This window comes from Erythrolamprus reginae, chromosome 2 (genome assembly GCF_031021105.1).
Source record: "Erythrolamprus reginae isolate rEryReg1 chromosome 2, rEryReg1.hap1, whole genome shotgun sequence".
NCBI classification, from domain to species: domain Eukaryota; kingdom Metazoa; phylum Chordata; class Lepidosauria; order Squamata; family Dipsadidae; genus Erythrolamprus; species Erythrolamprus reginae.
In genome coordinates, this window is record NC_091951.1 from 25,173,725 (window position 1) to 25,317,903 (window position 144,179).

Genomic DNA, 144,179 nt, shown 5'->3' on the forward strand with positions numbered 1-144,179 from the left:
CAGAGAATAAGCATATTGCCCCCAACAATCTGGGTCCTCATTTTACCAACCTTGGAAGGATGAAAGGCTGAGTCAACCGTGAGCCTACTGAGATTTGATCTGCCAAGCTGCTAGCAGCCGGTGATCCCCAGAAGTACAGGGGTGGACAGAAAAATGGAAACACCTTGCAGCTCTTCCGTGGAATCCAGATTTGTGAAGCTTCTTTCAAACAGTTTTTGTAGAAATTGAGTTCTGTACGTGTCTATTGAGCTCTGCAGTGATTTTAGAAGCTGCACTCTTGCAATCATTGTTCGCTCTAAGGTGTGCAGCCATGTGGCCACGCAGCCAAAAATAATCCCCCGCGTACCAAAGCCGGGCTTTGGAGTTGGGGGCGGGGAGTGACAAAAGAGCGGAGGCTTACTTTAAATGTCCTACTTTTCTTTACAATACTCAGATTGAGGATTCCTTTTCCCCAAGTGCATTATTTTACATTTGGAAACATTAAACTGCAGTTTCCATTGCTTTGACCATTTATCTAGTAAAGCTAAATCATTTACCATATTACAGACACCTCCAGGAATATCAACCCTATTGCACACTTTAGAGTCATCGGCAAATAGGCAAACCTTCCCTACCAAACCTTCCCCAATGTCACTCACAAACATATTAAAAAGAATAGGACCCAGAACAGACCCTTGTGGCACACCGCTTGTAACCTGACTCTGCTCAGAATACTCGCCGTTAACAATAACTCTCTGATGTCTACGCTTCAGCCAGCTGCAAATCCATTGAACTATCCAGGGATTAAGTCACTAATTTATCTATCAGCTCTTTATGTGGAACCGTATCAAAGGCTTTGCTGAAGTCCAGGTAGGCAATATCCACGGCACCACCTTCATCCAACACCTTTGTGACATAGTCAAAGAAATCAATGAGATTAGTCTGACATGATTTGCCTTCAGTAAAGCCATGCCGATTTGGGTCCAATAAGTTATTGTTTTTTTAGGTGCTGATTTATCCTCTTTTTGAGTAGAGTCTCCATCATTTAACTACCACTGATGTCAAGCTAACTGGCCTGTAGTTACCAGCTTCTTCTTTACTGCCCTTCTTGTGGATAGGCACAACACTGATTGATTTCTACTGAGAGTCACGTTTAATAAAGATGATTCTGTCATTCTTCAAATCTTGAACTTTTAGGGCTCAGAACATATCTAATCTTGGTAAGCTAAGTAGCATCACGTTTCACTATTTCACTAGGCTCACTTGCAAAGGTCAGTTGCAAGACGTGAGAAACGATTTGGTAGCATTTATACAGTGAAAACATTGGAAACCCCTTAGGAAGAGACGGGACAAGAGTGTTTTTCTACCGCTACCAGGAGATGGCAATCAGACAGGCAACATCTGTGCCTGAAACGTGCCTAATAGAAGAATTAAAACCACCGAGTACTGAATTGCTAGAAAAGATCGGAGGATATAAGAAACTCAGAGGTACTTCCTCTTCCGGAAGACTCATGGGAGTCAAAACAAAACCAGGTCTTTGTGGTCTTGCGAAAGGCCAGCAGGGTGGGAGCAGTACGAATATGGGTGGTCGGATTCCATAGATTTTCTGCCACTATCAGGAAATGGCAGTCAAACAGGCAACATCTGTGTCTGAAACGTGCATATTAGAGGAGTTAAAACCATAGAGTACTAAATTTCTAGAAAAGATTGGAGGAGAGAAGATGCAGAAGAGCTTCCTTTTCCGGATGACTCATTCGAGGAAGGTGTCCTGTAGAGCGGCTTTTGTGCTCTTCCAAGGATCGAAGCAGCAGCTGGAAGGTGAGTTGAGGGCAGGTGGGAGGAGAGTCCGGGAGCAAGTCGGGCTGTTTGTTTTTCCTCCACGGCCTGGAAGCAGAGAAGCAACCGGGCTGAAGCGTGTCAGCTGCTGCTGCTGCAGGTTCCTCCTCTGCCCAAACTTAAGCCCACTGGTGCTGCACGCTGTGAAACTGGTGGCTGCAATTTTCTGCTAGTGGGAAGATTGAAAAAGTATTTGGGAATGGCTCCCCTCCAGAGGTTGTGGGTGCCCCATCACTGGGGGTTTGTGACAGAGTTGGAAGGGACCTTGTGGGTCTTCTATTTTGACACGCTGCTCAAGCAGGAGACCCAATACCATTTCAGACAATTTGTCAATTGTTCTCAGTGTCAGGGAACTTCTCATAAGTTATAGGATGCTTCTCTCCTGCATTAGTTTCCATCCATTGCTTCTTGTCTTGCCTTCTGGTTCTTTGCAAAATAAATTGACTCCCTTTTTTTTTATTCCTCAACAATTGGAACATTGCTATCATGTCACCCCTAGTCCTTCCTTTCACTAGACTAGACATACTCGATTCCTGCAACCCTTCTTTATATTATTTATTATTATTATTATTATTATTATTATTATTATTATTATTATTATTAATTTATTATTTGTATGCCGCCCCTCTCCGCAGACTCGGGGCGGCTCACAGCAACAGTAGAAACAATATATTACAAGTCCAATAATTAAAAAATCATTTTAAAAACCCTTATTATAAAACAAAACATACACACAAACATACCATGCATAACTTGTATAGGCCTGGGGGGAAAGGAATACAGTGATCCCTCGAGTTTCGCGATCTCGATCTTCGCTAAACGCTATATCGCGATTTTTCAACCCGATGACGTCACTCCCTTCCTTTCTCATCTTTCTTTCTCTCTCTCTTTCTCTATCTTGCTTCTTCCTCTCTCACACTCTCTTCCTCCCTCTCTCATCTCTTTCTTTCCTTCTCTCTCTTTCTCTATCTCTCCCCCTCTTGCTCTCGAGCGGCGGGCGGCACCCAGGGAAGGTTCCTTTGACCGCTCAGCAGCTGATCTGCTCGGCAGCGCAGTAGCAGCGAGGAGCCGAAGATGGGGCTCTTCGGCTCCTCGCTGCTACTGCGCTGCCGAGCAGATCAGCTGCTGGGCGGCCGAAGGAACCTTCCTTGGATCTTCAACTCCCAGGCGGGCGGAAAAGCGGCGGGCGGAAAAGCGGCGGGCGGAAAACGGCGGGCAGAAAAGCGGCGGGCAGGCAGGCGGCTCCTCAGTTGGTCTTCCCAGGTGTGGAAGTAAAAACACCATCTGCGCATGCGCTGCCATGGAAAAAAAGGGCGCACATGCGCAGATGGTGTTTTTACTTCCGCACCACTACATTGCAAAAAATCGATTATCGCGAGGGGTCCTGGAACGGAACCCTCGCGATAATGGAGGGATCACTGTATCTCAATTCCCCCATGCCTGACAACAGAGGTGGGTTTTAAGAAGCTTGCGAAAGGCAAGGGGGGGCAATTCTAATCTCTGGGGGGAGCTGGTTCCAGAGGGTCTAGCCTAGTTATACACCATAGAACTCACACAGAATAAGAGAAGTGGAAGGGACCTTGCAGGGATATCCTTTGAATGTCCTGATTGTGGAAAATGTTACAGTGAGCATTTCAGCCTATTGAAACATCAGAGAACGCACACAGTAAAGAACCCCTTTGAATGTCCTGATTGTGGTAAACATTTTAGTTGGAATTCCAGTCTGGTGAAACACCAAAGGACTCACAAAGAATAACAGAGTTGAAAGGGACCTTGGAGGTCTTGTAGCCTAACCCTCTGCCTAGGCAGGAAACCCTACATCACTTCAAAAAAATGGTTATCCAACATCCCCTTAAAAACCTCCAGTGTTTTTCTAGTTGTGCAACTACAACTCCTGAAAGTAAGCTGCTTATGTGTTCTCACTGTTAGGAAGTTTCTCCTGACATGAAGTTGTAAGTTGCTTCTCTTCTTGGTTAGTTTCATCCATTGCTTCTTGTCTTACTCACTATTGCTTTGGAAACTAAGCTGACACCCTCTTCTTTAGGTCAACTCCTCCAATATTGGAACACTGTTCAACAATTCAGTATTTGTTTTTTTTATTTTCATCTCTTGGTAATGTATTTTTTTATCCTATCCATGTGTTAACCAGGTTCAATTGTGTTTAATCCGGCAATTATAAATTGAAGACCTTTTGACATCTTTGGTTGCACAGGTAGTCCTACTGCAATGCTCTCTACATGGGGCTATTTTTGAAAAGTGTTCGAAAACTTCAGATTGTGCAGAATGCGGCTGTGAGAGCTATCATGGGCTTTCCCAGATATGCCCATGTTTCATCAACACTCCGCGGCTTGCACTGGCTGCCAATTAATTTGCGGTCACAATTCAAAGTGTTGGTAATGACCTATAAAGTCCTACATGGCACCAGACAAGAGTACCTACGAGACCGCCTTCTGCCGCACGAATCTCCAGGGGCCGATTTGGTCCCACAGAGTTGGCCTTCTCTGGGTCCCGTCGACAATGCTGTCTGACAGGACCCAGGGGAAGAGCCTTCTCTGTGGCGGCCCCGGCCCTCTGGAATCGACTCCCCCCAGAGATTCGAACTGCCCCTATCCTTTTCGCCTTCCATAAAATGTTGAAGACTCACCTTTGCCGCCAGGCGTGGGGGGATTAATCTCCCCCCCTCCTTTTTTGGCTGACCTTTATTATGTTTATGTTCAGTCGGACTGAGTGTGTATGATTGTGTAGCAGATAAGTTTTTATAACAATGTATTTTAAATTAGGTTTTTAAAGTTTTTAACATGAGATTTGTATTTATATTGTATTGCTGTTATGTTGTGAGCCGCCCCGAGGTTTTATAGAGGGGCGGCATACAAATCTAATAAATAATAATAATAATAATAATAATAATAATAATAATAATTAATGAGAACCCGGATTGTGGGGGCAATAGTCTAGCTCTGTTAAAAAAGTGCTATTGCTAACATGTTGTAAGCCGCCCTGAGTCTAAGGAGAAGGACGGCATAAAAATTGAATGAATGAATGAATGAATGATAATAATAATAATTATATTACTATTATTACTATTATTACTATTATTACTATTACTATTATTACTATTATTATTATTATTTACCATTTCTTCCCTGAGCCTTCAAAGTTGTTATGGCATGATAGAAGCATATGTGCATGTGATCCACAACATTTATGTAGTTGTTCAGTGACCGCACTTCAGCAGTAACTGTGGTTTTGAAGGTGTAGGAAAAGAAGTTGTGCCAACTCAAGTTTTGCCAATAGTTGCACATTTATAATGAACAAAAGTGGTCCTTCAAAGCATGCAAAGGCCTTCGGCATCATTTCATCAGTAAAACCCCCACATTTCTAAATTTAGCTCAGAAGTTTTCACATTAATAATTTTCTGACATTTTCTCAGGCTTGGAAGACATAGATTTTCTCCATTTGTGTGTGTGTGTGTTTGTAGGTGGGTGTATCTGTTTTTTTCTCTCAATGCATATACAGGTAGTCCCCGGATTATGTCATCCCCAATGTACGACGTTTTGTCGTTACGATGACCCGGGGACAGCTTCGAAGCCACTGCTGCCGCCGCTGCCTCCATTCAGGCAAAGGGATCTCCGCGGTGGGCGGCGGCTTCGGAGACCCCGCGGAGGTCCCCTCACCTGAATGGAGGTGGCGGCGGCTCCAAGGGACCAACAGCCGGTCCTTCTTGGTGCTGCGTTGCTGCTGCCTCCGTTCGGGTGAGGGGATCTCCACGGTGGGCAGCCTCGGAGGCTACAGCAACGCAGCCCCGAGAAGGACTGGTTTCAAGGAACCATCAGTTTGTCCTTCTCGGCGCTGTGTTGCTGTAGCCTCCGAGGCTGCCCACCATGGAGATACCCTCGCCTGAACGGAGGTGACGGCGGCGCCGGAGGCAGCCTCGGAGGCTGCAGCAATGCAGCACCAAGAAGGACGGCTGTTGGTTCCTTGAAGAAGCTGCCGCCGCCGCCGTTTAAGTCGGAATATTCATGTAAATCGGAATATTCCGATTTACACCAAACGCTTACAACGGGCCATGGGAACGGATCCCCGTCGTAAGTCGGGGACTACCTGTACTGTGTTTCCCTGTGTATTCCTTGATCCACAGCTGACTCTAGAACACCATATTTCGGCTCTGGTGAGAGGGGTGTTTGCCCAGGTTCACCTGGTGCACCAGTTGCGGCCCTATTTGGACAGGGAGTCTTTGCTCACGGTCACTCACACCCTTATCACCTCGAGGTTCGACTACTGCAATGCTCTCTACATGGGGCTACCTTTGAAGAATGTTCGGAAACTTCAAATCATCCCAAATGCAGCCGCGCGAGCGATTATGGGCCTACCAAGTTATACCAATATTTCACCATCACTCCGTGGACTGCACTGACTGCCGATTAGTTTCCAGACACAATTCAAAATGTTGGTTATGACCTATAAAGCCCCACATGGCTTCAGGGCAGATTACCTCCGAGACCACCTTCTGCCGCACGAATCCCAGTGCCCGGTCAGGTGCCAAAGAGTTGGCCTCCTCAGGGACCTGTCAACCAGACAATGTTGTTTGGCGGGGCCCAGGGGAAGAGCCTTCTCTGTGGGGGGGCTGGCTTTCTGGAATTAGCTCCCCCCAGAGATTCACATTGCCCCTACCCTCCTTGCCTTCCGAAAAAGTTTAAAGACCTATTTATGCCGCCAGGCCTGGGGCCATTAGATTCGAGCCCCCTGACCAACGAGTGTTTTAGTGTATCTCCTCCCCCCCCCCCGAATCCTTTCCGGGGAAAGTGATGGACATTCCAGGAGCCACTCTTTCTCCGGTGGGCACTCTTTTGGCCGGGAAGGTGAGGGCAAACAAGAGGCAAATGCACACACACACACACACACACACTTATTTATTTTATTTTATTTTATTTTATTTTATTTTATTTTATTTTATTTTATTTTATTTTATTTTATTTTATTTTATTTTATTTTATTTTATTGATTGATTGATTGATTTGATTTGATTTGTATGCCGCCCCTTTCCGTAGACTCGGGGTGGCTCACAACATAATAAAAACAGTTCATGACAAATCTAATAATTTACAATTTAAAATATTTTAAAAACCCCATTATTAAGCAGACATACATACAAGCATACCATACATAAATTGTATAGGCCCCGGGGAGATATCTCAATTCCCCCATGCCTGACGACAAAGGTGGGTTTTAAGGAGTTTGCGAAAGGCAAGGAGGGTAGGGACAGTTCTAATCTCTGGGGGAGCTGGTTCCAGAGAGTCAGGGCCGCCACAGAGAAGGCTCTTCCCCTTTGGCCCGGCAACCAACATTGTTTAGTTGATGGGACCCGGAGAAGGCCCACTCTGTGGGACCTAATCGGTCGCTGGGATTCGTGCAGCAGAAGGCAGTCCCGGAGATATTCTGGTTCCTTCAGATGGGGGATATAGGCAAGGGCGGTACATTTAAATGCCCCGAAGGACACGGCTTCTCCTCCGCCTCAGCTTCTTTCACAGGATGCAAAAGAAATCCGAGCTGATAGCCAAACCTCTACCTGGGCTGAGCTGCGCTTCCTTGACTTTTGCAAACATGCTGAATGCAAGAAATCTTTCTCTCTTCAAACCGTGGCCAGAAATGAGTGTTTATGAGAGTTTTGGAGTGAAAGGGGAAAGATTTCTTGCGTTCAGCCAAAGGGTGCTTTGTGTTAGACACACTCTTGCCCTCTGCTCACTGCCAAGAAAGAGGGGGGCAAGAAGGTGTGAACCCGGCTGCTTCTGCTACTGAACTTGGCTAGAAGTTTGGCTGTCAGCTTTTCCTCAGGCAGCCCTCAAGAGTTTATTCCTCCTACCACCAGAGGGGGTACACGTATCATGTACAACATGTGGCCTACCCCACCCTGTTCCCTTCTGCCCTGCCCAACTTGCTACCCCCAAACTGCCTCCCACCGCTGTTGTGAGTGCTCCTTCTCCACCTCAGGTGATGTCAGATTCGGAAGAGGATGAGCCAGGCCTCTCTGGATACCTTGGGCCAGGGGGGGTTGCCAGCTGATGCAGAGAGTGAGAGTGAGGGAGAAAGTGACCTGCGTGAACCCGAGGAGCCACTAGAGGGGGCTGATATGACAATGGGGGAGTGATCCCACTCAGAGGATGAGGAAGACATTAGAGTGGATAATCTGTGGATAGATCTCGATATAGGAGATTGCTGAGAAGGCAAGAGGAATGGCATAGTAAAAGGTATTAGTTTAGAGCCTTAGCTCTTTGGGGTGTGATGTCACTTCTAGGCAGTATAAAGCAAAGGACTTTGGGTAATTGGGTGTGGTGTTTCAACGCTGTTCAACGGAAGAGGTTTTAGAGTGGGGGGCTGCATGAAAAAGGCTTCAAAACCATGATTCCTAACTCATTAAAAGGCATTCTCTCCTGGATTATGTCTCTCCAACATTTCGGTGAGCTGATTTATACTCTTGAATGATAAATGGACTTTATCATCTAAGGAATGCCCATTAGGCCGAGTTTAGCGCCTTTCCCAGACTTTGTTAGTGCTTCACTCCAGAAACAGAAATAACTCCCTTTTCCTTGCCATTCAAATCTGGTTTTCGCTGTGAGTGATTTTATCAATGAAGAGTATGATTTTTACCATGAAATAAGGGACATTTAGGTCAGTGGGTTTCCTCCAAGTGGCCATGGACAGAACAATCACGAGATGGGCATCTTACCGGTTCTGGAGTTTGGCAAATCTGTGTGTCGGCCAGCTGGTCTCTTTAGGGAAAAAAAGCTTGCAAAATACGGAAATTCTTCTTGCGAGGGCAAGCAATTAACAACTTCTCACAGCGAGAATAGCAGCGACCCCCAAACTATGGCCCGTGGGCCGCATGCACCCCGTTGCGGCCATGTATTCAGCCCGCGGATGAGTGACAGGAGCACAGGATGCTGCCTTTCCTTCTCCTACCACCTGTGTCTACAACCAGCACCTCCCGCCAAGCTGGTGGCCATTGGGTGGGAACTGCCACTTCCCTCCTGGCAGCCCAGCAGATGGCCATAGAAAGTGCAGAGATTATTGCCGTCACCTCTGCCTCCACTCAGGGAGCCACCGTGGTCACCGTGCTTTTTTCTCTCACTCAGCTCGACCACCGTGTCTCCCTGAGTGGAGGCAGAGGCGGTGATAATAATCTCTGCACTTTCTACGGCCGCCTGGCTTGGCTGTCCAGAGAGAAGTGGCAGCTCCCGCCCAAGGAACCCGCAGCCAAGGCCGCTGACTTGGCAGGAGACACCAGCGGCAGACACAGGCAGTGGGAGAAGGAAAGGGAGCCGCGGCCACCCCACCCGCCACAGATGGGCTGCTGCTGAGCCTCCCCGCCCCCCCAAGGCGGGCTGGCAGAACCAGAAAAACGTTCGCCAGCCTCCGCACTTTCCTTGTCGCTCCCCGACACAGGCAGTGGGAGGAGGAGAGGGAGCAGCGGCTGCTCCCGTGGCCAAGCCTCCCGGTTGCAGTTGCTGGGAGAGACTCTCACCCTCCCCCCAAGGCGCCTGGCAGGCTGGCAATGGGAGCGTTCTCCCTGGTGCCACCAATGGAGAGACTGAGCGTGCTCTTCTTCCTCTGGGTCGGCACCGCCATGGAAGCAGGTGAGAGAGGCAGTACAGGTGCCCGCCACCAACAGAGACAGAGAGAGAAGAAAGGAAGAGAGAAAGAGAGAACAAGAGAGAGAGGGAGAAAGAGAGAGAGAGCCAGAGCAAAAGAGAGAGCAAGGGAGAGAAAGAAAGCAAGAGAAAGAGCAAGAGAGAGAGAGAAAGAAAACAAGGGAGAGAAAGAGAGTGAGAGAGAAAGAAAGAGACAGGGTATATATATTTGTTTTCGTAGATTTTCAGGGGTATATGTATGTAGATTGTTCTGAGTTCGGGTTTTGCCCCGTGTAATATTTTGAGTGTCTATGCGACGTTTCAGTGAAATCACATTCACCATCATCAGGCTGAAGTTTTAAGCTTCGTGCTGCTGTAAATATGGAATGTTTGCAACTGCCATTTGTTCCTTATATATAGTGTTGGGGGTGGAGATTTGGTTTGAATGTAGCAAATAGATTGGGTGACTATGTTTTAGTGATTTGATTGGTTGGTGGAATCACAATTACTTGAAGGATTGACATGGTGATGATTATGATATGTTTTTTTGTTTAAGGCTGGTTTCCAAATCTCTGGTAGGCGGGACGTGTCATTCCGTTTGTTCATGCTGAAAGGGTGTTTCTCTATCTCTATAGCTTCCATAGTAATTCTTCTGTATAAATTTTCTGTTTTGGAAAGTAATTTAGTTTTTCCAAAGTCAATTTCGTGCCCTGTTTTTTTAATGTGCTGGACAAGGGAGGAAGTCTTTTCTTCTTTTTTAACTGCATTTTTATGTTCTGCAATGCGTGCGCTCACTCTTCGATTGGTTTGTCCAATGTATGTGGCTGCATATGTTTTGCAAGGGATTTCATAGATTCCTTGGTGTTCTAGTTGAATTTTATCTTTTGGGTTTCTTAGGATGTTTGATATTTTTTGGTTGGTGACAAATGAAGTTTTGATATTATGTTTGTGTAGAATTTTACTAATTTTGTCTGTGGTGCCCTTGATGTAAGGGAGGAGGCTGGTACCATTGTCCTGTTCTTGGTCTTGATTTTTGGGGGGTGTCTCTTTTTTGATTAGGTTTGTGATTGTTTTCCTTTCGAATCCATTAGAAATTAATACATCTTTGAGTTTGTTCAATTCAGTTTTTAAGTGCTCATGGTCAGCTAGATGTTTGGTTCTGGTGATGAGAGTTTTGGCTACTGAGGTGATCTGTGCCGAGAAGTATGTATGTACAGTATATATATACCTAATTTTTTTGCCTAAGCTTTTTAAAAAAACAATTCTCTCAACATACATTCAAACAATACAGTGTACCATCTAATTTTCCATGAACAAAATGCAGTATTTTTTTAGTAACTAATATCAATCATTAAAAAAGTTGCAAACGTTTTTTTTCCTAATGTTGTCTTCCAGGTACATACTTTTCCCTCCTTATTGTTCCTTCAAAAAGTACAACACCAATTATATTTCTAACTAATTAATCTTTATACCAAAGTGCTTCCTTCTTTCTTTATACATTTTTCTATAAACCAAAAATACCTTGTATAGCCAATCAGATGTTAACAAAAGAAAATGAAAAACAAAACATAAAACACATATGAATTTCAGACTTCTTCCCCCCATCTAAATAGTACGTTCCCATTTTGTTTTTTACTTTAAAATAAGGTATGTGCAGTGTGCAAAGGAATTTGTTCATAGTTTTTTTTAATAGTCTGGCCCTCCAACAGTCCAAGGGACAGTGAACTGGCGGCCTGTGTAAAAAGTTTGGGGGCCCCTGGAGAAGAGTTTCTGTACTGTGCAAGGTGTTTTTTCTGTAAAGAGACCAGCCAAGAGACAGACAGAGCTGTCAAACTTCAGTACTGATAAGATGCCCATCTCGCACCCCACCCCCACCCCACTCTGCCCACCCTACCACCCCAAATTGCATCCTACCATGCAACGGTCCCCTGTCTTATTTTCAGGAAAACACAGTATTTACAATTATATAATTCCCAGCACTTCAAGATATATTTGATGATAGTCCTTTGCATTAGGAATACTTGATTGATCCAATTAAACAACTGAATTTGAATGGATATTTGAACATGAACCTTGGTAGTCTTCTAGGATCATAAAAAAATGCAAGTGATTAGTATTGCGGCATGCTTGTATTTTCATTGTAATATATGTACATTTTCTTTTTTTACATCATCTCTAACTATTTTATAAACTTTGACTCTTACAGACAAAAGATGGCAATAAGAGCACTCGGGACAATTGTAAATAAGAAGCAACATTGAAAAGGGAAGAAAATCAAGGAAAAAATGAAAATATTTTCCATTTCCTTCATTCATTTCTCCTCCACCTCCAGCAGCTGTTAGACAAGAGAGAGAAAATCAAGAAAGATTTCAAGCTTGAATAAGCAGATTATCCAGAACTCAAGGAAAAGTTACAAGAAAAGTAAAATGAGATTATTTTTCAATCAGCAAAAAAAAGAGGAAATATCTGGAAGTCAGTGGGGAGGAACAGATCAATAGTAAAGCCACGTAGAGCAGACAGGAATGCAGGCCTCTCCCTGCGAGGAAGAAAATGGCTTGAATGAAAACAGCACCAAACAAGGCATTGTCCATATTTTTGATAATCTCACCAGTAGAAAAGCGAAATGGATTTGCATATTGTGGAAAAATAAGAGATTACAAATCACAGTTGTTTCTGCAACGAGGAGCTAGACAGGAGAAAAGCCATACACACTATCTCAATGTAGCAAAAACTGGTCAGAACATCTCCCTTGTGATTCTTGGGAGCAACCACACAAGAGGGAAGCCACAAAAGTGCTCTCAATATGCTAAGTGCTTTAGTGAGCATGGCAAGATGGTGGTACACAAGACGAAAGGAAGAAAACAACACTCTGCAGATTGTGTGAATTTTTCATTAGAAATTTTCAAGTTATGAGACACTAAAGGACGCACACACAAGAATAACACAAGTTGAACATCCTTTCTGTGAAAAAGTTTTCAAAGAGAGAATACCAGTCTGGTGAAGCTCCCATTTGAAACATTTGAATGTACTAACTGGGTAAATATCAGTTATGAAACACCAGAGGATTCACACAGGAGAGAAACCCTTTGAATGTCCTGACTGTGGGAAAGGTTTTAGTGATCATTCCAACCTGGTGAAACACCAGAGGACTCACACAGGAGAGAAACCCTTTCAATGTACTGACTGTGAGAAAAGTTTTAGTCAGAGTTCCAGCCTGGTGAAACACCAGAGGACTCATACAGGAGAGAAACCCTTTGAATGTCCTGACTGTGGGAAAAGTTTTAGTGATATTTCCAACCTGTTGAAACACCAGAGGACTCACACACGAGAGAAACTCTTTGAATGTCCTGACTCTGAGAAATCTTTTAGTCATAATTCCACCCTGGTGAGACACCAGATGACTCACACAGGAGGGAAATCATTTGAATGTCCTGACTGTGAAAAAAGTTTTAGTCAGAGTTCCAGCCTAGTGAAACACCAAAGGATTCATACAGGAGAGAAACCCTTTGAGTGTTCTGACTGTGGGAAAAGTTTTAGTGATAATTCCAACCTGGTGAGACACCAGAGGATTCACACAGGAGAGAAACCCTTTGATTGTCCTGAATGTGGGAAATGTTTTAGTCGTAATTCCAGCCTAGTGAAACACCAGAGGACTCATACAGGAGATAAACCCTTTGAATGTCCTGAATGTGGGAAAAGTTTTAGTCAAAGTTCCAACCTGGTGCAACACCAGAGGACTCACACAGGAGAGAAACCCTTTGAATGTCCTGAATGTGGAAAAAGTTTCAGTCATAGTTGCCACCTGGTGAAACACCAGAGGACTCACACAAGAGAGAAACCCTTTTATTGTCCTGACTGTGGGAAAGGATTTATTGATAATTCTACCCTTGTGAGACACCAGAGGACTCACACAGGAGTGAAACCCTATGAATGTCCTGTCTGTGGGAAAAGTTTTAGTCAGAATTCCGGCCTGGTGAAACACCAGAGGACTCACACAGGAGAGAAACCCTATGAATGTCCTGACTGTGGGAAAGGTTTTATTGATAATTCTACCCTTGTGAGACACCAAAGGACTCACACAGGAGGGAAACCCTTTGAATGTTCTGATTGTGGGAAACGTTTTAGTGATATTTCCAACCTGGTGCAACACCAGAGGACTCACACAGGAGTGAAACCCTATGAATGTCCTGTCTGTGGAAAAAGTTTTAGTCAGAATTCCAGCCTGGTGAAACACCAGAGGACTCACACAGGAGAGAAACCCTTTGAATGTCCTGACTGTGGGAAACGTTTTACCCAGAATTCCATCCTGGTGCAACACCAGAGGACCCACACAGGAATTTACCCCTTAGAATGTCCTGACTGTGGAAAAGGTTTTAGTCAGAATTCCAGCCTGGAGAAACACCAGAGGACTCACACAGGAGAGAAACCCTTTGAATGTCCTGACTGTGGGAAAAGCTTTAGTTGTAATTCCATACTTGTGACCCACCAGAAGATTCACACAGGAGAGAAACCCTTTGAATGTCCTGACTGCGGGAAAAGATTTTGTCAGCGGTCCGACCTGGTTAAACACCAGAGGACTCACACAGGAGAGAAACCCTTTGAATGTCCTGACTGTGGGAAAAGGTTTTGTCAGCGGTCTGACCTGGTTAAACACCAGAGGACTCACACAGGAGTGAAACCCTATGAATGTCCTGTCTGTGGGAAACATTTTAGTCAGAATTCCATCTTGGTTAAACACCGGAGGATTCACACAGGAGAGAAACCCTTTGAATGTCCTGACTGCGGGAAAAGATTTTGTCAGAGGTCCGACCTGGTTAAACACCAGAGGACTCACACAGGAGAGAAACCCTTTGATTGTCCTGACTGCGGGAAAAGATTTTGTCAGAGGTCCGACCTGGTTAAACACGAGATGACTCACACAGGAGAGAAACCCTTTGAATGTCATGACTGTGGGAAAACCTTTATTGATAATTCCACCCTTCTAAGACACCATAGGGCTCACACAGGAGAGAAACAGTTTGAATGTCCTGACTGTGGGAAATGTTTTAGTCAGAGTTCCAACCTGGTGCAACACCAGAGGACTCACACAGGAGTGAAACCCTATGAATGTCCTGTCTGTGGAAAAAGCTTTAGTCAGAATTCCAGCCTGGTGAAACACCAGATAACTCACACAGGAGAGAAACCCTTTGAATGTCCTGACTGTGGGAAAAGCTTTAGTCAGAATTCCAGCCTGGTGAAACACCAGAGGACTCACACAGGAGAGAAACCCTTTGAATGTCCTGACTGTGGGAAACGCTTTAGTCAGAATTCCATACTTGTGACCCACCAGAGGATTCACACAGGAGAGAAACCCTTTGAATGTCCTGATTGTGGGAAACGTTTTAGTCATAATTCCAGCCTTAGGAAACACCAGACTACTCACACAGGAGAGAAACCCTTTAAATGTCCTGACTGCGGGAAAAGATTTTGTCAGCGGTCCGACCTGGTTAAACACCAGAGGACTCACACAGGAGAGAAACCCTTTGAATGTCCTGACTGTGGGAAATGTTTCAGTCATAATTCCAGCCTTTGGAAACACCAGTCTACTCACACAGAAGAGAAACCCTTTGAATGTCCTGACTGTGGGAAAAGGTTTAGTGATCATCCCAACCTGGTGCAACACCAGGGGACTCACACATGAGAGAAACCCTTTGAATGTCCTGACTGAAAAGCTTTAGTCACAGTTCTCACCTGGTGCAATACCAGAGGAGTCAGACAGGAGAGTACCCGTTAGAATGTCCTGATTGTGGTGAATTTTTTAGTCATAATTCCCATCTCATTATAGAGCAGAGATGTTTTTAAAAAATTATGAAGAGATTAAAAATTATCTCCGGGAAACTACTGGTGAAAAAAAAAGTAGAAATGAAGTTGGCATATAAAGATTATACAGAATACATATTGAGGAAAAATGAAATTGAAGAAAAAGAAAACCAAGGATGAAAAGGAAACAGAAATAAAAGAACAGACTGATAATGTTGGGATTCATAGTGACAAGAAAAATGAAAAGAAAATTGAAAATAATGAACAGACTGATGATTGAACTGGGATTTACAGTGACATGAAAAGAAGAATAGGGGATAATTGTTTCCAGTAGAAGCAATTTAAAAATAAGAGGGGTAATAGGGGATTAGGAAAAACTAAGAATAGATTTACACCAACATCTTACATAAAAGGAAGGAAAAATTTTTGGAAGAAAAGGAATTATTCATATAGCAACAGTAGAAAGAAAAAGAATAAGTTAAGAAAAGAGGAGGGAAAGGGAAAATAGATAAGAAATGGAATTTGGGAGAGTTGAAAACAGAATGAATGATTGATAAGAGTTCTTTTTTCCTTCCCAGAATTAGAATAATTGTGCTATTACAATTGTGTCAACAATATTAGTTGCAGCCCTATTTGGACAGGGAGTCACTTCTCACAGTCACTCACGGCCTTATCACCTCGAGGTTCGATTACTGCCATGCTCTCTACAAGAGTGAAGAGTGTTTGAAGAGTGTTCAGAGACTGCAAATAGTGCAAAATGCAGCCACGCGAGCTATTCTGGGGCTCCCAAAATCTGCCCACATTTCAACAACACTCCATGAGCTACATCGGTTGCCAATTGGTCTCCGGGCACAATTCAAAGTGCTGGTTAAGATCTATAAAGCCCTACATGGGTCAGGACCAGACTATATACCTGGGATGCATGAGTCTTCTGCCTCATGCATCCCAGCGGCCGGCTAGGTCCACAGAGTTATCTTTTTTCAGGTCCCGTCAGCCAAACAATGTCATCTAGCAGGGCCTAGGGGAAGAGCCATCTCTGTGGCAGCCCCGGCCCTCTGGAATGAACTCCCCCCGTAGATATGTACCACTCCCTCTCACCTGGTCTTTCATATAGCTCTAAAGATCTTCTGGCAGAGGGCATGGGAACCGTGAGCCACGAGATTGTCCCAGTATTAAATTGAATTGGATGAATGTGGACGACTGCATAAGGGGTTTAAGATTTTTATTAATTTTGTATATGTTTTTTAAATAATTAGATTAGTTTTTAAAATAATTAGATTTCTCATATATATTGTTGTATTCACAATGTTTTACGCCACCTTGAATCGCTTCAAGAAGGGTGACATAGAAATCTAATGAATAAATAAAAGGCAAGTACTCATAATAGGAAATTTAATCCTTAAAGTAACCGATCCCACTATCTGTAGACCAGACGACCAATCCAGACAGGTATGCTGCCTCCCGGAGCCAAAATCTTAGGCATAGCGGAGAAAGTAACTGAAATAATAAAACCCACAGACTATTGCCCCCTACTATTACTCCATGTAGGAATGAATGATACAAAAAAGGTCATGAAAACAATGAGGGACTATGACCAGCTGGGCAAGAAAGTCAACGACATAGGTGCACAAGTAGTTTTTTTGTCAATATTACCAATGAGAGGACAACATCCGGCAAGAGAACAAAGAATTCTACAAATGAATCACTGGTTAAAGGGTTGATGTTGCCAAAAATCTTTGGATTCCTGGACCACAGACTGCACTACCTCCAAGATGGGCTTTTGGCAAGGGATGGGTTACACCTTACTAAGACTGGGAAGAATGTCTTTGGAAAAAGATTGGTCCAACTTGTCAAGAGGCCTTTAAACTAAAATCAAGTGGTGAGGCTGACCAAACTACATGATCTCCAGGACCCAATACCAAGCAAGGACCTTTAGTAAGCCATGCAGATAACAAATTAAAGAGGGATGGGAAACAATGCAATTGTACAATAATAAATAACTTCCAGCAGACGAGGTTGGTAAATCCACAGTAACTGAATTTAAACATTCCTGGTATAAACATATCCATCCTAAGATAAAAATACAGGAAATAGTATAAGGGCAGACTAGAGGTCTTTTTATGCTGTCAGTCTTCTATGTTTCTATAAAAAAGAATTCAAAAAATAACAATAAATAAAATCCCGTGACCCTAACAAAACCAATTATAAACCCCCCCCCAGAAAAAACCCCAATCTAACAAACATCCATACCAAACAAACATGATTCGGGCACATCTGGTGTTAAAGTTCACAACCCCTAGGCCTGTCGACAAAGCCAGGTTTTAGCAGCTTTTCGAAAAACTAGTAGAGTAGGTATAGTGCGAACATTGGGGGAAGTTGGTTCCATAGAGTTGGGGAGGCAACAGAAAAGGCCCTCCCCCGTGGTCCCACCAACTTACATTGTTTAGTCGATGGGACCTGGAGGAGCCTGATTCTGTGTCATCCAATAGGCCTCTGGGAGGTATATGACAGGAGATGGTACTGCAAAAAGTCAGGCCCTAAGCCACGTAGGGTTCTATAGTGATAACCAACACCTTGAACTGTGACCTGAGACTAACTGGTACCTAGTGCAGCAAGTAGACTGTCGGTGTTACATGGACGTACCAAGGTACACCCATAACAGCTTGTGCAGCTGCATTCTGGACTATCTGCAAGGATAGCCCCATATAGAGCGTATTGCAATAATCAAGACGGGAGGTAATGACGGCCTTAGTGACTTTGCAGAAGGCCTCCTGGTCCAAATAGGGCTGTAACTGGTACACCAGGCGAACCTGGGCAAAGGTACCACTTGTCGGTACCCCGAAAGATGTTACACCAGGCGAACCTGGGCCAAGGTACCCCTTGTCGGTACCCCGAAAGATGTTGTTCAAGGTTTAGTTGTGGATCCAGGAGGACACCAAGTTATGAACCCTGTCTGAGGGGGATCAGAACCTCCGCCCCCCAGAGCAATATGGATGGACAGATAGAACAGTTCTTTGGAGGAAATGCCCAGAGTCACTCGGTCTTGTCTAGGTTGAGCTTGAGCCTGCTAGCTCCCAGCCAGACCCTAATAGCTTCCAGCTACCGGCATATTACATCAACCGCTTCACTGAATTGGCATGGGGTAGAGATATCTAACTGGGTATCATCAGTATAATGATGCCAACGGATGATCTCACCCAGCGGTGTCACGTAGATGTTAAATAGTAGAGGAGAGAGGACAGATCTCTGTGGCATCCCACAAAGGAGAGGCCCCAGGGGTGGATCTCTGCCCCCCCCCACTAACGACTGCAAACAATTGGAGAGATAGGAGGAGAACCACCATAAAACGATGCCTTCCACTCCCAATCCCTCCAGCTATCACAGAAGGATACCATGGTCGATGGTATCGAAGGCCGCTGAGAGGTCAAGGAGCACCAGGATACAGGAATATCCCCTATCCTGGGCCTGCCAGAGATCATCCATCAGCGCGACCAAAGTGGTTTCCGTGCTTTGAAGCCAGACGGAAAGTAGTCAAGATAATCAGCTTCGTCCAAGGACCATCAGAGCTGGAGTGCCACCACCTTCTCAACAACCTAGATGAAACCAACCAGGTGGGACACAGGTCCAGTATGCAGGTGGAGGAATTGACAGCTTCCAGCCCCTCAACATAAAAAAAAATTATGACTACAAATTATAAATGGGCTTTTCAATGTGGACATTTTAGAATGTTATTAAGCAATGAATGGAAATGTAGTGATAAGATCAGAAATTGTTAAAATGTGGAAAACATGACAATAAAAAGAAAATAATGTTGGAAAGGAGATATAGAAAGGGGAAAGATATTTAAAAGTTAGGGCATTTGGAAAGGGCAGAATAAAAAAGAGATATAAATTGAGGGAAGGAAATTAGGGCTATGGAAATCTCAACTGTGAACCGCATAACAAATTAAGATTAGAAGAACTCAGGAAAGGACGCGGAGGAAGAGGAAGTAGGTAGGGAAGGGAGAGAGGTAGGGAAGAAGGTAAGAGGGAGAAAAGGTAGAGGGAAGAGTGGGAGATGGAGGGGAGTAACATGAAATATAGAAGAAAACAGATGGGAGATAAAAGTAACGGAGCAAATTTAGTATATTTGTTTATTATATATTGGAAAAATGTAAACGTTTGTCAAATGATGATATAGCATATGTATAAATGTAAGGTTGGTGAAAAAAATAAAAATAAATAAATGTCCTATATGTGGGAAATGTTTCAGTCGGATTTACAACCTCGTAGCACACCAGAGGATTAACACAGGAAAGAAACCATCTGAATGTCATTCTGTTGGAAAAGATTTTAGTTATAATTCCAGCCTGCTGAAACACCAGAGGACTCACACAGGAGAGAATCTCTTTGAATGTCCTGACTGTGGGAAATGTTTCAGTCAAAATTCCCACCTGTTGATACACCAGAGGACTCACACTATGGAAAAATCTTTGAAATGTCCAATCTGTGGACATTAGTTCAAGCATTAATAGCACATTTACCTAATCGTAAATTTAAAAATTATTTCAACCCCTCTAACATTTAGCCAATTAATACTTATCTACATTTCTTATTTAATTATTAATCTTAAATTTCAGTCAATTTGAGAAAAGAAAAAAAGGAAAAATTCTAAATATCTATTTTCAATCAATTAAAAATCATTAACATCATTAATCTCCCCAACAATTCTAAATTCAATTCCATTTATGCATTAATCCAAATCAGTATCACCTACTACATATCTTATTATAATCAATACTTTTTTAAAAAAAAAATTTATTGAATTTTTTAAAAAGACAAACAAAGACATACAACAATAAACATTTAAGGAGCTACCATTGCTCCTCTTGTCGTAGAAGTCTAACTAATACAAAAATATAAAAAGTCCTAACTATGTTCAGATCAAAGCAGAAATGTCATATATGTAAGTTACATTCTTGTTAATTTTAACTATATTTTCAATATTAAACTTATTAATTAAACTTTTTTATATTTTAAAATGTTCTGTGCTTATACAAACAGAAAAAACAAGAGAAGAAAGTTATTAGTAATACTAATAAATTTGAGCAGAACTTTGAACCAAACCCTTTTTTTTTTCTATCCCCTGCTGGTTGCAGTTCATCACTCATCATTAAATAATTATGTAATTAGGTCCTCCATATTTTCATTGTATTGTAAATCTTTGCATTGTTTAACATACTGTTTGTTTATGAAAATATAGCATATGTATACTATATACAGTATTGGGTAGAACTGAGTTAATTATATTAGTCAGGCCCTCTAAAACACCCCAATATCTCATGTGGCCCCATGGCAAAATTAATTGCCTGCCTTAGACTGTCTGGCCTGATGGTGCTCCCATGTAATAAATCCTTGGGAGCCATGGGTAATCAGTCTTGAAGTTTTGGGATGTAGAGAGTGTTGATTTCTACTGAGAGTCACGTTTAATAAAGATGATTCTGTCATTCTTCAAATCTTGAACGTTTAGGGCTCAGAACATATCTAATCTTGGTAAGCTAAGAAGCATCACGTTTCACTATTTCACTAGGCTCACTTGCAAAGGTCAGTTGCAAGACGTGAGAAACGATTTGGTAGCATTTATACAGTGAAAACATTGGAAACCCCTTAGGAAGAGACGGGACAAGAGTGTTTTCCTGCCCCTATCAGGAGATGGCAATCAGACAGGCAACATCTGTGCCTGAAACGTGTCTAAGAGAGGAATTAAGAGCATCGAGTATTGAATTGCTAGAAAGGGTAGGGGAGAAGAAATGCATAAGAACTTCCTCTTCCGGAAGACTCATGGGAGTCAAAACAAAACCAGATCTTCGTGGTCTTGCGAAAGGCCAGCAGGGAGGGAGCAGGACGGATTCCATAGATTTTCTGCCACTATCAGGAAATGGCAGTCAAATAGGCAACATCTGTGTCTGAAACGTGCATATTAGAGGAGTTAAAACCATAGAGTACTAAATTGCTAGACAAGATTGGAGGAGAGAAGATGCAGAAGAACATCCTCTTCCGGATGACTCATTCGAGGAAGGTGTCCTGTAGAGCGGCTTTTGTGCTCTTCCAAGGATCGAAGCAGCAGCTGGAAGGTGAGTTGAGGGCAGGTGGGAGGAGAGTCCGGGAGCAAGTCGGGCTGTTTGTTTTTCCTCCACAGCCTGGAAGCAGAGAAGCAACCAGGCTGAAGCGTGTCAGCTGCTGCTGCTGCAGGTTCCCCTCCTGCCCAAACTTAAGCCCACTGGTTCTGCACGCTGTGAAACTGGTGGCTGCAATTTTCTGCTCGTGGAAAGATTGAAAAAGTCTCTTTGAAGTTAAGGTCGATTCTTTGGGAATGGCTTCCCTGCAGAGGTTGTGGGTGCTCCATCACTGGGGGTTTGTGACAGAGTTGGAAGGGACCTTGTGGGTCTTCTATTTTGACACCCTGCTGAAGCAGGAGACCCAATACCATTTCAGACAATTTGCTTCTTGTCTTGCCTTCTGGGTCTTTGCAAAATAAATTGACTCCCCCCCTTTTTTAATTCCTCAACAATTGGAACATTGCTATCATGTCACCCCTAGTCCTTCCTTTCACTAGACTAGACATACTCGATTCCTGCAATCCTTCTTTATATGTTTTAGCCTCCATCCCCCTGTTGCTCTTCTCTGCACTCTTCATAGTGTCTCTACATTTTATTAAAAAATATGGCAGTCAAAACCAGTTGCAGTAATCCAAGTGGGATCTTACTAAAGCATTAAACTAAAACTTTACATTATCTTCATTCTAGCCCTCTGTTAAGGCAGCCTAGGATTGCATTAGCACTTGTGGCCACTGCATCACACTGTTGGCTTTCTTTACTTGATTGTTCACTATGGCATCCATCTCACAATTACTGCTATTGAGACAGGTTCTACCTATTCTATACCTTGCCATTTGGCTTTTCGTGACTAAGTGTACAACCTCTTTCCCCCCCCCTCCACTGAATTTCATTTTGTTAGATAAGGCCCAGTGTTCAAATCTATCAAGATTCTTCTATATCTTGAGTTTGTCTATTGGGATGTTGGCTATTCCTACCAACTTAGTGTTTTCTTAGTTTGTCCTCTGGGAGTTGAGCGGCATATATGTCCAAACAAATAATGAGTTCCCCTTCTACTCATTCATTGAAATTGTTTATGAAGATACTGAAGAATACTGAGACTAAGATAGAGCCTTGGGGTAGTTCACTGCTTACTTCCCTCCATATAGATGTAGTTCCATTGACTAATGGTTGAGTGTGGTTTGTCAGCCAGTTACAAATCCATCGGATGGTGATCTTATCCATACCACATTTTCTTCATTTACCAAGAAATAGATTGTTCTCCACTTTATCAAATGCCTTTTTGAAATGCCAACATACTGTCTCCACAGCATTTTGCTGGTCTACTAACCTAGAAACTTTTTCAAAGAAGGAAATAAGATTTGTTTGGCATGATCTTCTTTCAACGAACCCTTGTTGTCTTCTGGTGATATGTTTGCTTGGTTCTAGATGTTTGTAAATCTATTGCTTGGTTATCTTTTTCAAGATCTTCTCAGGCATTGATGTCAGGCTAATTTATCTGTAATTTTGTGGACCCATTCCCCCCCCCCTTTTTTTTTTGAAGATTGGAACTGAATCAGTCACACTGGCAAGGCAAGGTTTAAATAGTGTCTGTTTGCTCACGCATCACTTTGTCAAATGAGGCACCAATGGTGCCACCGAAGCTCTGCCCCAGCGGCCAGTTTGGATTCCCAAACTGTAAAAAATAGGTCTTAGTTGACCATGAGGCAAAGAGGGAAGTAATGATACCCACAAGCCCAGATTTCCAACAACAAAAGCACAGTCCAATAATCAAACCCAAAGTTCAAAAAATAGGATCCAGCAAAGCTGGGAAGATACTTACCAAAACAAGCAGGTGTTCCCAAGAAACAAACTTTTACCCAGCATTTTGTCAAATCACTCTTCCACAGCTCTTCCTTGTGTGGGAACATTTCTCTCAAGCAGCCTTGCTGACCTCTCTTCCTCCCTCCAGTCTGCTCTCCTCACTCCTGGATCAAGTGGAGGAGCGGTTCTTCTTAATCAGAGGTGATGTGGAGCCTGTCATCTCTGTTGGCTCTGTAGCTCTACTTGTTTTCTTAACATCTATGTCTTGCCAGTAAGCATGGTGTTGGAGTCTTCGGAGAGGGGCAGCATACAAATCTAATAAATTATTATTATTATTATTATTATTATTATTATTATTATCATCATAATTATTATTATTATGGTGTTTCCTATTGGTGCTGCATCCATGTATTAATGAGGTTTGATTGTGCTTTTCAAAAATAGCCAATAAGGATCGTTTGGAATGTTCAGTTGTATCGGTAGTACTTGCCTATTTGTTCCCTGAGCCTTCAAAGTTACTATGGGACTGTAAAGGCAGATGTACACTTGGCCCCCAAATTTGTGGTCATTGTAGCACATCTTCAGTGACCACATGTGAGCAGTTGCTTTGGTTATGAAGGTGCCCGAAAAACAGATGGATCAATTTGAGTTCTGCCAACCAGTGAACAAATACAATTGCCGCTGTATCCCATGCTCATGATTGCTATTTGTGACCGCTCCAGCAAGCTTCTGACAAGCAAATCAGTGGAGATACCAGCAGGAATTTGTAAGTCACAATTGTATGAAATTCCCTCTAACAGCCCTCAGTGATTGGTTTAATTACAGTTGATCAGATGTAAGTTGGCACTCTCAAGTGGTCAGTAAGTGAGGACTGCTTGAATTGGGATGTTGAATTGTTGAGTTGGGATGCTTTAGTGAGCATGGCAACATGGTGAGACATCAGCGGAATTATATGATATAATAGTGTCTAGATTGTGTGAAACTTTCATTGGAAGGTCCCACTTCATGAGACAACAGAGGACTCACATCCGTGTGTGTGTGTGTGTGTGTGTGTGTGTGTGTGTGTGTGTATGGACAATTTAAGGAGGAAAACTTTTTTTATGTCCTGACTCTGGAAAAGGTTTATTAAAAATTCCCATCTGATTAGCCATCACAGGATTCACACAGAATGGATATCCTTTGAATGTCCTGATTGTGAAACATGTTTCAGTGAGCATTTTAGCCTGTTAAAACACCAGAGGATTCACACAGTAAAAAACCCTTCTGAATGTGCTGATTGTGGGAAACATTTCAATTGAATTCCAGCCTCGTGAAACATTAAAGGACTCACACAGGGGGAAAAACAATTCGAACGTTTTGATTGTAGAAAAAGTTTCAATCAAAGTTCCCAACTTGTGATCAACAGAGGACTCACACTGTAGAGAAAGATTTTGAATGATCTGATTGTGAGATGTTTTAGTCGGAATTCTAGTCTAGTGATACACCATACACAGAATAAGAGAATTGGAAGGGACCTTGGAGGGATATCCTTTGAATGTCCTGATTGTGGGCAATGTTCCCTCTAATTTTTTTTCGGTGTGGGCGGAAAAGTATAGTGTCTGAGCGGCAGTCACTTTGGGACTGGGCAGCATAGAAAAATAAATGAATGAATAAATAAATAAATAAATAAATAAAATAGGGGGGAAATTCTGGGTACCTCTCCTATCTCTCCCCCTTTTCTCTCTCATTTCTCCCTCTTCCTCCCTTTTTCTCTCATTCTTTCCCTCTCTCCTCTCTTTTTCCATCCCTATCTCTTCCTCCCTTGTGTGTGTGTGTGAACTCTTGAACCATTTCCAAAAACAGGTGAGGGCTGGGGGTTTTTTTCTCTGTTATTATCTCTCTCTCTTGTTTTTCTCTCTTTCCTCTAATTCTCTGCCTCAATCATTTTCTCATTTCTCTTTTTTTCTTCCCTTTTTGCTCTCATTTCTCTCTCTCTCTCTTCCTTCCTCTCTTGTCTCTCTCTCTTGCTTTCTTTCTCTTTCTCCCCCCTCTTTCGCTCTCACCTCTCTTGCCCCCTTTCTCTCTCCCCCATTTCTCTCCCCCCTCTTTCTCTCTCTCCCCTCTTCCTACCTGTTTAACGGTGGCCGCCTCCGTCTTGATGCGGGCTGCCGCCATCTTGTACTGGGATTGGGTGGTGGAGGGGACCCGGTGGTGGCGGATAGACCCCAGCACAGCGGCAGAAGAGGAGGCGAAGTTCGTGCTTCTGCCACACCGGGGCCAAGACCAGGCCCATCAGCCCCAGCTGCAGGGGGCAGCCCCAGGGTGGCAACGGGGGAGGAGGAGGTGAAGCCGGCTGCCCAGGAAAGTGGCGCATTTGAAAAACGCGCTGCTTTTCAAATGCGCCGCTTTTCAAACGTGCCATTTCCCCAGGTATCCGAGCCCCAGGTATAGGAGATTGCTGAGAAGGCAAGAGGAATGGCATAGTAAAAAGTATTAGCTTAGAGCCTTACCTCTTTGGGGTGTGATGTCACTTCCAGGCAGTATAAAAGCAAAGGATTTTGGGTAATTGGGTGTGGTGTTTCAACGCTGTTGAACGGAAGAGGTTTTAGATTGGGGGGCTGCATGAAAAAGCCTTCAAAACCATGATTCCTAACTCATTAAAAGGCATTCTCTCCTGGATTATGTCTCTCCAAGACTTCGGTGAGCTGATCTATACTCTTGAATGATAAATGGACTTTATTATCTAAGGAATGCCCATTAGGCCGAGTTTAGCGCCTTTCCCAGACTTTGTTGGTGTTTCACTCCAGAAACAGAAATAACTCCCTTTTCCTTGCCATTCAAATCTGGTTTTCTCTGTGTGTGATTTTATCAATGAAGAGTGTGATTTTTACCATGAAATAAGGGACATTTGAGTCAGTGGGTTTGCTGCGAGTGGCCATGGACAGAACAGTTGCGAGATGGGCATCTTGTCGGTTCTGGAGTTTGGCAAATCTGTGTGTCTGCCAGCTGGTCTCTTTCGGGAAAAAATGCTTGCAAAATATGGAAATTCTTCTTGCGAGGGCAAGCAATTAACAACTTCTCACAGCGACAAGAGTTTCTGTACTTTACAAGATGTTTTTTCTGTAGAGACCAGCCAAGAGACAGACAGAGCTGTCAAACTTCAGTACTGATAAGATGCCCATCTTGCACCCCACCCCCACCCCACTCTACCACCCCCAATTGCATCCTACCATGCAGCGGGCCCCTGCCTTACTTTCAGGGAAACACGGTATTTACAATTATATAATTCCCAGCACTTCAAGATATATTTGATGATAGTCCTTTGCATTCCTAGGAATACTTGATTGATCCAATTCAACAACTGAATTTGAATGGATATTTGAACATGAATCTTGGTAGTCTTTTTTTAAAAAATAATATACTTTATTTATAAATATAAAGAAAGAGAAAAGGGGTAGTGGGGAAGTAGGGAGGGATGAACAGGAAAAAAAAGGCAAAATAAAAGGGAAGGTGGAGAAGGGAAATACACAATCAAAAGGTTTGGATAAGTGGTAACATTATACATTGTAAGTTATGAATCATAGCACATATATTTCTTAATATCATTATTGTATTTCTTAAACCAAGTAAATAAAGAATAAATAAAGGGTATCTTAAGTATTATCAACATTATCTTAAATTTTAGTATTGAATCTTACATCTCATTTCAATAATCTATCAATTTTTAGAATTCATGTGTATCTATATACATTAGGTAACAGAAAATAAATGTGGATATTTTATGAATGTAAAAAGTAAAAGCAAAAGGGTACCAGATTGGTAAGAAAAAGGATTGGTAAGGGGAGGAATGTAAAAAAAAAGAAAAAAAAGGGAGAGAATGTGAAGGGAAAAAAGAAAGTCTGCGTATAGCGCAGACGCTTTTAGGTATTACGACATTGTGCGAGAGTATTGTTGGAGGTGTATATGTATAGTATAACAAATATATATTTGTGTATGAAAAAGAAAGGTGTAGTAATTAAGATCGTTATTAGTAAGTATTAGTAATAGTATAATGCAGTGGTCCCCAAACTACGGCCCGCGGGCCGGATGCGGCCCAACGAGGTCTTTTAACCGGCCCGTGGCAAGCTCACGAGATTTTACTGGTCGATAAAATAAGCTCCCGAATCTCCTGTCAACTCACCACGGTCGGCTGCTCAGCGAGGAGAAGGTGGAGAGGCAAGGGGGCGGGGAGGAAAGCGGGCCTGCAATTGGCCCCTTCCTTTGTCGCCTTTAGGGAGAGAAACTGTTGCTGCCCTATGGCAGAGCAGCAACAGTTCCTCTCCCTAAAGGCGAGAAAGAAATTGGCCAATTGCAGGCCCGCTTTCCTCCCCGCCCCCTTGCCCCTCCACCTCCTCCTCCCCTCCTCCTCCGCGGTGAGTGGACGCGAAATTCATGAAAAGGCGATTGGCAATTGAAAAACTGTCCACTGAAAGTCACAGCTAAGTGTACCATGGCTAAGTTTGTGTGTGTGGGGGGAGGCGGCGGCTTGAAAACCCCTGACCTCCATCGCCTCCCCCCCACGGCACAAGGCGAGCACACCTCGCCGCTGACACAGACGGCGGGGACTGCCCTGTCCCCCTGTCCCCCCTGCGCAAAACTACGCAGTCCCAGATCGCTCGCTTCTCCAGCCAGCAAAGCCGACTGCCCGGCTTTGCTGGCTGATGCAGGAAAGGAAAGGGTCACATTTAAAAAGCACGCCACTTTCTGGGACTGCGGCGCCGTGGTGGCCTTCAAGCGCGGCCCTTCGCGGCGCCCCACCACCCGTTCCTGCAGGAAGAGATTGGGCACTTTACCGGGAGGTGGAGGCGGCTGGGTGCCGGGGAGGGCGAAGGAGTGGACGCGCCTCTCAGCTGCAGAGCGGAACGGGGGTGGAGATCAGCGGCAGAGTCTGGCGTTGGGGGCCTGGGGCCATGCGGGACCGCTCATCCAGGCTTGCCGGTCCACGCGCGCCTGGATGAGCGGTCCCGCATGGCCCCAGCGCCGGACTCCGCCGCTGATCTCCACCCCCGTTCCGCTCTGCAGCTGAGAGGCGCGTCCACTCCTTCGCCCTCCCCGGCACCCAGCGTCCGGCCCCACGCCGCCTCCACCTCCCGGTAAAGTGCCCGATCTCTTCCTGCAGGAACGGGTGGTGGGGCGCCGCGAAGGGCTGCGCTTGAAGGCCACCACGGCGCCGCAGTCCCAGAAAGTGGCGTGCTTTTTAAATGTGACCCTTTCCTTTCCTGCATCAGCCAGCAAAGCCGGGCAGTCGGCTTTGCTGGCTGGAGAAGCGAGCGATCTGGGCCTGCGTAGTTTTGCGCAGGGGGGACAGGGGGACAGGGCAGTCCCTGCCGCCTGTGTCAGCGGCGAGGTGTGCTCGCCTTGTGCCGTGGGGGGGAGGCGATGGAGGTCAGGGGTTTTCAAGCAGCCGCCTCCCCCCCCCACAGAGATAAGAGAGAGAAAGAAAGAGAGGGACAGAGAGAAAGAAAGAGGGACAGAGAGAAAGAAAGAGAGGGACAGAGAGAAAGAAAGAGAGGGACAGAGAAAGAAAGAGACAGAGAGAAAGAAAGAGGGACAGAGAGTAAGAAAGAGAGGGACAGAGTAAGAAAGAGAGGGACAGAGAGAAAGAAAGAGGGACAGAGAGAAAGAAAGAGAGGGACAGAGAGAAAGAAAGGGACAGAGAGAAAGAAAGAGGGACAGAGAGTAAGAAAGAGAGGGACAGAGAGAAAGAAAGAGGGACAGAGAGAAAGATAGAGAGGGACAGAGAGAAAGAAAGAGGGACAGAGAAAAAGAAAGAGAGGGACAGAGAAAAAGAAAGAGAGGGACAGAGCAAAAGAGAGGGACAGAGAAAAAGAAAGAGAGGGACAGAGAGAAAGAAAGAGGGACAGAGAAAGGGAGAGAGAGAAAGAGAAAGAAAGGTAGAGAGAAAGAGGGAGAGAGAAAGAGAGTGAGTGAGAGAAAGAGAAGAGAGAGAGAAAGAAAGAGAGAGGGGGGAGAGAAAGAGGGAAAGATAGAGAGGGAGAGAGAAAGGAAGAGGAGAGATAGAAAGGGAGAGAGAGAAAGAAAGGAGGAGACAGAGAGAGGGAGAGAGAAAGAGGGAGAGATATAAAGAGAGTGAGTGAGAGAAAGAGAGAAGAGAGAGAAAGAGAGAGAGAGGACAGAGAGAAAGAGAGAGAACTAGAAAGACAGAAGGACAGAGAGAAAGGGAGAGAGAGAGAAAGAGGAAGAATAAATATTAAATATTGTATTTGTTTCCATTTTGTTTTTTACTTTAAATAATGTATGTGCAGTGTGCATAGGGATTTGTTCACACGTTTTTTTAATAGTCCGGCCCTCCAACAGTCTGAGGGACAGTGAACTGGCCCCCTGTGTAAAAAGTTTGGGGACCCCTGGTATAATGTATGATATATATTCTATTAGTTTAAAAACGAATAAAAAGAGATATGGTATAAAAGTTTTTTCCGAGTTTTATTACAAATTAAGTGGTTTTTGGAATTAACTTTTGAGTTAGTTTAAATTTGATTTGAACGTTCAAAAGTAAGGTAAGGTTAATGGTTTGAAAGTATAAGAGTTTGATATTTATTTGCTGAAACCCATTTGTACCAATTTTCCCATATTTCGTAATATTCCGAGTCTTTTTTGTTTTGTGTTTCCATTGCTACTTTTGACATTTCCGCACCTTCTATAATTTTCATGATGACAACCAATAATGGGGGTGTTTGATCCCGTTTCCAAAAACGGGCAAATGAAATCCTTGCCGCTGTCAGAATTTGGAAAATGAGGTATTTTTGTGCTTTCGTATAGTTTTGCCTAAATATGCCAAGGAGATAAAGTTCGGGTTTGAATGGTAGGTTGGTTGACATGACTTGGTCTATTAGGTTTTTAATAGCTATCCAATATTTTTTTTGCGTGTATGGTAGTATGTTCAAGGTTTTATTTTACATTTCCAGCAGTTGGGTTAGAAATTAGGGAACATTTTGGATATTCTTGCTGGGGGTAAGTGCCATTGGTAGAACATTTTTATTTGATTCTCTTTGTGAGACATTGCCGTAGTCAGAATCTCGGTAGTCTTCTATGATCATAAAAAATGCAAGTGATTAGTATTGGGGCATGCTTGTATTTTCATGGTAAAATCTGTATATTTCCTTTTTTTACACCGTCTCTAACTATTTTATAAACAATTAAACTTCTACTTTTAATCTTACAGACAAAGATGATGGCAAGACCACTCTGGACAATTGTAAATAAGAAGCAATGTTGAAAAAGGAAGAAAATCTCTTTCACAATGTTTCCATTTCCTTCAGAAAACCAGGCATTTCTCCTCCACCTCCAGCAGCTGTTAGACAAGAGAGAGAAAATCAAGAAAGATTTCAAGCCTGAATAAGCAGATTATGAAGAACTCAAGGAAAGCTAGACAGGAGAAAAGCCGTACACACTGTCTCAATGTAGCAAAAACTGGTCAGAACATCTCCCTTGTGATTCCTGGAAGCAACCACACAAGAGGGAAGCCACAAAAGTGCTCTCAAGGTGCTAAGTGCTTTAGTGAGCATGGCAAGAGGGTGGTGCACCACAAGACATGAGGGAGAAAACATAAGACTCTGCAGATTGTGTCAATTCTTCATTAGAAATTTTCAAGTTAGGAGAAGCTAAAGGACACACACACAGGAATAACACAATTTGAACATCCTTTCTGTGAGAAAGTTTTCAAAGAGAGAATTCCAGTCTGGTGAAGCTCCCATTTGAAACATTTGAATGTGCTAACTGGGCAAATATCAGTTATGAAACACCAGAGTATTCACACAGGAGAGAAACCCTTTGAATGTCCTGACTGTGGGAAATGTTTTAGTGATAATTCCAACCTGGTGAGACACCAGATGTTTCACACAGGAGAGAAACCCTTTGAATGTCCTGAGTGTGGAAAAAGTTTTAGTCAGAGTTCCAGCCTGGTGAAACACGAGAGGACTCACACAGGAGAGAAACCCTTTGATTGTCCCGATTGTGGGAAAGGTTTTAGTGATAATTTCAACCTGGTGAGACACCAGAGGATTCACACAGGAGAGAAACCCTTTGATTGTCCTGACTGTGGGAAAGGTTTTAGTGATAATTCCAATCTGGTGAGACACCAGATGATTCACACAGGAGAGAAACCCTTTGATTGTCCTGACTGTGGGAAAGGTTTTATTGATAGTTCCACCCTTGTGAGACACCAGAGGACTCACACAGGAGGGAAACCCTATGAATGTCCTGTCTGTGGGAAACATTTTAGTGATATTTCCAACCTGGTGCAACACCAGAGGACTCACACAGGAGTGAAACCCTATGAATGTCCTGTCTGTGGAAAAAGTTTTAGTCAGAATTCCAGCCTGGTGAAACACCAGAGGACTCACACAGGAGAGAAACCCTTTAAATGTCCTGACTGTGGGAAATGTTTTACTCAGAATTCCATCTTGGTGCAACACCAGAGGACCCACACAGGGGTTTACCCCTTAGAATGTCCTGACTGTGGAAAAGGTTTTAGTCATAATTCCAGCCTGGAGAAACACAAAAGGACTCATACAGGAGAGAAACCCTTTGAATGTTCTGACTGTGGGAAAAGCTTTAGTTGTAATTCCCTACTTGTGACCCATCAGAGGATTCACATAGGAGAGAAACCCTTTGAATGTCGTGACTGCGGGAAAATATTTTGTCAGCGGTCTGACCTGGTTAAACACCAGAGGACGTACACAGCAGAGAAACCCTTTCAATGTCCTTACTGCGGGAAAATATTTTGTCAGCGGTCTGACCTGGTTAAACACCAGAGGACTCACACAGGAGTGAAATGCTATGAATGTCCTGTCTGTGGGAAAGGTTTTAGTCAGAATTCCAGCCTGGTGACACACCAGAGGACTCACACAGGAGAGAAACCCTATGAATGTCCTGACTGTGGGAAAGGTTTTATTGATAATTCCTCTCTTGTGAGACACCAGAGGACTCACACAGGAGAGAAACCCTATGAATGTCCTGACTGTGGGAAAGGTTTTATTGATAAATCCAACCTGGTGCAACACCAGAGGACTCACACAGGAGTGAAACCCTATGAATGTCCTGTCTGTGGGAAACGTTTTAGTCAGAATTCCAGCCTGGTGCAACACCAGACTACTCACACAGGAGTGAAACCCTATGAATGTCCTGTCTGTGGGAAACGTTTTAGTCAGAATTCCAGCCTGGTGAAACACCAGAGGACTCACACAGGAGAGAAACCCTTTGAATGTCCTGTCTGTGGGAAACGTTTCAGTCAGAATTCCCTCCTGCAGCAACACCAGAGGACCCACACAGGGGTTTACCCGTTAGAATGTCCTGACTGTGGAAAAGGTTTTAGTCATAATTCCAGACTGGTGAAACACCAGTGGACTCACACAGGTGTTTACCCCTTAGAATGTCCTTACTGTGGAAAAGGTTTTAGTCACAATTCCAGCCTGGTGAAACATCAGCAGACTCACACAGGAGAGAAACCCTTTGAATGTCCTGACTGTGGGAAAAGCTTTAGTCAGAATTCCATACTTGTGACCCACCAGAGAATTCACACAGGAGAGAAACCCTTTGAATGTCCTGATTGTGGGAAAAGTTTTAGTCATAATTCCAGCCTGGTGAGACACCAGAGGATTCACACAGGAGAGAAACCCTTTGAATGTCCTGACTGTGGGAAATGTTTCAGGCATAATTCCAATCTGGTGAAACACCAGATGATTCATACAGAAGAGAAACCCTTTGAATGTCCTGACTGTGGGAAAAGGTTTAGTGATAATCCCAACCTGATGCAACACCAGGGGACTCACACATGAGAGAAACCCTTTGAATGTCCTGACTGAAAAGCTTTAGTCACAGTTCTCACCTGGTGCAACACCAGAAGAGTCACACAGGAGAGTACCCGTTAGAATGTCCTGATTGTGGTGAACCTTTTAATCATAATTCCCATCTCATTATGGAGCAGAGATGTTTTAAAAAATGTATGAAGAGATTAAAAATTATCTCCGGGAAACTACTGGTGAAAAAAAAAGTAGAAATGAAATTGGCATATAAAGATTATAAAGAATACATGTTGAGGAAAAATGAAATTGAAGAAAAAGAAAACCAAGGATGAAAATGAAACAGAAATGAAAGAACAGACTGATAATGTTGCGATTTATAGTGAAAAGAAAAATGAAAAGAAAATTGAAAATAATGAACAGACTGATAATTGCGCTGGGATTTACAGTGATATGAAAAGAGAAATAGGGGATAATTGTTTCCAGTGGAAGCAATTTAAAAATAAGAGGGGTAATGGGGAGAAGATATTAGGAAAAACTAAGAATAGATTCACACCAGCATCTTACATAAAAGGAAGGAAAAAATTTTGGAAGAAAAGGAATTATTCATATAGCAACAGTAGAAAGAAAAAGAATAAGTTAAGAGAAGAGGAGGGAAAGGGAAAATAGATAATAAATGGAATTTGGGAGAGTTCAAAACAGAATGAATGATTGATAAAGGGTTATTTTTTCCTTCCTAGAATTAGAATAATTTTGCTGTTACAATTGTGTCAACAATATTAGTTGCAGCCTTATTTGGACAGGGAGTCACTTCTCACAGTCACTCACGGCCTTATCACCTCGAGGTTCGATTACTGCCATGCTTTCTACAAGAGTGAAGAGTGTTTGAAGAGTGTTCAGAGACTGCAAATAGTGCAAAATGCAGCCACATGAGCTATTGTGGGGCTCCCAAAATCTGCCCACATTTCAAGAACACTCCATGAGCTGCATTGGTTGCCAATTGGTCTCCAGGAAAAATTCAAAGTGCTGGTTAAGATCTATAAAGCCCTACATGGGTCAGGACCAGACTACATACCTGGGATGCATGAGTCTTCTGCCTCATGCATCCCAGCGGCCGGCTAGGTCCACAGAGTTATCTTTTTTCAGGTCCCGTCAGCCAAACAATGTCATCTAGCAGGGCCTAGGGGAAGAGCCATCTCTATGGAGGCCCCGGCCCTCTGCAATGAACTCCCCCCGTAGATATGTACCACTCCCTCTCACCTGGTCTTTCATATAGCTCTAAAGATCTTCTGGCAGAGGGCATGGGAACCTTGAGCCACGAGATTGTCCCTGGCCAGTATTAAATTGAATTGGATAAATGTAGATGACTGCATAAGGGGTTTTAGATTTTTATTAATTTTGTATATGTTTTTGAAATAATTAGATTAGTTTTTGAAATAATTAGATTTCTCATATATATTGTTGTATTCACAATGTTGTACGCCACCTTGAGTCGCTTCAAGAAGGGTGGCATAGAAATCTAATGAATAAATAAAAGGCAAGTACTCATAATAGGAAATTTAATCCTTAAAGTAACCGATCCCACCATCTGTAGACCAGACAACCAATCCAGACAGGTATGCTGCCTCCCGGAGCCAAAATCTTAGGCATAGTGGAGAAAGTAACTGAAATAATAAAACCCACAGACTATTGCCCCCTACTATTACTCCATGTAGTAACGAATGATACAAAAAAGCGTCATGAAAACAATGAGGGACTATGACCAGATGGGCAAGAAAGTCAAAGACATAGGTGCACAAGTAGTTTTTTTGTCAATATTACCAATGAGAGGGCAACATCCGGCAAGAGAACAAAGAATTCTACAAATGAACCACTGGTTAAAGGGTTGATGTTGCCAACAATCTTTGGATTCCTGGACCACAGATTGCACTACCTCCAAGATGGGCTTTTGGCAAGGGATGGGTTACAGCTTACTAAGACTGGGAAGAATGTCTTTGGAAAAAGATTGGCCCAACTTGTCAAGAGGCCTTTAAACTAAAATCAAGTGGTGAGGCTGACCAAACTACATGATCTCCAGGACCTAATACCAAGCAAGGACCTTTAGTAAGCCATGCAGATAACAAATTAAAGAGGGATGGGAAACAATGCAATTGTACAATAATAAATAACTTCCAGCAGACGTGGTTGGTAAATCCACAGTAACTGAATTTAAACATTCCTGGGATAAACATATCCATCCTAAGATAAAAATACAGGAAATAGTATAAGGGCAGACTAGATGGACCATGAGCTCTTTTTATGCCATCAGTCTTCTATGTTTCTATAAAAAAGAATTCAAAAAATAACAATAAATAAAACCCCATGACCCTAACAAACCCAATGACCCTAACCCCCCCCCAACCCCAATCTAACAAACATCCATACCAAACAAACATGATTCGGGCACGTCCAGTGTTAAAGTTCACAACACCCAGGCCTGTCGACAAAGCCAGGTTTTAGCAGCTTTTCGAAAAACTAGTAGAGTGGGTATAGTGCGAACATTGGGGGGAGTTGGTTCCATAGAGTTGGGGAGGCAACAGAAAAGGCCCTCCCCCGTGGTCCCACCAACTTACATTGTTTAGTCGATGTGACCTGGAGGAGCCTGATTCTGTGTGATCCAATAGGCCTCTGGGAGGAATATGACGGGAGATGGTACTGCAAATAGTCAGGCCCTAAGCCACGTAGGGTTCTATAGTGATAACCAACACCTTGAACTGTGACCTGAGACTAACTGGTGCAGCAAGTAGAGTGTCGGTGTTATGTGGACGTACCAACGTACACCCATAACAGATTGTGCAGCTGCATTCTGGACTATCTGCAGTCTCCAAACATTCTTCAAGGTTAGCCCCGTATTGCAATAATCAAGACAGGAGGTAATGAGGGCCTTAGTGACTTTGCAGAAGGCCTCCTGGTCCAAATAGGGCTGTAACTGGTACACCAGGCGAACCTGGGCAAAGGTATCCCTGATCACAGCCGAAAGATGTTATTCAAGGTTTAGTTGTGGATCCAGGAGGACACCAAGTTATGAACCCTGTCTGAGGGGGATCAGAACCTCCGCCCCCCAGAGCAATGTGGATGGACAGATAGAACAGTTCTTTGAAGGGAATGCCCAGAGTCACTCGGTCTTGTCTAGGTTGAGCTTGAGCCTGCTAGCTCCCAGCCAGACCCTAATGTGATGTACCGGCACATCACATCAACCGCTTCACTGAATTGGCATGGGGCAGAGATATATAACTGGGTATCATCAGTGTAATGATGATACCTCACCCCACGCCAACGGATGATCTTAGATGTAGATGTTAAATAGTAGAGGAGAGAGGACAGATCTCTGTGGGATCCCACAAAGGAGAGGCCCAGGGGTGGATCTCTGCCCCCCCCACTAACAACGACTGCAAACAATTGGAGAGATAGGAGGAGAACCACCATAAAACAATGCCTTCCACTCCCAATCCCTGCAGCTATCACAGAAGGATACCATGGTCGATAGTATCGAAGGCCGCTGAGAGGTCAAGGAGCACCAGGATACAGGAATATCCCCTATCCTGTGCCTGCCAGAGATCATCCATCAGCGCGACCAAAGCGGTTTCCGTGCTTTGACCGATCCTGAAACCAGACTGAAAGTAGTCCAGATAATCAGCTTCGTCCAAGGACCATCAGAGCTGGAGTGCCACCACCTTCTCAACAACCTAGATGAAACCAACCAGGAGGGACACAGGTCCAGTATGCAGGTGGAGGAACTGACAGCTTCCAGCCCCTCAACATAAAAGAAAAATTATGACTACAATTTATAAATGGGCTTTTCAATGTGGACATTTTAGAATGTTATTAAGCGATGAATGGAAATGTAGTGATAAGAACAGAAATTGTTAAAATGTGGAAAACATGACAATAAAAAGAAAATAATGTTGGAAAGGCGATATAAAAAGGGGAAAGATATTAAAAAGTTAGGGCATTTGGAAAGGGCAGAATAAAAAAAGATATAAATTGAGGGAAGGAAATTAGGGCTATGGAAATCAACTGTGAACCACATAACAGATTAAGATTAGAAGAACTCAGGAAAGGACGCGGAGGAAGAGGAAGTAGGTAGGGAAGGGAGAGAGGTAGGGAAGAAGGTAAGAGGGAGAAAAGGTAGAGGGAAGAGAGGAAGATAGAGGGAGGGGAGTAACATGAAATATAGAAGAAAACAGATGGGAGATAAAAGTAACTGTGCAAATTTAGTATATTTGTTTATTATATATTGGGAAAATGTAAACGTTTGTCAAATGATGATATAGTATATGTATAAATGTAAGGTTGGTGAAAAAAATAAGAAAAATAAATAAATGTCCTATATGTGGGAAAGGTTTCAGTCGGATTTGCAACCTCGTGGCACACCAGAGGATTAACACAGGAAAGAAACCATCTGGATGTCATTTTGGTGGAAAAGATTTTACTTATAATTCCAGCCTGCTGAAACACCAGAGGTCTCACACAGGAGAGAAACTCTTTGAATGTCCTGACTGTGGGAAATGTTTCAGTCAAAATTCCCACCTGTTGATACACCAGAGGACTCACATCATGGAAAAATCTTTGAAATGTCCAATCTGTGGACATTAGTTCAAGCACTAATAGCACATTTACCTAATCCTAAATTTAAAAATTATTTCAACTCTTGTAACATTTAGCCAATTAATACTTATCTACATTTCTTATTTAATTATTAATCTTAAATTTCAGTCAATTTTTGAAAAGAAAAAAAGGAAAAATTCTAAATATTATCTATTTTCAATCAATTAAAAATCATTAACATCATTAATCTCCCCAACAATTCTAAATTCAATTCCATTTATGCATTAATCCAAATCAGTATCACCTACTACATATCTTATTATAATCAATACTTCCAACTTTATTAAAACTGACCGGGTTGGGGGTTCGGGGGGATGCTGGGAAGCCCCCCAGGCCGGCTGCGACCTTTTAAAACAGCCGCGCCGCTTCCCAGCTGAGTCCTGAAGCCAAACGCGGAAGTTCGCATTTGGCGTTTGGCTTCAGGACTCAGCTGGGAAGCGGCGCGGCTGTTTTAAAAGGTCGCAGCCGGCCTGGGGGGATTCCCAGCACCCTCCCGGTTCGGGGGGGTGCTGGGAAGCCCCCCAGGCCGGCTGCGACCTTTTAAAACAGCCGCGCCGCTTCCCAGCTGACTCCCGAAGCCAAACGCGGAAGTGGGTTTTTTAAAAATTAATATTTTTTTAAAAATCGCGATATAGTGTTTCACGAAGATCAAGATCGCGAAACTCGAGGGATCACTGTACACTATTTTTGGCTATGAACAGTATCACAAGCCTTCCCTTAACACTTTAAACCCCTAAATTGCAATTTTCCATTCCCTTAGCAACCATTCATATTATTACTCACCATATTTATTGATTAAAGTTTATTTAAAAAAATATTTATTAAAGGCAGACAAAAGTTTGGTGATGATATATGACATCATCGGGTGGGAAAAACCGTGGTATAGGGGAAAAACCCCCAGTATTTTTTTAATTAATATTTTTGAAAAACTGGTATAGACTTTTCACGAAGTTGGAACCCGCGAAAATCGAGGGAACACTGTACACTATTTTTGGCTATGAACAGTATCACAAGCCTTCCCTTAACACTTTAAACCCCTAAATTACAATTTCCCATTCCCTTAGCAACAATTTATATTATTACTCACCATGTTTATTTATTAAAGTTTATTTTTAAAAAAAATATTTATTAAGGGCGGATGAAAGTTTGGCGATGGCATATGTCATCGGGCGGGAAAAACCGTGGTATAGGGAAAAAAAACACAAAGTATTTTTTAATTAATATTTTTGGAAAACTGTGGTATAGACGTTTCGCGAAGTTCGAACTCGGAAAAATTGAGGGACCACTGTATACAGTATTGGATAGAATTGAGTTAATTATATTAGTCTGGTCCTCTAAAACAGTGTTTCCCAACCTTTTTTGAGCCGCGGCACATTATTCATATTTTCAAAATCCTGGGGAATATTGAACGGGGGGGGGTGTTGGGGGGATAAAGAAAAGTTTGGACAAAAAAAATATCTCTCTTCCTCCCTTTCGCTCTATTTCTCCCTATTTCTCTCCCTTCCATTCTTTCTCTCTCTCCATCCCTCTTTCTTTCTTTCTTCCTCTCTTTTTTGCTCTCTTTATCTCTCCCTCCTTCCCTTCCTCTATGTCTTTTTCTCTCCCTTGCTCTCTCTGTCTCTCTCTTTCTTGCTTTTTTCTCTTTCTTGCTCTCTCTCTCTTTCACTGTCTCTTGCTATGTCTCTTTCTTTCTCTCTCTCTGCCACTCTTGCTATCTCTTTCTTTCTCTCTCTCTTTCTCTGTCTCTCTTTTTCTCTCTCTCTGCCTCTCTTGCTATGTCTCTCTTTCTCTCTCTGCCTCTCTTAGAAACATAGAAACATAGAAGACTGACGGCAGAAAAAGACCTCATGGTCCATCAGTCTGCCCTTATACTATTTCCTGTATTGTTTATCCCAGGCATGTTTAAATTCAGTTCCTGTGGATTTACCAACCACGTCTGCTGGAAGTTTGTTCCAAGGATCTACTACTCTTTCAGTAAAATAATATTTTCTCATGTTGCCTTTGATCATTCCCCCAACTAACTTCAGATTGTGTCCCCTTGTTCTTGTGTTCATTTTCCTATTAAAAACACCTCCCTCCTGAACCTTATTTAACCCTTTAACATATTTAAATGTTTCGATCATGTCCCCCCTTTTCCTTCTGTCCTCAGACTATACAGATTGAGTTCATGAAGTCTTTCCTGATACGTTTTATGCTTAAGACCTTCCACCATTCTTGTAGCCCGAAATCAATACCCCTAAATCTTTCTCTTCTGAAGTTTTTGCTAACACAGAACAGCCAATGCAATACTCAGATTGAGGATTCCTTTTCCCCAAGTGCATTATTTTACATTTGGAAACAGTAAAATGCAGTTTCCATTGCTTTGACCATTTATCTAGTAAAGCTAAATCATTTACCATATTACAGACCCCTCCAGGAATATCAACCCTATTGCACACTTTAGAGTCATCGGCAAATAGGCAAACCTTCCCTACCAGACCTTCCCCTATGTCTCTCACAAACATATTAAAAAGAATAGGACCCAGAACAGACCCTTGTGGCACACCGCTTGTAACCTGTCTCTGCTCAGAATACTCACCATTAACAATAACTCTCTGATGTCTATGCTTCAGCCAGCTTGAAATCCACTGAACTATCCAGGAATTAAGTCCAATCTTCACTAATTTATCTATCAGCTCTTTATGTGGAACCATATCAAAGGCTTTGCTGAAGTCCAGATAGGCAATATCCACGGCACCACCTTCATCCAACACCTTTGTGACATAGTCAAAGAAATCAATGAGATTAGTCTGACATGATTTGCCTTCAGTAAAGCCATGCTGATTTGGGTCCAATAAGTTATTGTTTTTTAGGTGGTGATTTATCCTCTTTTTGAGTAGAGTCTCCATCATTTTAACTATAACTGATGTCAAACAAACTGGCCTGTAGTTACTAGCTTCTTCTCTACTGCCCTTCTTGTGGATAGGCACAACACTGGCCATTCTCCAATCCTCAGGAACATCTCCTGTTAACAGGGATTGGTTAAACAAATCAGTCAGGGGGGTAGCAATGACATATCTGAGTTCTTTAAGAACTCTGGGGTGGATGCCATCTGGACCCATTGCCTTACAGTATCTTTAAATAAGGCAATGTCTTGCTATGTCTCTCTCTCTTTCTCTGTCTCTCTTTCTTTCTCTCTCTCGCTGCCTCTCTTGCTATGTCTTTCTCTCTTTCTCTCTCTCTCTGTGTCTCTCTTGCTAAGTCTCTCTCTCTCACTCTCTCTCTGCCTCTCTTGCTATGCCGTGGCACACCGGTTGGGAAACACTGCTCTAAAACATCCCAACTTCTCATGCAGCCCCATGGCAAAATTAACTGCCTGCCTTAGAGTGTCTGGCCTGATGCTTCTACCATGTAATAAATCCTTGGGAGCCATGGGAAATCAGTCTTGAAGTTTTGGGATGTAGAGAGTCTTGATTTCCACTGAGATTCACGCTTAATAAAGATGATTGTGTCATTCTTCAAATCTTCATAAAATTTTAGGGCTCAGCAAATATCTAATCTTCGTAAACCAAGTAGTATTACATTTCACTATTTCCGTGGACTCGCTTGCAAAGGTCAGTTCCTAGACGTGAGAAACGATTTGGTAGCATTTATACAGTGAAAACATTGGAAACCCCTTAGGAAGAGACGGGACGAGAGAGTTTTTCTGCCCGTATCAGGAGATGGCAATCAGACAGGCAACGTCTGTGTCTGAAACGTGCCTAATAGAGGAGTTAAAAACCACTGAGTAATGAATTGCTAGAAAAGATTGGAGGATATAAGAAACTCAGAGGAACTTCCTCTTCCGGATGACTCATTCGAGGAAGGTGTCCTGTAGAGCGGCTTTTCTGCTCTTCCAAGGATCGAAGCAGCAGCTGGAAGGTGAGTTGAAGGCAGGTGGGAGGAGAGTCCGGGAGTAAGTTGGGCTGTTTGTTTTTCCTCCACGGCCTGGAAGCAGAGAAGCAACCGGGCTGAAGCGTGTCAGCTGCTGCTGCTGCAGGTTCCCCTCCTGCCCAAATTTAAGTCCACAAATGCTGCACGCTGTGAAACTGGTGGTTGCAATTTTCTGCGAGTTGGAAGATTGAAAAAGTCTTTGGGATTGGCTTCCCTTCAGAGGATGTGGGTGCTCCAGAGTTGGAAGGGACCTTGTGGGTCTTCTATTTTGACACGCTGCTCAAGCAGGAGACCCAATACCATTTCAGACAATTTGTCAATTGTTCTCAGTGTCAGGGAACCTCTCATTAGTTATAGGCTGCTCCTCTCCTGGATTAGTTTCCATCCATTGCTTCTTGTCTTGCCTTCTGGTTCTTTGCAAAATAAATTGACTCCCTTTTTTTTAATTCCTCAACAATTGGAACATTGCTATCATGTCACCCCTAGTCCTTCCTTTCACTAGACTAGACATACTCGATTCCTGCAACCCTTCTTTATATGTTTTAGCCTCCAGCCCCCTGTTGCCCTTCTCTGCACTCTTTATAGTGTCTCTACACTTTATTAAAAATATGGCAGTCGAAACTAGTGGCAGTAATCCAAGTGTGATCTTACTAAAGCATTAAACTAAAACTTTACATTATCTTCATTCTAGCCCTCTGTTAAGGCAGCCTAGGATTTCATTAGCACTTGTGGCCACTGCATCACACTGTTGGCTTTTTTTATTTGATTGTTCACTATGGCATCCATCTCACAATTACTGGTATTGAGACAGGTTCTACCTATTCTATACCTTGCCATTTGGTACAACCTCTCAAGTGGTCAGTAAGTGAGGACTGCTTGAATTGGGATGTTGAATTGTTGAGTTGGGATGTTTTAGTGAGCATGGCAACATGGTGAGTCATCAGCGGAATTATATGATATAATCTAGATCTAGATCAGTGTTTTTTAACCAGTGTGCTGCGGCACACTAGTGTGCCGCGAGACATGGTCAGGTATGCCACAAAGCTGAGTGTCCTTCCCACCTTCTTCACAGCTTCTTCACACCTTCATTTTCACGCCTTCCTTCTTTGCGGCAGGTGAGTTTGGGACCCAGCGGGTAGGCACCAGCAGCAGCAGCACCGGGCAATAGTTGGGGGGTGGCTGCTGCAAGCGGGAGCTCCAGGGCGGAGGCACCGGTAGCACCCCGCCTGGCTGGAGCTTCCCTGGCAGCGTCAAGTGAGCTTTGAGGCCCGGTGGAAGGCCACCGGCAGCGGGAGGGTGCCGAAAGCAGCGGCGGCACCGGGCAATAGCCAGGGGGCGGCAGCTGCAAGCAGGAGCTCCAGGACAGAGGCACTGGTAGCACCCCGCCCGGCTGGAGCTTCCCTAGTGGCGTGAGCTTTGCAGCACTGACAGTAGGCCACTGGCAGCGGGAGCAGGAGGGCGCCGCCAGCAGCGGCGCTGGGTAGTAGCCGGGGGATGGCAGCGGTGAGCGGGAGCTCCAGGGCATAGGCACCAACGGTGGCGGCTGGAAATGTTACTGGACATCGTACATGCTGGCACTGTGGGGCTGGCACTGTCCCACTGGCTGGGCCAGGATGGAGGTGCCAGCCCCACGCCAATGCCCAGTGCAGTGCCCGCATGTACGGCATCCAGTAACACGTCCAGCCGCTGCCTTCAGGGCTCCCCCTCCCCGTTAACCACTTTGCCGCCACCCCTGGCTACTGCCCATGCTGCTGTTGCCGAAATGGAGTAACGAGAGAGAAAGAGAGAGATAGCAAGAGAGACAGAGAAAGTGAGAAAGAAAGAGAGAGAAAGAGAGAGAGAAAGCAAAAGAGAGAGCAAGAGAGGGGGGAAGGAGGGAGAGAGAAAGACGTAGAGGGAGGGAAGGAAGAGAGAAAGAAAGAAAGAGGGAGATAAATAGGGGGAGAGAGAAATAGAGCGAAAGGGAGGAAGAGAGAGATGTTTTTTGTCCAAAATCCTCCCCCCCCCCCCCCCGGTCAATGTTCCCCAGGATTTTGAAAATGTGAATAATGTGCCACGGTTCAAAAAAGGTTGGGAAACTGATCTAGATTGTGTGAAACTTTCATTGGAAGGTCCCACTTCATGAGACAACAGAGGACTCACATCCGTGTGTATGTGTGTGTGTGTGTATGGACAATTTAAGGAGGAAAACTTTTTTTATGTCCTGACTGTGGAAAAGGTTTATTAAAAATTCCCATCTGATTAGCCATCAGAGGATTCACACAGAATGGATATCCTTCGAATGTCCTGATTGTGAAACATGTTTCAGTGAGCATTTTAGCCTGTTGAAACACCAGAGGACTCACACAGTAAAGAACCCTTCTGAATGTGCTGATTGTGGGAAACATTTTAATTGAATTCCAGCCTCGTGAAACATTAAGGGACTCACACAGGGGAAAAAACGATTTGAACGTTTTGATTGTAGAAAAAGTTTCAAAGTTCCCAACTTGTGATCAACAGAGGACTCACACTGTAGAGAAAGATTTTGAATGACCTGATTGGGAGATGTCTTAGTCGGAATTCTAGTCTAGTGATACACCATAGAACTCACACAGAATAAGAGAAGTGGAAGGGACCTTGCAGGGATATCCTTTGAATGTCCTGATTGTAGGCAATGTTCCCTCTAATTTTTTTTCGGTGTGGACGGAAAAGCATAGTGTCTGAGCGGCAGTCACTTTGGGACTGGGCGGCATAGATAGATAGATAGATAGATAGATAGATAGATAGATAGATAGATAGATAGATAGATAGATAAAATAGGAAAAAAAGTATGGGTACCTCTCCTATCTCTCCCCCTTTTCTCTCTCATTTCCCCCTCTTCCTCCCTTTTTCTCTCATTCTTTCCCTCTCTCTTCTCTTTTTCCATCCCTGTCTCTTCCTCGCTTGAGTTTGTGTGTTTGTGTGAACTCTTGAACCATTTCTAAAAACAGGTGAGGGCTGGATTTTCCCCCCTGTTATTATTTGAGTGCTTTTTGCCATATGCTTTAAATCATGTCACTTCTCTCTCTCTCTTTTGTTTCTCTGTCTTTCCTCTAATTCTCTGCCTCAATCATTTTCTCATTTCTCTTTTTTTCTTCCCTTTTTGCTCTCATTTCTCTCTCGCTCTTTTCCTTCCTCTCTTCTCTCTCTCTCTCTCTTGCTTTCTTTCTCTTTCTCCCCCCTCTTTCACTCTCACCTCTCTTGCCCCCTTTCTCTCTCCCCCGTTTCTCTCTCCCCCCTGATGTAGAGAGCTGAGAGCGAAAGAGGGGGGAGAAAGTGACCTGCGTGAACCCGAGGAGCCACTAGAGGGGGCTGATCTGACAATGGGGGAGTGATCCCACTCAGAGGATGAGGAGGACATTAGAGTGGATAATCCGTGGATAGAGTTTGATATAGGAGATTGCTGAGAAGGCAAGAGGAATGGCATAGTAAAAGGTATTAGCTTACAGACTTACCTCTTTGGGGTGTGATGTCACTTCCAGGCAGTATAAAAGCAAAGGATTTTGGGTAATTTGGTGTGGTGTTTCAACACTGTTCAACGGAAGAGGTTTTAGATTGGGGGTTGCAAAAAGGCTTCAAAACCATGATTCCTAACTCATTAAAAGGCATTCTCTCCTGGATTATGTCTCTCCAAGATTTTGGTGAGCTGACTTATACTCTTGAATGATAAATGGACTTTATTATCTTCTAAGGAATGCCCATTAGGCCGAGTTTAGCGCCTTTCCCAGACTTTGTTGGTGCTTCACTCCAGAAACAGAAATAACTCCCTTTTCCTTGCCATTCAAATCTGGTTTTCTCTGTGTGTGATTTTATCAATGAAGTGTGTGATTTTTTCCATGAAATAAGGGACATTTAAGTCAGTGGGTTTGCTCCGAGTGGCCATGGACAGACTATCGCGAGATGGGCATCTTACCCGTTCTGGAGCTTGGCAACTCTGTGTGTCTGCCAGCTGGTCTCTTTAGGGGGAAAAAGCTTGCAAAATACGGACATTCTTCTTGCGAGGGCAAGCAATTAACAACTTCTCACAGCGAGAAGAGTTTCTGTACTGTACAAGGTGTTTTTTCTGTAAAGAGACCAGCCAAGAGACAGACAGAGCTGTCAAACCTCAGTACTGATAAGATGCCCATCTTGCACCCCACCCCCACCCCACTATGCCCGCCCTACCACCCCAAATTGCATCCTACCATGCAACAGGCCCCTCTCTTATTTTCAGGGAAACACAGTATTTACAATTATATAATTCCCAGCACTTCAAGATATATTTGATGATAGTCCTTTGCATTCCTAGCAATACTTGATTGATCCAATTCAACAACTGAATTTGAATGGATATTTGAACATGAACCTTGGTAGTCTTCTAGGATCATAAAAAATGCAAGTGATTAGTATTGGGGCATGCTTGTATCTTCATTGTAAAATCTGTATATTTTCTTTTTTTACATCATCTCTAACTATTTTTTTAAAAAAAATAATTTTTATTAAATTTACAAAAATATACAAAGGGAGGAAGAGTGGATACAAGTTGTTTTGCATCATTATAGAAACATAGAAACATAGAAGTCTGACGGCAGAAAAAGACCTCATGGTCCATCTAGTCTGCCCTTATACTATTTCCTGTATTTTATCTTACAATGGATATATGTTTATCCCAGGCATGTTTAAATTCGGTTACTGTGGATTTACCAACCACGTCTGCTGGAAGTTTGTTCCAAGGATCTACTACTCTTTCAGTAAAATAATATTTTCTCATGTTGCCTTTGATCTTTCCCCCAACTAACTTCAGATTGTGTCCCCTTGTTCTTGTGTTCACTTTCCTATTAAAAACACTTCCCTCCTGAACCCTATTTAACCCTTTAACATATTTAAATGTCTCGATCGTGTCCCCCCTTTTCCTTCTGTCTTCCAGACTATACAGATTGAGTTCATTAAGTCTTTCCTGATACGTTTTATACTTAAGACCTTCCACCATTCTTGTAGCCCGTCTTTGGACCCGTTCAATTTTGTCAATATCTTTTTGTAGGTGAGGTCTCCAGAACTGAACACAGTATTCCAAATGTGGTCTCACCAGCGCTCTATATAAGGGGATCACAATCTCCCTCTTCCTGCTTGTTATACCTCTAGCTATGCAGCCAAGCATCCTACTTGCTTTTCCTACCGCCCGACCACACTGCTCACCCATTTTGAGACTGTCAGAAATCACTACCCCTAAATCCTTCTCTTCTGAAGTTTTTGCTAACACAGAACTGCCAATGCAATACTCAGATTGAGGATTCCTTTTCCCCAAGTGCATTATTTTACATTTGGAAACGTTAAAATGCAGTTTCCATTGCTTTTACCATTTATCTAGTAAAGCTAAATCATTTACCATATTACAGACCCCTCCAGGAATATCAACCCTATTGCACACTTTAGAGTCATCGGCAAATAGGCAAACCTTCCCTACCAGACCTTCCCCTATGTCACTCACAAACATATTAAAAAGAATAGGACCCAGAACAGACCCTTGTGGCACATCGCTTGTAACCTGTCTCTGCTCAGAATACTCGCCATTAACAATAACTCTCTGATGTCTATGCTTCAGCCAGCTTGAAATTCACTGAACTATCCAGGGATTAAGTCCAATCTTCACTAATTTATCTATCAGCTCTTTATGTGGAACCGTATCAAAGGCTTTGCTGATGTCCAGGTAGGCAATATCCACGGCACCACCTTGATCCAACACCTTTGTGACATAGTCAAAGAAATCAATGAGATTAGTCTGACATGATTTGCCTTCAGTAAAGCCATGCTGATTTGGGTCCAATAAGTTATTGTTTTTTAGGTGCTGGTTTATCCTCTTTTTGAGTAGAGTCTTCATCATTTTAACTACCACTGATGTCAAGCTAACTGGCCTGTAGTTACCAGCTTCTTCTCTACTGCCCTTCTTTTTTTCTTTTTTTTCAAATAATTTTTATTAAATTTACAAAAAATATATACAAAGGGAGGAAGTGTAGCTACATCTTGTTTTACATCATATCGACATATAATCACATGTTCTTGTTATATTTGTAAGATATAATTGTTCTGTTTAAATAAACTTTATCAGTTCAATATACATATCAATACCGAACAAATTACCCAGTTATGAATTAAATTTTTAGAATCTTCTATCTCCGTAATTTGTTATCTTTTAGCTCTTCTGACCATAGTTCCCTCTAAACTGAGCAGTGAGCAATTGCTCACTTAAAAATCATCATCAACTCATAAGAGGTTTAACAATATCTTATACAGCAAAATACAATAAGGAAAAGAAATTAGAGTATTTACAATTAACAAACGAACTAAAACAATTAGAATCCTTATCGCAGCAACATACTAAGAATAGAGATCTAAAGACAGAAATAAACGTAATTAAACATAAAATTAGAGTTATAGAACAAAACCAATTAACTGAAAAGATTAAAAGAGCAAAGCAACAATACTTTGAATATGCAAATAAACCTGGCAGATGGCTAGCGTATAAACTTAGAAAACAGAGTCAATCAAAATTAATCCAAAAATTAGAAGATAAAGATGGTAAAATAAAATACGATACAGAAGGTAAGGCAGACATTGTGTATAATTTTTATAAGGAATTATATGCTAAAGATCATGTCATTGAAGATGAAGTCTTTAACTATTTAGACGCTTCAAATCTACCACAAATAACAGAAGATCAACAGGCTACCATGGATGGACCAATAACAATGGAGGAACTCCTAATAACAATTAAAAAACAGAAAAGCAACAAGGCCACAGGCCCAGATGCCATACCTGCAGAATGGTATAAGATAGATAATGAAACAATAAGAAACCATATGTTAGAAACTTTTAATTCCTGTAGACTTGACGGAAAAATTCCTAAATCTTGGTCAGAATCACTGACAACCTTAATACATAAACAGGGTACAGAACCAGAAAAAATCAAAAATTATAGGCCTATATCACTATTAAATGTAGACTATAAGATCTTTATTGCCATTTATGCAGAGAGACTCAAAGGAGTTATAAATGGAATAATACACCAAGACCAAAATGGGTTTCTTCCAGGGAGACAAATTAAAAATAATATTAGAACTGTAATAAATATACTAGAGTACTATGAACAACACCCAGATAAGATGGCATCTTTAATGTTTTTGGATGCTCAAAAAGCCTTTGACAACGTTAATTGGATATTTATAAAAATGCAATTAAATAAAATGAGATTTGGCCCAAAATTTGTTAATTTAATAGATACCATATATTCAAAACAAACAACGAATATAATATTGAATAACAGTCAATTACCAATACTTGACATAAATAAGGGAGTTCGCCAAGGATGTCCTATATCACCACTGTTATTTATTATGACCCTTGAAACCTTATTAATTAAAATAAGAGCGGACCCCAGAATAAAAGGTTTAACCGTAGGAGATGAAATCTATAAACTCCAGGCCTTTGCAGATGATCTAATGTTTATAATTGAAGAACCGACTACAACAGTTCCTACTTTATTACAAACCATTGAACAATATGGAAACGTAGCAGGTTTAAAGATAAACAAAAACAAAACACATTACTTGACTAAAAATATGAACAAAACACTAGAAACTAAATTAGAAACTATTTCTGGAATAAAGACTGTAAAAAAGGTAAAATATTTAGGAATAAATTTAACAGCGAAAACAATAACATTAAAAAATGATAATTATATGAAATTGTTAGCAGAAATTAAAAAAGACTTAGCAACCTGGAACAATTTGAAAATATCTTTCTTAGGAAGAATTGCAACAATTAAGATGAACATTTTACCCAAGGTTTTATTTCTTTTTCAGACAATACCAATAAACCCAGGGGGTATCTTTTTAAAAACTTTAACCAACTTAGTTAAAAAATTTATATGGCAAGGTAAAAAAGCAAGGATAAAAATGAATTGTTTAGAAGATATCAAAGAAAGAGGAGGATTTGGCCTTCCAAATTGGAAATTATACTATCAGGCCGCTGCACTAACATGGCTTAGAGATTGGATAATCTTAGATAATAAAAGAACACTCGAATTAGAAGGACATGATTTAATGCTTGGATGGCACGCATTTTTATGGTATGATAAGGACAAAAACCATTCATATTTTAAAAGGCATACATTAAGGAAATACTTATTAGAAGTATGGAAAGATATAAAGAAGAATCATTTCTTAAGCATCCCAGATTGGTTAGCTCCCTTAGAAGCAATAACGCATCCAAAGTCTATAAAGGACAAGAAAATGACTCATAGATATAAAGAACTATTAAATGATCAGATGAAGCTTAAATCTAGAATTGAACTACAAGAAGAAGGGATAATAATAGATTGGTGGCACTATGCCCAGATCCGATCTAGATATCAGAAGGATAAAACTCTTTACATTTTTAATAAAAGTAAGAATCCTTTAACTACCTTAATAACCACTAACTCTACAAAAATGATAGGGAAAATATATAAACTACTTATTGCTCATAAAAATATAGAGTTGACTTTAAAAGATACTATGATAAGATGGTGTAGAAATATTGGTAAGGAAATAGATATAGACACATGGGAGAAAGTGTGGATTAATAATTGGAAAATGACTAAATCAGTTTCTTTAAAAGAAAACCAAATCAAAATGTTCTATAGATGGCATCTCCCACCAAATAGGATAGCAAAAATGTTTCCCAAAACATCCCCAATATGTTGGAAATGTAAGAAGGATATAGGAACTTACTATCATCAATGGTGGACATGTAGCAAAGCAAAACTATATTGGAAGATGATTGAAAAAATATTAAAAGAAATAATAAAACAAGATATAGATAATACCCCGGAATTTTATTTATTAGGTGTCACAACCCAGATCTATAAGAAAGAAATTTTTTATTTAATCATACATATATTAACTGCGGCTAGAATAATATATGCGCAAAACTGGAAAGGGGAGGAAATCCCCAAGGAAGAAGAGGTTATAGCTAAGATATTAGATTGCGCTGAAATGGATATGATGACAAGAAGATTAAACGATCAAGAGGATACTAAATTTTACGAAACATGGAACAACGTTTACAAATGGATAGATAAGAAAAAATAAGATATATCGTTAGTGGTTGTTTTTTCTTTCTCTTTATTTTGTATTAGTTTTTATTTAGATGATAATAATAGTAATATTAGTTTAAAAGGATTTTTTGATGATTATGATATAGCTATGTATGTATAAGTATAAGCAATATATTAAGATTTTTGAAGTATAATAGTTGAATTTAGTCTTACTGTTTAGATTGAAGGTTTAATACTATTTTATTATAGTAATTAGGATTATATTAAAGGTATCTTTCTTTTTTGGTAACTATGTTATACTAACCTTAATACCCACATTAAGATTTGTAAACTTCAATTCAAATTTATTAATTTTTTCTTTTTTTTATAATAGTTAATACATATGTATTCTTTTTCTATATTTGAATTTATACTTTCATAAGAAGCGGGGGAAATACACCCCCACTTTATGTTCATTGTTTGTTTGTATTTGTTTGTCTTTTTATGAAAAATAATAAAAAAACTATTAAAAAAAAAAATCATCATCAACTCAGAGTTTTCCAAACCTGCCCAGAAGCCGAGAGGGAAAGAGTGAGAGGGAAGGAGAGAGAGAGGAAGAGAGGAAGAGAGAGAAACAGATAGAAAAAAGAGAGGAAGGAAAAGAGAAAGAAAAAGAATGGGAGTAAGGAAGAGAGAAAGAAAATCAAAATCTAGTTTGAAACTAGCTCAACTATTTAAGTGGCATTTTGATATTGATAGAGTTGCCCTATTATGAGCTCACTGTTATAGACACACAGTACAGTATTTGATTTTGAAATTCTCTGAGGCAAAACAGGGTGGGTTTTTTAAAAAAAAATATTTATTATTTCTGTGCCGCCCAGTCCCGAAGGGACTGCCGCTCAGACACTATACTTTTCGACACCCCCCCAAAAAAAAAATTAGAGGAAACACTGCCTGACTCTTCCTTCCCCCGCCCTCCCCCCCCCGGTGAACTGTTGCTGACAGTTCTAAAAATCTTACAATGCTGATTGAGCGGCATATGGTTGCTGCGGTTTTTCCAATAACTTTTTAGTCTACACTTGAGTTAATATCCGATTGAATTGAGAAAGATGTTAATAACAGTCCAATAAAAATATTCAGAGTTTTACATTTTGTCAGTGTCAAAACTTCTCCCCTGTCTGTTAGCGTATATTTGATTTACGTTTTATCTTGTTTCTTTTTCTTTCTTTTCCTTTTCCTTTTTTATTTTTTTATTTTTTACCCAATCATAAAATTTTCCCCAAGTCTCGTAATATCTTGAGTCCTCTTTATTTTTAAGTTTTTGGGTGAGCCTGTCCATTTCTGCACAATCGTATACTTTCTTTATTTCTTTATTTATTATTTATTACTTAGATTTGTATGCCGCCCCTCTCCGAAGACTCTCTTTCACTTGGTGTGTTCTCTTTTTTCCAATTCTGCGCCACTGTGATTCTCGCAGCTGTGATTATGTGTTGTATTAAATAGAAGTCCTCTTTTTTACCTTTCAAATCTATTATGCCCAAAAGAAAAATTTCTGGCCTAAATTTTAATGTGATTGCCGTAATCTCTTGAATCCATATTTGAATTTTTTTTCCACAGCTTTTTTATGTGTGGACATGTCCACCATAAGTGGTAAAAGGATCCGATTTTATTATTACATCTTCAACAGTTTGGTTTCAGATTGGGATAAATCTTAGCCAACCTAGTTGGAGCTAGATGCCATCTATAGAACATTTTTTGTAAGTTTTCTTTGTACGGTACTGATTTGGTCAGTTTCAAATTTTTCCACATTTGTTCCCACTGTTCTATATAAATATTGTAGCCTATATTTTTAGCCCAGCTTATCATATTTTCTTTTACTATTTCAGTTTCTATATTATACCCCATTATCTAGTTGTACATTTTAGTTATAATTTTTTTTTTTCATGTCCTAATAGTATTTTGTCAATTAAACTATCTTTTTCTTGAATTCCTTCTTTCTTTTTATCCTTATTCCATTTTGTCGAAATTTGGGAATAAGATCAATATTGATGTTTTGATTTTGTAATTGTTGCCTGGTTTTTATAATTCCCTTCTCATCCAGTATATGATTGTAGCTCAGCAATTTTTGTGTTTGAAATAAATTAGGATGTCTAAGGGCTTCGAGGCTGGAATACCACCTTGGGATTTTGGAGTAGTGCTCTTTTTTAATTTTTAACCATGTGTTTATTAGGGAGTCTCTAATCATGTGGCTTTTAAAATATACTGAAATCTTCTCTTTTTCATTCCATAAAAAACTGTGCCATCCCTGTAGAATATTGTGCCCTTCTAATGCCAATATTCTCTGGTTTTGAAGGGCTATCCACTCCTTTACCCATAGGAGGACCGCTGATTGGTAGTAATTTTGAAAGTTTGGTAAGCCAAATCCACCTTGTGTTACTTTGTCTTGTAGGAATTTAAATCTTACCCTTGGTTTTTTTCCCTCCCAGATAAATTTAGAAATAGTTGTGTTTATTTTGGTAAAAAAGTTTTTGTTCAATTTTACTGGAATAGTCTGAAATAGATATAAAAATTTAGGTAGGATAGACATTTTGATTGTAGCTATCCTCCCTGATAGTGAAATATGAATTTTATTCCATCTAATTAGCTGTTGTTCTGTTTTTTTGATGAGTGAGTCATAGTTATCTTTTTGGATTGTGCTACATCTTTTAGTTAATACTATGCCCAAATATTTTACTTTTTTGACAATTTGGATTCCTAGAATTCTTTCTAACTCCTGTTCTTGTTTAATATCCATATTTTTAGTTATGATTTTAGTTTTTTGTTTGTTGATTTTTAGGCCTGCTACCTCTCCGTATTGATGTAATTATTTCAATAAATGTTCCCCGGCTTCTGTTGGGTCATCCAAAGTAAATGCCAGATCATCTGCGTAGGCCTGGACCTTAAATTCCTGTTTTTTAACCTTGAGGCCTGTGATTCTTACATTGGCTCTTATTTGGTTCAATAATGTTTCTACTGCTAAAATATATAGAAGCGGGGATAGGGGGCATCCTTGACGGACTCCTTTTAAGATTTGAAAAGAATTTGTTAATTCACCATTAAGTATAATTTGGGCTGACTGAGTGTTATACAGTGATCCCCCGGTTATTGCGTTCCCGACCATTGCGAACAGGCTAATTTGCGATTTTTGAACCCGGAAGTCAAAACACCATCTGCGCATGCGTGTCCTTTTTTTCTATGGGCACGCATGCGTAGATGGCGCCGGGCAGATCAGCTGCTGGGCGGCTTCCCTAGGTCTTCCCCCTCTTGGCGGGCATCAGCGAGGAGTTTCCCCACCGCCCACGCAATCTCCTCGCTGCTGCCGCTTCGCTCGGGCCGCTTCCCAGCTGAGTACTCAGCTGGGAAGCGGCCCAAGCGAACGGCTTGTCCGCAGCCTGCCTGCCCGCGCGCCCGCGGCTCGCGCGCCCTTCTCCCGCCCACGCCGTTCACTCGGGCCGCTTCCCAGCTGAGTACTCAGCTGGGAAGCGGCCCGAGCGAACGGCTTGTCCGCAGCCTGCCCACGCCGTTCGCTTCCCCTCTTGCTGGCGGGAGGGCGAGAAGCCCTCCCCAGCACCCGCTCGCCCGCCCTTCGCCGCTCGCCCGCCCTTCGCCCGGCCACCCGCCCTTCGCTCGCTGCTCACCCGGGTTCGGGGGGGGGGGTGCTGGCAAGCCGCCCATGCCAGCGGCGACGTTTTAAAACAGCCGCGCGGCTTTCCAATGAGTCCCGAAGACAAACGCGGAAGTTTGACGTTTGTCTTCGGGACTCATTGGAAAGCCGCGCGGCTGTTTTAAAACGTCGCCGCCGGCATGGGAGGCTTCCTAGCAGCCCCCCAAACCCGGGTTGGGGGTCCAGGGGGGTGCCGGCAAGCCGCCCATGCCGGCGGCGATGTTTTAAAACAGGAACCCCAATCTTCGGCTCCTCGCTAGCGCTGCGGAAGTAAAAACACCATCTGCGCATGCGCAGATTGTGTTTTTACTTCCGCAGCGCTACTTCGCGAAAACCCGATCATTGCTTGGGGTCCTGGAACGGAACCCTCGCAATGATCGGGGGATCACTGTATATAGTTTGAATCATTTTTATCATTTTTGGACCAAATTGCATTTTTTTAATTAATTCAAGGGTGAATTCCCATCTTAAATTATCGAAGGCCTTTTGGGCATCTAAAAATATTAGCGCTAATTGTTTTTCTGAATGTGCCTCATAGTATTCTAAAATATTCAATATTGTTCTTGTGTTGTTTCGTATGTATCTTCCTGGGAGGAATCCATTTTGATCATCCTTTATTATTTTGTTCAGAATTGGTTTAAGTCTCTCCGCCATTATTGCCATGAAAATTTTGTAGTCAACATTAAGAAGGGATATTGGTCTGTAGTTTTGTATGTTTTTTTTTCTCTGGATCTTTCGGGATTATACTTATTAAGGCTTGTGTCCAAGATGCAGGTAACAAGCCTTTTTCTAACACTTCATTAAATATTATTACTAAAATTTCAGATAGAGATTCCTGTAACTCTTTATAAAGTTCAGCCGGTATCCCATCTGGGCCTGGGGTTTTCTTATTCTTTTGTTTAGCTATCGCGTATTCTACTTCTGATAAGGTTATTTCTTCATCTAGTATAATTTTATCTGATTCTGCTATCTTTTCTACTTTTGCTTCTTTTCAGTATTTATTTAATTGATCTTGGTTTATTTCCTCCCTTTGATACAGATGAGCGTAATATTCAACTGCTATGTTCTTTTTTTCCCCATTATATGTTGTATTTCTCCATTTTTATCCTCCAAGACTTGTATATATCGTTCTTGTTCCTCTTTTTTTAATTTGTAAGCAAGCCATCTGCCTATTTTATTTGCCTTTTCAAATTGGTATTGATTAGTCTTCCTTAATTTTATAGCAATTTCATCTTGTATTATTAAGTTAATGTTATGTTTTATTGTATCTATCTCTTCTCTTATTTTTTCATTTTGAAGATCTCTTTGAATTTCTAATTCTAAATGTTTTAGTTTACTTTTATATTCATCTAGTTTTTGGTCTTTATGTTTCTTCTTTTTTGCTAGATAGGCTATTGTTATCCCCCTCATAAATGCTTTTATTGTATCCCAGATGTTCTGAATAGTGGTGTCGGTATTCCAATTATCCCGTAAAAATAGCTTAAGTTCTTGTTTAATATATTTAATATATTCCTGATCTTGAAATAACATTTGGTTTATGGACCAGTGGTGCAATCCTGGGGTCGGTATTTTGATTTTCGCCAATATTGGGTGGTGGTCTGCCCATAAATTTGGGCCTATTTCAATCTTATGAATTAATTTTCCAATATTTTGGTCTGCCCAAATCATATCTATTCGGGACCAAGATTTTGGGGGGGATGAATAAAAAGTGTATTCCCGACTAGATGGGTGTCTTTCTCTCCAAATATCTACTAATCTATATTCTCTCACTATCTCCTGGAATTCTATTGGTAATGTTTTCCTGTCCTTCGATTTTTTCTTTATAGTTTTAAAATCTTTTTTAACATCACTCACCGCATTGTAATCCCCGATGATACAAATGTCCCCTTTTTGTATGTGTCCTACTTGTTCTGCTAATTTTTTGTAAAATTGTTTCTGTTTTGTGTTTGTAGCGTAAATCGCAATTATCTCTATTTCTTTATATTCTATTTTGATTCTTACAATTAATATTCTTCCTTCTTCATCCGAATAATTTTTTTCCGGCTGTAATGTGTCTCTAATATATAAAGCAATCCCTCTCTTTTTTGAATCTGTTAAAGCTGTGAATAATTTGCCTAGTTTTTTGTTTTGTAACAATTTACAATCCTGGTTTTTTATATGTACTTCTTGAAGGCATAATATATCTGAGTTTTGTTTTAATAATTTCATCATTATGTGTTTTCTTTTTATCGGTGAATTAAATCCATTGATGTTTACAGAAATTAAGTCAAGTGTTTTTAACATAATTTTCTTCCTTTCTTTTCCCGGTTACTTTCCTTTCCTTTATTGACGTTTAGCCGCCGCTCTTGTTGTAACTCTGTTCTTTTTGTTGTTCTCCTTTATCTTGTTCTTCCTCTCTTCTCTCTCCCATCCGTCTCTCCTCTTGTGGTAATTCTTCTACAGCTTGGCGACCATCTAACTCCTGTTCTAGATGGTTTTGTATAAAATAATCTGCTTTTTCGAACGAATCTATTTTGATTTTTTTTCCGTTCCAAGTTACCAGGAGACCGTCCGGGATTAACCATCGGAATGGGATTCCCCTTCTCAATAACTTAGCCATGAAGTAGTGGAACTCTCTCCTTTTCTCCCTTATTCTTTTCGGAATCTGAGGATTATTATTTCTTTTTCTTGGTACATAATTTTTTCATTTCTTGTTGATTTGTATATTTCATCCCTAATGGATTTTTTTGTAAATTTTACATGGACTTCTCTGGATAATCTATGGTTCTTAGCATAATTTGTTTGAATTCTGTAAATTTCATCGATGTGATTTTTTACTTCGTCTAGATCAATTTGTGTGTTCTCACTGATTAGTTGAGCTAGTTTGTTGAATAAATCCTCGTCTGCATTTTCGGCAATATTTTGAAAGCGGAGAAAGTTAGCTGATTTTTCCATTTCCAGGATTGCAATGGAATTTTCGAGCTTGTTGTTGGCCGCTATTAATCTTCGTTCCGCTTCACTTCTTCTCTCGTCTATTCTTTTTGTATCTGTTTCAATTTTTTGTATCCTCTGTTCATGGTTAATTATAATCTCCTGTATGCCTTCCATTCGATTTTCCAAACCTTCAATTTTCCCGGACATTTTTTCGAAATTTTTGTTTGTTTCCTCATGATTTTGCCTTATGGTTTCTTGAGTAGCTGTAGATGCCTCCTGACTACGGACCATGAACTCTTGAATTAAATTTAGAGAGGCCTGGATTGAGTGCAGAGAACTTTTGTCAGTTTTTGCCATTTCTCTGTTTAGTTTTGTACTTTGAGTCGTCGGTGTTCCTGGTGTGTTTTTTTTCTGATATTTTGAGAAGTTGGTTGTCATACTCTCTTTCCAATTGGCAGTAGGTCCAGAGTTGTCCGAAATAGAATCTGTTCCACGTATTCAGTTAATTAGTGAGGGGAAGATTGTCATTTAAATCACCATTCAAAGCTAGTCTCACTTGACAAATTAGAGTAATTAAGATCGTTCTAACGTGAGTAGGTTCTCCAATATCATCCGATAAAACAAAGAGTTATATATAAAATTTCTAATTTCTAATTAACTATGTATATATATATTTCTTAAATAGTCACTTACTATCAATTGATCAATTAAATAAATAGCAAATAACAGGTTTCAATAAATATGTAAATAGGGTATAAATAGAAATAGAATCTAAATAGACAATTGAAGTGAATAATTAATCGTTAGTAATAATATAATACAATAGTAGTAATAGTTAAATAGAATTAAATGATTAAATAGGTTAATTAATTAAATAATTAATACTTAACAGTTGTCAACCGTAATAAATAGCTTAATTAATATAAATCTAGCTTAAATTTTTTAATTAATATAAATCTAGCTTAAATTTTTTCTATAATAGTCCTAAAATCCTTAAAACACTCTATAAGCACTTTATAATCAATATAATTAATAGTTAATCTTGAATAGTTTTAATTAATGTCAGTTGTCAGTTATCAATTATACACTTAAACTTCTACTTTTAATCTTACAGACAAAGATGATGGCAAGACCACTCTGGACAATTGTAAATAAGAAGCAATGTTGAAAAAGGAAGAAAATCTCTTTCACAATGTTTCCATTTCCTTCAGAAAACCAGGCATTCCTCCTCCACCTCCAGCAGCTGTTAGACAAGAGAGAGAAAATCAAGAAAGATTTCAAGCCTGAATAAGCAGATTATGAAGAACGCAAGGAAAGCTAGACAGGAGAAAAGCCGTACACACTGTCTCAATGTAGCAAAAAATGGTCAGAACATCTCCCTTGTGATTCCTGGAAGCAACCACACAAGAGGGAAGCCACCAATGTGCTCTCAAGGTGCTAAGTGCTTTAGTGAGCATCGCAAGATGGTGGTGCACCACAAGACATGAGGGAGAAAACATAAGACTTTGCAGATTGTGTCAATTCTTCATTAGAAATTTTCAAGTAATGAGACACTAAAAGACACACACACAGGAATAACACAATTTGAACATCCTTTCTGTGAGAAAGTTTTAAAGAGAGAATGCCAGTCTGGTGAAGCTCCCATTTGAAACATTTGAATGTGCTAACTGGGCAAATATCAGTTATGAAACACCAGAGTATTCACACAGGAGAGAAACCCTTTGAATGTCCTGACTCTGAGAAAACTTTTAGTCATAATTCCACCCTTGTGACACACCAGATGACTCACACAGGAGGGAAACCATTTGAATGTCCTGACTGTGGGAAAGGTTTTATTGATAATTCCAATCTGGTGAGACACCAGATGTTTCACACAGGAGAGAAACCCTTTGATTGTCCTGACTGTGGGAAACGTTTTAGTGATAATTCCACCCTTGTGAGACACCAGAAAACTCACACAGGAGTGAAACCCTATGAATGTCCTGTCTGTGGAAAAAGTTTTAGTCAGCGTTCCGACCTGATTAGACACCAGAGGACTCACACAGGAGAGAAACCCTTTAAATGTTCTGACTGTGGGAAACGTTTTAGTCAGAATTCCATCTTGGTGGAACACCAGAGAACCCACACTGGTGTTTACCCCTTAGAATGTCCTGACTGTGGAAAAGGTTTTAGTCATAATTCCAGCCTGGAGAAACACAAGAGGACTCACACAGGAGAGAAACCCTTTGAATGTCCTGACTGCGGGAAAATATTTTGTCAGCGGTCTGACCTGGTGAAACACCAGAGGACTCACACAGGAGAGAAACCCTATGAATGTCCTGACTGTGGGAAAGGTTTTATTGATAGTTCCTCCCTTGTGAGACACCAGAGGACTCACACAGGAGGGAAACCCTTTGAATGTCCTGACTGTGGGAAACGTTTTAGTGATAGTTCCAACCTGGTGCAACACCAGAGGACACACACAGGAGTGAAACCCTATGAATGTCCTGTCTGTGGGAAAGATTTTAGTCAGAATTCCTACCTGGTGACACACCAAAGGACTCACACAGGAGAGAAACCCTATGAATGTCCTGACTGTGGGAAAGGTTTTATTGATAATTCCTCCCTTGTGAGACACCAGAGGACTCACACAGGAGGGAAACCCTTTGAATGTCCTGACTGTGGGAAACGTTTTAGTGATAGTTCCAACCTGGTGCAACACCAGAGGACTCACACAGGAGTGAAACCCTATGAATGTCCTGTCTGTGGGAAAGGTTTTAGTCAGAATTCCAGCCTGGTGACACACCAGAGGACTCACACAGGAGTGAAACCCCATGAATGTCCTGTCTGTGGGAAACATTTTAGTCAGAATTCCAACCTGGTGAAACACCAGAGGACTCACACAGGAGAGAAACCCTATGAATGTCCTGTCTGTGGGAAACGTTTCAGTCAGAATTCCCTCCTGCAGCAACACCAGAGGACCCACACAGGGGTTTACCCCTTAGAATGTCTTGACTGTGGAAAAGGTTTTAGTCATAATTCCAGGTTGGTGAAACACCAGTGGACTCACACAGGGGTTTACCCCTTAGAATGTCCTGACTGTGGAAAAGGTTTTAGTCACAATTCCAGCCTGGTGAAACATCAGCGGACTCACACAGGAGAGAAACCCTTTGAATGTTCTGACTGTGGGAAAAGCTTTAGTCAGAATTCCGTACTTGTGACCCACCAGAGGATTCACACAGGAGAGAAACCCTTTGAATGTCCTGATTGTGGGAAAAGTTTTAGTCATAATTCCAGCCTGGTGAAACACCAAAGGATTCATACAGGAGAGAAACCCTTTAAGTGTCGTGACTGTGGGAAAAGTTTTAGTGATAATTTCAACCTGGTGAGACACCAGAGGATTCACACAGGAGAGAAACCCTTTGATTGTCCTGACTGTGGGAAAGGTTTTAGTGATAATTCCAATCTGGTGAGACACCAGATGATTCACACAGGAGAGAACCCTTTGAATGTCCTGACTGTGTGAAAAGTTTTAGTCATAGTTCTGGTGCAACACCAGAGGAGTCACACAGGAGAGTGTGAATGTCCTGACTGTGGCGAATTTTTTAGTCATAATTCCCATCTCATGATAGAGCAGAGATGTTTTTAAAAACTTATGAAAAGATTAAAAATTCTCTCCTGGAAACTTGGTGAAAAGAAAGTAGAAATGAAGTTGGCAAATAAAGATTTTACAGAAGACATGATGAGGAAAAAGGAAATTGAAGAAAAAGAAAACCAAGGATGAAAAGGAAACAGAAAAGAAAGAACAGACTGATAACGTTAGAATTTATGGTGAAAAGAAAAATGAAAAGAAAATTGAAAATAATGAACAGACTGATGATTGCGCTGGGATTTACAGTGGCATGAAAAGAGGAATAGGGGATAATTGTTTCCAGTAGAAGCAATTTAAAAATAAGAGGGGTAATAGGGAGAAGATATTAGGAAAAACTAAGAAAAGATTTACACCAACATCTTACATAAAAGGAAGGAAACATTTTTGCAAGAAAAGGAATTATTCATATAACAACAGTAGAACGAAAAAGAATAAGTTAAGAGAGGAGGAGGGAAAGGGAAAATAGATAATAAATGGAATTTGGGAGAGTTCAAAACAGAATGAATGATTGATAAGAGTTATTTTTTCCTTCCCAGAATTAGAATAATTGTGCTATTATAATTGTGTCAACAATATTAGTTGTAGCCCTATTTGGACAGGGAGTCACTTCTCACAGTCACTCACGGCCTTATCACCTCGAGGTTCGATTACTGCAATGCTCTCTACAAGAGTGAAGAGTGTTTGAAGAGTGTTCAGAGACTGCAAATAGTGCAAAATGCAGCCACGTGAGCTATTGTGTGTTGTGATCCAGCCTGAGGCTCCTCAGGGACCGGCTGCGTATCTGCTGGATCCATGCCCGGAGGAGGAGGACAGTGAACAGGAGGGGGAGGAACAGGCAGACGGGGTTGAGGAAAGTCAGGAAGAGGAGGAGGGAGAGCAGCCTGAGAGCCCCGGGGGGGGGGGCTCTCCCCAGCCAGTCGCCTGGACTCATTGGATGAGGAAACACAGGCTATAATTGACATGAGACAGCGACGTGCAGCTCAGAGACGGGACCAATTAGGAAGGTATTGGCATCACTGAATTGGCAACAGCTGGGTTTGGGTGTGGTTCTCCTCAGCAGGGTTTAAAATGCAGGCCAGCCCTTGAAGCCATGTGGAGCGTTATCAACTGGAAGTTCTGTGACCCTGCTTTGTTTCTCGGCATCTCTGATCTTGGCTTGTGGCCTAGCAGTCTGGAAGACTTGGGGGAGGCGTATGTTTGTTATCTCCAGCGTTGTTTTTGCCAGCAAGAATCCTGTTGTACTTCATGGCCTTTGTGAAACATCTTTGAAGTTCCAACGTGTTCCTGTTTGTAAGGACATTTTCTGTTACCTGTGTTTGCTTTGAATTCTATAAACTCCCTTTGATTTTTACCAGTGTGTCTGGCTTCTCTTTTTGGGTTGGTGTTTGCTTCTGGAGGGACCCAGACAGAACATTGTGGGGCTCTCAATATTTGCCCACATGTCAACAACACTCCATGAGTTACATTGGTTGCCAATTGGTCTCCGGGCACAATTCAAAGTGCTGGTTAAGATCTATAAAGCCCTACATGCCTTAGGATCAGACTACATACCTGGGATGCATGAATCTTCTGCCTCATACATCCCATTGGCTGGCTAGGTCCACAGAGTTGTCTTTTTTCAGGTCCCGTCAGCCAAACAATGTCATCTAGCAGGGCCTAGGGGAAGAGCCATCTCTGTGGCGGCCCCGGCCCTCTGGAATGAACTCCCCCCGTAGATATCTACCACTCCCTCTCACCTGGTCTTTCATATAGCTCTAAAGATCTTCTGGCAGAGGGCATGGGAACCGTGAGCCACAAGATTGTCCCTGGCCAGTATTAAATTGAATTGGATAAATGTAGATGACTGCATAAGGGGTTTTAGATTTTTATTAATTTTGTATATGTTTTTTAAATAATTAGATTAGTTAATTAAAAAAATCGATTTCTCATATATATTGTTGTATTCACTATGTTGTACGCCACCTTGAGTCTCTTCAAGAAGGGTGGCATAATAGGAAATTTAATCCTTAAAGTAACCGATCCCACCATCTGTAGACCAGACAACCAATCCAGACAGGTATGCTGCCTCCCGGAGCCAAAACCTTAGGAGAAAGTAACTGAAATAATAAAACCCACAGACTATTGCCCCCTACTATTACTCCATGTAGGAACGAATGATACAAAAAAGTGTCATGAAAACAATGAGGGACTATGACCAGCTGGGCAAGAAAGTCAAAGACATAGGTGCACAAGTAGTTTTTTTGTCTATATTACCAATGATAGGACAACATCCGGCAAGAGAACAAAAAATTCTACAAATGAACCACTGGTGTTGCCAAAAATCTTGGGATTCCTGGACCACGGACTGCACTACCTCAAAGATGGACTTTTGGCAAGGGATGGGTTACACCTTACTAAGACTGGAAAGAATGTCTTTGGAAAAAGATTGGCCCAACTTGTCAAGAGGGCTTTAAACTAAAATCAAGTGGTGAGGCTGACCAAACTACATTATCTCTATTTTTTTTTTAAAGTTAATTAATTTTTAACAAATTTATATTACACACAACATAAAACAGTGCATAGTGAAATGTGCCCACCACCCAGACACCCGGGGTGTTTCTTGTATAGTCCACTTGACCCAAGAGCAATATATCTATTTACATATTATAGAGTGATTCCAATTTATTTCTTGTAGCTTGGTCTCGGATTCTGCTCTTCATATATCGTCTTACCTTGTCCCACTATCCCATCAGTTGTCCCAACTCAGTTTCATTATCCGAATTTATCCTTTTATCCAGAATTTCAAGCCAAACTACATGATCTCCAGGACCTAATACCAAGCAAGGACCCTTAGTAAGCCATGCAGATAACAAATTAAAGAGGGATGGGAAACAATGCAATTGTACAATAATAAATAACTTCCAGCAGACATGGTTGGTAAATCCACAGTAACTGAATTTAAACATTCCTGGGATAAACATATCCATCCTAAGATAAAAATACAGGAAATAGTATAAGGGCAGACTAGATGGACCATGAGCTCTTTTTATGCCGTCAGTCTTCTATGTTTCTATAAAAAAGAATTCAAAAAATAACAATAAATAAAACCCTATGACCCTAACAAACCCAATTATAACCCCCCCCAAACCCCAATCTAACAAACACCCATACCAACAAACATGATTCGGGCACGTCCGGTGTTAAAGTTCACAACCCCCAGGCCTGTCGACAAAGCCAGGTTTTAGCAGCTTTTCGAAAAACTAGTAGAGTGGGTATAATGCGAACATTGGGGGGAGTTGGTTCCATAGAGTTGGTGAGGCAACAGAAAAGGCCCTCCCCCGTGGTCCCACCAACTTACATAGTTTAGTCGACGGGACCTGGAGGAGCCTGATTCTGTGTCATCCAATAGGCCTCTGGGAGGAATATGACGGGAGATGGTACTGCAAATAGTCAGGCCCTAAGCCACGTAGGGTTCTATAGTGATAACCAACACCTTGAACTGTGACCTGAGACTAACTGGTACCTAGTGCAGCAAGTACAGTGTCGGTGTTATATGGACGTACGAAGATACACCCATAACAGTCCACGCGGCTGCATTTTGGACTATCTGCAGTCTCCAAACACTCTTCAAGGGTAGCCCCATGTAGAGCATATTGCAATAATCAAGACGGGAGGTAAGGAGGGCCTTAGTGACTTTACGGAAGGCCTCCTGGTCCAAATAGGGCTGTAACTGGTACACCAGGCGAACCTGGGCAAAGGTACCCCTGATTATAGCCGAAAGATGTTGTTCAAGGTTTAGCTGTGAATCCAGGAGGACACCAAGTTATGAACCCTGTCTGAGAAGGATCAGAACCTCTGGCCCCCCAGAGCAATGTGGATGGACAGATAGAACAGTTCTTTGGAGGAAATGCCCAAAGCCACTCGGTCTTGTCTAGGTTGAGCTTGAGCCTGCTAGCTTCCAGCCAGACCCTAATAGCTTCCAGGTACCGGCACATCACATCAACCGCTTCACTGAATTGGCCTCCTGGTCCAATGGGGTAGAGATATATAACTGGGTATCATCAGTGTAATGATGATACCTCACCCAATGCGAATAACATTATTATCCTTATAAATTGTTTCTATAATTCTACAAAATGAATCCCCCATATTTAAATCTTTACATAATTGAAACAGGTAATCATGGTTAACTTTATCAAAGGCTTTGTACACATCTAACTTTAAAATACAGTGGTACCTCAAGATACGAACTTAATTGGTGCCGGGAGGAGGTTCATAAGGTGAAAAGTTCGTAAGATGAAACATTGTTGCCCATAGGAATCAATGGAAAAGCAATTAATGCGTGAAAGCCCAAAACTCAGAAACCGGGAAGCCGGCCGCCACCACCAAAGGAGGCTTGCGCCTCCCTTTGCCCCAAGCTGCTTCGCCCTGCCTGTTGTCCTGGGTGAAGTGCTGGGGGGAGGGAGTCAGGAAGGTCCTCCTGCTCCCCTCCCCAGCCAAAAACACAAAGACAGGCAGGGTGGAGCAGCGTGGAGCAAAGGGAGGCTGAAACCGCCGGCGGCTTCAGCTTCCCATTGCTCCGCGGGAGCGGCAGACCGCCTTTGTATTTTTGGCTGGGGGGGGGAAGCAGGAGGCGCAGGATCGGGCCGGTGGCGGGCGCGCCGCGAGGTAGCAGGTCAGCATCCTGGGCGGCGGGCGAGGAGGCGCGGCCAAGCGGACCTGTCTCCAGCTCCGGCTAGACCTCCAGCGAGGATGGGGCGGGCAGTGGGTGCGGCGGCAGCGGTAGCAGCGAGGGTGCGGCCGATTCGGGGCTGGCGGCCCCCGACGCAGTGGGGAACATCGGCGCGGGAGGCAGGAGAGGACCGGGCGACTGGAGCAGCAGCGCGGCTTCTTTTTGCCTGGGAGGGAAGGTGAAATGCCGGCGGCTCTAGCAGCTGCTACGAGCGGCATTTCACTTTCCCTCCCTTGCAAAAAGGCCGGCATTCTGGGATGATGGGGCCGGACTTCCCAGGCGGAAGGCGTGCCCCTCTCCCCGGCATCTTTTTGCCTGGGAGGGAAAGTGAAATGCCGCTCGTAGCAGCTGCTAGAGCCACCGGCATTTCACCTTCCCTCCCAGGCAAAAAGATGCCGGGGAGAGGGGCACGCCTTCCGCCTGGGAAGTCCGGCCCCATCATCCCAGAATGCCGGCATCTTTTTGCCTGGGAGGGAAAGTGAAATTCCGCTCGTAGCAGCTGCTACGAGTGGCATTTCACAGCCGGGCTGGGGGGCTTCCCAGCAACCTCCCGAACCCCGAACTTCCGGGTTCGGGGTTGGGGGGGTGCTGGGAAGCCCCCCAGTCTGGCGGTCACCTTTTAAAATAGCCGCGCGGCTTTCTAGGAGCCTCCCGAAGCCGAACGCGGAAGTTCGGGTTTGGCATTCGGCTGCGGGAGGCTCCTGGAAAGCCGCCCGGCTTTTTAAAAAGGTGACAGCCAGGCTGGGGGGCTTCCCAGCACCCCCCCGAACCCCGAACCCGGAAGTTCGGCAAAAGTTCAGGGTTTGGGGGGGTGCTGGGAAGCCCCCCAGGCCGGCTGCGACCTTTTAAACAGCTGCGCCGCTTCCCAGCTGTCTCCTGAAGCCGAACGCCAAAGCCGAACTTTCGCGTTCGGCTTCGGGAGACAGCTGGGAAGCAACATGGCTGTTTTAAAAGGTGACAGCCGGGCTGGGGGGCTTCCCAGCAACCTCCCGAACCGAACCCGGGGTTCAGAAAAATTTTGCCTCTTCTTACGAACTTTGTTCGAGTTACGAACCGACGTTCGGGAGGCTTCTGGGAAGCCCCGCCACCCGGCTGTCACCTTTTAAAACAGCCGCGCGGCTTCCCAGCAGTCTCCGAACGCCGGTTCGTAACTCGAAAAAAGTTCATAAGAAGAGGCAAAATTTTTCTGAACCCTGGGTTCGTATCACGAGTTGTTCGTAAGACGAGGGATTCGTATCTTGAGGTACCACTGTACTTAGTTTTCTTTTGGTATTGGTAGCATGGTGTATAACATTAACCACGTTTCTAATTGGTTCATAAATCTTTCTTCCTTTAACAAATCCATATTGGTCTTCTCCAATTACCTTTGGTAAGATATACATACATTTTGAAATTATGGAAATAAGATTAAACAACTTTGATGAAAACAAATTGGAGAAGCTGATGGTACGATGGAATAAGGTGAAAGGTTATATGTTGAGTAGAATCTGTGATGTAAATGTGAAAAATAAACTGCAATCATTCTTTTAGTAATATCTAATGCAAGATAGAGCCAAGGAAATACAGATAAACAAACCAGAAAAATTTTGAACCCCTTGTAATGGGTGGTGGTGGTGAAGGGGGGGTGTTTTGTTTGTTAGGTGATGGGCACACGCACTGTGCACTGTTATATGTTTGTTTTATGTAATCATTTTATAAAAATCAATAAAAATTATATATTTTAAAAAAAAAGATGATACCTCACCCCATGCCAACGGATGATCTCACCCAGCGGTGTCATGTAGATGTTAAATAGTAGAGGAGAGAGGACAGATCTCTGTGGCATCCCACAAAGGAGAGGCCCAAGGGTGGATCTCTGCCCCCCCCCCACTAACAACGACTGCAAACAATTGGAGAGATAGGAGGAGAACCACCATAAAATGATGCCTTCCTCTCCCAATCCCTGCAGCTATCACAGAAGGATACCATGGTCAATGGTATCGAAGACTGCTGAGAGGTCAAGGAGCATCAGGATACAGGAATATCCCCTATCCTGGGCCTGCCAGAGATCATCCATCAGCGCGACCAAAGCGGTTTCCGTGCTTTGACTTATCCTGAAACCAGACTGAAAGTAGTCCAGATAATCAGCTTTGTCCAAGGACCATCAGAGCTGGAGTGCCACCACCTTCTCAACAACCTAGTTGAAACCAACCAGGAGGGACACAGGTCCAGTATGCAGGTGGAGGAACTGACAGCTTCCAGCCCCTTAACATAAAAGACAAATTATGACTATACAATTTATAAATGGGCTTTTCAATGTGGACATTTTAGAATGTTATTAAGCAATGAATGGAAATGTAGTGATAAGATCAGAAATTGTTAAAATGTGGAAAACATGACAATAAAAAGAAAATAATGTTGGAAAGGCAATATAAAAAGGGGAAAGATATTAAAAAGTTAGGGCATTTGGAAAGGGCAGAATAAAAAAAGATATAAATTGAGGGAAGGAAATTAGGGCTATGGAAATCTCGACTGTGAACCACATAATAGATTAAGATTAGAAGAACTCAGGAAAGGACGCGGAGGAAGAGGAAGTAGGTAGGGAAGGGAGAGAGGTAGGGAAGAAGGTAAGAGGGAGAAAAGGTAGAGGGAAGAGTGGGAGATAGAAGGAGGGGAGTAACATGAAATATAGAAGAAAGACAGATGGGAGATAAAACTAACGGTGCAAATTTAGTGTATTTGTTTATTATATCTTGGAAAAATGTATAAGTTTGTCAAATGATGATATAGTACAGTATATGTATAAATGTAAGGTTGGTGAAAAAAATAAGAAAAATAAATAAATGTCCTATATGTGGGAAAGGTTTCAGTCGGATTTGCAACCTCGTGGCACACCAGAGGATTAACACAGGAAAGAAACCATCTGAATGTCATTTTGGTGGAAAAGATTTTAGTTATAATTCCAGCCTGCTGAAACACCAGAGGGCTCACACAGGAGAGAATCTCTTTGAATGTCCTGACTCTGGGAAATGTTTCAGTCGAAATTCCCACCTGGTGATACACCAGAGGACTCACACCATAGAAAAATCTTTGAAATGTCCAATCTGTGGACATTACTTCAAGCATAAATAGCACATTTACCTAATCCCAAATTTAAAAATTATTTCAACCCCTCTAACATTTAGCCAATTAATACTTATCTACATTTCTTATTTAATTATTAATCTTAAATTTCAGTCAATTTGAGAGAGAAAAAGGAAAAATTCTAAATATTATCTATTTTCAATCAATTAAAAATCATTAACATCATTAATCTCCCCAACAATTCTTAATTCAATTCCATTTTATGCATTAATCCAAATCAGTATCACCTACTACATATCTTATTATAAACAATTTAACTTTATTAAAACTGATCAGCAATTCCTAAATTCATATACAGTATTTAAATAGAAAAATAATTAAAGTTAAAAAAGAGCAAACAAAACAATACTCCAAGCTTAATCAACCCTTCTCAAACTCCAATTTCTTTAATCTGAGCAGAACTTTGAACCAAACCCTTTTATTTTTTTTGTATCCCCTGCTGGTTGCAGTTCATCACCTCATCATTAAATAATTATGTAATTAGGTCCTCCATATTTTCATTGTATTATAAATCTTTGCATTGTTTAACATACTGTTTGTTTATTAAAAGATAGCATATGTATACTATATACAGTATTGGGTAGAACTGAGTTAATTATATGGGAAATCAGTCTTGAAGTTTTGGGATGTAGAGAGGTTTTGATTTCCACTGAGAGTCACGTTTAATAAAGATGATTATGTCATTCTTCAAATCTTCATAAACTTTTAGGGCTCAGCAAATATCTAATCTTCGTAAGCTAAGTAGAATTACATTTCACTATTTCCGTAGACTCACTTGCAAAGGTCAGTTGCTAGAAGTGAGAAACAATTTGGTAGCATTTATACAGTGAAAACATTGGAAACCCCTTAGGAAGAGACGGGACAAGAGTGTTTTTCTGCCGCTATCAAGAGATGGCAATCAGACAGGCAGCATCTGTGCCTGAAATATGCCTAATAGAGGAGTTAAAACCACCGAGTACTGAATTGCTAGAAGAGATCGGAGGATATAAGAAACTCAGAGGAACTTTCTCTTCCGGATGACTCATTCGAGGAAGGTGTCCTGTAGAGCGGCTTTTGTGCTCTTCCAAGGGTCGAAGCAGCAGCTGGAAGGTGAGTTGAGGGCAGGTGGGAGGAGAGTCCGGGAGCAAGTCGGGCTGTTTGTTTTTCCTCCATGGCCTGGAAGCAGAGAAGCAAGTGGGCTGAAGCGTGTCAGCTGCTGCTGCTGCAGGTTCCCCTCCTGCCCAAATTTAAGCCCACAAATGCTGCACGCTGTGAAACTGGTGGCTGCAATTTTCTGCGAGTGGGAAGATTGAAAAAGTCTTTGGTAATGGCTTCCCTCCACAGGTTGTGGGCGCTCCATCACTGGGGGTTTGTGACAGAGTTGAAAAGGGCCTTGTGGGTCTTCTATTTTGACACGCTGCTCAAGCAGGAGACCCAATACCATTTCAGACAATTTGTCAATTGTTCTCAGTGTCAGGGAACTTCTCATTAGTTGTAGGCTGCTTCTCTCCTGCATTAGTTTCCATCCATTGCTTCTCGTCTTGCCTTCTGGTTCTTTGCAAAATAAATTGACTACCTTTTTTTTTTATTCCTCAACAATTGGAATATTGCTATGATGTCACCCCTAGTTATTCCTTTCACTAGACTAGACATACTAGATTCCTGCAACCCTTCTTTATATGTTTTAGCCTCCAGCCCCCTGTTGCTCTTCTCTGAACTCTTTATAGTGTCTCTACACTTTGTTAAAAATATGGCAGTCAAAACCAGTTGCAGTAATCCAAGTGGGATCTTACTAAAGCATTAAACTAAAACTTTACATGATCTTCATTCTAGCCCTGTCTTAAGGCAGCCTAGGATTGCATTAGCACATGGCCACTGCATCACACTGTTGACTTTTTTAAGTTGATTGTTCACTATGGCATCCATCTCACAATTACAGTGGTCCCTCGATCATCGCGAGGGTTCCGTTCCAGGACCCCAAGCGATGATCGATTTTTCGCGAAGTAGCGGTGCGGAAGTAAAAACACCATCTGCGCATGCGCAGATGGTGTTTTTACTTCCACCGCAGCCCGCCCTTCGCCTGCCCACCCCGTTGCTCGCGCCTGGGGTTTCCCCGCGCACGTGCCGCCCGCCCGCCCACGCTGTTGCTGGGGCCGCTTCCCCAGCTCCGCTCCCCAGCTGGGGAGCGGCCCCAGCAACGCGCGCGCGCTTGGGGAAACCCCAGCTCCGCTCCCCAGCTGGGGAGCGGCCCCAGCAACGCGCGCGCGCTTGGGGAAACCCCAGCTCCGCTCCCCAGCTGGGGAGCGGCCCCAGCAACGCGCGCGCACGCTTGGGGAAACCCCAGCTCCGCTCCCCAGCTGGGGAGCGGCCCCAGCAACGCGCGCGCGCTTGGGGAAACCCCAGCTCCGCTCCCCAGCTGGGGAGCGGCCCCAGCAACGCGCGCGCGCGCTTGGGGAAACCCCAGCTCCGCTCCCCAGCTGGGGAGCGGAGCTGGGGTGTCCCCGCGCGTGCCGCCCGCCCACGCCGTTGCTCGCGCCGCCGCTGGGGTCTTACCGGGGCAAGAGGGGGAAGACCCAGGGAAGCCGCCCAGCTTCCCAGCTGGGGAACTCCACCATCTACGCATGCCTGGCCATAGAAAAAAGGCACACATGCGTAGATGGTGGAGTTTACTTCCGGGTTGAAAACTCGCGAAATAGCCCTTTCGTGATGCTCGAGGACGCGAAACTCGAGGGTTCACTGTACAGTGATCTCTCGGTTAGTGCGGGGGTTACGTTCCAAGACCTCCTGCGCTAACCGATTTCCGCGTTATACTGGATGCGGAAGTAAAAACACCATCTGCGCATGTGCGCCATTTTTTTCATGGCCGCACATGCGCAGATGGTGGAGTTTGCGTGTGGGCGGCGGGGAAGACCAAGGGAAAGTTCCTTCAGCCGCCCAACAGCTGATCTGCTCCGCAGCGCGGAAGCAGCGAGGAGCCGAAGATGGGGTTTCCCTGTTGCCGCGCTGCGGAGCGGATCAGGTGTTGGGCGGCTGAAGGAACCTTCCCTTGGTCTTCCCGCCAGCATTCCGTCAGTCGCAGCGCTGGCTGTCAACTTTTCTTTTTAGCACTGGGGAGGCAAGTCAGCTCCTGCCCAGTTTTAAAAAGAAAAGTTGACAGCCAGCGATTGTTCCGCTGCCGCCAGCATGGCCTGGCTGGCAGCGGAAGATGTAACGGAGCCCACGGGGGATTCGCCTTCCTCCCACCCGCAGCCGAGACTGATCGTGGGCTCCTTCGCAACCTCGGAGAGCTTCCAGGGCATGAAAGCTCACGAAAACCAGGAAGCTCTCCGAGGTTGCGAAGGAGCCCACGATCAGTCGGCTGCGAGCGGGAGGAAAGCGAATGCCACGGGGCTGGGATCGGCTCCCCCCTCGGCTCCCCCCCTTACCAGCCCCGCCGCGGAAGGCTCCATTCTGTTCCCTGCCGGCCCGATTGAGCGGCCGGCGGTCTCCATTCAGGGAACAGAATAAAAAAAAATTTATTTTTTAATATTTTATTTTTTTAAATAATATTTTTTGAAAAACCGCGTTGCAGCGTTTCGCGCTAATCGAGAACGCGCAAATCGAGGGACCACTATACTACTATTGAGACAGGTTCTACCTATTCTATATCTTGCCATTTGGTTTTTCGTGACTAAGTGTACAACCTCTTTTTTTCCCCCTCCACTGAATTTCATTTTATTAGATAGGGCCCAGTGTTCAAATCTATCAAGATTCTTCTATATCTTGAGTTTGTCTATTGGGATGTTGGCTATTCCTACCAACTTAGTGTTTTCTTAGTTTGTCCTCTGGGAGTTGGGCGGCATATATGTCCAAACAAATAATGAGTTCCCCTTCTACTCATTCATTGAAATTGTTTATGGAGATACTGAAGAATACTGAGACTAAGATAGAGCCTTGGTGTAGTTCACTGCTTACTTCCCTCCATATAGATGTACAGTGATCCCCCGTTTATTGCGTCCCCAACCATTGCGAACAGGGTACTTCGCTATTTTTCAACCCGGAAGTCAAAAATACCATCTACGCATGCGTGCCGGGCACGCATGCGTAGATGGCAGCGGCTTCCCTGGGTCTTCCCCCTCTTGCTGGCGTCAGCGAGGAGTTTCCCCACCGCCCACGCAAACTCCTCGCTGCCGCTCGCCCGCCCTTCGCCTGCCCACGCCGTTCGCTCCCCCCTCTTGCTGTCGGGAGGGCGAGAAGCCCTCCCCAGCACCCGCTCGCCCCGCCCTTCGCCCTGGCGGAGAAATTCCAGCCCCCACCTGGTCCCGCCCGATCCTCCTCCCTGAGGCAGCTCGCCCTCCCATGGCCGCTTCCTCCACCCTCTATTGCAAGCCTCTCTCCTCCCATATTCTGCCCCCCTCCCAGCTTCCAAGCCGCATTCGCCTTCCTCCGCCACCACCAGCATCCAGCTCCCGGCCAAGCAGCCAGGAAAGCCGAGCCGGGCGTGGCGGGGAACATCGGCGCGGGAGGCAGGAGACGGCCGCCGTCACCGCCATACGCAGCTCGGCTTCCCTGGCTGCTGCTCCGGTCGCCCGATCGTCTCCTGCCTCCCGTGCCGATGTTCCCTGCCAAGCCTGGCTCGGATTCCCTGGCTGCTTGGCCGGGGGGGGGGCTCGGCCGAAAGGAGCTGGAGACGCAGAGCTGAACACACCCCTTCATCCCCAAAGGCCGGCCTTTTTGTCTGGGAGGGAAGATGACGTGCCGGTGGCACAGGGGCGAGGGGCGGGAGGCAAATCGCTGCGTCTCCAGCCCCTTTTGGCCGAGCCCCCCCCCCCCTCCGGCCAAGCAGCCAGGGAAGCCGAACTGGGCTTGGCGGGGAACATCGGCACGGGAGGCAGCTTCTGCCGGACATGGGCAATGGGCGGGACAGAGAAGCGGGGAGAATCAGGAGGCTCCTTTGGCAGCTGGGGGCTGCCTGGCTTTGTTGTTTTGGCTGCAGCGGGTGCCAGGCAGCCTCCAGCCGCCAAAGGAACCTCCTGATTCTTCCCGCTTCTCTGTCCCGCCCATTGCCCGTGTCCGGCAGAAGCTGCTGCCTTATTGCTCTTTGCCGGCGGGATGCAAAGTGCTGGGGTGGGAGGGTGTCCTGACAGCCCCCCCACCCATATGCTTCGCCTCCCGCCGGGCAAGAGCGTTCAGGTGGCAACTTCTTCTAGATACGGGCGATGTCCACGCTCTCTCTCGGCGCTTTCGAGCCGAGTCCGTGAGCGAGTTCGCTCCCGGACTCGGCTCGAAGGCGGCGAGAGACAGCGCCAAGGAACGGGCCTGTCCACGCTCTCTCTCGGCGCTTTCGAGCCGAGTCCGTGAGCGAGTTCGCTCCCGGACTCGGCTCGAAAGCGCCGAGAGACAGCGCCAAGGAACGGGCCTGTCCACGCTCTCTCTCGGCGCTTTCGAGCAGAGTCCGTGAGCGAGTTCGCTCCCGGACTCGGCTCGAAGGCGGCGAGAGACAGCGCCAAGGAACGGGCCTGTCCACGCTCTCTCTCGGCGCTTTCGAGCCGAGTCCGTGAGCGAGTTCGCTCCCGGACTCGGCTCGAAAGCGCCGAGAGACAGCGCCAAGGAACGGGCCTGTCCACGCTCTCTCTCGGCGCTTTCGAGCCGAGTCCGTGAGCGAGTTCGCTCCCGGACTCGGCTCGAAGGCGGCGAGAGACAGCGCCAAGGAACGGGCCTGTCCACGCTCTCTCTCGGCGCTTTCGAGCCGAGTCCGTGAGCGAGTTCGCTCCCGGACTCGGCTCGAAGGCGGCGAGAGACAGCGCCAAGGAACGGGCCTGTCCACGCTCTCTCTCGGCGCTTTCGAGCCGAGTCCGTGAGCGAGTTCGCTCCCGGACTCGGCTCGAAGGCGGCGAGAGACAGCGCCAAGGAACGGGCCTGTCCACGCTCTCTCTCGGCGCTTTCGAGCCGAGTCCGTGAGCGAGTTCGCTCCCGGACTCGGCTCGAAGGCGGCGAGAGACAGCGCCAAGGAACGGGCCTGTCCACGCTCTCTCTCGGCGCTTTCGAGCCGAGTCCGTGAGCGAGTTCGCTCCCGGACTCGGCTCGAAGGCGGCGAGAGACAGCGCCAAGGAACGGGCCTGTCCACGCTCTCTCTCGGCGCTTTCGAGCCGAGTCCGTGAGCGAGTTCGCTCCCGGACTCGGCTCGAAAGCGCCGAGAGACAGCGCCCCCCGGACCCCCAACCCGGGTTTGGGGGGCTGCTAGGAAGCCCTCCATGCCGGCGGCAAACAGCCGCGCCGCCCCCAATCTTCGGCTCCTCGCTAGCGCTGTGGGAGTAAAAACACCATCTGCACATGCGCAGACGGTGTTTTTACTTCCGCATCGCTACTTCGCGAAAACCCGCTCGTTGCGGGGGCTCCTGGAACGGAACCCTCGCAACGAGCGGGGGATCACTGTAGTTCCATTGAGTAATGGTTGAGTGTGGTTTGTCAGCCAGTTACAAATCCATCGGATGGTGATCTTATCCATACCACATTTTCTTCAGTTACCAAGAAATAGATTGTTCTCCACTTTATCAAATGCCTTTTTGAAATGCCAACATACTGTCTCCACAGCATTTTGCTGGTCTACTAACCTAGAAACTTTTTCAAAGAAGGAAATAAGATTTGTTTGGCATGATCTTCTATCAACGAACCCATGCTGGCTTCTAGTTATAAGTTTGCTTGGTTCTAGATGTTTGTATTGCTTGGTTATCTTTTTCAGGATCTTCTCAGGCATTGATGTCAGGCTAATTGACCTGTAATTTTGTGCACCCATTTCCCCCCTTTTTTTGAAGATTGGAACTGCATCAGTCACACTGGCAAGGCAAGGTTTAAATAGTGTCTGTTTGCTCAGTTACCAGTTTGTCAAATGAGGCACCAATGGTGCCACCGAAGCTCTGCCCCAGAGCCCAGTCTGGATTCCCAAACTCTAAAAAATAGGTCTTAGTTGACCATGAGGCAAAGAGGAAGTAATGATACCCACAAACCCAGATTTCCAACAACAAAAGCATAGTCCAATAATCAGGCCCAAAGTTCAAAAAATAGGATCCAGCAAAGCTGGGAAGATACTTACCAAAATAAACAGGTGTTCCCAAGAAACAAACTTTTACCCAGCATTTTGTCAAATCACTCTTCCACAGCTCTTCCTTGTGTGGGAACGTTTGTCTCAAGCAGCCTTGCTGACCTCTCTTCCTCCCTCCAGTCTGCTCTCCTCACTGATGGATCAAGTGGAGGAGCGGTTCTTCTTAATCAGAGGTGATGTGGAGCCTGTCATCTCTGTTGGCTCTGTAGCTCTACTTGTTTTTTTAACATCTATGTCTTGGCAGTAAGCATGGTGTTTCCTATTGGTCCTGCATCCATGTATTAACAAAGTTTGATTGTGCTTTTCAAAAATAGCCAATAAGGATCTTTTGGAATGTTCAGTTGTATCGGTAGTACTTGCCTATTTGTTCCCTGAGCCTTCAAAGTTACTATGGCACTGTAAAGGCAGATGTACAGTCATACCTCGTCTTACGAACCTAATTGGTTCCAGGGGGAGGTTCGTAAGATGAAACATTGTTTCCCATAGGAAACAATGTAAAGTCAATTAATCCGTGCAACCGCAAAAAAACGCTGCCGCCCGGCTGTCACCTTTTAAAACAGCCTGGGGGCTTCTCAGCGACCTCCCGAACGCCAAACGCCAAACCCGAACTTTCGGGTTCGGCGTTCGGGAGGCCGCCGAGAAGCCCCCAGGGTGTTTTAAAAGGTGACAGCCGGGCGGCGGGGCTTCCCAGCAGCCTCCGAACGCGGAAGATCGGGTTTGGCGTTCGGCTTCGGGAGGCTGCTGGAAAGCCGCCTGGCTGTTTTAAAAGGTGACCGCCGGGCTGGGGGGCTTCCCAGAACCCCCCCGAACCCCGAACCCGGAAGTTCGGCAAAAGTTCGGGGTTCGGGAGGTTGCTGGGAAGCCTCCCAGCCCGGCGGTCACCTTTTAAAACAGCCGGGCGGCTTTCCAGGAGCCTCCCGAAGCCGAACGCCAAACCCGAACTTCCGCGTTCGGCGTTCGGAGGCTCCTGGGAAGCCGCCCGGCTGTTTTAAAAGGTGACCGCCAGGCTGGGGGGCTTCCCAGCACCCCCCGAACCCCGAACCCGGAAGTTCGGCAAAAGTTCGGGGTTCGGGAGGTTGCTGGGAAGCCTCCCAGCCCGGCGGTCACCTTTTAAAACAGCCGGGCGGCTTTCCAGGAGCCTCCCGAAGCCGAACGCCAAACCCGAACTTCCGTGTTCAGCGTTCGGAGGCTGCTGGAAAGCCGCGTGGCTGTTTTAAAAGGTCGCAGCCGGGCTGGAGGGCTTCCCAGCAGCCTCCCGAACCGAACCCGGGGTTCAGAAAAATTTTGCCTCTTCTTACGAACTTTTTTCGAGTTACGAACCGGCGTTCGGAGGCTGCTGGGAAGCCCCACCGCCCGGCTGTCACCTTTTAAAACAGCCGGGGGGCTTCCCAGCAGCCTCCTGAACGCCGGTTCGTAACTCGAAAAAAGTTCGTAAGAAGAGGCAAAATTGCGCATGTGCCGAATTGGTTTCTAGGCATTTCACCTCTGGCTCCGAATTAATATATAATGTAAAGGGTTTTCTCTCCCTTAAAAATACTATAAATCCTTCTTAGGAAAAAAATAGGAGGTACAGGAATCTATGGGCATCAAAGAGAATTTGAAGATTTGCGATTTCAAGCAAAGACGGAGGTGCTTTCGCTGTAACAAGGAGGTGATAAGTGAGTACAATAAATCTTAAAATGGCGGAGGGAGGGAAAAAAGAAGACGCTTCCAGCTTAGCGAACATTGAAAAAAAGCTGGATAAATTGCTGGACATTTGCTCTGGGTTTGAAGAGAGATTCATTAAAGTAGAAAGTACAATGGATGAGTTGGCTTCAGAAGTAAAGCAAATTAAAAAGGAGGAGGAATCCTCTGCTGGAAAGATACAGAAAGTTGAAAAACAAGTGAAGGATCACGATGGAATAATAAAATAAATGAATGATAGAATTGCTAATTTGGAGGACCGACAGAGAAGAAGGAATTTGCGTTTACATGGGTTCAGAATGGATTCTGCCTTTGATTCAAAGTTAACAGAAGCTGTCTGTGCTTGGTTGAATGGACAGACAGGCGTACATGTCAGCTTGGAAGAATTGTTGCGAGTTCACTGGGCGGCCCCCAGAAGAGACGGGAGGCAGAGAGACGTGATTGTCGCTTTCCTCAGTGAAAAAAAAGCAGAGATGATTTATAAATCTTTGAAGACTTCTACGAGCCTTAAACAAGACGGAAATGAGATAAGGGTTCTGAGGGATCTTTCCTGGGAAACCCTGAGAGCGAGAGCTGTTTTGGAACCAATTGCAAGCCGGTTATATCAAAGTGGAACCAGATTTAGCTGGGGCTACCCAGTGGCCATCTTGGTGTTCTAGGAAAATAAAATGTACAGAGCACGTTCATTGGAGGAGGGAAAGGCTTTATTGGATAAACTGGGGATTAAGTTTGATGAAACTGGAGCACTAGCACATGAAGGAGAGGAGGCTTTTGATGGTCGGAGTACCCCAGACGAGGAGAAAAGACGAAGGGAAGAGCAGCTGAAGGAGTTAACCGGGCAGGTTGGAGGCCATCAGAAAGGAGCAGCGAAAAACACGGGCTATGCGTGAGAGGAGAGCCAGAAAGTGATGGTGTTTGGTCTCCTTGTCTTGTTGTGGAAAAAAAGAAAGAAAGAAAGAAAGAAAGAAAGAAAAAAAATTATTACTATTATTATTGTTGTTGTTATTATTATTATTTTTCTTGGAGATGCCTTGGGATTCCTGTATATCTGTCATTCAGTGGGGGAAGTCTAAGGGGGAAAAAAAGGTGGTTTAAGAATTTAAAATTAAAGAAGGAATTATTTAAAGGAGAAAGGAGGGGGGGAGAAGATTTCTCTTTATTATAATTAAAAAGGGTTGAAAGAGGATTAGTTGAGTGGGAACGCAATCCAGATAATGTGCCTCATGTATGGGCAAGTTTTTTTCTTGTCTTCTCCCCACTTGGTGGGGGGAGCACAGGGGGAGGCACGTTGGGGGGGGTAATAGGGGTAAAGAAAGGGGAAAAAATAAACCAAGGGCAAAACAAGAGGGGAAAAGGGCGATTTTGGTATATTATGATTGAGTGTAAGATAATGGTTTTAAATGTGAATGGCTTGGGATCGGATTTGAAATGTTTTAGGATATTAAGGATGGCTAAGCAATATAAGGTGGATATTATGATTTTGACAGAAACACATAAAAGAAGGGGAGGAAGGGATAAATTGATTAATGATAGAAATTGGAAATGGGTGTTTGAATCTAGAGGAACACAAAATAGCCGAGGCACAGCGATTCTGATTCATCAGAGGGTTAATTTTTAAGAGGTGGGAATTCAGAAAGACAGAGAACGAAGGTGGATATTTGTTAAAGGGAAAATAAATCAAAAGAAGCTGACATTAGCAGCAATTTATGCCCCAAATGTGAAAACAAAACAATTTATAATAAATACTAAGAGGAAGTTAGACAACTTTACGGAGGGCTCAACTTTTTTGGCAGGAGATTTTAATATGCAATTAACAAATGGGACTGCAAATAGCAGGATGTTACATTTAAACAGACTTAATATGGTGGATCTTCATGCAGATATTTTAAATAGAGCTACATATTATTCAGCAAGGTATCATACATTTAGCTGCATAGACTACATATTAATGAATAGGGGAGGCAATATACAAGTTAAAAAAGTAGACATTAAAAGTATATGGATATCAGATCATGCCCCACTATTGGTAGAATTGGAAATAGGTCAGGAACGTAATCAAAGAATTTGGAGATATAATACAGTTGTAACTGCTAGGGAACAAGATAAAGAGAAATTGCAAACAGAGTTATCTGAATATTTTAGAATTAATGATGTGGGTGGTATTAAACAATCAATTGTATGGGATGCATGTAAGGCCTTCATGAGGGGACAATGTATATGTATGGAAACAGATATTAGGAAGAGGTGGGATAGAGAGAGGGAAAGGAAGATAAGGGAAATAGATTTGATACAAGAGCAGTTAAGATTAACTAAAAGTAGAGATTGGAATAGTTTATTGAAATTGAAAAAGAAACAATTGATGGTGTATGACGAGATCAAATGGAACAAGATGAGAATGATGATGCGACAAAAAATACAGAGCTGGGGGACAAGATCAATGCAGCAAATGGCGAGATATCTGAAGAAGAGGAAAGAAAAATCATGTATTTTAGCATTGAGGGACACTAGTGGAGTAGTTAGATATGGTAATGACCAGTTAGAGGAGATAATGAGGAAATATTATGAAGATTTGTATAAAGAGGAGCAAGTGAAGATAGGAGTCCTCAAGGTTGGGAAAATAGTAAGTGAAGAAGATAAACAAATTTTGAATGCAGAAATTACACAAGATGAAATTGCTAGAGTAATTAAAGGGTTAAAACAAGCCAAAGCACCGGGCCCAGATGGGTTTACAGGGGAATTCTATAAAACTTATGTGAATGTGTTGTTGCCGCATTTGGGGAAATTGTTCAATAATATATTGTTAAATCGTGATATCCCGCAGACATGGAAGCTTTCAGAAATTGTTACCATTCCGAAGATGGGTCGAGATTTAAGAGAGCCTGGGTCTTACCGTCCGATCAGTTTGGCAAATCAGGATTATAAAATATTTATGAAAATACTGGCAAATAGATTAGAAAATATTTTACCAAAAATAATTGAAGAGGATCAATATGGATTCGTGAAGGGAAGGAAAATAAGTGAACCAATTAGAAATGTAATGAATGTGATGCACCATGCTACCGCTACTAAAAGGAAATTGGGAATTTTGAAATTAGATGTGTATAAAGCGTTTGATAAAGTTAACCATAGCTATTTATATAAATTATATAATGAACTAAATATGGGGGGGGGGATTTTGTGAAATTATAAAAGAGATTTATAAAGGAAATGAAGCGTATATAAGAGTGAATGGACAAAGAACGCAGAGTATAAAAATGTTAAACGGCACCAAGCAGGGATGCCCTTTATCTCCAAAATTATTTGTAATAGCAATAGAGATCTTAGCTAATAAGATTGTAGTCTAGTGATACACCATAGAATTCACACAGAATAAGAGAAGTGGAAGGGACCTTGCAGGGATATACTTTGAATGCCCTGATTGTGGAAAATGATACAGTGAGCATTTCAGCCTATTGAAATATCAGAGAACTTACACAGTAAAGAACCCCTTTGAATGTCCTGATTGTGGGAAACATTCCCTCTTAATTTTTTCCCGGTGTGGGCGGAAAAGCATAGCGTCTGAGCAGCAGTCACTTTGGGACTGGGATGCATAGAAAAATAAGTAAACAAACAAACAAATAAATAAGGAAAAAAATTATGGGTACCTCTCCTATCTCTCCCCCTTTTCTCTCTCATTTCTCCCTCTTCCTCCCTTTTTCTCTCATTCTTCCCCTCTTCTCTTTTTCCATCCCTGTTTCTTCCTCACTTGTGTGTGTGTGTGTGAACTCTTGAACCATTTCCAAAAACAGGTGAGGGCTGGGTATTTTTTCCTCTATTATTATTTGAGTGCTTTTTACCATATGCTTTAAATCAAGAGTCACTTCTCTCTCTTTTGTTTCTCTCTTTCCTCTAATTCTCTGCCTCAATCATTTTCTCATTTCTCTTTTTTTCTTCCCTTTTTGCTCTCATTTCTCTCTCTCTTCCTTCCTCTCTTCTCTCTCTCTCTTGCTTTCTTTCTCTTTCTCCCCCCTATTTCTCACCTCTCTTGCCCCCTTTCTCTCTCCCCCGTTTCTCTCCTCCCCCTCTTTCTCTCTCTCCCCTCTTCCTACCTGTTTAATGGTGGCTGGCACCGTCTTGATGCGGGCTGCCACCATCTTGTACTGAGATTGGGTGGCGGATGGGACCTGCCAGCGGCGGGCAGCCCCCAGCGTGGCAGCGGAAGAGGAGGCGAAGCTTGTGCTTCAGCCACACCGGGGCCGAGACCGGGCCCATCGGCCCCGGCTCCAGGGGGCAACCCCAGCGCGGCAGTGGGCGAGGAGGAGGTAAAGCCGGCTGCCCAGGGAAGTGGCGCATTTGAAAAATGCGCTGCTTTTCAAACACGCCGCTTTTCAAATGCGTCGTTTCCCCAGGTATCCGAGCCCCAGGTATAGGAGATTGCTGAGAAGGCAAGAGGAATGGCATAGTAAAAGGTATTAGCTTAGAGCCTTACCTCTTTGGGGTGGTGATGTCACTTCCAGGCAGTATAAAAGGAAAGGATTTTGGGTAATTGGGTGTGGTGTTTCAACGCTGTTCAATGGAAGAGGTTTTAGAGTGGGCGGCTGCATGAGAAAGCCTTCAAAACCATGATTCCTAACTCATTAAAAGGCATTTTCTCCTGGATTATATCTCTCCAAGATTTCGGTGAGCTGATTTATACTCTTTTTTAAAAAAAATTAAAATTTTATTTTATTTAACATACAAACATTTAAACATCATACAAAACGACATTGAACATTTACGATTTATATATTTACAAGATTTATCTTTTACAATTCTATTTGCTATACCTTTTTCTTAACTTCCACCCAGTTGTATATTTTTTCCCACACTCTGTAATAGTCCTTATTTTGTTGGGTTTTGTATCTCATATGTTAATTTGCTAAATTTGGCGCAGTCTAATATTTTTTAAAACACCATTTCTTCGTTTGGAGTCTTTTCTTGTTTCCATACTTGTGCATATGCTAATCTTGCAGCTGTGAGTAAGTGATTTATTAGGTAGTAGTTTTCTTTACTATGTTTGCCTCTGATTATGCCTAATAAATACATTTCCGGTTTTATTTCAAGTTTATAATCCAATATTTCTTCCATCCATGTCTGAATTTGGGTCCAAAATTTTTTGCTTCCTTACATTGCCCCCAAATGTGGTAGTATGTTCCTACCTCTTTTTTGCACTTCCAACATTTGTTACTTACATTTACGTTTATTTTGGCTAGGCGCGCTGGTGCATAGTGCCATCGAAATAACATTTTATAAAGATTTTCTTTGTATGCTGTTGATAGTGTCATCTTACAGTTTACTGACCATAGTTTTTCCCAGTCTTCTAGATGAATCTCATAGCCAAAGTTGGTCATCCAAGCTATCATATTAGGCTTAACTATTTCTTCAATATTTTCGTAATTTAGTAGATAATTATACATTTTAGTTATGAATTTTTTGTCAGATCCTGTCAATATTTTGTCAATTTCATTTTGTTTTTTACATATTCCGAATTTTACCAGGTCCTTTTTGTATCTACTTTGAATTTGGTAATATGGCAGCCAACCTATTACTATGCCTTCCTCTTTAAGTCTTTCTCTAGTTTTTAAACTTTCTTTGGTATTTAGGAGGGCTTCATAGGTTATTATTTGTTCTTGGCTAATTATATTTGGATGGATTTGGGCTTCTAATGTAGATAGCCATCTGGGTATTTCGTTATAATGTTTTTTCCTAACTTTTCGCCAGTATTTCAACAATGTGTTCTGAATTTGATGTTGTTTAAAATGTGAATGTTTTGAATGTTCTTGTTCCCATAAATGTGCGTGCCAACCTTCATTTATATCGTGACCTTCTATTGTCAAAATTCTAGGATTTTCAAGGTTGACCCATTCTTTAATGCATAGTAATTTAGTGGCTTGGTGGTATATTTCTAAGTTGGGCAAACCAAATCCTCCTCTTGTTCTTAGATCTTGTAAGGCTTTCATGTTTATTCTTGGTTTTTTATTGCACCAGATAAATTTAGAAATTATTTTATTTATTTTAGTAAAGAACGATTTATTTAATTGTATTGGTGCTGTTTGGAAGAGATAGAGCCACCTTGGAAGTATATTAGACTTTATGGTATTAATCCTTCCCATTAAGGATAAATTTAAGTTTGTCCATTTTTCTAAGTCTTCTTTTGTTTTATTTAGTAATTTCATATAATTTAGTTCTTTTAGTGAAGAGTACCTTGCCGTAAACCAAATTCCTAAATATTTAATTTTTTTTTCTATTTGGAAACCTGTTTCTTTTATTAGTAGTTTATTAATATCTTGATTACAATTCTTGGTTAATATCTTAGTTTTATTCCTATTTATTTTTAATCCGGCAACTTTTCCATAATTCTCTAATTCTTTTAGTAGATGCATCATTGAGCTGACTGGATTTTCTAAAAAGAAGATTTACACTCTTGAATAATAAATGGACTTTATTGTCTAAGGAATGCCCATTAGGCCAAGTTTAGCGCCTTTCCCAGACTTTGTTGGTGCTTCACTCCAGAAACAGAAATAACTCCCTTTTCCTTGCCATTCAAATCTGGTTTTCTCTGTGTGTGATTTTATCAATGAAGAGTGTGATTTTTACTATGAAATAAGGGACATTTAAGTCAGTGGGTTTGCTCCGAGTGGCCATGGACAGACTATCGCGAGATGGGCATCTTACCGGTTCTGGAGTTTGGCAAATCTGTGTGTCTGCCAGCTGGTCTCTTTAAGGCAGTGATTTTCAACCTTTTTTGAGCTGCGGCACATTTTTTAGATTTACGACACCCTGGGGCACATTGAGCGGGGGAGGGGGGGGCGCTAAAAAAGTTTGGACAAAAAAATTCTCTCTCTCTCTCTTCCTCCCCTTCACTCTATTTCTTTCTCCCTCCCTCCCTCTTTCTCTCCCTTCCTTCCTCTTTCTCTCTCTCTCTCCATCCCTCTTTCTTTCTCTTCCTTCCTTCCTCTCTTTTTTGCTCTCTTTCTCTCTCCCTCCCTACCTCCCTCTATGTCTTTCTCTCTCTCTCCTTCCCTCCCTCTCTTTCTCTCTCTCTCTTGCTCTTTCTCTCTCTTGCTCTCTCTCTCTTGCTCTCTCTCTTGCTTTCTCTTGTTTTCTCTCTCCCTTGCTTTCTTTCTCTCTCTCCCTTGCTTTCTTTCTCTCTTGCTTTCTCTCTCTCTTTCTTTCTCTCTTGCTTTCTCTCTCTCTTGCTTTCTTTCTCTCTGAGCTTCGCGGCACACCTGACCATATCTCACGGCACACTAGTGTGCCACGGCACACTGGTTGAAAAACACTGCTTTAAGGGAAAAAAGCTTGCAAAATACGGAAATTCTTCTTGCGAGGGCAAGCAATTAACAACTTCTCACAGCGAGAAGAGTTTCTGTACTGTGCAAGGTGTTTTTTCTGTAAAGAGACCAGCCAAGAGACTGTTGGAGGGACGGATTTTTAATTAGACTCGGCAGGCAGGAATAAAAAACAAACAAAACTGTATTTAGAAAGGAAAAGTAAATTGTGCCAGCCGACATTTTATAAAACAGCCTAAAGCATGGCTGCAGGGAAGAAGAGTACAGAATGGAGAGCTTGCTACGTAAGCAGGCGGATGTGACTATGTGGGATGTGATGTAAATATGGGTGTGATTAAGGGGGGAGGCACACATTAACCCTTTAACTACTGAATGTCTCTGTGGCTGGCAATTCTCAGCGTGACACCCCTTCTTTGGTAGTCATCAGGGACATTGCTTCACATAAGGCACATTTTCTCGGAGAGGTATTCCTGTTGATCAGCTGGCAGTGGTTTATTCAGCACATCAGCGATCTGTTCATTTGTAGGCACATATTGTAGTTTCACAAATCCTTGTTGCACATATTTTCTTGCATTCTTATATCTTAAGTCGATGTGCCGTGAACGGGCTCCCACATATTCAGCTTAAGCAATGAATTTTACTGAAGTATTGTCCTCCATAATAACAATTGGCTTCATTGGATCAGCCCAGATACTATTAATGAGAGCAGAAACATTGATTAAATCATTACAACAGTCAGAAACACAAGCATATTCGGACTCAGTGGAGGAACAAGAAATAAATTTCTGCTTTCTAACTTTCCAATAAATTGGACAACCATTCAAAAACATTATAAAACCAGAAGTACTTTGACGAGTTTCAATGTCACTCGCCCAATCAGAATCTGCATAGCAAATCAATTCAGGATACTTTTTGTGTTCTGGTTCCAGAAACAACTTCATGTCCATCGTGTGCTTCGTGCCCCACCAGACAACATTGTTTAGTCGACGGAATCCAGACAAGGCCAACTCTGTGGGACCTAATGGGTCGCTGGGATTCATGTGGCGGAAGTTGGTCCCATAAGGTATTCAGCTCCGATGCCATGTAGGGCTTTATAGGTCATCACCAACACTTTGAATTGTGTCCCAAAACTAATTGGCAACTGGTGCAGGATGCGGAGTGTTGACGAAACATGGGCATATCTGGGAAGACCCATGATTGCTCGCGCGGCCGCATTTTGCATGATCTGAAGTTTCTGAACACTCTTCAGAGGTAGCCCCATGTAGAGAACATTGCAGTAGTCGAACCTCGAGGTGATAAGGGTGTGAGTGACTGTGAGCAGGGACTCCCTGTCCAAATAGGGCTGCAACTGGTGCACCAGGTGAACCTGGGCGAACGCCCTCCTCGCCACAGCCGAGGATTGAATAGGACGCCCAAGTTGCGGACCCTCTCCGAAGGGGTCAATAATCGCTACAGAGCACTGCATACCGAGACAACTAGACACAAGAAGAATTTTTTCCTGAACGCCATCACTCTGCTAAACAAATAATTCCCTCAACACTATCAGACTTTTTACTAACTCTACACTTCTGTTTCTAGTAGTTTTTCTCATCATTCTCAGCATCTTTTTCCTTCCACTTAGGACTGTATGACTGTAACTTGTTGCTTGTATCCTAAGATTTGTATTAATATTGATTGTTTCTTCATTGCTTATTTGACCCCTATGACAATCATTAAGTGTTGTACCACATGATTCTTGACAAATGTATATTTTACTTTTATGTACGTTGAGAGTATATTTTACTTTTATGTACGTTGAGAGCACAAGACAAATTCCTTGTGTGTCCAATCACACTTGGCCAATAAAAATTCTATTCTATTCTAATCCCCCCACAGGGTAATGGACGGACAGATGGGATTCTCCTTGGGAGGCAAAACCCACAGCCACCCGGTCTTTTCAGGTATGAAAGACGAAACAAAATACTATAAGATTTGGGAATTTTTTTAATAAATGGGTGGAAAAGAGGAAATGGTAAGAAAGCTGTAAATAAAAGATTTATGTTTAATAAATACAAAAATGTAACGTAAATCTTAATTGAAATTGGACATAAGGAAAACATATTACAATTGAAATGGTTATACATAAAACCGAGACTCAACCGTTGGTACTAACTGCCGTAAAATGTTAGAAGAGAAAAAGCTATCTATACAGACAGCTGGGGGTGCGGGTGGTGTTGCTATATGTGTATATGTTTCTATTTAGTCTGGAGGACAGAAGGAAAAGGGGGGACATGATCGAAACATTTAAATATATTAAAGGGTTAAATAAGGTCCAGGAGGGAAGTTTTTTAATAGGAAAGTGAACACAAGAACAAGGGGACACAATCTGAAGTTAGTTGGGGGAAAGATCAAAAGCAACATGAGAAAATATTATTTTACTGATCCTTGGAACAAACTTCCAGCAGACGTGGTAGATAAATCCACAGTAACTGAATTTAAACATGCCTGGGATAAACATATATCCATCCTAACATAAAATACAGAAAATAGTATAAGGGCAGACTAGATGGACCAGGAGGTCTTTTTCTGCCGTCAGACTTCTATGTTTCTATGTATCTGAGCAATCTCTTTATGCATGTCCAATGAAATGTAGTTGCGTTGCCTATGTGTCGTGACAACAAATTCACACTAAGTGAAATGCCGGGTCTTGTCCAACTGCTAATGTATAACAGTGACCCAATGACTGAGCGATAAAGTGTTTGGTCCTTAAACAAAGGATTGTTTTGGTATGCCAACTTGTAAAAGTCTGTCTGCATTGGAGATCGACATGGGCGTGCATCAGCCATGTTGCATTGTTGCAAGAGTTGATCAATTTTGTTTGCTTGTGAGAGGCTAAACCCCTTCTGAGTTTTCTGAATCTGAACTCCTAAGTAATCATGAATGTGTCCTAAGCTTTTCAGTGTAAAGTGTTTTTCTAAACCTTTTGCAAAAATCTCACTCATACGTTGATTTGGACCAATGTAAACAATATCATCAACATAAACAAGAACAATTTCATAAACATTACCTTGCCCTTTTGTAAACACGCATTGATCAGAGTCGGACTTAATAAAGCCCATTGAATTTAGCTTGTCAATGAGACATCTGTGCCACATTAAACCAGATTGTTTCAATCCATACAGACTGTTTTGCAGGCTCCAGACACATCCTTCCTGGTCCTGGAATCCGGGTGCACCTTTCACGTAGATTTCTTCATCTAGATCAGCATTCAGATAGGCAGTTTCGACATCGAACTGGAAAACTTCTAAATTCAGGGCAGCGGCAGTTGTTAAGGCGATTTTGGCACTTTCATTTCTGACAGTAGGTGAATAAGTATCGGTGTAATCATCTGGAAAAGTCTGAGAGTAGCCTTGTGCTACTAATCTTGCTTTGTATAGTTCCTCACCGTTTGGCTTTCGCTTAATTCTGTAGACCCATCATGTACCAATAACGCTCTTGTCTTCTGGAGGGTCAACGTGTTTGTGCACCTTAAGTTTCTTTAAACTGTCAAGTTCAGCTTGCATGGCATCATACCATTTTTCTTGTTCAGGTTCAGGTAAATGTCTTATTTGATAAAAATTATCGGGAGGAAGTAAAACATTGTTGCAAATAACAGGAAATAATTTTTGAGTTACTTACGCTTGATATCTCTGAGGAGGAACTCCTTTTGTGGTTCTCCTGGAACGTCTTAGAACCGTGGTCCATTCATTTTGGTCATCTCCGTCTTCATTTACATCGCTAGTAACATCATCTGCGACAGGTGAAGACTGTACATCAGTAACATCTGGAACATCTGGAACAGCTATCTGAGAGTCAAGTTGCGCTGTACCTTGAACATCTTTAGGAAAATAAACTGAAGTATCATTACTGTGTATTCTGGACCAATTTGTATCTTCCTCAAATTTGACTGAATTGGAAATAGTAGCTCTGTAGTTAGAGTCAATAAATTTGTAGTACTTGGAACTTTCATCAAAACCTATAAATCTCAGTCTTTCTGCCACTGGACTGCCCTTCTTTCTCTGGACCAGTGGAATGTTAACCATGGCATACGAGCCAAAAATGTGAATGTTTTGAATGTCAGGCTTCTTGCCATAAAACATGCAGTAAGGAGTTTGTTTTAAAACACTGCTCCAAGTACGATTAACAAGGTAGCTCTCTAGCTCAGCTCTCTAGCTCAGTGATAGCGAATCTATGGCATGCGTGCCACAGGTGGCACATGGAGTCGTATCTGAGGGCACATGAAGCATTGCCCTATGTCAGCTCCAGCGTGCATGCACACATTGGCCAGCTATTTTTTTGCCTTCTTTTGGGGGCGTTTTTGCTCTCCCCAGGCTTCAGGAAAACCTCCTGATTCTTGGGGACAGAGAAAAACAACCCAACTGGAAGTTCACTTGTGTTCTCACCTCCAGACTACGTTTTGCTGGCATACCTTAGTGCTTCGCCCCAGTAGGAATTGTCGAGATCAGCATCTTCTAGGAGACAGCGATACGTAGTCTGTAAAACACCCTGGCGTTGTTCAGCAATCCCGTTGTGCTGAGGAATGTAAGGGGCTGAAGCTTGGTGCCATATTCCTTTGCGTCTCATCCAGTTCTGGAATCGCTGAGACATGAACTCTCCGCCCCGATCACTTTGGATTCTTCTGATACGGACACCGAATTGATTGAAGACCTGTGCAGCAAAGTCTGTAAAGATCTGAAACGTCTCTGATTTCTGTTTCATAAGAAATACAAAACCATATCTAGAAAAACTATCAACAATTGTTAAGAAATACTTATTGTTACCCCTAGTAGGCCGAAATGGACCGACAATGTCGGTATGAACCAAATCGAAAATGCGTGAAGACAAATGAAGGGCGTGCTTAGTTACAAACAAAACAGTCCAAGATTTGTTACAAACAAAACAGTCCAAGTAAATGGGACAATTACTATCGACTTTGAAACCGTTCACGCATTCGGGCATCTTGGATAAGACATCATATGAAGCATGGCCCAAGCCATGTTTAGCATTTTCAACATTATGCCATGTTTAGCATTTTCAACATTATGTGGAACACCTTGGGGTACATTGGCTTTATGAGCCTCTGATTTTATAGTAGCAGCAGGTTTTCTCTCTGGACCTGCGCTTTCATGGTTTGGAACGCTCATACTTACATCTACCAGTGAACGAAAATTTTGCTTCAGGTAGAAAACACCACCAATCGGAATGGCATATGCGACAACAGTTCCGTTTCTAATAATGTGGATGTCATAGTTCAGGAGCATAGCTTTGTAGCCTAAGTCTTTGTTTAGGCGATGAAGGCTAAGTATGTTGCTTTCAGCGTCTGGAATGTAGAGAACGCGTGGAATCATCTGGTCCAGTTCATCTATGTAGATAGTTCCTTCTCCTTCGACTTGGGATAGGTGATTTGAGAATCCATACACCTCCTTTATGTCAGACTCATGTAATTCAGTAAAAAGTTCTCTTTGGTGAGTAATGTGAAAAGCAGCTCCGCTATCTAAAGTCCATAAATGTTTTGTGCTGTACTCACAATTTGAATCAGGAACATTTTTTAGAAGCACGGTATTGATTGTAGAGTGTGATTCGCTTCCGGAATCTTGTTGAGCTGATCTGGAGTTACTGGGACACCTGCGTTCCAAAATGACTTCATCTTCTTTTAATGGCAGTAAGGCGGAAAATTGCTCTTGAGTTGTAGTCGGCATCTGTTGCTGTAGTTGAGGACGTGGTGCCAATAATGGCTGAGCCGACTGAAGTGGAATTTGCACCGGTTGCACGGGTGTAGCAGGAATTTGTAGCGGTTGTACCTGTAAGAATTGCACCCCTTGACTTGGTTGGGGTACTTGTTGCGAAAATGTCTGTTGAGGTACAAACCTTTCTTTGTCTGCAGAATAGAATTGTCCTGCTGAAGCTTCTTTATTTATTTGGAAATCTGAAAAGAAATCTTTCTGGCGCAAATCAATATTTTTCTGGCCATCTAAATTTTCTGGTGACCTGTATTGCTTAAAAAGGTCACTGGATGGCGTTCCTGAGTCTTCTGGCAATAAAATAACATTTTGGTGCAGTTGCTTAAATTGGCCACCAGGTGGTGCATTTTGGATCTGGCTTGGAAATGAGCCAGATTCCTGAAGATAAGTTGAACTGGGTATTTTCTCAATTTGGCCACTGGGTGGTGCTGCACCTAGTTCCTTGAGTGCTAAGGAATGCATGACATCATCAGGGTGTCTTTGGACAGACGCCATTTTCTTCTTTTGTTCTGGTAAACCACATATTTCTCCTTGGCAATACATTAATTGCATGCTTGTTATCTGATCAAGTTTGAGCTCTTTTCTCATTAATTCAGTACAATAAAATTCTATCAAATCCTTTTCAGGCTGTGTTAAATCACATGCTTTCTTGTCTAGCTTTAATTCTAATAAACATTTCTGCGCAGCATTCATTTCAAGCCTTAAATCAGCAGCTAAGGAATTTACAGTTTGCATATGAGTACGTGCTAGGAAGAACTGGCATTGTTCTAAATCTGGCTCAGAAAGCTTTATCAACACCTGGTTCTCATTAAATTGGATCTGTGGCTGAGTTCCAAGAATTTTTGGCATACTTCCTTGCTGATAAGAATTCATTTCTGCCTCTGTGACTTCAATAAAGCATTTTAAATTAGCTTGCGTGCTTTGCTCAAGATTCAAAACATTTGCTTTCAGTTTTGCCACTGAGTTAATATTGCTTGCATGATTTTTCAGAGAGCATTGTTTTTCACAGAGAAATACTTTTTGCTTTGCAGAAGGACTAGTAATATCAGGGACAGTTTGATTGTCTTTTAATTCTGGCAAACAATAAATTCTTGTAGAAGCATCATTGCTACTCACAGTTTGCTGTGCTTGTTTATCTTGAGCCAGAGATAAGATTCTTTGAGAAGGAATTTCTGCTGCGTTCGCTGGAGTTGTAAATCTTTCTTTTGAGGTGTCTCCTGCCGAAACCTGCATTTTTGCTTCAAAGACAGAGAAGATGTCTGCGCTTTATTTTGCAGGCTTTCCAGCCTGGATAATTTAAAAATAAACAAACTATCGATGCTGCCATGTTGGAGGGACGGATTTTTAATTAGACTCGGCAGGCAGGAATCAAAAACAAACAAAACTTTATTTAGAAAAGAAAAGTAAATTGTGCCAGCCGGCACTTTATAAAACAGCCTAAAGCATGGCTGCAGGGAAGAAGAGTACAGAATGGAGACCTTGCTACGTAAGCAGGCGGATGTGACTATGTGGGATGTGATGTAAATATGGGTGTGATTAGGGGGGGAGGCACACATTAACTCTTTAACTACTGAATGTCTCTATGGCTGGTAATTCTCAGCGTGACAGAGACAGACAGAGCTGTCAAACTTCAGTACTGATAAGATGCCCATCTCGCACCCCACCCACACCCCACTAAGCCCGCCCTACCTCCCCAAATTGCATTCTATAATGCTGGGATCGACAAACCCAGGCGCCTGGTCGCCAGTGGCGCCTAGAAAATGTTGTCTGGCGCCTAGAAAATGTTGCCTGCTGTACTGTATGTATACAGCAGTGTTTTTCAACCGGTGCCGCGAGGTGGCTCCTGCAAGTGGGAGCTCCAGGGCTGAGGCTTCAGCCCTGGAGCTCCCACTTGCAGAAGCCGCCCCCCGGCTATTGCCCGCCGCCGCCGCCGCTACTCGCGCACCCCAAAATACCCCCCCTGCGTGCCCTTTTCCATGGGCGCGCAGTCCCCATTCCCCTGCCTGCCTGGGGGGGGGGCGGGGAGGCGCCGGCAGTAGAAGGCGCTGCCCCCGCCCGCCCGATCCGCTCCCTCTCCTCTTCCGCTGAAAGAAACGCGCGGAAGCTGCCTGCTTGAGCCTCGCGTTGCTCCACCCCGCTTCGTCCTGCTTGTCATCCTCCGTTGCCAGGAAAGCCGGGTTTGTTTTCCGTGAAAGCAGCGCGCCTTTTAACACGCTGCTTTCCTGCACCAGCGACGTTTGGCTGCCGGGGGGGGGGGGGCGGGGAGGAGAAAATCCTCCCCCCCCCAGGAGCAGCAAAAGCCTAAGCGGCGGGGTGCGCCGTTTGCCTTCCGGCTCAGTCGCAGAGGCTTTTGCTGCTTGTGGAGGGGGGGGGGGTTGGCGGTGCCGATGCCAAATGCTTTCCCTCCGCGGTGGGGGGTGCAGGGCAGGCGCAGTCAGCCCCAGGAGACAAAGATGGAATGAGAGAAAGGAAAGAGAGAGAAAGGGAGGGAGAGAAAGAAAAAGTGAGAGATAGAAAGGAGAGAGAGAAAGGGAATGAGAGAAAGGAAAGAGAGAGAAAGAGAGGGGGAGAAGGAAAGAGTGAGAGATAGAAAGGATAGAGAGAAAGAGGGAATGGAAAGAGAGAGAAAGGGAGGGAGAGAAGGAAAGAGTGAGAGATAGAAAGGATAGAGAGAAAGAGGGAATGAGAGAAAGGAAAGAGAGAGAGAGAAAATAAGAGAGAGAGAGCAACAGAGAGAGAAAGAACAAGAGAGAGAAAGCATGAGAGAGAGAGAGAACAAGAGAGAGAGAGAGAAAATAAGAGAACAAGAGAGAGAAAAAGATAGCAAGAGAGAGAGAAAGCAAGACAGATAGGGAGAGGAAAGGAGAGTGAGAGAAATGAGAACAAAAAGGGGAGAAAAAAGGAGAAATGAGAAAATGATTGAGGCAGAGAATGAGAGGAGAGTGAAACAAAAGAGAGAGAGAGGTGATTCTTGAAGCATATGGTAAAAAGCATCCAAATAATAAGAAACCCCCCCCCCAGCCCACACCTGTTTTTGAAAAGGATAAAAGAGAAAAAAAACCCAGCCCTCAACTGGTTTTGGAAATGGTTGGAGTGTGTATACATACACACACATAAGGGGGGGAGAGAGACAGGGATGGAAAAAGAGGAGAAGTAAGAGGGAGAAGGAATGAGGGAAAAAGGGAGGAAGAGAGAGAAATGAGAAACATGAGAGAGAAAAGGGGGAAAGACAGGAGAAGTACCCAGAAATGAGACAGTGGTATAAATTTCAGGAGGGATGATTGATGATTGACTGTATTTATAAGGGGATGTTACATGGGATTGTATATATGAGGGGGTTATTTATGTATGTATGTATGTATGTATGTATGTATGTATGTATGTATGTATTTATTTATTTATTATTTATTTATTTATTTATTAGATTTGTGTCATTTTGGTTGGTGGTGTGCCCCAGGATTTTGTAAATGTAAAAAATGTGCCGCGGCTCAAAAAAGGTTGAAAATCACTGGTATACAGTATATTTTTCCCGCCTTGTGTTTACGCCCAGAAATGGTACATCTTGGCTTCCGTAGCTCCGCCCATCAACCTCGGAGCGAGCTGCTTTCCCAGCGTCCCCTGCGCTTGCGTGCGTCTCTCCCTCCCCCCCTTGCCTCCATTCCGCCTCCTACTCGAACCCCTTCACTCCCCCCCACCGCACACAGACGCTCCGATCTTGGCCGCTCACCCGCCTTCGGAGAGAAGCGGAAGCCCCTCCCCTCCCGGCGTGAGGTTTTGTTCATTCCTCCTCCGGCCGCGTGCGCGGTGACTTCCGACCAGTAACCCCTCCTCCCCCCTCCCCCCCTCACCCGCGTCCCCGGCCCGGTCTCCCTTTCCTTCTTCTCTGTTTCGGTTTCTGACTAACGGTCTCCCCTCGGATCCCGACGGGAGTACAGCAGAGCCGGCTCGGCGGAGCCAGGCCTGCGCCGGGGGGGAGGGGGTGAAAGCGATGTCAGGTGGAGACTCGGCAGCTGCCGCGGCCTCCCCTCAGCCGTTGCCCTTCTCGCTGCCCAAGCCTCCCCCCCTGATGCAACTGAACCCCGGCGAAGGCGTGCGTCCTGTGGGACCTCCCGGGCCGGAACAGTCGCCGAAAAGCGCTCGCATGGGTGGCCGGCCGGACTGGCCTGCCGGGAAACCCGTCAGTCTTCTGGCGCCTCTCCTTCCGCCGCGCGGGGAACCCGAACCGCTCCTTCCCTTCGGGCCAGTAATCTCAACCACACCGGACTACGGTGTGGTTGAGATTACTGCATTGGCTCATCATTTTCGTAAACAGCTATCTCCACCTGAAAGTGATGACCAATGCATTCACTCACTCCTCAATGAGTGGTATGAGTTTAAGGTCCTTGGAAAAGGAAAGAAACTGTGTGAGCTTCTGGATTTGGCACTCTCCAACACCGAGAGATTTCCAGTTCTGGGAAACCTGTTGTCGATTGTAGCGGTGCTCCCTGTCTCAACCTCATGTTGTGAAAGAGGATTTAGTTTGATGAACATGGTCAAAAATAAATTCAGATCAAGGATGCAAGAAGAAAGTTTAAGTGACTTGTTTATGATCACCATGAATGGGCCATCTGTGAAGGCGTTTGATCCTGCCAAGGCTGTGGACCACTGGTACTTCAGCTCTAAAATCACAAGGCATGTTCATGGCCACAAAACGCAAAGTGAAAAACACTAGAATGTTGCCTAAAATATCAAAATATAATATTTATTATCTTTAAAAGTAAAATGTTGTTTATAACGTTTGTAATGTTTTTTTTGTTAAATTAAAAACCAAGTTTGCTTAAAAAAAATTCTGGCTCCTAAATTTTTTGGCTGGCTCCTAGATTCTGAACAACTTTGTCGACCCCTGCTATAATGCAACTGGCCCCTGTCTTATTTTCAGGGAAACGCGGTATTTACAATTATATAATTCCCAGCACTTCAAGATATATTTGATGATAATCCTTTGCATTGCTAAGAATTCTTGATTGATCCAATTAAACAACTGAATTTGAATGGATATTTGAACATGAATCTTGGTAGTCTTCTATGATCATAAAAAATGCAAGTGATTAGTATTGGGGCATGCTTGTATTTTCATTGTAATATATGTATATTTCCTTTTTTTACATCATCTCTAACTATTTTATAAACAATTAAACTTCTACTTTTAATCTTACAGACAAAGATGATGGCAAGACCACTCGACAATTGTAAATAAGAAGCAATGTTGAAAAAGGAAGAAAATCTCTTTCACAATGTTTCCATTTCCTTCAGAAAACCAGGCATTTCTCCTCCACCTCCAGCAGCTGTTAGACAAGAGAGAGAAAATCAAGAAAGATTTCAAGCCTGAATAAGCAGATTATGAAGAACTCAAGGAAAGCTAGACAGGAGAAAAGCCGTACACACTATCTCAATGTAGCAAAAACTGGTCAGAACAGCTCCCTTGTGATTCCTGAAAGCAACCACACAAGAGGGAAGCCACCAATGTGCTCTCAAGGTGCTAAGTACTTTAGTGAGCATGGCAAGATGGTGGAATACCAGAAGACATGAGGGAGAAAACATAAGACTCTGCAGATTGTGTGAATTTTTCATTAGAAATTTTCAAGTTATGGGACGCTAAAGGACGCACACACAGGAATAACACAATTTGAACATCCTTTCTGTGAGAAAGTTTTCAAAGAGAATGCCAGTCTGGTGAAGCTCCCATTTGAAACATTTGAATGTGCTAACTGGGTAAATATCAGTTATGAAACACCAGAGTATTCACACAGGAGAGAAACCCTTTGAATGTCCTGACTCTGAGAAAACGTTTAGTCATAATTCCACCCTCGTGAGACACCAGATGACTCACACAGGAGGGAAACCATTTGAATGTCCTGAGTGTGGAAAAAGTTTTAGTCAGAGTTCCAGCCTGGTGAAACACCAAAGGATTCATACAGGAGAGAAACCCTTTGAGTGTCCTGACTGTGGGAAAAGTTTTAGTGATAATTTCAACCTGGTGAGACACCAGAGGATTCACACAGGAGAGAAACCCTTTGACTGTCCTGACTGTGGGAAAGGTTTTATTGATAATTCCAACCTGGTGCAACACCAGAGGACTCACACAGGAGTGAAACCCTATGAATGTCCTGTCTGTGGGAAAGGTTTTAGTCAGAATTCCTACCTGGTGACACACCAGAGGACTCACACAGGAGAGAAACCCTATAAATGTCCTGACTGTGGGAAAGGTTTTATTGATAATTCCACCCTTGTGAGACACCAGAGAACTCACACAGGAGGGAAACCCTTTGAATGTCCTGACTGTGGGAAACATTTTAGTGATATTTCCAACCTGGTGCAACACCAGAGGACCCACACAGGAGTTTACCCCTTAGAATGTCCTGACTGTGGAAAAGGTTTTAGTCATAATTCCAGCCTGGAGAAACACAAGAGGTTTCACACAGGAGAGAAACCCTTTGAATGTTCTGACTGCGGGAAAAGATTTTGTCAGCGGTCTGACCTGGTGAAACACCAGAGGACTCACACAGGAGGGAAACCCTATGAATGTCCTGACTGTGGGAAACGTTTTAGTAATAGGTCCAACCTGGTGCAACACCTGAGGACCCACACAGGTGTTTACCCCTTAGAATGTCCTGACTGTGGAAAAGGTTTTAGTCATAATTCCACCCTGGAGAAACACAAGAGGACTCACACAGGAGAGAAACCCTTTGAATGTCCTGACTGCGTGAAAAGATTTTTTCAGTGGTCTGACCTGGTGAAACACCAGAGGACTCACACAGGAGGGAAACCCTATGAATGTCCTGACTGTGGGAAATGTTTTAGTAATAGTTCCAACCTGGTGCAACACCTGAGGACTCACACAGGAGTGAAACCCTATGAATGTCCTGTCTGTGGGAAAGGTTTTAAGGAGAATTCCAGCCTCGTGACACACCAGAGGACTCACACAGGAGAGAAACCCTATGAATGTCCTGACTGTGGGAAAGGTTTTATTGATAATTCCTCCCTTGTGAGACACCAGAGGACTCACACAGGAGAGAAACCCTATGAATGTCCTGACTGTGGGAAAGGTTTTATTGATACTTCCACCCTTGTGAGACACCAGAGGACTCACACAGGAGGGAAACCCTTTGAATGTCCTGACTGTGGGAAACGTTTTAGTGATAGTTCCAACCTGGTGCAACACCAGAGGACTCACACAGGAGATAAACCCTTTGAATGTCCTGACTGCGTGAAAAGATTTTGTCAGCGGTCTGACCTGGTGAAACACCAGAGGACTCACACAGGAGAGAAACCCTATGAATGTCCTGTCTGTGGGAAACGTTTCAGTCAGAATTCCCTTCTGCAGCAACACCAGAGGACTCACACAGGGGTTTACCCCTTAGAATGTCCTGACTGTGGAAAAGGTTTTAGTCACAATTCCAGCCTGGTGAAACACCAGAGGACTCACACAGGAGAGAAACCCTATGAATGTCCTGTCTGTGGGAAACGTTTCAGTCAGAATTCCCTCCTGCAGCAACACCAGAGGACTCACACAGGAGTTTACCCCTTAGAATGTCCTGACTGTGGAAAAGGTTTCAGTCACAATTCCAGCCTGGTGAAACATCAGCGGACTCACACAGGAGAGAAACCCTTTGAATGTCCTAACTGTGGGCAAAGCTTTAGTCAGAATTCCAGCCTGGTGAGACATCAGAGGATTCACACAGGAGAGAAACCCTTTGATTGTCCTGACTGTGTGAAAAGTTTTAGTCATAGTTCTGGTGCAACACCAGAGGAGTCACACAGGAGATTGTGAATGTCCTGATTGTGGCGAATTTGTTAGTCATAATTCCCATCTCATGATAGAGCAGAAATGTTTTTAAAAACTTATGAAAAGATTAAAAATTCTCTCCTGGAAACTTCTGGTGAAAAGAAAGTAGAAATGAAATTGGCAAATAAAGATTATACAGAATACATGATGAGGAAAAAGGAAATTGAAGAAAAAGAAAACAAAGAATGAAAAGGAAACAGAAAAGAAAGAACAGACTGATAACGTTGGGATTCATAGTGAAAAGAAAAATGAAAAGAAAATTGAAAATAATGAATAGATGATTGCACTGGGATTTACAGTGACATGAAAAGAGGAATAGGGCATAATTGGTTCCAGTAGAAGCTATTTAAAAATAAGAGGGGTAATAGGGAGAAGATATTAGGAAAAACTAAGAATAGATTCACACCAACATCTCACATAAAAGGAAGGGAAAAAAATTGGAAGAAAAGGAATAATTCATATAGCAACAGTAGAAAGAAAAAGAATAAGAGAAGAGGAGGGAAAGGGAAAATAGATAAGAAATGGAATTTGGGAGAGTTCAAAACAGAATGAATGATTGATAACAGTTCTTTTTTCCTTCCTAGAATTAGTATAATTGTGCTATTACAATTGTGTCAACAATATTAGTTGCAGCCCTATTTGGACAGGGAGTCACTTCTCACAATCACTCACGGCCTTATTCGATTACTGCAATGCTGTCTGCAAGACTGAAGAGTGTTTGGAGAGTGTTCAGAGACTGCAAATAGTGCAACATGAAGCCACACGAGCTATTGTGGGGCTCCCAAGATTTGCCCACATTTCAACAACACTCCATGAGCTGCATTGGTTGCCAATTGGTCTCCGGGCATAATTCAAAGTGCTGGTTAAGATCTATAAAACCCTACATGGGTTAGGACCAGACTACTTACCTGGGATGTATGAGTCTTCTACCTCATGCATCCCATCGGCCGGCTAGGTCCACAGAATTGTCTTTCTTCAGGTTCCATCAGCCAAACAATGTCATCTAGCAGGGCCTTGGGGAATAGCCATCTCTGTGGCGGCCCCGGCCCTCTGGAATGAACTCCCCCCCCCGTAGATAGGTACCACTCCCTCTCACCTGGTCTTTCATATAGCTCTAAAGATCTTCTGGCAGAAGGCATGGGAACTGTGAGCCACGGGATTGTCCCTGGCCAGTATTAAATTGAATTGGATAAATATAGATGACTGCATAAGGAGTTTTAGATTTTTATTAATTTTATATATATATTTTAAATAATTAGATTAGTTTTTAAAATAATTAGATTTCTCATATATATTGTTATGTTCACAATGTTGTACGCCACCCTGAGTCGCTTAATGAAGGGTGGCATAGAAATCTAATAAATAAATTAGTGTAGATAAGTATGTATAATCAATCAACATAATTATGTCAAGAGGTGTTTTATAAATTAATAAATTTAGATTAAATTGGTATATGTTGGATTGAATCAAGTTTTGATGCTCTTTATAAGATTGGCTCTCTATATGAAATATGTATAATTTTAAAATTCAGTTAATGTTGAAATAGATTTAGAAAACTATTGATGTAATTTGGAATACAGTGTTCCTTCGATTTTCATGGGGGATACGTTCCGAGACCTCCCGTAAAAGTCTAATTTCCGCGAAGCAGAGATGTGGAAGTAAATATACCATTTTTGGCTATGGACAGTATCACAAGCCATCTCTTAACACTTTATACCCCTAAATTACCATTTCCCATTCCCTTAACAACCATTTACTCACCATTATTACTGATACTCACCATTGAATAAGACACTTAGTGATCCTGATATTTATAAACATAATTATTTATTAACAATAATTATTTTTTTCGTTATTTATTTGCATATATTATTAGTTTCGCGATGACGTATGACATCATAGGGCAGGAAAAACCGTGTTATAGAAAAAAACCGCGAAGTATTTTTCCATTAATATTTTTTGAAAAACCATGGTGTAGGCTATTTACGAAGTTTGAACCCGCGAAAATCGAGGGAACACTGTATTATAAGACTTGCATAACTATTATTCATATATGAGTATATATTTCAAATGTTGGTTTGAATTACGTTTTGATGTACAGAGATATGAAGAGAAATGAAACAGATTGCAAAGGATTTAAATAATTATTGATATTATTGGTATGTTATAAGATTTGTATAATTATTACATATAGAAACATAGAAGTCTGACGGCAGAAAAAGACCTCATGGTCCATCTAGTCTGCCCTTATACGTTTTCCTGTATTTTATCTTAGGATGGATATGTGTTTATCCCAGGCATGTTTAAATTCAGTTACTGTGGATTTATCTACCACGTCTGCTGGAAGTTTGTTCCAAGGATCTACTACTCTTTCAGTAAAATAATATTTTCTCATGTTGCTTTTGATCTTTCCCCCAACTAACTTCAGATTGTGTCCCCTTGTCCTTGTGTTCACTTTCCTATTAAAAACACTTCCCTCCTGGACCTTATTTAACCCTTTAATATATTTAAATGTTTCGATCATGTCCCCCCTTTTCCTTCTGTCCTCCAGACTATACAGATTGAGTTCATTAAGTCTTTTTGCTGATACGTTTTATGCTTAAGACCTTCCACCATTCTTGTAGCCCGTCTTTGGACCCGTTCAATTTTGTCAATATCTTTTTGTAGGTGAGGTCTCCAGAACTGAACACAGTATTCCAAATGTGGTCTCACCAGGAGGGATCATAATCTCCCTCTTCCTGCTTGTTGTACCTCTAGCTATGCAGCCAAGCATCCTACTTGCTTTCCCTACCGCCTGACTGCACTGTTCACCCATTTTGAGACTGTCAGAAATCACTACCCCTAAATCCTTTTCTTTTGAAGTATTTGCTAACACAGAACTGCCAATACAATACTCAGATTGAGGATTCCTTTTCCCCAAGTGCATTATTTTACATTTGGAAACATTAAACTGAAGTTTCCATTGCTTTGACCATTTATCTAGTAAAGCTAAATCATTTACCATATTACAGACGCCTCCAGGAATATCAACCGTATTGCACACTTTAGAGTCATCGGCAAATAGGCAAACCTTCCCTACCAAACCTTCCCCTATGTCACTCACAAACATATTAAAAAGAATAGGACCCAGAACAGACCCTTGTGGCACACCGCTTGTAGCCTGACTCTGCTCAGAATACTTGCCATTAACAACTCTCTGATGTCTACGCTTCAGCCAGCTGCAAATCCATTGAACTATCCAGGGATTAAGTCCAATCTTCACTAATTTATCTATAATAGTCTATTATTACTTATAATAGTCTAATATAATAGATTTGTGTAATTATTACTTATAATAGTCTATATAAGACTATTCTATGGCTAACATTGCAGTGTAACTTAGATTCCTGCAATTTCCCAGAGCAATTTGCCCCTCAACAGGTGAGCAATTCCCCGGTGAAAAGGACTAATTCTCGATGCCCAGCTGAGTCCTCCCTTACCAAGAGATCCTTCCTGGAGCGCAGACAACGAGATGCCCAGTCACGTTGTGCCCTAGCAAAAGATTTTCCCGAAACCCAGCGTGCAAATCCCTGACATCTGATCCCCCTGCACACAACAGATTGCCCAGTGGCTACCAATAAATAGATACAAACCTTGGGACTCAAGATAAGAAATCCTCCCTGAATGATAAATTAGTTCTAATAGATTGGAAGTAATCACACACTGTTTAATTGACTATTTTAATTGACTGAAAGATTGGGGAAGATCATTTTACCAGTGATTATTACTTCATTAAGCGATTATTATTAATTCCATTGATTGATTTATTGAGAAAAATCATGAGACCATTGATTCTAGGCCATTAAGATTTGACTGTTTAGTTGATAGAGGATCATCTACTAGACTAATGGCCAGATTAATAGAAACATAGAAACATAGAAGTCTGACGGCAGAAAAAGACCTCATGGTCCATCTAGTCTGCCCTTATACAGTGGTACCTCGAGATACGAGTTTAATTCGTTCCGGACCTGGGCTCTTAAGTCGAGCAGCTCTTATCTCCATAGGAATTAATGTAAATAATTTTAATTGGTTCCAGCCCTCAAAAAACTCACAAAGTTAGTCTAAATTATGCAGAAAGACATGTTTTTAATGAAGAAATGTACATGTACATATAAATGAATAATGAAGTTTCTTTCACTTAACTTGTAAACTTTCTTAAACTTTTAAATTTACATATGTTCAACTTCTCTGCCACCCAATCCTGTAGGACAGAGGTCCCCAACCCTTTTTGCACCAGGGACCGGCTTTAAGCGATCAAGAGAGGAATGGGTGAATGAATGGACGGAGGGTGGGAAGGAAGGAAGGAAAGAGGGAAGGGACAGGAAAAGAGGAAGGAAGCAAGGAAACTTATGAAAGGGGAGAGTAAGAGAGGAATGAGTGAAGGGAGGGAGGGAGGGAAGAAGGTGGGAAGGAGAAAGAAAAGAAGAAATAGAGGAAGGGAAGGTAAAAGAAAGAAAAAGAGCAAGAAAAAAAAAGAAAGGGGGAAGGGACAGGAACAGAGGAAGGAAGCAAGGAAACTTATGAAAAAGGAGAGTAAGAGAGGAAGGACTGAAGGAAGGGAGGGAGGGAAGAAGGTAGGAAGGAGAAAGAAAAGAAGAAATAGAGGAAGGGAAGGTAAAAGAGAGAAAGAAAAAGAAAGAAAGAAAGAAAGGGGGAAGGGACAGGAACAGAGGAAGAAAGCAAGGAAACTTATGAAAGGGGAGAGTAAGAGAGGAATGAGTGAAGGGAGGGAGGGAAGAAGGTGGGAAGGAGAAAGAAAAGAAGAAATAGAGGAAGGGAAGGTAAAAGAGAGAAAGAAAAATAGCAAGAAAGAAAGAAAGGGGGAAGGGACAGGAACAGAGGAAGGAAGCAAGGAAACTTATGAAAGGGGAGACTAAGAGAGGAATGAGTGAAGGGAGGGAGGGTAGAAGGTGGGAAGGAGAAAGAAAAGAAGAAATAGAGGAAGGGAAGGTAAAAGAGAGAAAGAAAAAGAGCAAGAAAGAAAGCAAGAAAGAATGAAAGAAATAAAAAGCCTCCCCTTAAAACCTTAAGACGAGACAGTCTTGGGGGGGGGGGGCGAAACGCCTCTGCAGTCCTGGAATAGGTCACTCGCTTCATACCGGTCCCTCCGTCCCACCCCATCCCGAACTCCGGCGGGTGTAAGAAGCCAGGAGGTAATCGCCCCGTTAGCCAGATGCGTTTGGAGAGGGCAGAGGGCTTCATCTATCAATCTATCAAATTAAACCCAATCAGAGGTGCCTATTCGAGAATCCTAACTGCGCTCTCCCTCCCTCCTCATAGATTCAAAGCTTCCCAGACCTTTTTCCATCATGTGCGGCCGGCCACCCTCGCGCAAGCTAACCCAGTTCTGAAAATGCGCCGTAGCCTCGGATTGCAAAACACGCACACGATCGGGGGAGGGGGGGATCCAGATCTCTCCCTCTCTTTCTCCTTCACGATCGATCCCTGGAACTTATGAAAGGGGAGAGTAAGAGAGGAATGAGTGAAGGGAGGGAGGGAGGGTAGAAGGTGGGAAGGAGAAAGAAAAGAAGAAATAGAGGAAGGGAAGGTAAAAGAGAATGAAAAAGAGAAAGAAAGAAAGCAAGAAAGAAAGGCAACTTCAAAGAAAGGCTCACTGAGCATCTCTCTCTCTTTCTATCCCTCTCTTTCTCTCTCTCCCCCCTCTCTCTTTCTCTTTCTCTCCCCCTCCTGGACTCCCGGATCGCTTGCTTCTCCGACCAGCAAGCCGGCTGTCCGGAAAAGCATCGCATCGTCAGAGGGGCGCGTCAGCGGCTTCCGAAGCACAGGGAAGGGCTTAAGCCGCCGCCTTTTCCCTTCCCCGTGGGAGCAAACATGCTTTGCACCTTCCTAACTCCCTCCCCCCCAGCCAAACCCCCAAAGCATGTTTGCTGCCACACGATTTAGCCAGGACAGGAGCATTCGGAGCCCGAGAGGGGGAAAGAGAAGAATGGAGAGAGAGCCGCGCGCCAGAGCCAGACGCCGCTGCCGCCTCAACAGCAGCCACGGGAGGGGAGTCGCGCGCGTGTGTCGGTGTGATTGCGATTCCCCTCCCGTGGCTGCTGTTGAGACGGCAGCGGCATCCAACTCTGGCGCGCGGCTCTCTCCATTCTTCTCTTTCCCCCTCTCGGGCTCCGAATGCGGCGGGCGGCGGGAAGAGGAAACGAGGCAGTCCCGGATCGCTTGCTTCCCAGGCAGCCGGCTTTCTGGACGGGGAAGCAAGCGATCCAGGACTGCCTCGTTTCCTCTTCCCGCCGCCCGCCGCATTCGGAGCCCGAGAGGGGGAAAGAGAAGAATGGAGAGAGAGCCGCGCGCCGGAGCCGGACGCCGCTGCCGCCTCAACAGCAGCCATGGGAGGGGAGTCGCTGGAGCTGCCCCCGGACTTTCCACCAAGCCCAATGCCGCCAGCCCACATGCCCGCCTCTCCCCGCGGCCGCGGCGGCGGTGGTAGTGCTGCCCAGCGCTCCGGCGTTGTCCGGGCTTCTCCCGCCACGCGCAGCCCAACAGCTCGCTCCGGCTGGCGGCGGAGGAGGAAGGCGAATGCGGTTTGGAAGCTGGGAGGGGGGCGGAACGTCTTTGGCCACTTAGCTCTTCCTCCGAAAGGAAAGCGTGGAGGCTGCCTCTCTCCTCCCATATTCCGCCCCCCTCCCAGCTTCCAAGCCGCATTTGCCTTCCTCCGCCGACGCCATCATCCAGCTCTTCCTCCGCTTCTTGCTTCTCTACAAAATGACAGCTGGGCGGAGCCTGGCGGCGGTGGAAGAAACACTCGTACCCCGAATGTGGGCTCGTAAGTAGAACAAAAATATCTCTCCCTTCCTAGCTCGCATCTCGAAATGCTCGTATATAGAGCAGCTCGTATGTCGAGGTTCTACTGTACTATTTTCTGTATTTTATCTTAAGATGGATATATGTTTATCCCAGGCATGTTTAAATTCAGTTACTGTGGATTTATCTACCACGTCTGCTGGAAGTTTGTTCCAAGGATCTACTACTCTTTCAGTAAAATAATATTTTCTCATGTTGCTTTTGATCTTTCCCCCAACTAACTTCAGATTGTGTCCCCTTGTTCTTGTGTTCACTTTCCTATTAAAAACACTTCCCTCGTGAACCTTATTTAACCCTTTAATATATTTAAATGTTTCGATCATGTCCCCCCTTTTCCTTCTGTCCTCCAGACTATACAGATTGAGTTCATTAAGTCTTTCCTGATACGTTTTATGCTTAAGACCTTCCACCATTCTTGTAGCCCGTCTTTGGACCCGTTCAATTTTGTCAATATCTTTTTGTAGGTGAGGTCTCCAGAACTGAACACAGTATTCCAAATGTGGTCTCACCAGCATTCTATATAGCGGGATCATAATCTCCCTCTTCCTGCTTGTTATACCTCTAGCTATGCAGCCAAGCATCCTACTTGCTTTCCCTACCGCCTGACTGCACTGTTCACCCATTTTGAGACTGTCAGAAATCATTACCCCTAAATCCTTTTCTTTTGAAGTACAGAACACAGAACTGCCAATACAATACTCAGACTGAGGATTCCTTTTCCCCAAGTGCATTATTTTACATTTGGAAACATTAAACTGCAGTTTCCATTGCTTTGACCATTTATCTAGTAAAGCTAAATCATTTACCATATTACAGACCCCTCCAGGAATATCAACCCTATTGCACACTTTAGAGTCATCGGCAAATAGGCAAACTTTCCCTACCAAACCTTCCCCTATGTCACTCACAAACATATTAAAAAGAATAGGACCCAGAACAGACCCTTGTGGCACACCGCTTGTAACCTGACTCTGCTCAGAATACTCGCCATTAACAATAACTCTCTGATGTCTATGCTTCAGCCAGCTGCAAATCCATTGAACTATCCAGGGATTAAGTCCAATCTTCACTAATTTATCTATCAGCTCTTTATGTGGAACCATATCAAAGGCTTTGCTGAAGTCCAGGTAGGCAATATCCACGGCACCACCTTCATCCAACACCTTTGTGACGTAGTCAAAGAAATCAATGAGATTAGTCTGACATGATTTGCCTTCAGTAAAGCCATGCTGATTTGGGTCCAATAAGTTATTGTTTTTTAGGTGCTGATTTATCCTCTTTTTGAGTAGAGTCTCCATCATTTTAACTACAACTGATGTCAAGCTAACTGGCCTGTAGTTACCAGCTTCTTCTCTACTGCCCTTCTTGTGAATAGGCACAACACTGGCCATTCTCCAATCCTCAGGAACTTCTCCTGTTAACAAGGATTGGTTAAACAAATCAGTCAGGGGGGTAGTAATGACAGATCTGAGTTCTTTAAGAACTCTGGGGTGGATGCCATCTGGACCCATTGCCTTATTTATCTTTAATCGTTCAAGTTCTTCTAAGACATCGGCTTAGAACAGATTGAACATTGAACAGATAACTCCAATTGATGAAAAACTATTCAACCAATTAACTAATTGATTGATTATCTCACTTATTGAATACTTGCAAATAAGGGATTAACTAGAAACCAGAGCTTCAAACTAGACAAATTGAATTATAGTACTCCAAAATCTAATACAGTGATACCTTGTCTTACGAACTTAATTGGTTCCAGGACGAGGTTCTTAAGGTGAAAAGTTTGTAAGACGAAACAATGTTTCCCATAGGAATCAATGGAAAAGCGATTAATGTGTGCAAGCCCAAAATTCACCCCCTTTGCCAGCCGAAGCACCCGTTTTTGCACTGCTGGGATTCCCCTGAGGCTCCCCTCCATGGGAAACCCCACCTCCGGACTTCTGTGTTTTTGCGATGCTGCAGGGGAATCCCAGCATCGCCAAAATGAGCGCTTCGCTGGCAACAGAAGTCCGGAAGTGGGATTTCCCAGCGAGGGGAGCATCAGTGAAATCGCAGCATCGCAAAACCATCGAATTCCTCGAAACCTCACCTCTGGACTTCTGTGTTTTTGTGATGCTGCGATTTCACTGAGGCTCCCCTCGCTGGGAAACCCCATCTCCGGACTTCCATTGCCAGTGAAGCGCCCATTTTTGCGCTGCTGGGATTCCCCTGCTGGGATTCCCCTGCAGCATCACAAAAACATGGAAGTCGAGGTGGGGTTTCCCATGGAGGGGAGCCTCAGGGGGATCCAAGCAGCGCAAAAACGGGTGCTTCGCTGGCAACGGAAGTTCGGAGACGGGGCATCCCAGCGGCGGCGGTGGGTTTGTAAGGTGAAAATAGTTTGCAAGAAGAGGCAAAAAAATCTTAAAGCCTGGGTTTGTATCTTGAAAAGTTTGTATGACGAGGCGTTTGTAAGATGAGGTATCACTGTAGTAGGCTCCAGTTAATTACTTAAACTTTAAACTTTAACTAGGCTTGAGTTCTCCAAATTCCAAATCTCACCTGAACTGGACTGAACTGGGGGAACACTTGAATCCCCAATGGGAAAACCCTCCATTACAAAACCAGGATAAAACATGTACACCCCAACTCCCAAATAAAATCACACATGGAAGAAGGCACAGAACCCACTGTGATCTGCAGAACAGGGTCCATGTACACGCTTAGGCCCACAGAATACCAAAGCTACATATGCACCTAATGCAAATCTGTGACTAATTAGAGCACTGAGTGTTGGCCTCCAGGTCCTGTTGACTAAACAGTGTCGGTTGGTGGGCCCGCAGGGAGAGCCTTCTCTATGGCGGCCTCGGCTCTTTCGAATCGACTCCCTTCTCCCGAGGTGTGCACTACCCCTACCCTAATGGATTTCCAAAAGACATTTAAAACCTGATATCTCTTAATCCGTCTGAGACGAGAATTGATTGAGATGTTTGATGTATGACTGTAGTGATTATATTGAAGGATTTTTATTATGATGAAATGTTTTTAGTGTGATTATTTATATTGTTTATAATTCACTGTTGTAAGCCACCAGAGTCCTCATGGAATGGGTGGCATACAAATATAAATTAATTAATTAATAAGTGACCGAGAGAAATCTCTAAGCACCCTGAAACTCAACAAAATGAGAAATCCCAAACCTCACAAAAAGAACACACACGAATTAAACATACACATGAATAAGCATCTTCTACCAGAACGTGTACCTTGGAGATAAAAAACAGATGGAAACATGTCACCCACAGAAAAAAACAAAATCCGTTTCCAAACCAACCCACCCAGATCCAACCCCATTGGCTCCAAGCAACCTATACCATGACTTCCAATAGAGGATAATGCACAGACACACAAAAAAGAAACACCAGAAAGAACACTCAACAAAGCAGCCCCACCAAACACACTATAACAAAGATAGAAACTCCCCAAACAACCCTTTGCAAAAAGAAAAGGCAAGTACTCATAATAGGAAATTTAATTCTTAGAGTAACCGATCCCGCCATCTGTAGACCAGACAACCAATTCAGACAGGTATGCTGCCTCCCTGGAGCCAAAATCTTAGGCATAGCGGAGAAAGTAACTGAAATAATAAAACCCACAGGCTATTATCCCCCACTATTACTCCATGTAGGAATGAATTATGCAAGAAAGGTCATGAAAACAATGAGGGACTATGACCAGCTGGGCAAGAAAGTCCCCCATCCTCTGTTTTAAGACAATTAATTAGTTTCTTTTCTCTTTGTTTTTTAAGTTTGTTAGCTAGCCATTTACTAGGTTTATTTGCATTTTCAAAGTTATATTGATTACTACTTTTAATTTGTTGGGCTACTTTCTCTTTATCTAACAGACTGATGTTTAATCCAAGACATCTTTTGTTTTAGATCTTTCTTTTGCGGTTGTTTTTACAGTTTTTCTTCTAATATTTTGTAGTCTCCTTCTAAGTTTCCAATTTTTCCTTTTTTTAAAAATGTTCTTTAGCCATACATGAAATCGCAATTCCCTTTATTACAGCTTTAGCTGTATCCCAAAGGTTTTGTAAATTGGAGTGCTCTTTAACATTTTCTTGGAAAAAGAATTTAGTTTCTGTTTGAAGTTTTTGTTTAAAGTTTTCATGATTTAAAATTGATTTTTGGAGTGTCCATCTATGGCACTGTTTTTGTCCAAGTTATCTTTAAAGCATTGTGGTCAGAGATAAGGTTGGATTCTATCTCAATCGTCTCTATTTTTGTATTGAGTTCAGTTGTTGACCAGAACATGTCTAATCTTGACCATGATTGGTGTCTATCTGAATAATAGGTAAATTTTTTGGTTTGTAAATTCCTTTTCCTCCAGCTGTCTTTAACTTTAAATTCTTTGATTAGTTCAAAGAAAGATTTTGGGAGGACTTTTTTGTTTCCCCCCCCCCCGCCATTATTATAATCAAGTTCTTTGTTTGTTATCCCATTGAAATCCCCCATCAGACAAACATTTTCAGTAGCATGTTCTCTAACAACGTTCTGTAATTTTATATAAAATTATTCTTGTCCTTCATTCGGGGCATATATGTTAAGTAATGTTATTATTTCTTGTTCTTTTTGGATTTCAACTATTAAAATTCTACCCTCTGAGTCCTTAAATCTTAGTTTAGCTTAATATAAAAGATTATACCTCTCTTTTTTTCTTGTGCTAAGGATGAAAATAAGTTTCCCAGTTTATTCCTTTTGAGTAGATGTTCAAATTTGTTTTTAATGTGTACCTCTTGCATGGCACTTATGTCTATATTAAGCTTAGATAATTTATTAAGAGTTTTGTTTCTTTTGTTTCGTGAGTTTAGGCCATTTATATTAATTGAATAAATTCAATTCCCCAATTTACCTTTCTTTGTAAAGCTATGTTTGGGTTATATGTATTTGGGTCTAGTTGCCCTTGTGCTTCTAATATCTTTTGGTAAGTCTGTATAGCCATCTTTTCCATCAAGTTTTTTATTTTTATCCATTATCTCTTCCGATCTGTTTAGTACCTGATCATCTAATCGTTCTGCCATTGGGAGAGAGTTCCTTATTTCAATTTGGTTTTTAGTTTCTGTTGGTTGTTCGTTAGCAAAAATTTTTCATAAAACTCTTCCGCCTTGTCAGTTGAATCGATTTTTTTAAAAAAATCCTACAAGGTCACTAGAATTCCTTCCGGGACCAGCCATCTGAAGTTTATATTATGTCTAGTCAGTTTAGTCGAAAGAAAAGCATAAGGCTTACGTAAATCTCTAACACATTTTGGGACTTGTTTTAGAATAACTAATTGTCTTCCTTTATATTCAATGGGGTCTTCTCGCGGGGTCTATGGAGTATCTCGTCCCTAACTGATTTCTTTACTAGCTTAATATGTACTTCTTTTGGAAGATTATGGCATCTGGCATAATTAGTATTTATCCTATAAACTTCATCAAGTTCATTGAGCATCTCCTCCTTCTCCGTTCCCAGAGCCTTAGACAGAATGTCTGCCATTATGTCCGGTAGGCCCTCACTTTTATCCTCCCTTAAATTTTGGAATCGGAGGTAGTGGTTAGCTTTCTCGGTTTCTAATTGGATAACTGTCTTTTCTAATTCCTTATTTGCCTGGACTAGTCTCTCAGTCATGTCCTCCATATATTTATGGTCTTGGTCTAATCTAACTTCCAATTCTTGTATTTTTTGTTCGTGCTTAAGTATCTGTTGTTGAAAGATCTCATGCTTATTGTCCATATTTTGCATTCTCTCCTTTAATTCTGTTATATCGCTTCTAACTTCCCCAATTTCTTTTTTAATGTCTTCATGGTTTTTTGACGTCATTTCCTGCATTTGTAGTAACATTGTTTGCAGGTCTTTAAACGAATTTGATCTTTATCTGGGCAGCATATCCTCTAAAGATCTCTGAGTAGAGGGGCTGGGGATAGCCGAAGTAGATTGATTGATTGATCGGTCTCCTTCCTGTTCCCAGTCTAGATAAATTGGAGAGACTTTTCATTTTAATAACGTTCCACCAGTTAGTCCACTTATATGAATCTTTTCCCTTCCAGAATTTGAGAGAGAAGGTACTTTTAATTTTTAAATAAAGGAAAGCTCAGTTTTCTCAAGAGTTCTTGTTGCTAACGATATTATTTTCTGAGTCTGTATCTAATATGTGCCTTAAGGTTAGTAGGAAGAGTATAGTTTAGTAGAAAAGAGGTAGAGATATTAGGGTATATCAGATATACTATAAAGTTCTTCAGTTCAATATCTAAAACAACTAAAAGGTTATCATTCAATGGGTATAAAGTTCTATTCCTAATATAACATTCCCTTGTCCGCCACCTGCCTGCCCGCGCGCCCGCCGCTCGCCCGCCCTTCGCCCGCCCACGCCGTTCGCTCGCGCCGCTTCCCAGCTGAGTCCTGAAGCCAGAAGGCAAAGGCGAACTTCCGCGTTTGGCTTTGGGACTCAGCTGGGAAGCGGCGCTGGGGTTTCCCCACCGCCCACGCAAACTCCTCGCTGCCGCTCGCCCACCCTTCGCCCGCCCACGCCGTTCGCTCGCGCCGCTTCCCAGCTGAGTCCTGAAGCCAAACGCGGAAGTTCACTTCAGGACTCAGCTGGGAAGCGGCGTGAGCGAACGGAGTGGGCGGGTGAAGGGCGGGCGAGCGGCAGCGAGGAGTTTGCATGGGCGGTGGGGAAACCCCAGCGCCGCTTCCCAGCTGAGTCCCGAAGCCAAACGCGGAAGTTCGCCTTTGCCTTCTGGCTTCAGGACTCAGCTGGGAAGCGGCGCTAGCAAACGGCGTGGGCGGGCAAAGGGCGGGCGAGCAGCGGGCGCGCGGGCAGGCAGGCGGCAGACAAGCGGCGGGTGGACAAGACAAGCGGCGGGCGCGGCAGCAGCGAGGAGTTTGCGTGGGCGGTGGGGAAACTCCTCGCTGATGCCCGCCGCTCGCCCTCCTGCCAGCAAGAGGGGGAAGACCCAGGGAAGCTGCCCAGCAGCTGATCTGCCCGGCGCCATCTACGCATGCGTGGCCATAGAAAAAGGCACGCATGCGCAGATGGTGTTTTGACTTCCGGGTTGAAAAATCGCGATATAGCCTTTCGCAATGATCGGGATCGCGAAACGCGGGGGATCACTGTAGCTTCACAATTTCATTACGTAAATATATCACTACTCAATAAATAGATCTAATATAATTTAATTAGTTAACAAATGAATTAATATATAAGTATAAACAAATTAATTCTTGTAGTAATATATAGGCAATATGAATTAGTTGATTATTTATATATTCTAAAAATCTGGTATTCTATTTTTATGCTTTAGCAATTGATTATTTAAACAGTAGATTCATGCTAAGGGGCATGAACATGAACAAACGAGATGACACGTCCCGCCTACCAGAGATTTGGAAACCAGCCTTAAACAAAAAAACATATCATAATCATCACCATGTCAATCCTTCAACTAAATGTTGAAACACCAGAGGACTCACACAGTAAAGAACCCTGTCCTGATTGTGGGCAATGTTCCCTCTAATTTTTTTTCGATGTGGGCGGAAAAGCATAGTGTCTAAGTGGCAGTCACCTTGGGACTGGGCGGCATAGAAATATAAATAAATAAATAAACAAACAAATATATAAGGAAAAAAATTATGGGTACCTCTCCTATCTCTCCCCCCTTTTCTCTCTCATTTCTCCCTATTCCTCCCTTTTTCTCTCATTCTTTCCCTCTCTCTTCTCTTTCCATCCCTATCTCTTCCTTGCTTGTGTGTGTGTGTTTGCGTGAACTCTTGAACCATTTCCAAAAACAGGTGAGGGCTGGGTATTTTTTCCTCTATTATTATTTGAGTGCTTTTTACCATATGTTTTAAATCAAGAGTCACTTCTCTCTCTTTTGTTTCTCTCTTCTAATTCTCTGCCTCAATCATTTTCTCATTTCTCTTTTTTTCTTCCCATTCTGCTCTCATTTCTCTCTCTTCCTTCCTCTCTTCTCTCTCTCTCTTGCTTTCTTTCTTTCTCCCCCCTCTTTCACTCTCACCTCTCTTGCCCCCTTTCTCTCTCCCCCATTTCTCTCCTCCCCCTCTTTCTCTCTTTCCCCTCTTCCTACCTGTTTAACGGTGACCGGCTCCGTCTTGATGCGGGCTGCCGCCATCTTCTACTGGGATTGGGTGGCGGAGGGGCAGCCCCCAGCGCGGCGGCGGAAGAGGAGGCGAAGCTCGTGCTTCAGCCACACCGGGGCCGAGACCGGGCCCATCAGCCCCGGCTCCAGGGGGCAGCCCCAGCACGGCAGCGGGGGAGGTGAAGCCGGCTGCCCAGGGAAGTGGCGCATTTGAAAAACACGCTGCTTTTCAAACGCGCCGCTTTTCAAATACGCCGTTTCCCCAGGGATCCGAGCCCCAGGTATAGGAGATTGCTGAGAAGGCAAGAGGAATGGCATAGCAAAAGGTATTAGCTTAGAGCCTTACCTCTTTGGGGTGTGATGTCCCTTCCAGGCAGTATAAAAGCAAAGGATTTTGGGTAATTGGGTGTGGAGTTTCAACGCTGTTGAACGGAAGAGGTTTTAGATTGGGGGGTTGCAAAAAGGCTTCAAAACCATGATTCCTAACTCATTGGTTGCCGATCAGTTTCCAGTCACAATTCAAAATGTTGGTTATGACCTATAAAGCCCTTCATGGCATCGGGCCAGAATATCTCCGGGACCGCCTTTTGCCGCACGAATCCCAGCGACCAATTAGGTCCCACAGAGTTGGCCTTCTCCGGGTCCCGTCAACTAAATAATGTCGTTTGGCGGGACCCAGGGGAAGAGCCTTCTCTATGGCAGCCCCGACCCTCTGGAATCAGCTCCCCCCAGAGATTAGAACTGCCCCCACCCTCCTCGCCTTTTGTAAACTCCTTAAAACCCACCTTTGCCATCAGGCATGGGGGAATTGAAACATCTCCCCCGGGCCTATACCTTTATGTATGGTATGCTTGTGTGTATGTTTGCTTTCAATAATGGGGCTTTTAGTGTTTCTTTTAAATTATTAGATTTGTTATATATTGTTTATTATTGCTGTGAGCCGCCCTGAGTCTACAGAGAAAGGCAGCATACAAATCTAATAAATAAGTAAATTAAAAGGCATTCTCTCCTGGATTATGTCTCTCCAAGATTTCGGTGAGCTGATTTATACTCTTGAATGATAAATGGACTTTATTATCTAAGGCAGCGTTTCCCAACCGGTGTGCCGCGACACACTAGTGTGCCGCGAGACACTGCCAGGTGTGCTGCGAAGCCTAGGGAAGCTCCAGCTGGGCGGGGCGCTGCCGGTGCCGGATCACCGGTGCCTCGGACCTGGAGCTCCCACTCGCAGCTGTCCCCCGGCTACTGCCCGATGCAGCTGTTTCCGGCGCTCTCTTGCTGGGCCCCAAAGAAGGAAGGCAGGAAAAAGGAGAGCTTCATTATTCGCGCCTCCTTTTTCACACCTTCCTTCTTTGGGGCCCAGCAGGAAAGCACTGGAAACAGCGGCATCTGGCAGTAGCCGGGGGACAGCTGCGAGCACCGTTCCCCGTAAATTGCCCCCTCTCCTCCTCCACCGCCGCCTCCTCGCCGCCGCTGCCTCTCCTCCGCCACCGCTGCCGCAGTAGCCGGGGGACAGCTGCGAGCACCGTTCCCCGTAAGCTGCCCCCTCTCCTCCTCCGCCGCTTCTGTCTTGGGGCATGATCTGCCCCCTCTCCTCCGCCACCGCTTCCTGCCTTGGGGCGAGCAATCCGGGAGTCCGGGACTGTGTGGCTTTGCGCCATGAAGAGAAAACAGCTGACTTTTCCCTGCTGCCCCAGCCGTTTTCTCTTCATGGCGCAAAGCCACACAGTCCCGGACTCCCGGATCGCTCACTTCTCCGGTCAGCAAAGTGCGATACTTTTCCGGGCAGCCGGCTTGCTGGCTGGAGAAGCGAGCGATCCGGGAGTCCGGGACTGTGGCTTTGCGCCATGAAGAGAAAACGGCAGCAGGGAAAAGTCAGCCGGGCTAACGGGAGGCGGCGCGTGGCTGGGCGCTGGGGACGTCTGGGAGGGCGAGGGGGCTGATGGCTGCTGCCTCTTAGCTGCAGAGCCGGCGGGCGGAGGCGAAGACAACGGCCGCCGGCTCTCTCCCTCCACTCTCTCTCCGTCTCTCTCTCTTTCTTTTTCTCTCTGTTGCCGGCATGGTGAACGAGAGAGAAAGAGAGAGAGAGAAAAAGGAGGGGAGAGAGAATGAGATAGAAAGAAAGCAAGAGAGAGGGAAAGAAAGCAAGAGAGAGAGAGAAAGAGAGGGGGAAAGGAGGGAGAGAGAAAGACATAGAGGGAGGGAAGGAGGGAGAGAGAAAGAGCAAAAAAGAGAGGAAGAAAGAAAGAAAGAGGGATGGAGAGAGAGAAAGAAAGAAGGGAAGGAAGGAAGAGAGAGAAAGAGGGAGGGAGAAATAGAGTGAAATGGAGGAAGAGATTTTTTTGTCCAAACTTTTCTTTAGCCCCCCCCGCCCCCCCCTCAGTGTTCCCCAGAATTTTGAAAATATGAATAATGTGCCGCGGCTCAAAAAAGGTTGGGAAACACTGATCTAAGGAATGCCCATTAGGCCGAGTTTAGCGCCTTTCCCAGACTTTGTTGGTGCTTCACTCCAGAAACAGAAATAACTCCCTTTTCCTTGCCATTCAAATCTGGTTTTCTCTGTGTGCGATTTTATCAATGAAGAGTGTGATTTTTACCATGAAAAAAGGGACATTTAAGTCAGTGGATTTGCTCCGAGTGGCCATGGACAGACTATCGCGAGATGGGCATCTTACCGGTTCTGGAGTTTGGCAAATCTGTGTGTCTGCCAGCTGGTCTCTTTAGGGAAAAAAGCTTGCAAAATATGGAAATTCTTCTTGCGAGGGCAAGCAATCAACAACTTCTCACAGCGAGAAGAGTTTCTGTACTGTGCAAGGTGTGTTTTCTGTAAAGAGACCAGCCAAGAGACAGACAGAGCTGTCAAACCTCAGTACTGATAAGATGCCCATCTTGCACCCCACCCACACCCCACTATGCCCACCCTACCACCCCAAATTGCATCCTACCATGCAACGGGCCCCTCTCTTATTTTCAGGGAAACGCGGTATTTACAATTATATAATTCCCAGCACTTCAAGATGTATTTGATGATAATCCTTTGCATTCCTAGGAATACTTGATTGATTCAATTCAACAACTGAATTTGAATGGATATTTGAACATGAATCTTGTTAGTCTTCTATGATCATAAAAAATGCAAGTGATTAGTATTGGGGCATGCTTGTATTTTCATTGTAATATATGTATATTTCCTTTTTTTACATCATCTCTAACTATTTTATAAACAATTAAACTTCTACTTTTAATCTTACAGACAAAGATGATGGCAAGACCACTCAACAATTGTAAATAAGAAGCAATGTTGAAAAAGGAAGAAAATCTCTTTCACAATGTTTCCATTTCCTTCAGAAAACCAGGCATTTCTCCTCCACCTCCAGCAGCTGTTAGACGAGAGAGAGAAAATCAAGAAAGATTTCAAGCCTGAATAAGCAGATTATGCAGACCTCAAGGAAAGCTAGACAGGAGAAAAGCTGTACACACTGTCTCAATGTAGCAAAAACTGGTCAGAACAGCTCCCTTGTGATTCCTGGAAGCAACCACACAAGAGGGAAGCTACAAATGTGCTCTCAAGGTGCTAAGTGCTTTAGTGAGCATTGCAAGAGGGTGGTGCACCACAAGACATGAGGGAGAAAACATAAGACTCTGCAGATTGTGTCAATTCTTCATTAGAAATTTTCAAGTTATGAGACACTAAAGGACGCACATACAGGAATAACACAATTTGAACATCCTTTCTGTGAGAAAGTTTTCAAAGAGAGAATGCCAGTCTGGTGAAGCTCCCATTTGAAACATTTGAATGTGCTAACTGGGTAAATATCAGTTATGAAACACCAGAGTATTCACACAGGAGAGAAACCCTTTGAATGTCCTGACTCTGAGAAAACGTTTAGTCATAATTCCACCCTCGTGAGACACCAGATGACTCACACAGGAGGGAAACCATTTGAATGTCCTGAGTGTGGAAAAAGTTTTAGTCAGAGTTCCAGCCTGGTGAAACACCAAAGGACTCATACAGGAGAGAAACCCTTTGAGTGTCCTGACTGTGGGAAAAGTTTTAGTGATAATTTCAACCTGGTGAGACACCAGAGGATTCACACAGGAGAGAAACCCTTTGATTGTCCTGACTGTGGAAAAGGTTTTATTGATAATTCCAACCTGGTGCAACACCAGAGGACTCACACAGGAGTGAAACCCTATGAATGTCCTGTCTGTGGGAAAGGTTTTAGTCAGAATTCCTACCTGGTGACACACCAGAGGACTCACACAGGAGAGAAACCCTATAAATGTCCTGACTGTGGGAAAGGTTTTATTGATAATTCCACCCTTGTGAGACACCAGAGGACTCACACAGGAGGGAAACCCTTTGAATGTCCTGTCTGTGGGAAATGTTTCAGTCAGAATTCCCTCCTGCAGCAACACCAGAGGACCCACACAGGGGTTTACCCCTTAGAATGTCCTGACTGTGGAAAAGGTTTTAGTCATAATTCCACCCTGGAGAAACACAAGAGGACTCACACAGGAGAGAAACCCTTTGAATGTCCTGACTGCGGGAAAAGATTTTGTCAGCGGTCTGACCTGGTGAAACACCAGAAGACTCACACAGGAGAGAAACCTTTTGAATGTCCTGACTGTGGGGAACGTTTTACTCAGAATTCCATCTTGGTGCAACACCAGAGGACCCACACAGGTGTTTACCCCTTAGAATGTCCTGACTGTGGAAAAGGTTTTAGTCATAATTCCACCCTGGAGAAACACAAGAGGACTCACACAGGAGAGAAACCCTTTGAATGTCATGACTGTGGAAAATGTTTTAGTCATAATTCCACCCTGGTGAAACACCAGAGGACTCACACAGGAGAGAAACCCTATGAATGTCTTGACTGTGGGAAATGTTTTAGTAATAGTTCCAACCTGGTGCAACACCTGAGGACTCACACAGGAGTGAAACCCTATGAATGTCCTGACTGTGGGAAACGTTTTAGTGATAGTTCCACCCTGGTGCAACACCTGAGGACTCACACAGGAGTGAAACCCTATGAATGTCCTGTCTGTGGGAAAGATTTTAATCAGAATTCCAGCCTGGTGAAACACCAGAGGACTCACACAGGAGAGAAACCCTATGAATGTCCTGTCTGTGGAAAAGGTTTTAGTCACAATTCCAGCCTGGTGAAACATCAGCGGACTCACACAGGAGAGAAACCCTATGAATGTCCTGACTGTGGGAAAGGTTTTATTGATAATTCCACCCTAGTGAGACACCAGAGGACTCACACAGGAGGGAAACCCTTTGAATGTCCTGACTGTGGGAAACGTTTTAGTGATAGTTCCAACCTGGTGCAACACCAGAGGACTCACACAGGAGTGAAACCCTATGAATGTCCTGTCTGTGGGAAACGTTTTAGTCTGAATTCCAGCCTGGTGAAACACCAGAGGACTCACACAGGAGAGAAACCCTTTGAATGTCCTGTCTGTGGGAAACGTTTCAGTCAGAATTCCCTCCTGCAGCAACACCAGAGGACCCACACAGGGGTTTACCCCTTAGAATGTCCTGACTGTGGAAAAGGTTTTAGTCATAATTCCAGCCTGGTGAAACACCAGTGGGCTCACACAGGAGAGAAACCCTTTGAATGTCCTGTCTGTGGGAAACGTTTCAGTCAGAATTCCCTCCTGCAGCAACACCAGAGGACCCACACAGGGGTTTACCCCTTAGAATGTCCTGACTGTGGAAAAGGTTTTAGTCACAATTCCAGCCTGGTGAAACATCAGCGGACTCACACAGGAGAGAAACCCTTTAAATGTCCTGACTGTGGGAAAAGCTTTAGTCAGAATTCCACACTTGTGACCCACCAGAGGACTCACACAGGAGAGAAACCCTTTGAATGTCCTGATTGTGGGAAAAGTTTTAGTCATAATTCCAGCCTGGTGAATCACCAGAGGACTCACACAGGAGAGAAACCCTTTGAATGTCCTGATTGTGGGAAACGTTTTAGTGATAATTCCAGCCTGGTGAGACACCAGAGGATTCACACAGGAGAGAAACCCTTTGATTGTCCTGACTGTGAAAAGTTTTAGTCATAGTTCTGGTGCAACACCAGAGGAGTCACACAGGAGAGTGTGAATGTCCTGATTGTGGTGAATTTTTTAGTCATAATTCCCATCTCATGATAGAGCAGAGATGTTTTTAAAAACTTATGAAAAGATTAAAAATTCTCTCCTGGAAACCTCTGGTGAAAAGTAAGTAGAAATGAAGTTGGCAAATAAAGATTATACAGAATACATGATGAGGAAAAAGGAAATTAAAGAAATAGAAAACAAAGAATGAAAAGGAAACAGAAAAGAAAGAACAGACTGATAACGTTGGGATTTATAGTGAAAAGAAAAATGAAAAGAAAATTGAAAATAATGAACAGATGATTGCGCTGGGATTTACAGTGACATGAAAAGAGGAATAGGGGATAATTGTTTCCAGTAGAAGCAATTTAAAAATAAGAGGGGTAATAGGGAGAAGATATTAGGAAAAACTAAGAATAGATTCACACCAGCATCTTACATAAAAGGAAGGAAAACATTTTGGAAGAAAAGGAGTTGTTCATATGGCTACAATAGAACAAAAAAGAATAAGTTAAGAGAAGAGGAGGGAAAGGGAAAATAGATAAGAAATGGAATTTGGGAGAGTTCAAAACAGAATGAATGATTGATAAGAGTTCTCTTTTCCTTCCTAGAATTAGAATAATTGTGCTATTACAATTGTGTCAACAATATTAGTTGCAGCCCTATTTGGACAGGGAGTCTCTTCTCACAATCACTCACGGCCTTATTCGATTACTGCAATGCTCTCTGCAAGACTGAAGAGTGTTTGGAGAGTGTTCAGAGACTGCAAATAGTGCAACATGAAGCCACGCGAGCTATTGTGGGGCTCCCAAGATTTGCCCACATTTCAACAACACTCCATGAGCTACATCGGTTGCCAATTGGTCTCCGGGCACAATTCAAAGCGCTGGTTATGACCTATAAAACCCTACATGGCTCAGGACCAGACTATTTACCTGGGATGCATGAGTCTTCTGCCTCATGCATCCCATCGGCCGGCTAGGTACACAGAATTGTCTTTTTCAGGTCCCGTCAGCCAAACAATGTCATCTAGCAGGGCCTAGGGGAAGAGCCATCTCTGTGGCGGCCCCGGCCCTCTGGAATGAACTCCCCCCCGTAGATAGGTACCACTCCCTCTCACCTGGTCTTTCATATAGCTCTAAAGATCTTCTGGCAGAAGGCATGGGAACTGTGAGCCACGAGATTGTCCCTGGCTAGTATTAAATTGAATTGGATAAATGTAGATGACTGCATAAGGGGTTTTAGATTTTTATTAATTTTGTATATATATTTTAAATAATTAGATTAGTTTTTAAAATAATTAGATTTCTCATACATATTGTTATATTCACCATGTTGTACGCCACCTTGAGTCGCTTCAAGAAGGGCGGCATAGAAATCTAATAAATAAATTAGTGTAGATAAGTATGTATAATCAATCAACATAATTATGTCAAGAGGTGTTTTATAAATTAATAAATTTAGATTAAATTGGTATATGTTGGATTGAATCAAGTTTTGATGCTCTTTATAAGATTGGCTCTTTATATGAAATATGTATAATTTTTAAATTCAGTTAATGTTGAAATAGATTTAGAAAACTATTGATGTAATTTGGAATACAGTGTTCCTTCGATTTTCATGGGGGATACGTTCCGAGACCTCCCGCAAAAGTCTAATTTCCGCGAAGTAGAGATGCGGAAGTAAATATATCATTTTTGGCTATGGACAGTATCACAAGCCATCCCTTAACGCTTTAAACTCCTAAATTACCACTTCCCATTCCCTTAACAACCATTTACTCACCATTATTACTGATACTCACCATTGAATAAGACACTTAGTGATCCTGATATTTATAAACCTAATTATTTATTAACAATAATTCCCCCCCCCCCCGTTATTTATTTGCATATATTATTAGTTTGGCAATGATGTATGACATCATCGGGCAGAAAAAACCATGGTATAGAAAAAAACCGCGAAGTATTTTTTAATTAATATTTTTTGAAAAACTCTGGTATAGGCTATTCGCAAAGTTTGAACCCGCGAAAATTGAGGGAACACTGTATTATAAGACTTGCATAACTATTATTCATATATGAGTATATATTTCAAATGTTGTTTTGAATTACGTTTTGATGTATAGAGATATGAAGAGAAATGAAACAGATTGCAAAGGATTTAAATAATTATTGATATTGTTGGTATGTTATAAGATTTGTATAATTATTACATATAATAGTCTATTATTACTTATAATAGTCTAATATAATAGATTTGTGTTATTATTATTTATAATAGTCTATATAAGACTATTCTATGGCTAACATTGCAGTGTAAGATTCCTGCAATTTCCCAGAGCAATTTGCCCCTCAACAGATGAGCAATTCGTTTCTGCTGCCAGCGAAGCGCTCATTTTTGCGCTGCTTGGATTCCCCTGAGGCTCCCCTCCATGGGAGGCCCCACCTCCGGAGTTCCGTGTTTTTGTGATGCTGCAGGGGAATCCCAGCAGTGCAAAAATGGGTGCTTCGCTGGCAATGGAAATCCGGAGGTGGTGATTCCCATGGAGGGGAGCCTCAGGGGAATCCCAGCAGTGCAAAAACAGGCGCTTCTCTGGCAACAGAAGTCCGGAGGTTGGGTTTCCCAGCGAGGGGAGCCTCAGCAAAATTGCAGCATCGCAAAAACATGGAAGTCCTTGAAACCCCACCTCTGGACTTCTGTGTTTTTGTGATGCTGCGATTTCGCTGAGGTTCCCCTTGCTGGGAAACCCCACCTCCGGAGTTCCGTTGCCAGCGAAGTGCCCGTTTTTGTGGTGCTGGTATTCCCCTGCAGCATTGCAAAAACACGGAAATCCGTAGGTGTGATTTCCCATGGAGGGGAGCCTCAGGAGAATCCCAGCAGGGCAAAAACAGGTGCTTCGCTAGCAACAGAAGTCCGGAGGCGGGGCATCCCAGTGGCTGTGGCTTGGGTTTGTAAGGTGAAAATAGTTTGGAAGAAGAGGCAAAAAAATCTTAAACCCCGGGTTTGTATCTCAAAGTTTGTATGACAAGGGGTTTGTAAGGTGAAAATTTTATAAGATGAAACAATGTTTCCCATAGGAATCAATGGAAAAGCGATTAATGCGTGCAAGCCCAAATCTCACCCCTTTTGCCAGCCAAAGCGCCCGTTTTTGCGCTGCTGGGATTCCCCTGAGGCTCCCCTCCATGGGAGACCCCATCTCCGGACTTCCGTGTTTTTGTGATGCTGCAGGGGAATCCCAGCAGTGCAAAAACGGGTGCTTCGCTGGCAACGGAAATCTAGAGGTGGTGATTCCCGTGTAGGGGAGCGTCAGGGGAATCCCAGCAACGCAAAAACGGGCGCTTCACTGGCAACAGAAGTCTGGAAACATAGAAACATAGAAGTCTGACGGCAGAAAAAGACCTCATGGTCCATCTAGTCTGCCCTTATACTATTTTCTGTATTTTATCTTAGGATGGATATATGTTTATCCCAGGCATGTTTAAATTCAGTTACTGTGGATTTATCTACCACATCTGCTGGAAGTTTGTTCCAAGGATCTACTACTCTTTCAGTAAAATAATATTTTCTCATGTTGCTTTTGATCTTTCCCCCAACTAACTTCAGATTGTGTCCCCTTGTTCTTGTGTTCACTTTCCTATTAAAAACACTTCCCTCCTGGACCTTATTTAACCCTTTAATATATTTAAATGTTTCGATCATGTCCCCCCTTTTCCTTCTGTCCTCCAGACTATACAGATTGAGTTCATTAAGTCTTTCCTGATACGTTTTATGCTTAAGACCTTCCACCATTCTTGTAGCCCGTCTTTGGACCCGTTCAATTTTGTCAATATCTTTTTGTAGGTGAGGTCTCCAGAACTGAACACAGTATTCCAAATGTGGTCTCACCAGCATTCTATATAGTGGGATCATAATCTCCCTCTTCCTGCTTGTTATACCTCTAGCTATGCAGCCAAGCATCCTACTTGCTTTCCCTACCGCCTGACTGCACTGTTCACCCATTTTGAGACTGTCAGAAATCACTACCCCTAAATCCTTTTCTTTTGAAGTATTTGCCAACACTGAACTGCCAATACAATACTCAGATTGAGGATTCCTTTTCCCCAAGTGCATTATTTTACATTTGGAAACATTAAACTGCAGTTTCCATTGCTTAGACCATTTATCTAGTAAAGCTAAATCATTTACCATATTACAGACGCCTCCAGGAATATCAACCCTATTGCACACTTTAGAGTCATCGGCAAATAGGCAAACCTTCCCTACCAAACCTTCCCCTATGTCACTCACAAATATATTAAAAAGAATAGGACCCAGAACAGATCCTTGTGGCACACCGCTTGTAACCTGACTCTGCTCAGAATACTCGCCATTAACAATAACTCTCTGATGTCTACGCTTCAGCCAGCTGCAAATCCATTGAACTATCCAGGGATTAAGTCCAATCTTCACTAATTTATCTATCAGCTCTTTATGTGGAACCGTATCAAAGGCTTTGCTGAAGTCCAGGTAGGCAATATCCACGGCACCACCTTCATCCAACACCTTTGTGACATAGTCAAAGAAATCAATGAGATTAGTCTGACATGATTTGCCTTCAGTAAAGCCATGCTGATTTGGGTCTAATAAGTTATTGTTTTTTAGGTGCTGATTTATCCTCTTTTTGAGTAGAGTCTCCATCATTTTAACTACAACTGATGTCAAGCTAACTGGCCTGTAGTTACCAGCTTCTTCTCTACTGCCCTTCTTGTGAATAGGCACAACACTGGCCATTCTCCAATCCTCAGGAACTTCTCCTGTTAACAAGGATTGGTTAAACAAATCAGTCAGGGGGGTAGCAATGACAGATCTGAGTTCTTTAAGAACTCTGGGGTGGATGCCATCTGGACCCATTGCCTTATTTATCTTTAATCGTTCAAGTTCTTCTAAGACATCGGCTTCTAAGATCACTGGAGCTGAATCCGTACAGCTGGAAGCAATGCTATATCCCTCTATAGTATTATTTTGTAAGGTGTCTTTTGAGAAAACTGAACAGAAGTAGCTATTGAAATGGTCAGCGATCTCCTTATTCCCATTAATGCATGTATTATTCCCGGTACTAAGCTTCGTGATGCCGCAGTTTTTCTTCTTATCATTAATATATCTGAAGAAGGTTTTATCCCCCTTCTTTACAGATTTGGCAATTTCTTCCTCTTTTGAGGCTTTAGCAGCATATATTATCTGTTTCGCCTCCTTCTGTCTCATTTTATATACCTCCCTATCAGCTATACGAGGGTTAGGGTTAGGGTTAGGCATCCCAGTGGCGGCTTGGGTTTGTAAAGTGAAAATAGTTTGGAAGAGAGACAAAAAAATCTTAAACCCCGGGTTTGTATCTCGAAAAGTTTGTATGACGAGGGGTTTGTAAGACGAGGTATCACTGCATCTCAATATAACTTTTTGTGACAATTTCCATAATTTTATAACCATAGTTGATAGGGGGGGGGGATGTTTCTTACCTTTTTGAGCCTGGAAGTGAAGTCAGGCATCTCACTATGATACTATGAAGTATTCCAAGTGTAAGGCCACACTTGGAATACTGCATTCAGTTTTGGTCGCCACGATGCAAAAAAGATGTTGAGACTCTAAAAAAGTGCAGAGAAGAGTGCCAAAGATGATTACGGAACTAAAGGCTAAAACATATGAAAATTTCAACTGAATGGTTGCAGGAACTGGGTATATCTAGTTTAATGAAAAGAAGGACCAGGGGAGACATGATAGCAGTGCTCCAATATCTCAGTGGTTATCAGAAAGAAGAGAGAGTCAACCGATTCTCCAAAGCACCTGAGGGTAGGACAAGAAGCAATGTGTGGAAACTAAACAAGGAGAGAAGCTACTTTGAACTAAGAAAATTCCTGACAGAACAATTAATCCGTGGAACAGCCTGCCACCAGAAGTTGTGAATGCTCCAACACTGGAAATTTTTAAGCAGATGTTGGATAACTATCTGTCTGAAGTAGTGTAGGGTTTCCTGCCTAAGCAGAGGGTTGGATTAAAAGACCCCAAGCTCCCTTCCAACTCTGTTGTTAATATTATTATGTAACTTTTCCTTCCAAAATGGTTTTTAATTCTTGCACCATTCCATTTTTTGGCCTACTACTTCCTTCCCTTCCTAAATCTTTTTAAAAATTCCTTCTTTTATTATATCCAAAAACCTCTAAACTATATTTAGGTGTTGTGGTTAGCTCTGGCCCAGCTCCTGCCCCAAGGACTGTGGATGTGGGGGAGACATCCACATGCTGCAGGCTGTTTTGCCCCCGGTGGAATATGATGATGAAGGCTCCTTTGACCAAGAAGACATGAGTGACAGGGAGGAGGAGAGTGTGGCAGACAGCTCAGAAGGAGATCAATTATCTAGCTCCTCCTTGGATTCAGAACAAGAGTTAATGGTACAGCCACGCATGCGGAGAGCAATGCATAGGCAGCAACAACTGAGAGATTATTATCAAAGAAAATGAGGCCACCTGTGGTTGGGTGGGGCTGTAGTAATTAGTGAGGCTGCTATAAATAGCAGTCTGTGGGTTTGGCCATTGTGGAGGATTATCTGATTGTTGTGTTTCGTGACTGCTTTACTGACTTTGACTTTTTGTGTGTTGATTTTCCCCCGCTTTGAAACTAAACCAGAGAAAAGTGTGTTTCACTTTGTGAAAGAAGAAGGACTGTGAATTGCCTCATAGCTGCAATCTAAGTATCACAGAACTGATAAGGGACTTGTAGAAATTACCAGTTTGTTTGGAGACAGTGCTCTTTGCTATAGTGTCTGCGAGTCTGCGGAGAGGGGCGGCATACAAATCCAATAAATAATAATAATAATAATAATAATAATAATAATAATAATGATAATAATAATAATAATAATAATACCAAAAGAGGGCTTAGTTTAAGTGAATTTTCATTATAAAGAACATTGTTTTGAATTTTCAAACGTGTGTGCGTCTGAAATTTGTACCTGTGAATTTTTGGGAGGATTCTACCAGAGAGCCCGACAGAACATTTAGGAATGTAATCAAACTTTCTCACCTTCATTACAATATCATTATAATTTTCTTAATAATTGGGATTCCATACATTATTTCAAAACAATTGCTTAAATCAAACTTCTATATGATAAATATTCAGATTTTCCATTTAAAATATATTTCATAAGTTAAAGTCATTACTATCTCAATAGATCAGTAAATAACAATTCGGAGTTACTCAATCATTAATTATAAAATCTTCTACAAGATTATATTTATCTTGTATAAAGAGAAACCACACTCTCAAAAAAAAGTAAATATATTCATATTAATTATGTGGAACAAATGATTAATGCCAAAATTCATACTATTATAATATTATCCTAAACTTTCTATTGTTTTAAAAAGTCAGCAGGACTCACATTAACAATCCTTTTGGGTGTGATGATAAAAAATATGTTGCTGGCTTGCTGGAAGGGACTTCTATTTCTGAGCAGGAGAGAAAGCCACGGTCATGTGAAGCCATTCCCCTTGGAGAGAGATTGCGTTTTCATCCCCTTTACCTTCCTTCCGAAAGTCACTTCTATCCTCCCGCCCCTTCTCCCAGTGCCTGCTTTCAGTGTAGAGGAGTAGCCATGATTGGTTCAGCATGCTGCCAATCGGGTGGCTGAGGGATGTTGCCAGCCTCGTGTTTCCAGAGCTGTCACATTTCCTTCCTCCCCACCCTTCACAGCTTTGGAAAATGCTCCGTGGGAGTTTCCTGGTGGGGGCGCAGTTAGAACAATTAATCTATGGATCAGCTTGCCTTCAGAAGTTGTGAATGCTCCAACACTGGAAGTTTTTAAGATGTTGGATAACCATTTGCCTGAAGTGGTCCAGGGGTTCTTGCCTAAGCAGGTGATTGGACTAGATCAGGGGTAGGCAAAGTTGGCTCTTCTATGACTTGGGGACTTCAACTCCCAGAATTCCTGAACAAATCCATGCTAGCTCAGGAATACTGGGAGTTGAAGTACACATGTCATAGAGGAGCCAACTTTGCCTTCCTCTGGACTAAAGGATCACCAAGGTCCCTTCCAACTCTGTTATTCTATTCTATTCTAAATAATAATGGGGATAATGGACATGCTTATCTTGTGACTTTTTAATATCAATTAATATAAAATTAATATAATATATAATTAATGGGAACTGTAAAGTCCCCATTACTACTTTTACTGTTTGTCTATAATATATTATCTTAATCGTATTAATATTATATATTTCTTAATATTCCAGCATATCTAAGATAAACTTTGAGCTGTGTGTGCAGCCTTGGGTCTGTGATGCACTGTTCCTACTCTTAATCACATCTAATTAATTAGGCCATGATGCTTCAGTTTTCTCAAAATCTCCTCCATATCAATTTTCATGTACCCTATAGAATTTTACAGTTCAAAAGTAAACCAATAAAATCCTCCAACCTATTCCATATCACTGAGAGCCCAATAAAATAATAAACTCATAATTTCCTTCTCCCTTTATAGCACTGAATACCCTGTACTCATCATACCCTACTCTAGTTATAACACTTTTAATCCAATAGAATCATGATACCCTATTCTAGAAAAAAACTCTGTAAACCCAGTGGAATCATCGTGCCCTATTCTAATTATCTCACCGTAAGCCCAGTGGAATCATCATGCCCTACTGTAAAAAAAAAAAGTAACCGTAAATCCAGTGGAATCACTGAAATCTTACACACAAAGGCGTTCCCTCGCAAGATTTTGCTTCCTGAGTATGAGCGAAAGCAAAATCTCACTGGCATACATAGGCACACCAGAGAGCCAAAGCGCACCAATAGCAGTGATAGCAGCAACCCGACTTGTAAGTGTTTATAAACCTCCGATGGCAATCCATCTGGTCCTGGGGTCTTATTATTTTTTATCACTTTTTATCACTTCCATCAACTCCATCATTCTTATTTTTTCATTTAACATATTTTTAATATTCTCAGGCACTTTTTGTTTTTTACAAATTGTTTTGGAAACATTTCTACCATATATAGGCTATCCTTCCTTCTTTCCTACACCCCATTTTCTACACCTTGCTGCATACGTTTCCTCTCTAACCAAATGGAGACTTACTTGCAGGCCAATTTACAGAGGAACATGACATTTAGCATTTATGAAATTTCTTCCTTCAGGAGTGAACATGGCATGCTGGTTGCTCTTGGATGCAGCCCACAGGAGTGAAGTTGGTTCCCTTAGAGCAGACCTGGGCAAGGGGCGGCCCATGGGCTGCATCCGACCCGCCTGCTCTCTGTGACCGGCCCACCTGCTATCTTTGGGTGCACAGGCAAAAACGAAACGCCGCACGTGGTTTTCCACCCCTGCGCAGTGGAGCCGGCGCTGTTTCTCCCCACCCAACAGCTGATCTGCCCCTTCCAAGCTGTTCGCCGGGGAGAAAACCCTGTGGGCTCTCTGTCTCAGGGCGAACCTCTGCATCCCGCCATGTGCCCAGGGCGGGGGGAGGAAGCTGAGCACTCCACCACGAGCTTTAAAGAGAAAGGTGGAGGGAGGGCGAGGCAAGAGCTCCGGTTTGGGCAGCGCCACAGGAGTGTGTGTATGTGAATCCTGAGGGGGGAAAGGGGCGGTCGCTCCTGTTGCTCAGGTGACGGCACTGCCCAAACCGGAGCTCTTGCCTCACCCTCTCTCTGCCTTTCTTTTTAAAGCTCCCGCTCAGCCTCCCCCCTAGATGCACATGGCCCCTCCCCGAAGAAAATCGCTCTTTGCCTGCCACCATAGCTGTACCCCCCACCTGAAGAGAGCCTGCCTCTTCCCACGTCTCCCTCCGGGTCCTGCAGCTTCTGGGTTTGTTTGTTTGTTTGTTTATTTATTTATTTATTAGATTTGTATGCCGCCCCTCTCCGTAGACTCGGGGCGGCTCACAACAAGAACAAGAACAATGTAAGAACAAATCTAATAATTTAAAAAACACTAAAAACCCCATTATTAAAAGCAAACAAACACACAAACATTCCATGTATAAACTGTATAGGCCCGGGGGAGAAGTGTCAGTTCACCCATGCCTGACGGCAGAGATGGGTCTTAAGAACTTTACGAAAGGCAAGGAGGGTGGGCCTTCTCCGGGTCCCGTTGACTAAACAATGTCGTTTGGTGGGACCCAGGGGTAGAGCCTTCTCTGTGGTGGCCCCAATCCTCTGGAACCAACTCCCCCCAGAGATCAGAATTGCCCCCGCCCTCCTCGCCTTTCGTAAGCGCCTTAAAACCAACCTCTGTCGTCATGCATGGGGGAATTGAGATATTCCCTTCCCCCTAGGCCTATACAATTTATGCATGGTATGTTTGTGTGTATGTTCGGTTTTAAATAAGGGTCTTTTAATTATTTTAAATATTAGATTTGTTATATGTTGTTTCATTATTGTTGTTAGCCACCCCGAGCCTACGGAGAGGGGCAGCATACAAATCAAATCAAATCGAATAAAAAAATAAAAAATGTAAAAATTAAAAATTAAATAAATAAGCAAACAAACAAATAAAAACTTGCCCGCCCCTGCCTTAGAGTGTCTGGCCCGATGGTGCTCCCATGCAGGGCCGCTGATAGGGCGGTACTACTGGGAGTGGCGTCACGGGCACGGCGAAATTGACCAATGAGGGGGCCCGGTTTTGCCCGCCGGCCTCCTCACCAACGAAAAAGGCGGGCCCTCTGGCCTTCGCGAGGCAGGACTCGAAGCCCCGATGGAGCCTTTGGCAGCGCGGTCCTCCAGTCCCAGAATAAAGCGTGCGGCGAAGGTAAGAGCCCATTCGGGGTGCCGGTTGCGCTTGTGTTAGTTGCGCTTGTGTTAAATTTTGTTTCTTTCCTAAGCAGCCTTCTGTGTAAAAAAATCCATTTGGGAACGAGTCGTTCCCAAATGGATTTTTTTACACAGAAGACTGCTTAGGAAAGAAACAAAATTTAACACAAGCGCAAGTTGTAGGCTTCGCACGCATGCGCCAGCGTCCCCCAAAAGGCCCCCCTGCGCGCCCTTTTCCAAGGGCGTGCACGAAGCCGTGGCTGCCCCGGGCCCCCCCCCGTACCTCTAGCCCCCTCGCGCCCCCCTGGCTACTCGCCGCTGCCCTCGCCCGCCCGCCCGCTCTGCCTCTCTTTCTTCTCTGCAGGCATTCTTACAGTGGGGGCCGCCAGCCGGCGAAGGCGATTTTCAATGTCGGGCGTGCGGGCTGACACGCGCTCTCTCCATCTCCCTGCTAGCCTGCTCGGAACATTCAAAGTAAGAGCAAAGGTTTTTCTTACTTTGAATTTTCCGGGTTGGGCTGGCAGCAGGGGGGTGGAGAGAGCGCGCGTCAGCCCACGCGCCCGATATTCCATGCGCCGTCCCCTGACCCCGGTTTCCTGGATTCCTGGTGGCGGCGACCGAGCCCTGACCAGCGGGCTCCCGACCGAGCCCTGACACGGGAACGAAGCGAGTGGGGCGCTCCCCGCCCGGCTGCGGCTCTTGTAACTCGGCCCAGGATGGGTGTGACTCTACGGGCTGCCCTCGTCGGGGAAAGGGAGGGGAGGGGAAGAGAGGGCCAGGAGGACACAGAAGGGAAGGAAGGAAGGAAAAATAGGGTGGGAAGGAAGGGAAAGACGGAGGGGAAGGAAGGGGAAGAGGGAAGAGAAGGAAACAGGAAGAAGAGATAAGTTGGTTGGAATGAAGGAAGAAGGGAAAGAAGGAGAAAGGGGAAGGGAAGGAAGGAAAGGAAAAGAGGGAGGGGGGAAAGGAAGGAAGGAGAGATAGGTTGATTGTAATTGAAAATTACAATTGAAAGTAATTGAAAATTACTTTCGCCAGCGTCCGGAGAACGAGAGAGAGTGAGAGTGACGACAGAACAAGATAGAGAGAAAGTGTGAGAGAGAGAGAAATAGGGGGAGAGAAAGAGATAGCAAGAGAAAGAGAACGAGAGAGAGAAAGAGTGTGAGAGAGAAAGCAAGAGAGAGAGAGAAAGAAAACAAGAGAGGGAAAGTGAGAAAAAGAGAGAGAGAGAAAGAGGGGGAGAGATAGAGAAAGAGAGAGAGAGAGATGAGAGAGGAAGGAAGAGAGTGAGAAAGAGGAAGAAAGCAAGATAGAGAAAGAGAGAGAGAGATGAGAGGAAGGAAGAGAGTGAGAGAGCAAGATAGAGAAAGAGAGAGAGAGAAAGAAAGAAAGAAAGGGGAAGAAAGCGAGAGAGAAAGAGAGAGAGATAGAAAGAGAGAGAGAAATGAGAGAAGAAGGAAGAGAGTGAGAGAGAGGAAGAAAGCGAGATAAAGAGAGAGAGAGAAGGAAAGAAAGAAAGAGATGAGAGAGGAAGGAAGAGAGGAAGAGAGAGGAAGAAAGCAAGATAGAGAAAGAAAGAAAGAAAGAGATGAGAGAGGAAGGAAGAGAGTGAGAGAAAGAGAAAGAAAGCAAGAGAGAGAAAGAGAAAGAAAGAGATGAGAGAGGAAGGAAGAGAGTGAAAGAGAGGAAGAAAGAGAGAGAGAAGAGTGGAAGGAAGAGAGAGAGAAATGATAGAAAAAAGGGGAGAAAAAAAGAGAAATGAGAAAATGATTGAGGCAGAGAATGACAGAAAAGAGAGAAACAGAGAGAGAAGTGATTCTTGATTTAAAGCATATGGTAAAAGCACTTAAATAATAACAGAGAAAAAAACCTAGCCCTCACCTGTTTTTATTAATAGTTTTGCTGGTTGTTTTAGTTTTAATAGTAATGGATTTTGGTTTTTTTAAATTATTATTGACAAAATTGAACGGGTCCAAAGACAGGCTACAAGAATGGTGGAAGGTCTTAAGCATAAAACGTATCAGGAAAGACTTCATGAACTCAATCTGTATAGTCTGGAGGACAGAAGGAAAAGTGGGGACATGATCAAAACATTTAAATATGTTAAAGGGTTAAATAAGGTCCAGGAGAGAAGTGTTTTTAATAGGAAAGTGAACACAAGGACAAGGGGACACAATCTGAAGTTAGTTGGGGGAAAGATCAAAAGCAACCTGAGAAAACATTATTTCACTGAAAGAGTAGTAGATGCTTGGAACAAACTTCCAGCAGACGTGGTTGGTAAATCCACAGTAACTGAATTTAAACATGCCTGGGATAAACATATATCCATCCTAAGATAAAATACATGAAATAGTATAAGGGCAGACTAGATGGACCATGAGGTCTTTTTCTGCCATCAGTCTTCTATGTTTCTATGTTTCTATTAATTTCTTTTAATAAAAAAGAAGGGATTTATTTATTTATTTTTTATTTCTATGCCGCCCAGTCCCAAGTTTTTCCTTATTTCCAGATTGCATTTCTTCTTGGTGAGATTCTGCCCATTGCTTCTTGTACTACCTTCAGGTGGCATGGAAAATAAATAGATGCCATCTGCTCTGTGGCAGGCCTTTAAGGATTGGGAAACTACTATTATATTCCCCCTCAGTTTTCTATTTATTGAGCTAAACATACTCATTCTCTTAGCCCTTGTTCATAGGATTTAGCCTCTAGGCCAGGGGTGTCAAACTCAATTTCATTGAGGGCCACATCAGGGCTGTGTTTGACCTCAGAGGGCCGGGGGAGGGCTTGCCCAGGGTGTGTGGCCATGGTGGGCAGGGCACCGGATTTGGGGGGGCAGTAGTTTTAAAATGGCCGGGGGGCCCCCAGACACTTAGGCTGTATGGGGCCCCAAAATTCCTGATGGTGGCCCTGCTCCCATGTAATAAATCCTTGGGAGCCATGGAAAATCAGTCTTGATGTTTTGGGATGTAGAGAGTTTTGATTTCTACTGAGAGTCACGCTTAATAAAGATGATTGTGTCATTCTTCAAATCTTCATAAACGTTTAGGGCTCAGCAAATATCTAATTTTCGTAAACTACGTAGTATTATATTTCACTATTTCCGTGGACTCACTTGCAAAGGTCAGTTGCTAGAAGTGAAAAACGATTTGGTAGCATTTATACAGTGAAAACATATTGCAAGCCCCTTAGGAAGCAAAGGGACAAGAGTGTTTTTCTACCGCTATCAGGAGATGAAAGTCAGATAGGCAACATCTGTGCCTGAAATGTGCATAATGGAGGAGTTAAAACCATCGAATACTGAATTGCTAGAAAGGGTAGGAGGAGAAAAGAAAGTCAGAAGAACTTCCTCTTCCGGAAGACTCATGGGAGGAAGGTGTCCTGTAGAGCGGCTTTTGTGCTCTTCCGAGGATCGAAGCAGCAGCTGGAAAGTGAGTCGAGGGCAGGTGGGGGGAGAATCCGGGAGCAAGTCGGGCTGTTTGTTTTTCTTCCACGGCCTGGAAGCAGAGAAGCAACTGGGATTGAGCATGTCAGCTTCTGCTGCTGCTGCTGCTGCAGGTTCCCCTCCTGCCCAAATTTAAGCCCACTGGTGCTGCACGCTGTGAAAGTGGGGGCTGCAGTTTTCTAATGGTGGGAAGATTGAAAATGTCTCTTTCAAGTTAAGGTTGATTCTTTGGGAATGGCTTCCCTGCAGAGGTTGTGGCTGCTCCATCACTGGGGGTTTGTGAGAGAGTTGGAAGGAACCTTGCAAGCTTCTATTTTGACACCCTGCTCAAGCAGGAGACCCAATATCATTGCAGGCAATTGGTTAATTGTTCTCAGTGTCAGGAACATTCTCATTAGTTGTGGGCTGCTTCTCTCCTGGATTAGTTTCCACCCACAGCTTCTTGTCTTGTCTTCTGGTGTATTGCAAAATAAATTGACTCCCTTCTTCTTGACCCCTCAACAATTGGAGCATTACTGTCATGTCACCCCTAGTCCTTCCTTTCACTTGACTAGACATACTGGATTCCTGTAACCCTTCTTTATATGTTTTAGCCTTCAGCCCCTATTGGTCTTTTCTGCACTCTTAATGGCAGAGTGTTAGAAAAATTGCCCACACCCCACAGAGGGGGGCAATTTGCTTTTTAATGGGGGCAATTGGAACCTTGTTTAAACCAAGTTAATGGTCTTTTAGGCTTCCTCCTCCTGAGTAGGAGTTCACTTTTTGAATAGTAACAATTATATGTCATAGGGGTTGTGGGGCATCAGGACTTTAGAGATGCTTTGGTGCCGCATGGCCAAATATAGGTTGGGAACCACTGCTTTATAGTTTCTCTACACCTTTTTAAAAACATGGCAACTAAAACTAGTTGCAGTAATCCAAGTGTGATTTTACCAAAGCATTAAACTAACACTTCACATGATCTTCATTCCAGCCCTCTGTTAAGGCAGCCTAGGATTGCATTAGCTTTTGTGGCCACTGCATCACACTGTTGGCTTTTTTTAGTTGATTGATCACTATGGTAGGACTTCGAGATGCATCTCACAGTTACTGCTTTTGAGCGAGTTTGTACCTATTCTGTACCTTGCCATTTGGTTTTTCTTGATTAAGTGTACAGCCTCTTTTTTTTCTCCACTAAATTTCATTTTGTTGGAAAGGGCCCAGTGTTTAAATTTTATCAAGATTCTTGTATATGTTGAGTTTGTCTCTTGGGGTGTTAGCTATTCCTACCAATTTAGTGTTTTCTCCAAATTGTCCTCTGGGAGTTGGGTGGCATATAAATTCAAACAAACAAACAATGAGTTCCCCTTCTAGTCATTAATTGAAATTGTTTATGAAGATACTGAAGAATACTGAGACTAACATAGAGCCTTAGGGTACTTCACTGCTTACTTTCCTACATATATATGTAGTTCTGTTGACTTATGGTTGAATTGGAATGTCACTGGAGTGGTTGTGGAGAGTATTTTCTGCCCATATTTGGAGATGAGGAAAATGAGTTATATATTTGGCTTTGTACTGTTTTGTCGGGCTCTCTGGTACACTCCTCCCGAAAATTCACAGGTACAAATTTCAGACACACACACGTTTGAAAATTCAAAACAATGTTCTTTATAATGAAAATTCACTTAAACCAAGCCCTCTTTTGGTATAGCAAAGAGCACTGGTCTCCAAACAAACTGGTAATTGGTACAAGTCCCTTATCAGTTCTGTGATACTTAGCTTGCAGCTGTGAGGCAATTCACAGTCCTTCTTCTTTCACAAAGTGAAACACACTTTGCTCTGGTTTAGGTTCAAAGCGGGGGAAAATCAGCACACAAAAGGTCAAAGTCAGTAAAGCAGTCATGAAACACAAGGATCAGATAATCCTCCACAATGGCCAAACCCACAGGCTGCTATTTATAGCAGCCTCACTAATTACCACAGCCCCACCCAACCACAGGTGGCCTCATTTTCTTTGATAATAATCTCTCAATTGTTGTTGCCTATGCATCGCTCTCCGCATGCATGGCTGTATCATTAACTCTTGTTCTGAATCCAAGCAGGAGCTAGATAATTGATCTCCTTCTGAGCTGTCTGCCACACTCTCCTCCTCCCTGTCACTCATGTCTTCTTGGTCAGAGGCACCTTCATCATCAGATTCCATCGGGGGCAAAACAGGCCTGCAGCATGTGGATGTCTCCCTCACACCCACAGTCCTTGGGGGCAGGAGCAGGGCCAGAGCTAACCACAACGTGCACTATAAGAATTTGTGATTTACTCAAATCAACAATTTGAACTTGGACCTTGGTTGTATTCCATGTGTCAAATCAATCATGATTTATGTAAGAGGTTATTCTAACATCGTGGCACATATGCTTTTTCATTTTTTCATTTTTTTCATATCTACAACAATTTTATAAACAATTACATAAGATCTGTCTTACAATGAAAATAAGATCTGTCTTACATATTTTTGAATCCCAAAATGGCCTTATGGCCATGCACTCAAAAGCCCGATTGGGCTTATTATCAGGGGATGTCTTATTTTGGGGGAACTTGATAACGTTACTCTTTTCTTTGAATCTACTCCAAAGAAATAGCCAAGGAAAACTACAGCCCTATGCCTACACCTCCCACAAACTCACAGACACAGAGAGGTGTTGGGCCCCATGAGAGAAAAAGGCTTTTGTGATAAGATCAGCACTTGCCAGGTGAAGTGGGGAGTTTGACCAGGACAGTACACCTCTCAAACATAGAAACATAGAAGACTGACGGCAGAAAAAGACCTCATGGTCCATCTAGTCTGCCCTTATACTATTTTCTGTATTTTATCTTAGGATGGATATATGTTTATCCCAGGCATGTTTAAATTCAGTTATTATTATTTATCAGATTTGTATGCTGCCCCTCTCCGCAGACTCGGGGCGGCTCACAACAACAATAGTACAATATAACAAATCTAATTGTCAGCGTTCTAAATAGCACCTGAGAAATAAATCAAGTCCCATTCCAATTCTAAATAGTTCCTTGAATCCCACCTAGGTTAAGGTCCATCTTACATCCCCAACACCGACAAGTTCATCACGAGAGTCAGTCTGTGTGCAAGGGCTTATCAACTTCCTCTTCTCTTCAGTTGAGGCAGAAGAAACGGTGACCTTGGCTTGGAGAAAGGAATCTTTGGTTGTTTCTAGTAACTTTCCCCTCTGACTACTCACTACCCCTCCCATCCCCCCTTGTGCTGTGTCAAGCCAAACTCTCTAATTCCACATGAAGGCTTCAGCCTGACACTAATATTTAAAAAACATCTAAAACCCAACATTAAAACCATACAATACAAGCATACCATACATAAACTATATAACTATATAAGCCTGGGGGGGGGGTTATCTCAACTCCCCCATGCCTTGCGATATAGCTGGGTCTTAAGCAATTTACGAAAGACAAGGAGGGTGGGGGCAGTTCTAATCTCTGGGGGGAGTTGATTCCAGAGGGCCAGGGCCACCACAGGGAAGGCTCTTCCCCTGAGGCCCACCAGACAACATTGAGCACCACTTTGCAAGTTTAATATGAGCTCTTACAAGTGTTCGATCGGATTCGGATTTACTTTTCCTCCACCGCTTCTCTAGATGTCTCTTCTGGCGTTTCAACTCCTGGAGTTCCTCGGTGAACCAAGGGGCTCTCCAGGGTCTAGTGCCACAGAGAGGTCACAACGGCGCAATTCGGTCAAGAGCCTCTGTCGCATCCCTATTCCAGGCCACAGCAAGAGACTCCGCCGAGCTGTGGACGAGTGAATCTGGTAAAACCCCAAGCGTCCTCTGAAAACCCTCTGGGTCCATCAGACGTCTGTGGCAGAACCATCTAATCGGTTCCATCTCCCTGCGGGGGAGGATTGCAGTCACAAAGTCAAGCCGTAGTAGAAAATGGTCTGACCGTGACAAAGGCAACGCATCTAGGCCCCTTAATCTCAGGCCATTACTCAATTGCTCCGAGAGAAATATCATGTCCGGTGCGTGTCCCCCCTCGTGAGTCGGACCCTGAACTACTTGAGTCAGTTCCATGGCTGTCATGGTGGCCATGAACTCCTGTGTTAACCCAGGGAACTCCACCGCCAACCCGACCACCTCCTTGAGCAGCAAAGGCAGGGCTGTTGACACGCAACTGGGAGGCAGGTACGTGAGCAACAATCCCACCTGAACCACTAAGTCCAACTTCACCAGGAGGGACTCACAACCTGCAATCTCGGCAGCAATGAGTCTATGTAGGCAAATAGTCTCTTTGGCTATAATAGCCACTTCTCCCCCCTATTCCTTGGGGCTGCAGCTGATGCCATACCTGAAACCCGGCTGGGCAAATTTCAGAGAGAGGAACTCCTCCCTCCGGTCCCAGCCAGGTTTCAGTCACACATACCAGGTCGGCTTCCTCATCCAGGATCAGATCTCGGATAAGGAGAATTTTATTTACCACCGACCTGGCATTGAGTAGCAGCAGCCTGAGCCCAGTGCCCAGATTACACTCGTCACCAGTACCCCGAATTGAGCTCATGGGGCCGGAACAAGGGATCACATTCAAGCAGCGATCCCTTCTTCCCCCAGAATGGCTCACCCCATGCCCCCCTCCATATCTGCCTCTGCCCAGCAGGACCGGAATATTCTGGCCCTCCGCCACCACAGAGATAGACACCCCCATTCCTCCTGCCTCTCCATCACCAGGCGGACTATTCTCATTTATACTATTTCCATTTGCCTCATACATAACATCCCAACCACCACAATTATTCATTCCATGCATACCTTCCCACCCATCCCAACCATCCATCATTAAAAACTCTCCCCAATAAATTAGCTAAAACATAAATTACTAAAACCTCTATAAAATAAAATCCCATTAATAATCAATACTAAAATGCCAGAATACTCTAGATTACTCTCTAAATTTGGCAGCAATAAATGTATTAATTATTAAATATTATTTAAAAATTATAAAAAAATTATAAAATGTTAAAAATATAGGAGGTAGTTGAATTCATTAGTCAATCAAGTCAGCAATAAAAACACCAAGTTATAAAAAGAGTAAATTCAATGTTCAGGGGGGAGTGTCTCAGTCCTGGGCTTAATAACTTTGTCCCCCAGGCTCTTTGGTGCTGGCTGCTGCCACCTGCTGGCAGTCTCAGGTCTTTTCTCTGGATCAGCTGTCATTTTTGCTCCTCCACTCTTACGGCACTCCCTGGCTCTTGTTGTTCGATCTGATGGTCTCTCAGTATCTCCGTTGTTCTCGGGCAGCATTTCCAACCCTCCAGTCCTTCAGCAACACCATATAGCCTCAATACGAACTCCATGTGGTCTCAGTAGAGTGCACCTCGGTCTCCTCCTTCCTCTCATCGGCCTCTTCCTTCACGTTTCTCCATCTGATAGACCTTCCGGCGCCGGGCACTCCCACCATATAGCTCCTCAGTGTCCTGGGTCCATCCGATGGAAGCATGGCACTCTCAGGCGTTGATCTTCTCTCGCCCTTCTCGCCCCTCGCTTTCTGGTCCGCACTCTCGCCTCTTGTTTTTCCCCTTCTGGTCCACATGTTCCGAGATTGTTACTCAGATCCCTCGAGATTAGGAGACCCCCTCGAGTTTAGCTCGAATTGGCTAATTTTCTCAGTTTTCTCGGGGGGCTCGGTTGGCTACCTCTCCCTGGCATTCGCAGTCTTTCACTTTCTTGCTCACCCCCGACAGCGTGACTCAGTGCCAAATGGTGGACGCCATTGTACCGCGTCTCAGCTGACTCCAGGCGCGTCCACGACCCGTACAGCTCTTATCACCAGGGACACTGCTGAGTCGGGGATCTTCAGAGGCAGAGACACTTTGCCTCCCCGGAAATCTAGAACAAAATTGCCGGGTCCAACTGATACACCCAGTGACCGGTTAAGTCCCACAGAGTTGGTCTTCTCCAGGTCCCGTCAACAAAACAATGTCGTTTGGCAGGGCCCAGGGGAAAAGCCTTCTCTGTGGCGGCCCCGGCCCTCTGGAACCAACTCCCCCCGGAGATTGGAATTGCCCCCACCCTCCTTGCCTTTCCTAAGCTCCTTAAAACCCACCTCTGCCGTCAGGCATGGGGGAACTGAGATATTCTTTCCCCCTAGGCCTTTACAATTTATGCATGGTATGCTTGTTTGTAGGGATGTTTGCTTTTACAATAAGGGTTTTTTAGTTGTTTTAGTATTGGATTTATATGATGTTTTTTATTACTGTTGTTAGCCGCCCCGAGTCTACGGAGAGGGGCGGCATACAAATCCAATAAATAAAATAAATAAATAAATATTTGAGATGTTATGCTGTAGTCCAGAGGAGCTGCAGCTTTCACCCTCCTCCTTGCTGCTTCTCCGGAACCGGAAACTTAAAGGAGAGGAAAATTAAGAGAATTTGGATTGGAAAAAAGTAGAGTATGGAAAACTCAAGGATACATTACAAGAAAAAACAAGGGAGATAATTTTTTATTCAGAAAGAAATCCAGTGATACCTCGTCTTACAAACGCCTCGTCATACAAACTTTTTGAGATACAAACCTGGGGTTTAAGATTTTTTTGCCTCTCCTTACAAACTATTTTCACCTTACAAACCCACCGCCGCCGCTGGGATGCCCCATCTCCGGACTTCTGTTGCCAGCGAAGCACCCATTTTTGCACTGCTGGGATTCTCCTGAGGCTCCCCTCCATAGGAAACCCCACCTCCGGACTTCCATGTTTTTGTGATGCTGCAGGGGAATCCCAGCAGCGTAAAAACAGGCGCTTCGCTGGCAACGCAAGTCCGGAGGTGGGGTTTCCCAGCGAGGGCAGCCTCAGTGAAATCGCAGCATCACAAAAACACAGAGGTCCGGAGGTGGGGTTTCAAGGACTTCGGTGTGTTTGCTATGCTGCGATTTCACTGAGGCTCCCCTCGCTGGGAAACCCCACCTCCGGATGTCCATTGCCAGCGAAAGGGGTGAATTTTGGGCTTTCACGCATTAATCGCTTTTTCATTGATTCCTATGGGAAACATTGTTTCGTCTTACAAACTTTTCACCTTAAGAACCTTGTCCCGGAACCAATTAAGTTTGTAAAACAAGGTATCACTGTATCTGGAAGTCAGTGGGGAGGAAAAACTCACTTCGGGTGCTAAGTAGGGCAAAGAGAGAAGCAGGCCATGTTCTGGCATTAAACCATGGCGAAGCCCCAAATCCCAGCTGTTCGGAGACTTGAAACTGACAGGAACCAGGTCAGATCTGCCAAAGAGAGGCACCAGTCGGTGATTGGGGGGGCTTGCACACCCCCCCCAGGGAGCCAGCACCAGCCTCTCAGTCAGCAGCTGAGGAAGAGGACCCTGTCATTAACTGGGATGACCACAATCGAATTGATGGACTGAAGAAATTGTGGATTGCCTGGATGACAAGATCTAAGCGTCTGTGCTGGAGAGAGATGAAGAATTGCTGAAGCTGGTGAGTGTTTGGCCGATTTAATGATTAAAAGAAGAAAATTAAAACTTAAAGGGAAACAAGTGGTTTCAAAATGGAATGAGTGGATATCTAGCAACTGGAAAGATCATAGACTTAAAGGAGCAGGATTAAAAGCCCAATTTTGAGGATTTCCTTACAACTGGCCTGGTGGAAGTTAAATTGACTGGAATAAATAAGAATTTGAAGGAAACATTTTATAGGTGTTAAGTGGATTTAAAATACAGAGACTTTTTTTTTTTTTTTAAAGGTTGCCTCGTTATATTGGGAATTGACAATGTAACACTTTATGGAAGCATGTTTATGTTGACAGCTGGAGACTGACCTTGACTAGAAAAAGATATTTCGGAGTTTGAAAGAATTTAAAAGCAGTGTGTAACTTGCTATTGTGTTTGATGGTGCAATGTTTTGATGACAGAAGATAAGAGAACTTTTGAAATGGACTGGATTGGACTGGATTGAAATATATTGCTCAAAAAAATAAAGGGAACACTTAAACCACAGAATATAACTCCAAGGAACTCAAACTTCTGTGAAATCAAACTGTTCACTTAGGAAGCAACACTGGTTGACAATCAATTTCATTTTGTTGCCAGCCCATTCAACTTTGTACTGAACAAATTATTCAATGAGAATATTTCATTCATTCAGATCTAAGATGTATTATTTGAATGTTCCCTTTATTTTTTGAGCTTTGTTTACTGGATTGATAAAGAGACAATATGGACTTGATATTCAATACAATTTTTGTGAACTTTGTGAATTGTGAATTTAACAAAATGGATGTGTGTGTGTTTATGAAGAACTGGCTGGGATGTCAAAATACATTTATGAAGATTTTAAAAATTGTTTTTTGGACTTTAATAAGGAACACTTAGAATTAACAATGATGGGAAATGAAGATGAAGAAAAATAAGAACAAGATTATTACAGCCTCCAGGACGGTGCCTGGAGGCTGTTGGGGTCTGGATGGGTGTCAACAGACTCAAGCTGAACCCGGATAAGATGGAGTGTCTGTGGGTTTTGCCCCCCAAGGACAACTCCATCTGTCCGTCCATTACCCTGGGGGGGGAATCACTAACCCCCTCAGAGAGGGTCCGCAACTTGGGCGTCCTCCTCGATCCACAGCTCACATTAGAGAAACATCTTTCAGCTGTGGCAAGGGGGGCGTTTGCCCAGGTTCGCCTGGTGCACCAGTTGCGGCCCTATTTGGACCGGGAGTCACTGCTCACAGTCACTCATGCCCTCATCACCTTGAGGCTCGACTACTGTAACGCTCTCTACATGGGGCTACCTTTGAAAAGTGTTCGGAAACTTCAGATCATGCAGAATGCAGCTGCGAGAGCTATCATGGGCTTTCCTAAATATGCCCATGTCACTCCAACACTCCGCAGTCTGCATTGGTTGCCGATCAGTTTCCGGTCACAATTCAAAGTGTTGGTTATGACCTATAAAGTCCTTCATGGCACCGGACCAGAATATCTCTGGGACCGCCTTTTGCCGCACGAATCCCAGCGACCAGTTAGGTCCCACAGAGTTGGCCTTCTCCGGGTCCCGTCAACTAAACAATGTTGTTTGGCGGGACCCAGGGGAAGAGCCTTCTCTGTGGCGGTCCCGACCCTTTGGAACCAACTCCCCCCAGATATCAGAGTTGCCCCCACCCTCCTTGCCTTTCGTAAAGTTCTTAAGACCCATCTCTGTCGTCAGGCATGGGGGAACTGACACATCTCCCCCGGGCCTATACAGTTTATACATGGAATGTTTGTGTGTGTGTGTTTGCTTTTAATAATGGGGTTTTTAGTGTTTTTTAAATTATTGAGTATACCTACACAAATAATACATTCAAAAGGAAGAAAAGGAATTGGGGGAAAAGTTATTGGTACAAAAATAAAAGAAAGAAAAAGAAAAGATTAAAAGCGTAGGATTGGAAGGGAAATGTTTATAATAATGGAATATTTGAGACATTAAAAGAGAAGGGATGATTGACAGTGGAATTTCATAGATTTTTAAAAAGAATTATTTTATTATACCTAATTGTGTTAACAATATCAGGTTTTTTTTATAAATTTGTATAATCAGCAATAATTATTTTAGCTAAATGGTTTTTTATAGGTTAATAATTGTGTTAATTGAATGGTGGAAGGTCTTAAGCATAAAACGTATCACGAAAGACTTAATGAACTCAATCTGTATAGTCTGGAGGACAGAAAGAAAAGGGGGGACATGATCGAAAGATTTAAATATATTAAAGGGTTAAATAAGGTCCAGGAGGGAAGTGTTTTTAACAGGAAAGTGAACACAAGAACAAGGGGACACAATCTGAAGTTAGTTGGGGGAAAGATCAAAAGCAACCTGAGAAAACATTATTTCACTGAAAGAGTAGTAGATGCTTGGAACAAACTTCCAGCAGACGTGGTTGGTAAATCCACAGTAACTGAATTTAAACATGCCTGGGATAAACATATATCCATCCTAAGATAAAATACATGAAATAGTATAAGGGCAGACTAGATGGACCATGAGGTCTTTTTCTGCCATCAGTCTTCTATGTTTCTATGTTTCTATTAATTTCTTTTAATAAAAAAGAAGGGATTTATTTATTTATTTTTTATTTCTATGCCGCCCAGTCCCAAGTTTTTCCTTATTTCCAGATTGCATTTCTTCTTGGTGAGATTCTGCCCATTGCTTCTTGTACTACCTTCAGGTGGCATGGAAAATAAATAGATGCCATCTGCTCTGTGGCAGGCCTTTAAGGATTGGGAAACTACTATTATATTCCCCCTCAGTTTTCTATTTATTGAGCTAAACATACTCATTCTCTTAGCCCTTGTTCATAGGATTTAGCCTCTAGGCCAGGGGTGTCAAACTCAATTTCATTGAGGGCCACATCAGGGCTGTGTTTGACCTCAGAGGGCCGGGGGAGGGCTTGCCCAGGGTGTGTGGCCATGGTGGGCAGGGCACCGGATTTGGGGGGGCAGTAGTTTTAAAATGGCCGGGGGGGCCCCCAGACACTTAGGCTGTATGGGGCCCCAAAATTCCTGATGGTGGCCCTGCTCCCATGTAATAAATCCTTGGGAGCCATGGAAAATCAGTCTTGATG

At 43.3% G+C, this 144,179-nt stretch overlaps 5 protein-coding genes across 7 annotated transcripts; all 5 read left to right on the top strand.

Moving 5' to 3' along the window:
• Nucleotides 1–11,733: 11,733 nt before the first annotated feature.
• Nucleotides 11,734–19,468, top strand: LOC139159995 (zinc finger protein 850-like). 2 transcript variants are annotated; one of them, XM_070737482.1, is made up of 2 exons: nt 11,734–18,059; nt 18,113–19,468. In XM_070737482.1, exon 1 carries the CDS (start codon nt 12,490–12,492, stop codon nt 15,118–15,120), a length of 2,631 nt encoding a protein of 876 aa, XP_070593583.1. In that variant the 5' UTR covers nt 11,734–12,489; the 3' UTR covers nt 15,121–18,059; nt 18,113–19,468. The 2 variants fall into 2 exon arrangements, with proteins under 2 accessions (XP_070593583.1, XP_070593584.1); XM_070737483.1 differs by having other exon boundaries at nt 11,734–14,986; nt 15,072–19,468.
• Nucleotides 19,469–21,278: 1,810 nt separating this feature from the next.
• Nucleotides 21,279–35,094, top strand: LOC139159996 (zinc finger protein 850-like). The gene is made up of 2 exons (XM_070737484.1): nt 21,279–21,351; nt 30,338–35,094. The coding sequence occupies exon 2, from the start codon at nt 30,909–30,911 to the stop codon at nt 32,949–32,951; it is 2,043 nt and encodes a 680-aa protein (XP_070593585.1). The 5' UTR covers nt 21,279–21,351; nt 30,338–30,908; the 3' UTR covers nt 32,952–35,094.
• Nucleotides 35,095–41,396: 6,302 nt separating this feature from the next.
• LOC139159997 (zinc finger protein 850-like) lies at nt 41,397–61,220 on the top strand. The gene is made up of 2 exons (XM_070737485.1): nt 41,397–41,462; nt 58,275–61,220. The coding sequence occupies exon 2, from the start codon at nt 58,845–58,847 to the stop codon at nt 60,663–60,665; it is 1,821 nt and encodes a 606-aa protein (XP_070593586.1). The 5' UTR covers nt 41,397–41,462; nt 58,275–58,844; the 3' UTR covers nt 60,666–61,220.
• Nucleotides 61,221–69,638: 8,418 nt separating this feature from the next.
• On the top strand, nt 69,639–98,522 carry LOC139159999 (zinc finger protein 850-like). 2 transcript variants are annotated; one of them, XM_070737487.1, is made up of 4 exons: nt 69,639–69,714; nt 85,608–85,741; nt 86,554–86,618; nt 95,635–98,522. In XM_070737487.1, the coding sequence occupies exon 4, from the start codon at nt 96,202–96,204 to the stop codon at nt 98,245–98,247; it is 2,046 nt and encodes a 681-aa protein (XP_070593588.1). In that variant the 5' UTR covers nt 69,639–69,714; nt 85,608–85,741; nt 86,554–86,618; nt 95,635–96,201; the 3' UTR covers nt 98,248–98,522. The 2 variants fall into 2 exon arrangements, with proteins under 2 accessions (XP_070593588.1, XP_070593587.1); XM_070737486.1 differs by lacking the exon at nt 85,608–85,741 and having other exon boundaries at nt 69,659–69,714.
• Nucleotides 98,523–116,501: 17,979 nt separating this feature from the next.
• LOC139158338 (zinc finger protein 850-like) lies at nt 116,502–119,798 on the top strand. Its single transcript, XM_070735640.1, has one exon. The coding sequence runs from the start codon at nt 117,065–117,067 to the stop codon at nt 119,312–119,314; it is 2,250 nt and encodes a 749-aa protein (XP_070591741.1). The 5' UTR covers nt 116,502–117,064; the 3' UTR covers nt 119,315–119,798.
• The last annotated feature ends 24,381 nt before the right edge of the window (nt 119,799–144,179 follow it).

Coding starts and splice junctions, on each gene's coding strand:
- LOC139159995 (XM_070737482.1), top strand. CDS start 12,490: ATGAAACACCAGAGGATTCACACAGGAGAGAAACCCTTTGAATGTCCT.
- LOC139159996 (XM_070737484.1), top strand. CDS start 30,909: ATGAAACACCAGAGTATTCACACAGGAGAGAAACCCTTTGAATGTCCT.
- LOC139159997 (XM_070737485.1), top strand. CDS start 58,845: ATGAAACACCAGAGTATTCACACAGGAGAGAAACCCTTTGAATGTCCT.
- LOC139159999 (XM_070737487.1), top strand. CDS start 96,202: ATGAAACACCAGAGTATTCACACAGGAGAGAAACCCTTTGAATGTCCT.
- LOC139158338 (XM_070735640.1), top strand. CDS start 117,065: ATGAAACACCAGAGTATTCACACAGGAGAGAAACCCTTTGAATGTCCT.